Source organism: Gigantopelta aegis, chromosome 6 (genome assembly GCF_016097555.1).
Source record: "Gigantopelta aegis isolate Gae_Host chromosome 6, Gae_host_genome, whole genome shotgun sequence".
In the NCBI taxonomy this organism is placed as follows: domain Eukaryota; kingdom Metazoa; phylum Mollusca; class Gastropoda; order Neomphalida; family Peltospiridae; genus Gigantopelta; species Gigantopelta aegis.
This window is the reverse complement of record NC_054704.1, coordinates 61594559-61704822: the sequence shown is the minus strand read 5'-3', so window position 1 is coordinate 61704822 and position 110264 is coordinate 61594559. Positions and strand designations below refer to the sequence as shown.

Below are 110264 nucleotides of genomic sequence, written 5' to 3'. Positions count from 1 at the left end.
AAAATACCTGAATAATGGTTAGTTTTTGTCACTTTTTCCGCACCTTAAATTCAACATTTGAGCATTTTGCTTAATCAATAGCATCAAAATTAACATTCTCAGATGCCTAAAAAAAAATAGGCTGTAAGTATACAAACTTCTCTGTATATAAAATGTGAAAATTCAACATTTTGGTGTTATAATTTATATTTATGTCATTCCGAAAATGGCTTTGGGACACATTTTGACACTTATTTGCGCTATAATTATAAGTTTCAAGAACAGACCAGATATACAAAAAATTACCATAGCAGACTAATTTGCAGTATATTGGCACAAATACATGTGTACATGTTAAAAATGCTAGTAAAATAAGTACAGTATTTTTGTAACTTCAAATTTTTACATGTTTATGAGCGTATTTATACCGTCAAATGGTTTTTCGACATTGCAAGAAAAATTATGGTACTCAAAATATATCATATCTTGAAAACTAATAAAGATATCTTCAAAATTCTTTTTTTGCTGTGCTTCTATTTGCTAGCAGATTGCAAAAAGTAAGTTTATACTATGGAAAGGTGATTTCTAAATTTTGGTTGCTGGTACCTACTTATAAAAGATACTGAGTGATTATTACAACAAATTTTTTGCTAAATGTTACAATATGTTTGTAATATAACATTATAATTGTGTATTTAAAAAATATGATAATGTTAGGTGTAATGTATGACATTATTTAATTGCTTACGAACTGGTATGCTAGTGGTTACGAAACGGTATGGTACGAACGGGTTTGGGTACGAAACGTCTAGAAACCATCGTTGACTATGCATACCAGGCCAAATGCCGTAATTGTCCCTTCCTTTAAATAGTCAGTCAGAAAAAGACAGATCGCCCGTCGGACTGGTAGTTGCCTCAAATCATTTTCTGGCAGAAACCCTGCCCCTCAATGTGGTTTTGTCAAATATTAATCCAGTAGTCAGAAGGTTATACGACTCGGAGCGTTGTTGTGTTATTTACAAGATGTCTCATTTGGCAAGTCAAAAATTTTTAATTACCAAAAATTATTACATTATTAAAGTAAAAAGTCATATATATGTATACGTGAAATACCATTATAATGGATGGTGTAAACAATATATAATATTGTTAGATTTCGAAGCTAACAAAATAACACGAAACCAACCTGAAGCCGTTCAGACCGGAAAAGGAAGACGATCGACTGTTTTTGCGCATGTACCGACACCTGTCAACGTGAAACGTCTGCTCTGAAAACAAAAGTTATATCTTTCGTTATAATCGCTGAACATATTTTGAAGGAAGGTTTGTGTTTTGTTGGAAAACAATACAATGTAATTAGCAATAAACATGGTTAACGACTTAATCTTTATAAGGTGTTGCCAACAGTAACTGCTGTAAAAAAGTACTAACATGTATTATGTTTTCGCATGTCATGTAATGTCGATTTGCGAGTGCGAATAATTTTAACATGCTCATATATCACTAGAGTTTCGAGCATGTCCGTCCCGGGGCCTGTCTCTGGATAGCCAGTGACTTTCTCTGGGACAGAACAAAATTAAGGGGATAGTTTTGAAATTTACTTCCAAAAATTAAATAGTGGGCCTTTAAAATTTTGATGCGCATCTCTAATTAATATAATTAATAAAGAAAATTCTACTCATTAAATTTGGTCGCCAGATTAGATTGGACGGTCAAAAAGAAATTAGATAGATAGATTTGCAGTATTAAATAGAGTCAAGTAAAATATTTCAGAATGAAAATATTGCAAGTTCAAGATATGGCATTTTTCATGAAATATGCGAAGTCACTACTGCTCTGTGTATTGGTTTTGTTAATAAAATGTAACAAGGTGCTTAAAGGGACATTCCTGAGTTTGATGATTCCTGTTTAATGATTGTAATTACATATCAAATATATTTTTCTGCATAATATATTAGTGGCTGTATATTAAACATGTTTCTGGTCATTCTAATATTTGTACTAGGTTAAATTTCATTTTATTTCCTAAAATAATTTTTTTCGTACGTACAAAATTATTTGAAGACAAAATCCAGTTTGGGCTTTTTACAAAGATTAAGACAAGACAACCAGAAACACATTAAATATACAGACACTGATATTTTAAACAAGAAAATATATTTAATATGTAAGTTTAATTGTAGAAATATTTTAGTTGGAAACATCTTACAGGGCGCAAAGCAGCACTTTATATTTACTCGCCAACTGGCTAGTGAATGAAAAAAAATACTAGCCAACTAGAGATTTTTACTCGCCAGGCAACATATGAAGTACATGTATTAGTATGGATAATTATAATAACATAATTAAAGAACTTTAAACACCAACCTCATCCTATTTTGTTTTACTTTCCTTTGTAAAACGTTTTTTAATTGGGTTACGCGATTCCGACAAGTATACCGACGGCTACAGTTACCGAAACTAGGACGTATTTTATTTATTTTTGTTCACGATATGCTATCGTTACCAACAACTTTCTCAAACGTTTTTTAAAAATTTATTTAGCATATTCACGCCATGTAACATTTAGCTTAACTTTAGGTGCCAACAAATTGGCTGCGAAGCAATTGGTCCAATGCTTTGTGAAAACTCATTTACAATCGGAAAACCCCGATGTGTCACAAGGCTTTCCGAACACCTCGATCGTCAAGTCGGCCGGAGAGCTCCGAGTGTGATATCCGCAAACAGGGCGGAAGTGTATGTTTACAGTTTCGATCATTAGTATATGTGTCCTCTGAATGATTAGTGAAATAAATGTTCCATTCTAAAAAAATAATCTACTCGCCAAAAGGCTAGTGTTTTGCAAATTTAAATCGCCATAACAGAATTTCACTCGCATAGGCGAGTGTTTCACTCGCAGTATTGCAGCCTGTCTTACAATGTAGCAAACTCAGGAATGTCCCTTTAAATATTTGGCTGAGCATAGTGCAAGGGACTCATTAACTTTAAAGGCATACTGTCACGGATTTAAGAATCTTATTTCTCTAAAAATGGATAATGAATAAAAATTACATTAATGGTTGGAAACCAAATCTAGCTATCGTATCACCGTAACTGAACCATGATGGAGTGAAATCCATGTCATCCCTCTTTTAATGTGACATTATTGCTTAATATTAACAAGTATGATTGTATAGTTAATTAATAAAATGGTTAAATGTGACGGCTATAATATATAACAGGCGCAGCCATTTTGTGCCACAGGTATCCCCAAACATTAATGTCAGATATGTTATAGTAATAGTGTTTTTCCTAGCTTGTTTTAGCATGGTGCAGCACCATGCCTCAATAGTCTATGCACCATGCCTTAATCAGCACCATGCTGCCCAGAGATTAAACAAGCCTTTTTCACTTATTAATTCTAAAATTGCCTTAGACTGCACAAGAAGACTGGTAGTACCACACTGCCAATAGTGGTGTGCTTTTGCTGGTGTCATCCAGCCGTAATCAGTACATTGTCTGGCACTTTCAACATGGGTAGCACCCATGGGCCAAAACACTATTTTCTCTTTGAAGATGATCAAAGCTTTCTGTTTGTCCCCATTAGCACTCGCCATTAAAGCTACTGTACACCCTTTCTTAGTACCGCCAGTGTGAGAGATTCGCACAGTCTTTCACATGATTCGTGTATTTCGGTACAATGTTAAAACTAACCATCGTCTGATCCATATTTGCCATGTTGTAATCTGTGTAGTCCAATTTCTGTCTTAAAGTGCGGATTGCTGAATGAAAATCTGAAATTTTCTCCTTATAATCACTTGGGATTTTTTGTCAGTCAGTTGTCCCCTGTTTGATTCCAACAGAATATCTCTGCTTCCACCTACTTAGCCACCCGTTCGATGCCTGGAAATTCTGTACTCTAAGCTGACTGGCAACTTTTTGGGCCATGCTTTGCAGAAAGTAGTTTGACACGCATCTACTTTCTGCCTGCTCATCCTTGAACCATTCGAAGACAGCTCAGAGTGTGACACAAGTGAAATAGACGATACTTTAGGTTTTAGGAAATGGTCACTTTGTTGATCAAAATACAATAGCTGACAATGAAATTGTTGATTGCATATAACTGTAGTGTGTTTGTGGCGGGGTGGGGTGGGGATACATAGTACTAAAATTATACACATTAGATGGTAATATAATTGTATTTATTAAGCTATAAAAATAAAAACAACACAAACTACAACATTGTTTTAAATAATTTTAATATTTATCTTGAGAGCAATTTGTCACCCAACAATCTTTTGAACTTTCAGTGAATCTTGATAGCAAACACTAAATATTTGGGTATGGTTTTATTCACGGATATGGGCCTAATTCTTTAGATCTGTTAAAAATAGGAGTGGGCTTATTCACATGCATGGGCTTATTTCCGGTCAAATACGGTAATACTTGTGTTAAATGTCTGAGAGTTCAGAGCCACATTGGCACCACAAAATTATGCACAGATGGTCTAGCTCCGACAACACCTGTGTCTGATACTAAAAGTAGGCCTACATGTGCTACTGACTGTTGAAGTGTATAACTTTAATTCTGGTATAATATGTGTTTGTAAGAAATTGTACAAGGGTGGGGATCTAGAGTATGGCGAACTAATTTTTTTAGGGAGGATGAAAAATACATTGAAAAAAAACATTGGTTTGGAGCAGCAGACCTCTACGTGAAAAACAATGTGGGGAGTAATTAACTAAAGTTTCTTTGCCACATTTTTACTCTTTAAATTCACCTGTGAATTAAATTTTTTAAAATCATAAGAAAGAAATAGTGAGGCAATTAACACCCAATATTTCACACAGACTTTGTCATAATCAACAAATACAACATGCAAACAGAGATGTCAAAACTGTAAAATAATACAGCCAAACCTGTCCTTGCAGCCACCTGAAATCAGCGGTCTTCTGCTGTAAGCGGCCATTTCTTCCCTACCAACAGATTTTTAATGTAAATGCAATCATAATAAGTGGTCACCTGTCTAATGCACCCAGTGGCCACCTAAACTGGACCCCAAGTTGCTAAAATGCCTGTGTTAAGCTGCCACTGTAAATTCTTTAATTTTTTTATTTTAACAACAGTGACAAGGTGCAGAAAATAAGCAATCTCAGGGCTAGCTCTGGGTGACTAGAAGATTTTGCCAAATTGTCTATTAAACTTAAAAAATGGCTGAAACACAGTTATTTACTAACAAAATATCAATTATTACATGAAATTATTTCGCCAAAGTGAAATAAAATTTGCCAATGTTTTTTAAAATTCGCAGTTGGCATTTGGTGAGTGCCAAAGCTAGCACTGATATAGCCATTGTGTATCAGTTAAGAAATTGTGACTGTGAAATGCATTTAATTGCCTCTGGGTAATCTAAGCTTGACATTGGTAGATTAATCTACTAGGACAATACTCGGCATGAAGTAGTAATTAAATTAAAATTTGTGAGAGAATGAATTCCAAACAGTTAAATTAGTGCTTTTTAGAGAACTTGAAACACATCTACCAATTAGCAGTTCAGAAGGTAAAAAATGAAAAGAAAAAGACTGTAAATGTTGCATCTGTATTCAGGTAGTACTAAGCCAAATAACTTCAGTGGCCACTTGTCTTAAGGGATCACTGTTGATTCTTTTGTGTTGCCGCTTAAGACAGGTTTGACTGTATCACGTCTTTTTGTGTGTATTTTTTTTTTTTCTCCTGTTAAAAACTTTGCCCTCTCAAAAGTGTGACTTTGCTCTATGATTCTGACCTAGCGTGAAGTCTGTAGGCTATTACTATAATTTACATAGGACACTAGCCAAAACATTGGGATCGATCCATGTCGATGTGCCCATTGAGCTATTTCTCGTTCCAGCCAGTGCACAGTGACTGGTATATCAAAGGCCGTGATATATGCTATCCTGTCTATGAGATGGTGCATCTAAAAGATCCCTTGCTACTACTAAGAAAAATGTGGTGGGTTTCCTCTCTATTATTGTCAGAATGAGACAGAGAGATTACATCCATTTTTTTCATGTTATTAATTCATTGTCATATGTGCCATTTCAGGAATTACTGTTAAAAAAATGTGGATATCATGTTCATGGACACTATTCAGTTTGAGAGAGACAGGAGAAATATATTCATATTAGTCCTAAACGAATGTGATTCTGGGAACATGCCAATAATATAACATAAAATAAAATAAAATAAATACATAAAACCTGACAACTATGAAGTTCAAAACGAAAATAGCAGAGCAGAACTTCAGTGTAAAAACCAGTGTGGCTGATGTAGTGTGTCAGTCCCTTTGTCTTAATTTAGATCATCACGACAATGTTAAATGCACGGTCTGAATACGAATATCAGCCACAAGTTTTCAGTTTGATCTATATGTATAGATTTTTTTTCCCCCCAGCTGTCAATCGCTTTTACAATAAAAAATATTGTTTAATAACCTAAAAACCTAACGACTACGAAGTTTGAGAACAAATATAGCCGAGCAGTTTAACTGGTTCCCAACCATATCAATATGTTTAATGTAACATAAGTGTAAAAATCAGTGTGACTGATGTAGTCTGTCTAAATTTAGATCATCGTGACAATATCAAATGGGTGGTCTGTTTATGGATATCAGATAATAGTTAACCAGCCACAAGTTTTTAGTTTGGTCTATATATCTAGTTTTTTGTTTTGTTTTTATTATTGTTCGTTATTGTTTTTAATACATGTAGATGGTTGCATATCTCGTAATAGGAGTTAGTCATAATTATTACGCAGATTAAGCTATATGTTACATAGCCTGAGCACTCGGACCATTTCTTAGCCCTAATATAGTCTGAGACCAAGCTACATGTATGTAATTTTTTGGCAGTCAATGTCCACCAAAGAGGAGTCAAAGATTCCCACTCTAATACCACAACAATCCTATGTTTGATGTCAAATATCTTTACATCGATCATTTTCGAGTTCCTTGATAAAAAAATTAACATATTAATCACTAATATACACCCTACAGAAAGAAACCTGACAGCACTCACATTCAACTAAGCTTCAGCAAACTCAGACAGCAGTACTCCAAGCTCGCTGACCTATATCATGACGTAGCATCACATGATCACCCACTTGGCGATTCTGCGTAATGTATATTTATTACACATCTATATAATCTATTCCAATCAAATTGGTTCAATTGTAACACGTGATCGAACAATAGTTACCGATCTTGTACCCAAAAATCTCCAAAAAGTGTTATTGGATGTTCCATATTGGATGATAAAAGCTCTATTGGACGCATGTGCTCATTACCAAAATAAAGGGACGTCACTCTCATTTGTTTTCATTTGTCCTTGATTTAACACTGCCTGAGCTACTGAGTTGTAATGTTATCCGATGAAACTATACAGGAATTTATTGATTTTTTTATTGCCTTAATTATACATGTATATGATAATTAGTAGTGGAATGTATTCCTCATTTTTCTCCATTACGTTGCATCAGTTTAATATGATGTCATGCAATTCAATATGACGTCAAAGTTGATGCCTTGTCAAGATAAATAACACATTAAAAGTAACTGACATAGAAATCTCGGCTAAGTGACACAATATGACATATATTTCAATTATTGTTTTATAACTAATGAATTAACTAAACGGTGTATAATAAAAATGTTATACAATTTTGTTTACAATATGTAATTTTATTGTACGAATTGAAGTTCACGTTGTGGTGAAAATCTGTATTGGTCGAGAGGCCGTATAATAACATAGTATTACACAAATAGAATAGTGGATATAATATATGCATGTAATATAAACAAGCCAGTTATTCAGTTAATTATGTGATTTAAGAAATATATCATAGATTACTCCCATTTTTTAATGCATGACTCCCAAAATAAAATCCTGTGAGTCATGATGACTCCCATTTTCCAGATGCTAGGTGGAAGCCTGGGAGGAGGGTTCTTAATAATTGTAATAGTTTGGATATATTACTTGCATTCACATGTTTCATATTCAGTGAGTGTTAATGCTACATCAAATCTCAATAACTGTGGATAGTTAGATGCTGGGGACAATTTCACAAAATATCGTAAGTTTACGTCTGCGACTAGCAGTTACAGTGGGCATACATTTACAAGTGTTTGGCATCTATTTCATGAAGAAAATTACATCATTAAAGAAAATCGAGCATTTTAAGGACAAAGGAAAATGAAATATGTGTATTTCTAACTATATTTGTTGTACTATAATAGTAATAAGAATTGTGGTTTAGTCATAGATTTACGTTTATGTGCAAAACTAGGCTTACATTGTTTTGTGAATTTGGCCCAGGAGACTACGTATTTTGGGCATCAAAAATAATTTACCCAAAAATGGATCCTTTTATTCTTTTCTGAAGATAATTAAGCATAATAGGCAGCTTAGGTCTAGATTTGAGAATAATGCGGACATTTCTGGCAAAAGTTCCATATTTTTCCCATGTGCTACCCATTGACTTGGTTTTCAATTTTTAATTGGAACTACTTTTCAAGATAGATTAACGTTGCCATATTATAATACAAAGACCAATAGTTTGCTTTGGTATCATTCTGTTCTAGACAAGACAAAGTATTTTTGGAATATAGGGTAGTGTAGTCATGGCATAGATTAACCCGATTAAGAATTGCATGTAGTTTCTATAGAACATTTTGTTTATCACAGAACAAATACACAGTTCAGCGCATTTCCAATGCCTTTTTTGCATGCACATCTAGTGACATTTCATCTCAGATTCTTGCAACCACGTATCCAATTCACTGCATATGCACAGTATACAGGACTGACTGTTTTTAAGAAACGTCCATCCCTACCCCTCTGGAGTGGATGCATTGTGTTCACTCTTTAATTTGTGGACCATATTCCAGCTTGGTATGCAACTTCTACAGTTAGGCATCCTGGGTGGGTGGAATGGTTTCCGTTGTTTTCCCCTTCTGACAGTACAAATTGTCCTTGCTTTGTCAACATGTTTCAGTTCGCTCGTTTGTGAATCATTCCAGTAGCTGGATGCATGGATTATCTTTATCTACGATGGTGTAAGGGTTGAACACCATATAGATAACGGTACGGGTCACATCAGGGTAGCAGCTTCTTGCACCCCAGGATGTCACTTTACCTTTTCCAAGAAAAGCAGAGGTAGTGTTACATTCTGTGAAGTTATGAAAGAGAGATAGGGACAGATATTTATCTTTACCCAAGACGTCAATATATGCCATTTATGTATAAAATGGAAAGTAATCCAAAGGCAACCCAAAAACTCATATTTTGACTGAAATGATGGTACTTGCTAATTAGGTTGACAAGCATACGTGTGTTAACACTAACAGCAAACACCAGATTGTTCACAAAACCAGTCAGAATAGCAACCTGAACATGAATTAAAAGTCTAGTATCTGCTTCCTCGTAGTTAGGTGGTGGCATTGAACGCTTTGTTCCTTCATGAATAACTTTGGCATAAGATGTAATGATTATTTCCTTTCTCTTCACTTCCTCTCTTTTCATGCAGTCACCTTCTTTGTACTTAGCAAGGATCTTTCTACTCTCAGGTTCAGTAGACTACTGTACACACATCCTGAGAGAATGATAGTAATTGGTTTTTACAAGATGACCACGTTAATCTATTTTAAAAAAGTGGTTTCTATTAAAACCAGAAAACTAAAGCAATGAGCAGCATGAGAAAATATGTAGAATTGATGTAGCATTAACAATAGTTAAGAACCATGCATTTGAATGCAGGTACTTGCAAGTTAATAGGAAATCCCTACATGAAAGGGGGAGGAGCATTTGTAGATCCTCCCTGTCCACAAGAGATGCTGCTGATTCAGGTCCATATCTGAATATGTTTGTCATGGGTCATAATTTTTTATAACACATGGGTTGTTTACTCACGTACACACGTACATGTGTTAACAATTTCAAGGCATATGACTTGCTGCTCCTAGGTGATGAACAGGTCACCAGTGCCATGCATCCAATGAAAAACAACACTGTGGAAATAGATTACACTGTAACGTATAGTTAACATGACAGTCATGTCTGTAACGCATAAGTTAGTTACAAGTGCAGTGGCTGTAAATAACTTTTAGTCAAAAAAGATGTTAAAATTTTCTTAAAACCTGGTTTTTGAGGATATGTAAAAAATATAATAATACATTCGTTTTTTAAAAACGTATCAAACTCACTTTCGCTCATTAGATACATTTTCAAACAACGCATTGTGAGATAAATGGTATCTAACGGCCACTCATGTATTATTCTCTATTTATCCTGCAACCACTGTTTGTGATTGAAACAAAGCTATAAATATATACTAGCAGATTATGACTTTTTGACGTCACACATGATGTGACGTCATGTACACTTGGCTCTTAGGAATGTTGACCTTTGACCCTAATACCAAAATCATAACAAACCTAACATGCTTTTAGTAATGACTAAAACTAAAAGTATAAAAATATTACAAAATAATGTTTCAAAATATTTTTTTAAAGCAACAGATAAAAGAAATATTACTTTATATAAAATATTTTTTGTATATTTAAACAAAATTCGGTACAGCACAATATCTCGTCTGCTGTCAAAATGGATGAATTAAATGACCATAGGTTTGAAGTCCTGTGGGATGAAAACAATTCTCTAAATATCGCAACATTTTCGAATGATGTGACCAATTTAGAACTATCACAGGTACTTAACAACTTGAAAACCTTGAACGCGAAAGGATGGAATCTGATGAAACGCCCGAAATTAACCAAAATCCTACAGCTGAACAGGTAGCGACAAATGTCAAACAAGATTGTGACGAAGACTTAAGATTTGTTGAAATGGATGAAAATGCTGTACATGATTTTATTGCTGACGAACAAAACAAAAAGACAGTAAGTGACCTAAATCTTGTTCTTGCAGAGAACTGAGCATACTTTCACATTCGGCCTGAACAGGATAAAACAGATATCCAGCATCACTAACTGGTTATTCTCTATATAACTTTGAAAGTATTGGGGTCATTTTTTTTACATTTTTATTAATGTACCTTTTTTTAGTTCACAAAATTTAATATATTTTGTATAATAAATATTTTTTTTTAATGAAAATCAAAGTAAATGTTAGCGGAAAATTGAAAACACCAAACACCGCAGCAATTTCCAGGTCATTGCCAGTAGCCATCATTAATTGCCAAGCTTCCTAACATATTTTGTTGCACTGATTAAATATTAATGTTGTTGTTTTTTTGCAGTATCTTCATCAGAGCTAGCAACATGTCTCAAGGATTTGGGCAAGATGGTGGATTCTTTCAAGGAAATTATTATGATCAACAGAGCTCCGGCTATGATATGGGTGGAGGACAGGCTTTTGGACAGGATCAGTAAGATTAATATTAAATACAGAGTACATATAACTGCTTATGAAAAACAAGGTGTCCAGACATTGGGTAGGTTTGATACCCCATTAAATTATGAGACATTAATCTCTATTTATAAATGACTTTGTAAAAATATTAAATTAGATATACATCTTTTTGCAGAGTATACCTCACTTTATTTTGAAGTTAAAACGTCCCACTGATGGCAATTTGGATCCTGTCTATGGCAATGTTTAGAAAGTGATTTTTTTCATCAAATAAACAACTCCAAGGTTATTTTGCGATATATGTAGTCATATGTCAAATGTACAAAATTGCCAGTGGCAATAATTTTAAACTCCAACAACAATTTAGTTTTTGCTAGAAGTAATGCTAAGACCATACCGGGTTCCCCTCAAACGTGAACGTAGTGTTGTTAGCCCCACCACAATGATGTGATTTCACAATATTAGTCCCCTACTGATCCAACCGGAGGGGGCTATAGGTTTCATGTCCATCTGACTGTCTGTCCGCCCATCTGCCCACATTTAGTATTCCAGACTATTTTTTTAACACTGCCTCAGGATTTTAAGCTGAAATTTGTATATAAGTTTATCATATAAGTGTATATAAGTTACAGAGTAAGTTTGACTTTTTACCTTGAAGGTTATGTAGCACTCCTCCCCTCCACCATGTTTTATATTGCACACCAAGATACCACCCCACCTATTGGTTACTCTGGTAAACAATATTAAGAGCTTCCCACTATTATGACTTTGTATGGTACATTTTTGATTGCATATTTTATCCTTCCCTGTTATCTTCAAACATATACTCTTCAAAAGAAGAAATGCAAAACCACATTGTCGTAACATTTGGAGAATTGATTTAATTATTGAATGGTGAGTCCGATAATTACCAAATGTTGCAGGATTGTTCACAATTCACTCTAGTCCATTGTGAGTAAGTGATAGGACACACCACCAAGGTCAAGGTCATCTGGAGTCAATACCGGGTGTGGCCTCCGCGTGTGTTGACAACTGCCTGGCACCGCCTGCCCATTGAAGCAACCAGAGTACGGATGACGTCCCGGGGGATGGTGGCCCACTCGGCCTGCAAGGCTGCTGCCAGCTCGGGCAGGGTCTGGGGCTGTGGTTGTCGCTGTCGGAGGCGTCGGTCCAACTCGTCCCATAGATGCTCAATTGGGTTCAAATCCGGTGATATCGATGGCCAAGGAAGGACATTAATGTTGTTGTTCTGTAGGAAAGCCGTTGTGAGACGTGCTGTGTGAGGCCTGGCGTTGTCATGTTGGAACACTGCGTTGGCGTTGGCCATAACTGGAACGATGTGTGGCCGGAGGATCTGGTCAATGTAGCCCTGTGCATTCAGGTTGCCCTGCACGTGGACCAGGTCAGTTCTGCCAGTGTGTGAGATGGCTGCCCACACCATGACACTACCCCCGCCGAATCTGTCCACTTCCTGCATGCAGTTTGCCGCATAACGTTCACCACGACGCCTATACACGCGACATCTTCCATCATGACGTCGGAGCAGAAATCGGGACTCGTCACTGAACCACACCTGTCTCCATCGCAGTTGAGGCCATTGTCGATGAATCTGGCACCACTGCAGTCGGAGTCGACGGTGTTGTGGTGTTAAGATGAGACACCTCGAACTGGACGTCTGGCATGAATTCCTACCTCACGTAGGCGGTTCCGTACGGTCTGGTCGGATATCCTGCGCAAACCTGGTATTGCTGCGGCTGTGGAGGTGGCAGTAGTCAATCGTTCCCGAAGGTGGCGTACCCGGATGTAGCGGTCCTGCCCGGGGGTAGTGACCCGTGGTCGACCGGATCTAGGGAGGTCACGTGTTGATCCATGTTGCTGGTAACGGTCCCACAGTCTGGAGATGGTGCTTGGGGACACATGGAATGCCCTGGCAACGGCCGTTCTGGATTCGCCTGCGTCTAGTCGGCCGATGGCATTGTTTCTCTGCGGTTCACTGAGACGTGGCATGTCCTGGATTGTCAACTGTCGGCCAGATACAGAGGCCAGGCAAGCGAACACCCTGCACTTTTATACTGTCGGTGTTCATGTTGCATGTGCAGACAACGCACGTGCAGTGGTGACATGGTTTGCACGTGGCTGCGTTTTTGCGAATATTCACATTTTGGAACTTTATTGTACAGTAGCTGCGTTTTATCGAATGTAACCGTGGGAATGTGTTTGGGACATGCAATGACCTTATATTCACAAAGCATGAACCGGTAGGAAACATAAAATCGGAGTTATAACCCATTTGTACCCTTTTGCGTTTCTTTTTTTGAAGAGTATATATTTAATTGGTAATGATGGTATATTGGTCTTTACAAAGATACTAAATTTTACACTTTTATCAAGCCTGGACTGGTCTGGGTAGAAACTAGACTAATATGGACCGGACAGACAGAGGACGTGAGATAGATACAAGTACACAAATACAGTAACTTTTATGTGCATAATTATAGTTTTGATGAAAGTGTAAAATTTAGTATCATTGTAAAGACCAATATACCATCATTACCAATTAAATATATGTGTGAAGATAACAGGGAAGGATAAAATATGCAATAAAAAATGTACCATACAAAGTCATTACTAATATATTGTTGTTAATCTGCTGTTAGAACCACTTCAGTATTTAGACCAGTTTTTACAATATCCGCAAGTGGTCGTAATATTCATATTAGAAATATTTTTATTACTAATTTTTTACCACAACTGTTACTTGCTCTGGATTTTCTGACATTTATACATACTTGTATTTTGCAGACAGTTTCAGCAGTTTGACTACAACCAGGGCTATGGCATAGAAGGTCAGGGTCAGATGGAATCACCACAAGCAGCCTACCCTGGCTCTATCATGACTCCTAGTACCAGTCTGTATGACCAAGCCGGGACTGCCAGCAACTATGAAGATGAACCACCATTAATGGAAGGTAATCAGACCTTCTTAAAGTTTGTTTTGGCTATACACGGGTATACAACTAGAAAATATCTCACTGGTTCACCATATCAGTACTAAACACAACTTAATAATGCTCCAGAATTTCTACTAGTTTGGGCAGTTTATAATATTGTTATAATACAATTTGAACAATATAATATGATCATCATCCAGTGATCTTGAGATCTTTTTTATTGCAACTTTGTTCAATTTATAGTAAAATTTGTTTTGTTTAACACTACCACTGGAGCACATTGATTATTTAATCATCGGCTATTGGATGTCAAACATTTGGTAATTCTGACTCTTAGTCAACAGAGGAAACCTGCTACATTTTTTCCTAATGCAGCAAGGAATCTTTTCTATGCACTTTCCACAGACAGGATAGTACATACCATGACCTTTAATATACCAGTTGTGGTGCACTGGCTGGAACAAGAAATAGCCCAATGGGTCTGCTGACGGGGATCGAATCCAAACCGACCGTGCATGAAGCGAGCACTTTACCACTGTCCTGCCCCTTCAATTTATAGTAATACTAATAGCAAATGGGTGAATGAAAACAGTCGTACAGTATATATAAATAAGAATAAATGTCATTGTCTAGCATAGTAATGGGAAAGATGTTTTTTGAATCAAGTTCAATGGTTTCTAAAAAACAATGTAGTAGAATTGTGTGCAGCAGTACATTAGGACCCTATGTGTGTAGCCCATGGCCTACTTGAAATATTGTCCAATACTGCATGTTATCAAAATGATAGCAAAAGAAGCAAATAGTCGAGCACAAAACCATCCTTACATTTGATTAAAAAGACCGGCCTTGGTGGCATCGTGGTTAGGCCATCGGTCTACAGGCTGGTAGGTACTGGGTCAGGGTCCCAATCGAGGCATGGGATTTTTAATCCAGATACCGACTCCAAACCCTGAGTGAGTGCTCCGCAAGGCTCAATGGATAGGTGTAAACCACTTGCACCGACCAGTGATCCATAACTGGTTCAACAAAGGTCATGGTTTGTGCTATCCTGCCTGTGGGAAGCACAAATAAAAGATCCCTTGCTGCTAATCGGAAAGAGTAGCCCATGTAGTGGCGACAGCGGATTTCCTCTCAAAATCTGTGTGGTCCATATGTTTGACGCCATATAACCGTAAATAAAATGTGTTGAGTGCGTCCTTAAATAAAACATTTCTTTCTTTCCTTTCTTTTTTTAATTAAAAAGTGAATAATTCCATTTTATAATTACTGTTTTGTAATAGGTGTCTTGATTGGTTAAAATGCTATCACGTGATCTAAAACAAAACCAACGTTCATTCTTCCATGAACGTGAAAACTGCACTTTTTCGGTAAACAACGGAATCCCCGTTTCTATTTTTATCCCAAGTTCGTCTGCGCTGTGAGTGACGGTGACAATTCAGGCTTTAAACAACTCCGGTTTTGAACTGAGACACATAATGTATATGACAAGCCACAAAAAACGAAGCTTCTATTAGAAGTTATAGCAGAGAATGCTCAACAAATCAAAAGAGAGACATGAGCGCAGCTCTGTCACATATGACAACTTACACGCGCGAAAACACAATTCCGCAACCTGTCCTTTCCGAGAATAATATCACACAATCACAAACCTCAGAAATCCATACACACAGTAACACTGAAACCACTTTACAGTCAGTCTTCACATTCATTTTCACTAATTCAACTTTTGACAACTGCAATTTTAATATAGGTAGTAGATAAATCTTTTAAATAATGTGAGGCTCTCCCTCATGTTAATTAGTTCAAAATTCATCGAAAAGATGTTTGCATTATCAGTTGATGTTCTGTTATTTAAAATTTTATAACGTTTTATCCATATTTGATTCAGAAAATTAAAATTTATAAAACCTTATGTAAATCAATATAATGAATCGGAGATTTGACGGAAAAAACCCGAATGTAACTTTCTAAGGGAATTCCCTTGTTTGTGTATTGATACAGTTTTAAATCATTGTGGAATAGAGTTCGATTGGGTTTTTAATATAGTTTTGTATAATGGCAATATTAATGCATGTGGAATTATAACGTGCTACGCCATTCATACAGTGTATAAAACGGTTTTGGTGTTTATCATCACATGAACGTCAAAAATATAACGTTCAATTCTTAACTGACACTTGCCACACCATAGCACTGCATTTATTTCATATATGTTTGGCTAAGTGTGCATTTGAATTTAGTGATGACTTTACTGTATGGTAGCCAAGGGTGTAGAGGTATACATAAATGATAATATTTCACCACTCTAATGAGCAGTATAAGACATTATTAATCATCTAGCTGTAATACATAACAAACGGCCTGCGTCATAGCTGGCAAATATAACCAAATCCAGTAGGGTTAATACAAGAGGTTTTTTGTGTCACCTCGGAATGACTGCATTGCATCATGGTGTTTGCTTTGAATAACTTAAGTTTACAGGTATTTCCTACTGTTGGTGTTTTTCATTAAAACAACTTATTTTTGGTTAATTCAGTTACACTATAAATTTGCAATTTTTGAAAAGTTAATTGTACAAAATATAATGATGATACTCCATGTGTACATTTTTTCTCTCCAGAGCTTGGGATTAATTTTGATCACATCGTTCAAAAGGTAAGCAATTATATACATGTTTTTTGAGAACTAACACTCCAAAAAATTTCCAGTGCCTGATTTATAGGAATAGCCCTTGTCAGAAATTATGCAATAAGTTAAATATAGTAACAGACGTAAAGTTAGTATATGCATGCGTATGCCCAAACTGGAATAGGAAGGCAAACAAATGTGTTTATCTGCATGTAAAGAACGGAAAATAAATTATATGAATGGTAATTGTGTCACTGTTTTTGTGAATTCTGTTACACTAGTGTAACTACCAGCATGATGAAAAAGCATGTAAAATTTAAATAAAAAGGCAAGAGAGAAAGAAAGTTTGATTTATGTTTCTATTATCATCTAACACCTGGCACCAGTGCAGTGATTTTGGCAGAGGTGTGGGGGTATAGACTGTGACGAGTGAAGTTTGTTGGGGGAGGGGGTGGGGTCGAGTCTTACTTCCCTGGAAAATGTATTGAATTTTTATGTATTTTTAAAATTTGGGATTTCGACCCCCAAAACACCCCCCCCCCCCTCCCCCATACACAAACAACTGAACTATGATAGGCCTATAGGCTATAGTCGCTGAACTAAAAAAATATGAAGTTTTGGCCATTTTCAGGTTTTTATTTCAGCAGAAGCAGAAATCTATTAGGCTATCTTTGTGATGTTAAAACCTCATATAAGCACAGACAATGGAAAACAAGACCCCCCCCCCCCCCAAACCACCCAACAATCCCACAACAACAACAAAAACCCTGTTTGTCTGTCTGTCAGTAAAAGCACTAGCCCAAGTACTCTGACGGCTAGAGAGCTAGACGGACAGATTGCGCAGAATTTATATGGATTGGTCTCTGACGGTTAGAGAGCGTTATAAATGTCCGAATGTCCATCTTGCTCTCTTACCATCAGAGTACTCTGGCTAGAAAACAACATATCTACCATTTGTTTATTTTCTTCATCCTTCTAACAGGTAACGGTAAATTGTTAGTGGTTAAAGTGTCTATATTGTATATGTACTTATGTACTAGTAATCAACTGGAGGTCATAGTCAGATAAGCTGATACACCACAAAAGAACTATACCGGGATTTTCTGTATTTAAGCCCCAAGCTCAAATACTGGAAATATGATCTTGGAGAACATAAAGTTTTATCTAAAATTAGGCCTGGCGCTTAAATTAAGAAGTAAAAAAAAATATTTTGTTCTTCATCTTATTGTTTTTTAAATTATACGAATAAAAACTTTTATTTTTGTTATAAATATCCGATCGCATATGTTTAAAATGTGCTAGCGATAGGGGTCCTATAGCCTAGTACGGACTGCCAAAGGTTGAATACAAAAATAGATTACTGACGTAATCGGGTAATTATACATTTATGTACGTAGTAAAGTTAGCACACCTCGGAAACTTGAGGATTTTTGTATGTTATTGATAATAATATTCGGTAACTATCCTGAAAAATTCAGCTCTATACTCTTTATTTCCGAGTTAAACACTAATTTTGACTTAATTTTCCTGGAATGTATTGTCCTTCCCACAGGGAATGCCTTTTTTCATACTGTGGAATTTACTACAAGTTATTTATTTCTGAACCGATTGTTTTAAAAATTGTGCACACAAATAGTATGTTTTTGTTATTTCCAAAAGATGTTTACTGTTTTTTTATGTCTAACCAAACTGAAATTATTTACAAAAATCATCTTTATAGGAGGATGGGACAAACTATATGAGTACCTTAATAAAACAGGCTAAAACACAATTTTGCAAACGAGTTGGAGCTATCAACAAGCGCACCCTTTATCTAGAGATGTTCAGCTACACAAATATACTATTCGTATAAATTCCCATTCAAGGTGACACCCCCACCCCAGTCTATGCCCAGACATGTGCGATCAGCATGATGATTGCCTGTCTTTCTAACTTTCTAAATTATTGCTTAATATAGAGCATGTAATATAATAATAATATAATGCCTGGCGTGTCGTCATTACCGGTGTATTTCTGACAAGAACTATTGAATTATGTTTACCCGCCCCACCCCTTCCTCAAATTGAAAAGCTAGTTAATAAATAACTGGCCTCCAGTTGCTGTCATGGTGATTATTGTGCATATCATGAATATGAGGTGATAAATATAATTATTAATTCAAATACTGCATATGAATTATGGGTAACAGGTAACAGCAAAATAAAATAATGAAAAACTGACATCTTAAATGAATGCATGACAATATGTTGTGGTAATTACCATCAGTTTGGTTTTATTCACAATAAATATGTTTTGTTTTTTACATTACATTTGACGGATGACACTTTTTTACTTTAATCTTTTTAAACATGAATTTAACATTTCTTAAAACTGAAACCATGCTAACATACTTGTAATAATAAACCCCATCTGTGATGCTTCCATTTTTAAAATGTTGGAAAACATTCAGTTTATAAATGCTATTGGAAATGTTTGTTTTTTATTATTATTATTATTATTATTATTATTATCAATGTCACTGTGTGGGGAAATAAAGACAGTGTGATTTAAAAAAATAATATTAAAAAGCAAGTTAAAATTTGATACTAGCCCTTAACTTGTGACGAGTATACTTGATGTTTACTGTGTATGCAAAAACGATGGTGCCTCAAGGTCATGACATTGACTTTAGTAACATCATTGAAGTGTTGAAACCATTTTAAGAAATTAACAAAATATAACGTAGAGCGTCTACTGGCTGAACATTAAAAGAGAGTGTTATCAATTAAATCCCCCCCCCCCCCCCCCAAAAAAAAAAAAAAAAAAAAAGTAACTTCCCTACTACTAAATTTACATTCATGCTTTACAGGTAAATTACCTGTACATTTTCTTGTGTATAGCTCTTCAGTTGTAGATTTCCTTTACATTTATATATAAATATTAATGCTCTTACACTTGTGAGAATATGGGTCCTGGATTGTGAAGATACCATCTCTTCAAGTTATTGTGTCTATCAGTATTTCAAATGCAAATTTTATTTTTGATTATTATCCTTGACCACCTTTTATGTCACACTATTATATAGACTTCCTAATTATTATAATTTTTTTTTTTTAAATATGGTTTGAGAAAGTTTCAAAATTTGTGAGTTTTCCACTATTTTAAAGCTCTATTCTACCTAAGGGTGATGGTACATGATGTGAGTGCCTTGTATAAACATAGCCACTAGGTAAGACAAACATTATGATTTCATTGGTAGCTTGCAATCAGCTATTCTCATGTGAGGCACTTGTATCGTGTGATGTCGCCTTAAGTGACAGAACTTAGCTCAGTTGTAAAGCGCTCACCTATAGCGTGGTTGGTTTATTTTTCGTTCTAGCCAGTACTTCACAACTGGTGTAACAAAGGCAATGATATTCTGTCTGTGAGATGCTGCATATAACGGTCCCTTGCTGCTTATTGTTAAAAGTTGCCCATTGCCTGGCGGCAGCTAGTTTCCTCTTCCTAAATATATGTAGTCCATAACCATATGTCCAATGCCATATATCCATAATTAAAATGTTGTTAAATAAAACATTCCTTCCTTCCTTTTAATCTACCTAAATAGTTGTGCAGGTGTGATCTAACAGACTTGTGTCACAATCAAGTGTGAGAGTACTGGAGCATTCCAAGAAACAAAGCTAATGACACAATATCTTTAATATGCCATTATGTTTTTTAAACAGATATAGAATACATTAATACTGAGGGAAAAAAATCTATATCGATAAGAATGTCTTCTTAAAATTTAGATTATCTACTTAAGGTCGACAACGTTCACTTTTCGCACACTTGTTTTGGCTTGAGTTACAATCCCCTGTTGAAGGCAGTGGGATGCCACTGAAATGTAGGAAGTAAATTGCAACGAATGCAGTTATTTAAAAAACTATTTTCCAAATGTACACAATGACTAAACAGACTGAGTTACAATCTCACACACATGATCCACAGGCACTCGACTCAGCTTGATTTGAGTTAAACTTACTCTGCTTGCCTTTTTTTATATAGCATTGTAATCGATTACAGCCTTCGAAATAAGCTGTAGTTAGTGTAACCAATCAGTAGGTTGCCAATCTTGTTTGAAAAAAGGCATACTAGGTTGCTGATCTGATCAGAATGGATCATACTAAATGCTGGATGGATGGATCATACTTAAGAATCCAGCTTAATATGAAATTTTTATCAGTAAATTTCAGTGCATTTGGATGTTTAGTAAGACTTATTTAATTCCCACGAGATGAAATCCTGTGAGATGTTAATGCATTTAAAATTATGTTAGTAAGATTTTTTAACACCATAAGAAATACGATAATGTTATATCATTTGGGTATTATTTGTTATAGTAAGCACATTGACGTGATAAATTGTGATAACCATGTACTGAACAAAAGGTTGATCATGAACGAAGTATTGGTTATGTAAAAATTAAATACTGTTTGTTTTGTTTAATGACACCACTAGAGCACATAGATGAATTAATCATTGGCTGTTAGATGTCAAACATTTGGTAATTCTGACTCATAGTCAATGGAGGAAACATTTTTCCTTATGCAGCAAGGGATCTTTTATATGCATTTTCGGCCTTTGACCAGTTGTGGTGCACTGGTTGGAATGAGAAAAAACCAATTAGTTGAATGGATAAACTGAGGTTGCTTGATCCTGCGACACAAACACCTCAGGCGAGCACTCAACCAACTGAGCTAAATCCCACCCCTGATTACGTAAAAAGACCAAGGCATAACTGATACGAAACCTGACCTGTCATTGATGACTTATTTTGAGGGCTGCATTATGACATCCACAATCAATTTTTGAAATTGTTTAGGTACATTCTAGATGAGGTCTCAAAATGTTATTTCTTTGAGGTGTATTGGAGTATACACACAGAAATTTGCTAAACAGACAATCCAATTAAATTTGAAACATACATTGTAGTATACTTTTTTTTTATTCTAGGACAGTAACGCTAAAAATACAAAGTACCAATATAAAGTGAGGTCATCTGATGTCATTTATCAAGAAATTAACAAACTTGCATTGCTATGCATAGACCAATTGGATGCCTTTAAACTGTATTGAATGTAACTAATTAATTTTAAAAATAATAGAAACATACTGACCTGTAAGCAGCAAGCTCTACTCAGTATGAAACTGACAATTATTTTAATAAGTGTGTGAAAAGAAAGGTCACATTCCCTTACAATAACAATAAACTGGTGCATGACGCTTCCATTTTCAGAATGCTCAAAAACTTTTAGTGCAAAATTGCCATTAGATTTTTTTTTTTTTTTTTCAAAATGACATACATGTAGGTATGTGATTAAGAAAATGTACTTTATTAAATTCTACAAAAGATTGGATGTAATGTGAAATTTGGATAAATAGAGGATACACCCCGAGTGTCTTGTGATATCATAATTTATCAGCTCGAGTTGATAAAAGTATGAAATCCGAGGCTAGCGATATCTCCTACAAAAGCCTTTAATGGATGATAAGATATGTTATATATTTATTGCAAATTTAAACCAAAACGATGGTGCGAAAATGTTCAGTCATTATTCACCTAAATACTGCCATAATAACTTGAACATGACCATGTCTACAAAACCATATGACTAACATAATTCCGCTACTGTTTTCATTTGTTAAGTTATCTGTTTTAATATGACTCTCCTTTGTTTGGTTCATATATATAATAAAGAAAATTGATCCCCATTCTTAAATGAGGAGAGAGAGAAACCTTATTCGAAAATCTGGTCCAGGTGGTTGGCAGGCTATTGATCAGAAGATTTCCTTTTATTTTGAAGCCTGCTTGAAAATGGGGTTTGAGCTTGTTTTTATATGTATACACATGCACGCATGCATGCAAACACACATGTATGCACATATACATACACATGCACACACACACAGAAATTGCAACATATACACCCAGTGGCAAATATGATATTTATAATGAATCATGAATATGAATCATCATTCACAAATATAGTTTACATTATGCAGGACATAGTACTAGTGAAACACTCACCTACATGTATGCAAGTGAAATTCTGCTTGATGATTAAAATTTACAAAACACTTATCTTTTGGTGAGTAGATTAATTTGTCAGCACTGAGCTGTCATTATAACATAAATTTTATTTTATTGTATCAGTCTGAGAAGACATGTCCTTTCAGACTGCGTTTGTAAATCACACACATACTCGTAACCAAAGTTGCCCGAGGTATTTCATATGGGATACCACACACACAAATTCAGCTAGAAAGCCTCATGATGCCTCAAAATGTTCTGATTTCTACTTAATGTTGACCATGTATTTGTGTGTTGCATTAAAATAATAATAGCAATTTTAAAAATAAAGTAAATAAATAAATAAAAAGACTGTGATTTCTGATTTCTCTGTGAAACATTTGATAATCCTTTCATTTCTTGTTGATGATCGTAATGTTTTGTTATGCAAAATTAATGTTTTGTTTTTAAAGCAAGACTTCCATAAGGTGCACAACAGTAAAATGTGTAGTAATTTAGATATATTTTATGATCATAATATTCATGTTAAATTTAAACTAAGTCTGTTTTTGCATTTGACCATATTACTGACTATGTAATGCTTTTTAATTCTGTGAAATCTATGATGAAGTGCAATTTGTTCTTTTTATGAAGTTTACTGGCATAGGACGAGTATTTCATAATTGCTTTCCGTAATTACTGATTGAACCTTTTGTTGTAAACAATGGGGTGGGGGTGGGAACAGATGTGGTTTATGGATATTGAGACAGGGTGTTTGGTATTAAGTTCTTTCATTATTTATGCACTTTAATACATGTAGGCACATATCAGTATTAATACTTGATATATTGCCTGATGCTTTTTGCTCAGAATATGGATAAGCTAGGTTAATGTTTGGTTACGTGTGGTTAGACTTTCTTTAATTGCCTTAAACTCTTGAATCATTTAATGGATGGCCTTTCAACTGCTCACCCACAGCTTCATAAATGTTACCTTTGGAAAAGTTCCAGGTCATTTAGAATATGGTTTATGTTTGGTGCAAATTTCTTTAATTGCTGTTACCCAATAACTATTGAATCCTTTAATGAATAGCTTTCATATTTGGTATAAGTGTTCACCAGGTAAGTTATTAATCTGCACAACTTATCCTCCAACCTGAGGTCAAGGTCATTTGGGACTATTTAAATATCTACCGGCCTTGGTGGCGTCGTGGTTAGGCCATCGGTCTACAGGCTGGTAGGTACTGGGTTCGGATCCCAGTCGAGGCATGGGATTTTTAATCCAGATACTGACTCCAAACCCTGAGTGAATGCTCCGCAAGGCTCAATGGGTAGGTGTAAACCACTTGCACCGACCAGTGATCCATAACTGGTTCAACAAAGGCCATGGTTTGTGCTATCCTGCCTGTGGGAAGCGCAAATAAAAGATCCCTTGCTGCCTGTCATAAAAGTATAGCCTATGTGGCAACAGTGGATTTCCTTTAAAAAAAACCCAGTGTCAGAATGACCATATGTTTGACGTCCAATAGCCGATGATAAGATAAAAAATCAGTGTGCTCTAGTGGTGTCATTAAATAAAACAAACTTCTTTTTTTAATTTAAATATCTAAAATTGATTTTAATGTGTAAGTTATTTTAATGGGTGGCTTTGATATTTGGTATGTTTGTTCACCTATAGTGAGTCTTTTAGCAGCATACCCTGCTTCCTATAGCTGTGCTACAAAGACACGGTCAGTGGGAACTCATTTAAAAGTTTCTGCTACTGTTTTTTAATGCATAATTCTTTTCAAGAATGACTTTAATATTTGGTTTCAACAAGTGTCTTTTAATTGCACAATCCATTCATCCAACCCTAGTGAAGGAGCAAGATCATTTTGAATTTTCTGTAAAAGTATAGTATACATTTTCACAAAGCGATAGTCTTAAAACTGCATATCTCTGTGCTCATAAATATGACACCATACAGAGCAAGGTAAAAAAAAATTATCAAATAGAAAGAAAAAGTTATTGTTTTAAAGAGTTTTAAGTTACTATGGAAACGTATCCATACATGTAAACACTGAAACATCAAAAGAAACAAGGGCTTTTTTTTTTCCATTTATTAGTTTATTTCTAGGCATTTGCTGTTTTTCAGTACAACACAAACACAAACAGAAAATAAATAAGCAAACAATATTGATTGTGAACAAAGTACAATTCTGACATTTTGTTTTACATTTTACTGAGATAAACATTTATGGATTCATTAACAAAAATATATTTTACATCACTTACATTTACATGCATGTAATTTACAAGACAAAATAAAGTATCTTAATGTAGCTTATGTGATATGCATTCTCAAGTTAAATAATCCAATAACTAAGCTTTGTGACTGGCAGAAGAATACGAAGATTCATTAATATTTAATGTAATAATGGGACCAACAAATGAGATTTGTCATTTGATAAATGTCATCTTTTCTTGTCTTCTTGCATTCCAACAAGCAGACTCATTTGGTTATGCTAGAAGTAATTTTCTGATTTTTTAAATTCATTATATATATTTTGTGAAGTTGTACACAGCTAATGGGAATGTATTGGACGTACAGACAGGTGACAAGGCTGTTGTCATCTTTATTGACAGCTGTGGAACAAGGCCCTGGAAACTTCTGTCATGAACCTTTCATATTGATATTTCATTGCCAATAATGTTTTCAGTCAGTATTAGCTTTTTTTATTTTAGCTCTGGCATACCTCTTTTTCAATTTAATTATCATATATATAACAAAAAACTCCAGTGTATTTAATTTTTATTTAAAATGCCATAAATTGTTTTAAACTAAATGTTTTTCAAAGTTCATGCAAAATATAATTACAGCAAAGTAGTGTGAATTGTGTGACTTGTGTGGCTTAATTACTTTTATTTTATTTATCGCATGCGAAAAGGTTGCCATAACGGGTAGACAAAATGAAAACATAAGTGTAATATTTTATGCTTCTTACATCAAAAAGTTAACACCTATTAAAACATTCAAGGTATATGGTATACTTTGATTAACCAGTAAACAATTAATAATATATATTCAGTTGTCTATTTGTAGTGACTTGATTTAGCAAATGTACAGTTTCTTGTACCTGTCAAGTTAATGATGAGAAACCTACATGCTCATTTGTTCGTTTTATGATATCCTGCTAGCTCACACTTATGAAACACTGGATACTCACATTAATGTGCTGCAAAAACAAGACATTTCTTTAATACAGCATGTGCACACACACACACATGTATGTAATAAGTGTAACGTAAACAAAATTAGCAGCTAATAATATTGAAATAAACATAGCATTTTTTAAATTAGTGTACTGTACATACAGTCATGATGAAAAATATATGTTTTATTGGACCAGTTTGTTTGTACCATGATGCAACTTTATTTACAGTGTAATGTAAACACAATATACATGTAATTAAAATTTACACACACAATACATTTAGTATTTATATTTATATTACACAGTAGTGAAGCATTTCACATTTTGAGCATTCACTTACAAAAATAATTAACTTTTGAGCAATCATAACAATGATTATAATCATATCTGTACATTATTTTACAAGAGTATTCAATATATAGCTTATGTGGAAACATTTGAATTCAAATACTGGGAGGCTTTTAAAAACAGTATTATATATCTGAAATTAAAATGAGAATAACATTTCATTAATACTGGTTAATAACTGTTTCTTAATTTTAGGAGATCTATGTTTTTTATTAGTCACTTACCGGTCCAACCGGAAGGGACTATAGGTTTCATATCTATCTTTCTGAAATTTTGTGTATAGCTTTATCATGTATGGTATTGTTAACAGATCAAGTTTGACTTTCATGACAATTTATCCATTTTTGACAGAGTTATTGCTCATGAACTTAGGAGATACATTTGTTGTGCCCAGTAGGGGACATGTATTGCTTTAGCAGTACTCTTCGAATGCTTGTTTGGTATAATTTTCAAATACTAATGCCATACTTTAAAAATAAAATTTAAAATGGTAACAAAGTGAAAACTAAAATATTCATGATGATGCAGTTAGCATCAAAGTTCAGAAACTGTTAATCAGGGCTCTACACAGTGAATAAAACACTTGCATTTGTGAATACCTTTTGTTCACAGATGACTGTTTGTTAAAAAGTAGTATCCAACTGGCGAATACAAAATATTGAGCCTAGTAAGCATAAAGAAGATGAACATGCCTATGAAATCATCAGTTATTAATATGTTAGTGATTAGTAACAGGATTTCAAAACAAATCATGTTTACTTCCTATATTACTTCGCCAAACTCCGGCTTAGATCATCTGAATTCGTTATAGATGCATTTATTTTTAGCCCTTTTTTTTTCTTCACCTAAGCATGATATTATATACAGGAAGTTTAGCTGATGATAGGGTAAAATGATCATGAGTTGGACAGCTAATTTCCATTTGTATCTTTGGTGCATTAAATGATTACTATACAATAGCTAGTATTCCTTAGTCTTCATGTTGTGTATCTTCTTTTAAATAAGCACTTTATTAGTCAAGATATGGAGCAAAATATGACTCAGAATTATCAAACATTTACCAAAAAACAACAACAAATATTGGTGCATCGCATTAGTAATAGTATTCAACCAGTGTATTTCCATACTTCTTTTAACTGAACAGTACATAGATTTTTCTCAAAGTATTTTTAACATTCACGGTAGGGTAAAAAAATGTTCTCTATATGCATGTTGCAGACTATAAACATAAGTAAATGTTCATAACTCAGAATTGACTTTTATCTTGGTTAATTAGAAAGTGGTTGAATATTGGGTTGTTTGGTCAATTATTACATACTGTTCACTGTGGCACAGAAATTATGCTTTAACCAGGGTATAATGTATAAATAAACTTGGATCTATTTCTTTCTTACGTGGTCGAATACTGAGGACATTGCCATACATTTATTTTATAAAATTATATATTATGTAAAATTGTGGCGAGTGGAGAAGAGGTTTGGCTTGTGAATAAATATCATTGACTAGCCAGCAGCAAGTGAAATAAGACATCTGCACTGAGCCCTGTTAATTGCAACACATTTATTATTTTTTAAATTAAATAAATTTATGCATTTGAGAATTTCATATTTTATTAAAGTATTGTATAACATAATAGTAACATTAATTATTAGCTATAATAATTTTGAACAACTAGTCATGTTTTTAAAACAATACACCAAAACCGTCATATGTAGTGTGTTTTGTTATGTGAACTTCCACATTCCTGTCACATTGAATTCATTTGAATTATTGTTATGACATGTTTTTGAAAATATTTAGACAAACATTTAATTTGTTTTTTTTTAAAACAAGAACATTTAATGCTTAGGTTAAAAAATAAAGGTGAAGGTCATACATGTTCATGCATGAGGCAGAATGTCAGATTCCTGTTATTTATCCATTGTTACAGTGCTAGAACAAGAATAGATTTCCATGTTGTTGTAAACGCTGGGTGTACCATAAGTATGAGAAAGAAACTATTGATTCCATTTTAGCATATATTCTTAATGGTAATTTGTTGTTGCTCTTTAATAAAAAAAAAAGTGTTAATTAATACTTGGAGGATATAATATTTTATTACCCACATGATCTATAATAAAAGGTTACATAAATGATAAATATCATATTTTGCCATGTTATCTTTATGACATAAGTCATAATAATACATTGAAAACTGTTATGGCACACTTCTGACATTACTGTAGTTGCTATAGCAGCTGCAAGCTTGCCACAATCTTGGCTATGATATTGACATAATTCATTGTCACTGTAATTGACCTCGCTGAATGTTATTAACATCGATTGTGAAGCGATTACAGTCATATTTAATGTTTGTTATAAAACACATGTAGAAATTGTTTTATACTCCTTGCTCTCATTCAGGGAATAAACACTTCCCAAACTTATCTCATAAATTCCAAATGGAACTTCTGCTCATGTAATAATCTATATACACAGAATACTACACTCCTTTTTGTTGGAGTTAACTTTCTCAATATCTGACCTTACTTTCATTTCATCAGATACACGGCATACGTGTATATATTTATTGGGTTGGGCCCTTTTCTTTTTTTATTTTTTGCTGGGGGAGGGGGATATGTGGAAAAGAAAATGATCCTTTTTTTCTTTCATTTGAAATTAAAATTTGCTAAATTTTCAAAGTGGAAATGGTAAAAAAAAATTAAGAACCCCCTCCCCCCACCCCCCCCCACCCCCACCCCCAAATAAACAGGTTTTACAAACATATGGTGACCATATTCAGTTTGGCAAAAGACTTAGTGTTGTTTTATTGTGTGGTTTGGTTATTTACGGTAATGAAAACAATGTATACATCTGACAATACATGTACATGTATGTGTTTGCCACCTGGTAGCTTAGTGGCCTTGGGAATGGATCTGGTTACAAGAGTGAGAGTTAGTACTGTAGATATATGAGTATGTATGTGTACATGTATGTAGTTGTACTTGTATATAAATAATGATATGTATGTGTTTATAAGTACATAATTATGAACATGGGTAGATAGTTTCAGGTTTCTAGATCCTTGAAACTAAATTGTATGATTTTAGATATATACATGCACACATACATACACACACACACACACACACACACACACACACACACACACACACACACACACACACACACATACACCACACACATACACACACACAACATAAAATGTATACCATACTGTGAAGAGTATGTATTGCCTACGCAGCTTCAAACTTCCATGTGCACCAAGAGGGTTTATTTACATTAGTAATTTTCTCCATTTTATATCTTAATTGCAGTTTGTGATATTTTAATTACACCATAACATTAGAAAGAAAGGAAAATCTTTAACATGTCATTTAGTTAAACTCATACATGGTAGTCACATTTCCATCATTATATTAAATACTTAGCATATCTTATGCATCAGTATGCTATCAGAAAACTATTTTAATTTTAATATTGTATTAATGCATAGCCATTAAAGCAGTTCCAAGTTTCATCATTCCATAAATGTTTTAAAAAATGGCTATCTTACATGTGAGCTAGGTACATGTAAAGGCAACAAAAGAACTACATTCTTAAATTATTTACATGGGTTTGTTTTGTTGTATTTCCCATTCTAGAAGTTCAACATTTAAGTTTCATCAGGAAAGTGTTTGCAGGTCAAAAGAAGTTTGAATGACTGATTAGTTTTTTCATTATATATACATCATATATATATATACATATATATATATATATATATATATATATATACATATATATATATATATATATATATATATATATATATATATATATATATATACACATATATATATATATATACATACATATATATATATACATACATATATATATATATATACATATACATACATATATATACATATACACATATACATATACACATACACATACACATACACATACACATACACATACACATACACACACATATATATATATATATATATATATATATATATATATATATATATATATATATATATATATATATACAATTAACAAATCTCTACTGGTGGAATTCTAGATTTCACCAGTAGAGATTGGAGTTCATGTTTCCACTAGTAGGGTAAAACGTTCACATCATTTAATCATTTTATCATTTTATCAATAACATATTTATAATGACCAAACTATATTCCAAAAATGAAGGCATTAACTACTGACATTTTCACACTGCACAAAAACAAACAAATTGTATTTTAATAAATTGTATTTTTTATATATATATATATATATATATATATATATATATATATATATATATATATATATATATATATATATATATATATATATATAAAACACACGCGCACACATGCACGCACACACACAAGAGAAATTAGTAAAAGTATTTAAATATCAAATTAAAAGCACTCTTAGGTAGAAAATACTGTATTTCCCATGACCAATAAAATAGAGTGCTCTACTACCCAAAAAATCTAAAGCGAAAATAACATCCAGAAATCAAATGACAAACATTTATTACTTTAAAATATCACTAACAAAATTATACGTGTATCATAACAGTAGGGGCAGAATGTTTAAGCATTATAAATGTATGTAGTTGCATGTGTTTAAGACATAAACAGGCTTTGTAAATTTGGCCCTATATGTTTTAATAACTGACAATGATGCCAAAAATAAAATAAGGGCAGGATTAATAATAGTGCACACCTGAGGTGTAATGCTGCTTTTTGTACATAACCTGTGTGGCACAAGTTGTTTTTTACGTCTCTAGACCAAGTGTTGAAACAATCATGATAGACACGAAATAGCTGTACATAATAAATGGTTCTCCTTTGTTATAAAATTAAATTAAAATCCAACTACAAAAAGTACAATGTGTATTATTTGATTGATGATGCCTTTTTATCAAACCATTATTATAAGGACATTCTTATATAGTTACAACTAATAATGCCAAAACTGTGATAACAATTATTGTAACATTATGACACACAATGTATATTAATGCAAACTAAAATAAATAAGAGGATAATAAACGAGTTACCAGTTATTATCAAATGTATGTCCCGAGTGAAATAATTTTCACTTTCACAAGCTTTAGCAAGTGACAAATTAAAATTATTTCATGAGGAACATAAATTTGATAATAGCTAGTACCGAGTTTGTTATTCTGCTTATTACCCCAGTAAAAAAAATGTGTAAGTCTTTAATATCGATATACATACATGTACATGTATAGAAATGATGTAAACCACTTTACACATTGTTCTGAATATTGCTGTAACTTTGTATTTTAATCCCATTCACAGATAATTTTCAAAAACCAAAGTTCTATTTATACTGTTAAAACAGCTATAATGAATTGCATTAAAATAATATTGTATTACAAATTTAACACGGTAAAAGGAGAGCTGTAAATGCAAACTTTTTAAACTACATGACGTCATTTTGTGTGTTTGCTAAATTGTAATGACGTTATATTTGGTACCAACAAGGTCATTGGTTTGTAAGCATCAAATCAACCAATAAGTATTGTATGTTACACCATTGGAGAATATTTCTCACTGAGAAAATATGAAAAATGTTTTTCCATTTATGAGTGACCACTGGGGTAATAATATGATATATACATATATATCTCGTTACTCTAAGACGGACACCCTCAGGACCAAGTGAAATGTCTGGTTTTAAGAGGTATCCGGTTCAGAGAGGTTAAGTTCTGTACTGATTTTTAAAAAGGGTCCGTGAAAAATGTCTGGTTTTGAGGGAATTCCAGTTTACAGAGGGTCCAGTTTTGAGAGGTTTCACTGTAATAAAATAGTTTTATTATCTGATTTATGTGCAGAATGAAAATGAAACTAGTTATTGTGCCTTTAAATTTAATATTTAACTATATTGTATATAAGTAATTAGTGTTTAATTTTATATTTAAATAATTGTATTTGCATGCATTTATGATTTTAAAAAATTCTTATACCACTTCTTTTCAAAATTCATCTCGTAGAATCTGCAGTTTACCAGCAACATTTAGTAGAATCTAGAATTTTAATCTCTAGTTTCTAACAGATTCTGATTGGTACCACAACATATATGGCATTAGAGAAGAAAGTCCAACTTTATAAAAAAACATAACATTTCTCCAAACCAACCACTATTATTGACAGTTTTTGAATTTTCAATACATTATTGAGAAGTGTGAAAGTTTAATTTTAAAATCATTTGGTATCAATTTGTCTAATAACAAAAGTGAATGTGTAAGTGTTTTAAACAGGAGTTCCTGGTGTGATATTCAGAAATCCTGGTCTGTCAACAACATAACTTGGTCTCTCTGACATCTGTAGCATCTGTTCAATTTCACTGCTTGTGTCACACTCACTACCCAGTACATGTTCCCTTGATTTAGACACCCTTGGTGGTTTCCTTGGACCAGGTGAACTGTACTGTAAGTTCCCAACAGAAACACTTTTCTTTGTATTTAGCACTCGTCGTGAATTGGGCATGGTCCTTGTGTTAGGATACTGTAGTTCCCTACAGTCTTGATAATCCCTATTGAAACGTTCCATCCTTGGATCTCGATAATCCTGATAGTCCTGGTAATCCTGATAGTCTTGATAATCTCTGTAATAGGGGTCACCGTAATCGCTGTAATCATGGTAATCTCTGTATGGGTCTCTGTATATTTGTGTAGAATGTGCACTAACTGGTGTTCTTGGGATGTGTCCATTTGATATATAATATTCTGTTGGCCTTTGTGGTGTGTGTGATAAAGAATACATCCTTTGAGAATCATTGAAAGGGTCACCCGGTTCAAAGAAGGAAGATGTGTTGTTTTCCAGTAAAGGTGTAGTAGATTCTGTGTGTGATCCTGGTAACTTTTGACTTCGAAATGTGGAGTACATCTGACTCAAGTCCTCTGGATCAGAGAGTTCACTGCCAAATGATATGTATGTATTTCCATTTGGAGAAGCTGGATTGTGATAAATGTTTGAAACAGAAGTATTCAGCATTCCTGATTCATCAGGGTCTGGTGTGCTCACTTTGTCTTTATTGTGATTAGAATCATTAGAATGAGAATCTGTGTTGTCACTGTTATCTATTGATTTAGACATGGAGACATCTCCATTTGTAATAAAATGCTCTTTGACTTGAAGAGCTATTTGTTGTTTTTGTTGCTGCTGGTGTCTTCGCCATCGACCTGTTCCACAGACAATAACTCCAACAATCAACATGATAAGCAATAACCCACCGATAACTGAAACAGCAATAATGATACTTTTCACATCCACAGTGGTCTCAGTAGCATCATTGGCAAGTGCTGCTGCTGGGGTAATTGATTTTGGATCAACTCCAACTAGTGTCACAGTGTACAAAATGGAAGTGACCCCAAGAATATTTTTCACCTCACATTTATAAAAACCAATGTCCTCATACTGGAAATTCTTAACTTCTAATATACTGTCTCTTGTGAATGAGCCGATTTCAGAAATTGAGTATTTTTTATCGTTTGTAAAGATGTTCAGTTTCTTGTTGTTTTTATACCATGATGCCTCACTTTTGGTGACAGAAAAATATTTGCAGTACAGACGCACATCTTCCTCTAGTTTTACAGTCATTTGGGAACCGCTTGTATACATTTCAACTGGGCAAGCAAAATGATTCTCAGGAATATCTGCAATCTTTTTGTCCTGGACCATAGATGGACCATCACATTCTGGCTCTAGACCAGGAAACTGCCATCTGATTTTATACAAATCAGTCATATTTGTTAACCATATTTTGAGCCATCGTATCCTGCAGTCACAAAACCAAGGATTGTTATATAAACTTATTGTCATTAAATGATAATCAAAATACTGAAAGAGACCATCTTCAAGTGACTGTATGGCATTGTTTTGTAATTGTAAGTTTTGTAGCATATTTAATCCAATGAATGCATTATTTTGAATATAGCGCAGATAGTTCCCCTCCAAGTGCAATAGTTTGAGAGATGGTACTCCTAAAAATGCATTATTTTCAATATGTGAAATACTGTTTCCACTCAGATAGAGCTGAATAAGATTTGGCATGTTCTGTAGAGCATCTGTAGGAACAGACTTCAAGAAATTGCCAGATAGGTCCAAATACTGAAGATTGGATAATTTATTAAATGCACCTTCTTCAATTTTACTGATTTTATTGTTTCGCAAAAGAAGTTTTCTTAATGGTGTATACTTCATGAAACTGTTTTCCACAAGTACTGTAAGTATATTATGACTCATATCCAGTAACTGGATGTCTTGATGTAAAGCCCATGGTATGTATTCATAGGCCAAGGAACTGCAGTTGGCATCCGAATGATCTGAATAATGGGTAGTTGTGCAGATGTTGGAACCGTTTGTCAGAGTTATCCATAAGAGACCCAGTAAAAATATCCCTTGGTGCTTTGCTGCAGCCATTATTCTAATTCATCACAAAATGGTGATCACTTCAATGTTTTAGACATTTTATATCACTTGTGTGTAATTCCACAGGACTGTATCTGAAAAGATATAAAAAGTATTAAAATATTAGTGTTAATGTATTTGTTCAACAAAACATCTTTTACATATAATATAACAAACATTATGTGAACCCGTTTATTACTCTCAACTGTATTTCAAGTAATTTGGTTCTGAAATCAACTATTCATGCTTAAAAATCAAGTACCTAGTGTGTTTTACTGTGAATTAAACACCTCAACCATGTCCATCAAAATACAGCTTCATAATACTTTTTGTTTCACCTTGGTTAATATTCAGCCAGCCAGAAGAGATCATGGCTGTCAACTGGTTGTCAACGTACTGTTTCTTTGGAAACTCATTGTATAGCTTGAATTTATTGGCTGTTTACTTATAGACATAAGGATATTTACATTATATTGAGTCTGTTGAATACTCTTTTCTTCTTCTGTTTTTTTTCTCTAAGAATTAGTTTATCTAATTCAGAATTTGAATGCAAGCTATTTCTTTAATAATTTTGTTCTATGGATCTTTATCCCACCATGTCTCATCCCATGGTGAACAAATAATGTTGACATTTTAAACAGTAAAGTTTTAAAAAATATGCCAAGATTATGGTAAATATTTCAATATTTTAATGCTGGTTTATCAGTATTTTAGAGGGTAACTTAATTAATGTAGCAGTAACCATCAATGGTTCATGGAGAGAGAGGGAGAGAGAGAGAGAGAGAGAGAGAGAGAGAGAGAGAGAGAGAGAGAGAGAGAGAGAGAGAGAGAGAGAGAGAGAGAGAGAGAGAGAGAGAGAGAGAGAGACAGAGAGAGACAGACAGACAGACAGAGACAAGACAGACACACAGAGACAAGACAGACACACAGAGACAGACACAGACACACAGGCAGACACACAGAGAGACACACAGGCAGGCAGGCAGGCAGGCAGACAGACAGACAGACAGACAGACAGACAGACAGGCAGACAGACAGACAGACACACAGACACACACACACACACACACACACACACACACACACACACACACACACACACACACACACAGTGTTGAACAGGTCTCTTCATGTCCCCAAACTACCCCAACAGGTTGAAGCCTTTCAAGCCTTCAAATTTCCATCCCCCAGGCCATCACACTGACAGATACATGTAGTATGATATACACTCTGCATGCCCTTTAGTACAATGTAGTTAAGACATATAACTGCATTTTGGCACAATATAACAGAAATACATGTACATATAAATAGCAGTAAACTTATATGTGATACAAACCCACAGTTACAAATCTATATATCAGGTATAACTGAAAGTTAAAACCGTACCTGTACTGCCACATTTTATAATGCATGCACCCAGTATGTAAAGGTGTACCAGTGTATATTTCCATAAATAGATAAGTCAGCCTTCCTGCTTATGACCAATCCTTGTGAAACCACCACATTGTTTAAAAGAGTAACACACTTAGTGACCTACATGCATGACATCTAACATCATGATGAGCTGTCACTCACACCTGGACACATCTTTCAGCAGCTTTATCCTCTCACCAGATTACACTTGTACATCCCTCTGCTCAGTGCACAAATCAACAGAAAGGCTGGGTGAAACGGACACCCAACCAGCCATTACCTAGCTGATGACGTAACCAGGCAAGTTGGATGATGAATGGCCTAGTAGAAAATTAGTGTTATGTGATATATAGCTCAACATGTTTATCCAAGAGTGCAATATGAAATACACCTTCTGGCCGTGGAGTTGTGAGCTGGCTATGTCAGCATGTGAATCCACGGCTGGCGTGCCTGAACCGCAAGGATATGGGCACGTTAAAAGAGTTCCTTCCTTCCATATGATATACATACTGCAGGTTTATCCATTTAGCACCAGTTGCCGATATATACATTATAGGATTTTATTTCTATTATTGTTTGTAAATAAAATTAAATGATAGCTAAATTAATATTTAAATTTAAGTACTAATGTACCAGTCATTTGTTAAATAGGTAATTATTACCAAAAGAAATAGCATAGAAAATATCAATACTATTAGAGCCTGTGTAATAAAATTAAAGCAAAATGTGTTTGTCATATTTATCAGTGAAGAAGTAAAAGTAATAAATTGCTATTTTGACGAAACATTTTTTCTCTCCCATTAAAGGCAGGCTGGATCACACTGATTACATCAACAGAAACAAATGGTTGCTAATGTAAATGTAAGCTGATTAGAGAACATTTTACACAGTAGTCTCAACTGAACAGTTATTTTTTCTGTCACTTATACATTAACAAATTGATATCAAGTATGGTATGATAATTTCGTGAATGTAGCTTATAGGATAAAGTACTTGTCACAACAAATTAATTACGTATATTTTAACTACCTTTGTCGATAGTTCAGTCATTTATTAATGGTGCAAAAATAATTGTCATATCATAATTTGTCTTTTTGACTGCATCCCAAATTCACACATCCCGCTCCCCTCATAACTAAGACAACCATCATTTGTGCAAACAGATTTGCATGGATCTAATAAATTTAATGATATGTTTAAAATTTGACTACATGTGATTCAGACAAATTTGCTTATAGTCCGACTATGTGATCTGAAATTGGATATGTCCATTTTCATAAATATTAATTATCTTTAAAGTAAAAAACCTTAAAACATTATAAATCAAATTTGGATTATTTTAGTATTGAATATTTCTATCAATATATATATATATATATATATATATAGTTAAACTTCATTACCTTGATGTTGAATGGACCAAACCAAAAAAATATGAGATAACAGTATATCGAGATAAATATGGTAGGTTTTTTTTTAGAACATTATGCCACAAGACCATTTCCTGACCTCAAGATATCAAGGGGTAACAAGATAACGGGGATTAAGATGCTGACATTTGACTGTAAATATATATATCTTCAGTATATTAACAGGTCATATACAGTGAATGCAGTATTCACCATCATGTGGTCTCTTATCAGTGTATCTTTGAATTGCACATGGTGAAGCCCGGTTTCGTCTTTGGTGGATGGGTCAGAAGTGAAACTAATTGATGTAATTCTTTTTGTCTTCAAAGTATGTGCTTTATACTTTTGCTATATGTTCCAAACATGACCAATAGTTTTATTTGCCCCAGTTTAGTTTTAGAGTGTTCCAGTATTCCATTTTTTATTCCACATTAAATTTATTAATGATAACTGGTTATGCAAAATGAAATAGGTTTCCTGGTTGTTTTGGTATAATCCATTAATGGTTAAAAAAAAAAATGTTCTTAAAGGTTTGTTAAATGTTCATATAAATCTTCCATCAGACATTAAAAAGAACCAATTAACATTATGAAATAATAGTACAACATACATGAGAACTAATATAATATTATCATGATCTAACAAACGTACAAAGCTGAATGACACATAAGGATGTAAACTGTGATAATGCATCCATAACTGGCTATTCTGTCCTAATTATTTGACTGCACTTATATATATATATATATATATCTTGGTAAACAGACTATGCTGTCTTGTAGCCAATTCTACTGATGTTGATTTGAGTATAACTTAGCAGCTCATCAAAATATAACATTACCATGCTATTCCAGTTGGGTTTTTGGCAAATTCTGACTTTTTTCAGTGGTCTTAAGACTGTTATCAAACTTCACAAAACTCTACCAAAAGCCAGCTAGTTGTGTGTGATAACAGTAACTAAGAGCTGTTGGTAATGTTAGTATTTTAACAGTGAATTAGCCATTACTGAATTTGGGTGAGACAGACTGGCTCCTGGTAAACACCTTGATCCTATCACCAGTAGCTTTCAGCCACAGGCCATGATTGTAGGTTACTGAAAAGTCAGCAAGTCATTAAGAACCAACAGCAAATTATAAACTTTATAAAGATTCCTTTGACCGCAAAACCCCGTGATGAATGCTCGAATTTTTGACTGACAAATACTTGTCTTGGCTATAAATAAAAACCGGCCTCGGTGGTGTCATGGTAAATTAAGCCATCAGACAAAAGGTTGGTAGGTACTGGGCTGTGGTACTGGGTTCACAGCCCAGCACCGGCTCCCACCCAGAGCATGTTTTAATAACTCAGTGGGTAGGTGTAACACCACCACACCCTCTTCTCTCTCACTAACCACTAACAACTAACCACTAACCACTAATCTGCTGTCCTGTACAGACAGTCCAGATAGCTGAGGTGTGTCACTGTGTCCAGGACAGTATGCTTTAACCTTAATTGGATATAATCACGAAACTAAGTTGAAATGAATGAATAATTGAAATTTAGAAATGTTGACGAGAGAGAGAGAGAGAGAGAGAGAGTGAGAGAGAGAGAGAGAGAGAGAGAGAGAGAGAGAGAGAGAGAGAGAGAGAGTGAGAGTGTGAGAGTGTGAGTGAGTGTGAGTGTGAGTGTGAGAGTGAGAGTGAGAGTGAGAGTGAGAGTGAGAGTGAGAGTGAGAGTGAGTGTGTGTGAGAGTGAGTGTGAGAGTGAGAGAGAGTGAATATGTGTGTGCTGTCTTTCAAGGGGCACTACCATTGATGGAGGGGGGGGGGGGGGGGTTCCAGATAGGCTTGCTCAAATTATATTACCAGTCATATGAATGTAGACAAAAATGGTATCGGGTAACAATGACTGTAAAATGTTCTGAGAGTTGTGCCATTATTTCTCTTTCCCCCTCCCCTTAATTGTGTCATTGTTATCTGTGCCATTTTACCATGCTATTTTCACCTGTGTAATTTTTACTGTTTACCTATCGTACATGTAAACATGTGCATCCATATAGACTTATTATACATAAAAAAAACCCTAGAGAGTACATAAACTGCATGGCTGCATTTAAGTCCATCTTCTTTTGGCCTATATGCATATAGATGAACAGAGGTCATGCTCAAGCTGAGCTGGCTTGGATACTTTGTTTAAGACTGCAAACATATACATGTATGCTTATAATTTAACTAATGATTAATAATGTACTGGTGTGTTTAGCAAATTAATACCAATTTAAAAGAACCATGTGCCTGTTCTAGTATTTAATATGCTAGTATTTAACATGCATTCAAGCATGTACATATATATGTAGCATTGTGTAGATTTATTTTTCTACTATATCCCCTACCATGCAGCCTCCATATTAAATGTTTATTTTCCCCCCAATAATTTCAGTTTAAAAAAACTAGTAACAAAAATGTTTTATTTTAAGTTTAGTAGGATAAATTAAACAAATCAAAATATTTTCAAACTCTCTGAAGAGATTTCTTCACTATGGGTGAACATTGCTGTTTTATGTATATATTGACTAATGTTCTTAAAACTACACATACAAAAAGAACATTTTTGTTATTTTGAAAGCACATTTCCCTTTCTTTGCAAGTCAAGTTAAAGTGAAATTATTTACCAGAAACACTTAAAAGTTAAAATGAATTCTTATACAAGGTATATTATATTAAAAAAAATTCTCAAATATAATTTCTGTATCACTGAGTAAAGTATGCAGCCATATATCACATGAGTCATGCTTGCATGATGAGTGTCATATCAAATTACACACTTGACAAGATGAGGTATTAATCACATTTGACTGTAAACATAAAATAATATTATTATGTAACTTTTTATCAGTTTACCTGTAAATTGTCACGTTTGATAAAAAGAGCATCATCTACAGAAAGAAGCTGGATGAACCACCGAAACATTACAATAAATAACAAAGTAACCCATTAGAACGATTATATTTTATTTGTTTACTAGCAATATTTGTGTTGCATATAAGTCTAGATTTTGTGTTCAGTATAAGACTTCATGCATGCAGTTGAGTAGACTATCTATAGCTATGCCATCCTGGCTGTATATAAGAGAAAGAAAAAGCCAGCCAGATGAACGAGCTACTCTCGACCCACTAACGAGCTATTCTCGATTTAAAACCTATACTAGCTCGCACATTTACCTTTCAACCGACCGTTCAAAATTGCGCCAAATTTCCTCAACAAAAATGCGCACCTTTTCTCTTAGGCATTAACAGCTCCATTCAAATTCCATAGCACCACCACCACCCCTCCCGCCTGCTACCGATTCAATCGGGCTGCTGGTGCTGCCTTGCACCTGCCAGCGTAGGCGGTCCCTCCTTGCCCCCCCCCCCCCCCCCCCCCCACCTTTCCTGTCATGGACGGAAGAGCCGGCCTTGGCCGGCTCGTGCCCACGACAGGCGTGCGCTACAACAGCTTGTTCTGAATGTGCACGTAAAACCCTATGACCTGACCTGACCAGCCAGATGCTTGACTTGCCAAACAGTCTACTGTTGTTGGTCATTGTTAAAGAATGCTGCTTCCATACAGATATGGTAATTAGTCCTTGTCAACATAAACAAGGAAAAATGTTTGAACTTGTCAAGAAAGATGATGGTTGGACATGATATACAAAGCTATTTTTGGTGTAGCTGTGAATATACAAGGGGTTTATGAGTTCATGTTTCATGATACTTAATCTAAAAAAAAATGGATTGGTTATTGTCATAATATTACTGTTACTTTTAATAAATAAGATAATGTCAGTTCCAAAATGGTAATGGTAAAACTGTCTACATTTTGTAACAAATGTATATTTTTGGATTCATTGTGTAATCTTCAACTATAATGACAGAGCCATGATGGCTCGCATATCATATACAAGGGCCTGAGAGGAGTGTGGTTGAATGAAGACCAGCTCATTGAACACTTGTAGTCATACCAAATAGGAAAGCAATCCTTGAAAAGAATCACAAGTTAAAAAGTTCCAAATGACCTCAGCAATCCCTAGACATTACAGTTATGGTACAGATGCTGTGTTACTAAAAGACTCATTTGGTGAACAAACACATCAAATATGACAACCATTCACTGAAATGTTTTAGAGTTGAAACTATTTTCAAAAAAAAGTTCCATATGACTGTGACTGTGGGGTGTGTGCAGATTAAATAATCACCTGGTGAATATTCATCCAGTTAGAACCTATCTATTTGAATATCAGAATCCATGCAATGGATCTTGAAAATATATATATTTAGTTTTCAGCAGACAGCTGAAGAAATTTACTATTCCGTCACATTGCAATGGATAATCGTTGGAGGAATTGAGCTGCATGTACATGAATTGTAGTTAACTTGATTACGATAAAAGTCAAAATGTGTTCTATCAAAAACTACCTATCTTCCTTTCCTCATTTTGTGTGTCCTTCTCTCCCAACTCCTTTATCTCTGTGCCTGCCATAATTAGTGTTGTGCTGTATACTTCCTATGCTACATATGTTTGACCATGCAATTTTTATTACAAGAACAAGATTATTTCCACATGAAATTATTAGAATATTCTAGGATTGGCATGTCAGATTAAGATAGAAATGTCTTATCTACTTATTGTGTAAACACCAACTAAGATGCATATTAATATTCAACTTGAGTAACATGAAATACAGCACATAAAGATAAAATATAAAAAACATTTCCGGTGTATTCCATGCAGACTGGTAATCACAACCTCCCTAATGTGTACACATTATCTTGTACGTGGATCTACTAGTATTTCTATATTTTTTTACAATATATAAAATTACCATTTTAATAACAAGATAAACAATTAAGTTTTATTGATGGAAACTACAAAAAGAATTTACTTTACTCACATGATTCAAGTGACAAAACACTCAATTCCTACAGCAATTATCCATTGCAATGTGGCGAAAGAGTAAATTCCTTCAGCTGTCTACTGAACACTAAATATATTTCCAATATCCATTGCATGGATTCTGATATTCAATTAGATCTCTACTGGCAATGACCTTTCGTGTCTGGGATGCCATATTGAAAGCCTTTCAAGTTCTCTTGAATCATTGTAACAAGGAAATTGATGGGAGGCTGTGCGGCTACACAGCACTACAGCAGCTGATGAGATGGAGCTAATTCTGCTACAAACAGCAGATACAATTTCTGTGTTCATTGCAAGAATCCTAATAAAACAAAGGATTTCATGCTGCAACGACGCAACACCAGCCGTTTAACTGAAGAGTGTTTTTATGAACTATACTGGAATAAAACTGGGGATGTAGCTTCAGCCTGCCTGCTTCAGCTACTCAGCTACCACACAGAAGCTACAGAGCATGTACAAAGGAATGAATCCAGTATATTAACTAGCCCAGTTCCCCAGGGATAGTGTAAATCAAACCTTGTAACCAATTATATGGCAACACCTCAACTTGACAGGGACAAAACACCCGCCTGTATCATTGTTACAAGCTGAAACCTCTATACCAGTTCTGCTGACCAAGTTACATAACTTTTATCACTTTGGATAAGGTGGGAGAGTAAACAAAAAAGATAAACTAGCATTTGTGTACCTTTTTGTTGAATAAAATATGAAGCTGAAATGGTTTTAAGAGATGGACATGCTTATTTGATGTTTCAAATAATCGTATATGCTTAATGTAGATTTTAAAATATAAATCGATAATTTATTTTTTATCTTTAAAGAAATTTAATTGGCACATCTCTGCTGACTGACATATTCACACTAGGTGGTAATGAAAAAGAGTGAGTGTGAAATTGTCTGATACAAGTTTTTAATTAGCTTTTTGGCAAATTAGGGGGGAAAAGTATTCCTTCAACATATCATCTGATTATGGTATTATATAAGCTGATGGTTTAAGTGAAAAGATAGTTGCTTGCAAGTTGTTTGCTATTACCTCTGACAAAAGCTGCATGTATATCATAGAAACATGTACATGAAAAGCTTCAGTAACTGTATAATCAAAGTACAGAATTTGTCTGTTTCATATAAAAAATCCCAGTTGCTACTAATGGAAAAGGGTGGCAGGTTTCCTTTCTAAGACTGTCAGAATTACCAACTGTTTGACTTGACATACAATAGCTAATGATTAATAAATCAGTGTGCTCTATAGTGGTGTTGTTAAACTAAACAAACTTATAACTTTTGTCTCTGGTTTTTTTTTTTCTTCTTCTTTTTTGAGTCTGATGGGGTGGCAGGATTTACATATAGCTCAATGCATGAGATGCATGGGTCATAGAATCTAATCTCGTCTCAAATGGGTTTCCACCATCTCAACCAGTGCCCCCACGACTGGTATATCAAAGGCCATTATATATGCTGTTCTGTATGTTAGCAAGTGCATATGAAAGATCCCTCGTTGCTAATGGAAAAATAATGAGTTTTTCTGAAAACATGTCGGAATTAACAAATGTTTGATACCCAATAGCCAATAATTAATTGATGAATGTGCTCTAGTGGTGTCTTTTAACAAAACAATTTTCACTGACTTTTGTATGTTACATGTACATGCAAAACAGTTCTGTAAAGTTTCATGTCAGATTAAAGAAAAAAGGAAGAAATGTTTTAATTTAACAGTGCATTCAGTAAATTGAAGAATTATCCTGTGTTAAAATTGATGATGTATAGAATGAGGAATGGTTAATAAATATTAGTTTTATTATTTTTAAAATGTACATACTGCATTTAGAAACATTTGGTTTTTATTAAACATTTTGTAGGCACACAAATTTTTTTATTGCATTTTTCATATGGATTTTTGTTACTGTAGTAACCATATAATGTAACAAACTGTTTAAATCAAAACAATTTAAGCTCATATATCATGATGTCTATGATAATGTGGGTTTGGGGGAGGGGGGATTTGTCTTAATAAACATTATTCATCTGAAAACAGTTTGGGTGTGAAGTTGTGACTGTATTCAGAGTATGTAGGGAATAGGAAATTAGTAGCCTCAGACAATGAGCATGTAATTTGGCTAGGCCAAAATCATAAATAATCATTGTAGGTAAAGAATGAACATAATAATGCAAGACATTAATGTGGGGGTTTTGTTTGCAGTCAGTAATATATAACATAGTACACTGGCTTCTATTTACTAGATACCAATGGTTGTCAAAGTTGTGCAGTTATGTAACCACTTTTTAAAAAGTATCAGATGACTCTTATGTGGGTTCGAAAGTTGACATAAATGGAAAAAGAGAATTGAATGCATTGCAGACACGAACTTGTGCAGTTAATTGGCGGTATTACTGACTAATGTGTACACACAACAAATGATGCCAAGGCTGAAGCTTTGAGACTTTAAATCACATTACTGGTGAACTGTAATGACATTATAGTATGGACTTTTTAAGACAGTAACTTTTTTTCTAAAATTTATAAAACTGAGCCATAAATGTGACATTGAAACAAGCCATTAACAAAATCAATATGAGTCTTTCTCTCACACTGGTCGTGGTTTCCTATTGATTCTCATCTGTGGATAGTGTTAGGATAATGGGTGCATGTTTGCATTCCACAAGACTGGCTGGTATTGACTGTCACAATGAATCCTCATTCTCATTCACATTTCTGATATTGTAATATTTAACATGTGGTTTTAAAAACTGCATCTTTCATGAATGAGATTATTTCGTCTTGCATAACAGTACTAAAACAATATTACCAATGTTGGTTTCATCAGCACAAATACGTCAATTGTAGTTTAATATAAAGTAGTGTACAAATACATTTATGTTCTCTTATCATGTTTAGCAGCAAAATCTTTTAGTATTTAAATTAGACCCTCAAATGTTGATTATTATGGATGTAATGTAATTCTTGCATAAACTGATGAAACAACTTAAGTGCAAGAGGAATACATGGAGTAACAGAACAGCATTTCTTACTAATTAGCACTTTCCTTTTAACAGGGTAGTACATACCATGTCCTTTAATATGCAAGTCAAGGAACACTGGTCAGAATGGTAAAAACTCTTAAAGGATTTATCAATAAATCAATGGGTTCAGTTCTTTAACCCATTGCAATTTGCACCTCAACTAAGCATCCTGTTCCCTATTCAGTTTGAATCCATGTCTTCATTATTTGTTACAGACTTAAATTCTGACAAAATAATACTTCTTGTTTAATATCATGTATTTTTCAGATTTTTTTTAAAAGTCACAGTTATGTTTATTTTATTTAAACAACAAAATGATAGTTTATATTTAATTACCTGAAATTTCATAAATCTCATTACCCTCTCTTGTATAAATAACCATAAGTCATTATTACATGTTTAAGATTCCTTTTTATTTTTATAGTTCCTCCATTTACTGAATCTTAGAAAACCTCATTTAATATTCAATATATGATTCCTTTCTTTAAATAATGTATGCATTAGTGTAAGGGACCCAATCAGATACAAAACCATTAAAAACATTTATGTAGAAAAGCAGTTAAAATGTTTTTCCATTTAACTGCATGATCTTGCTCATATATATTAGTATTGGGATGTACCATACTAGTGTCATAACAGGACAGTTGATGAAAACAACATGTCACCTATTAATATTGTGTTATTCTTTGATGTATGTTGTAGTGTGCAGGCTTCTTCAAACCTATCTTATAGCAGTGTGAGAAGTTTTCCAGTTAGCTCATGATGAACTGTTTACTAAGGTTGTCTGTAATTAGACATACCTCAGCTGTGATATTTCTTGTTTGTACTTCCTCACCTGGTATTTTGATATAAATGCCATGACTCGGTTAGGATGTGTCAATATTATTTTAAAGTCATATATGTGAGAAGAGCAAAATAACTGCCTGTTGGTTTTAGTTTTTATTTTCATTTGTTTTAGTAAATCAGGAACATAAATATTTTATGATAAAGCAGACAAGAAAAAAAATATATATGCTTATGTTTGTATTGACAAAATAATATCTTATGACATTCAGAATCGGTTGAATATTGAAATTTGTAAACTTAATCATCTTGTCTAGCCCTCTAAGTTAACTTTTCTGTCTAGGTGTCTAGGAGCCAGATGACACCTACATATATTTTTTTAGTCAAGTAACAAATTTAGGAGTCATGTTTATATGTGTGTGTGTGCGTGTGTATGTGCGTGTGTATGTGCATGTGTATGTACGTGCGTGCATGTGTATTAAAGTCCTGTCCCGCTACTGTTAATTTATTATTAATAAAACTCTCAAATCCATGTTATGCAGAAATACAATATCGAAGTTTAATTAATTTAATGCATACATATACACACATTAATATTATTTCAGTTATTTTCCTCTCTGATTTTTAATTACTGTGCATGAAAGGAAAAGGGGAAAAAGTGCCTTTTAGTCTTAACATCGTTTTTCAATCAGTTTGCTTGTAAGTATTACATTCGGGAATCTTTGGATTATTTGGGATTCGCTGATAGGTAATTGGTTTTGTACGTACTTTATGCTGATCAGTGTGTTTTTGTGTTGCATAAAAAAAAGTTGACTGAGATCCCGGTCTGTGTTAATCATGTGATCGTCTTTTTATTTCTTCTTCAAGTTGTTGACACGATCATAATGTTTTGTTAAAATTATTACTTTTCTTTTAAATACAGCGTTTCATAAGGTACACAACAAAACATGTATGACTATTTAGATATATTTTACTCTGATAATATTTACTTGTTAAAATTTGATTCGATTTGTTTAACGAACAATTTTGCGGTTTGTTTTCGTGGTGACTATATTAAAGATGATATAATGATTTTTTTAGTTGTATGACATAGAAAGTGAGTGGATTTCACCCATTCAAATAAAACAAGGTTGAAATTAGTAGTATATAGTGACTATTTTGCTTGAATCATCCCCTATAGTGTAATAACATTCAGGGATTTTTAGAGACATTGTTCAGTCAGACTACAGTAATTCTATAACGGCGGGAAGTTTGTAATTATATTGAAATGGGCTAATTTTATAAATAGCTTGACATCAGGCTATGAAGTTTCATGTTGTCAAAAGAGCTGTTTGTGCACTGGCATGTGGCTTTGGGCACATACTATATAACTGGGTACTTATATTGTCATGACATCCACATTAAATATTTGATGTACATGTAGCAGAGAATACATATTTTTAGCCTAGCTGACATTTTATTTGTCAGTTGAACTTGTTTCATCGTCTGGTACCCATTGTTATTAGTGAAGTTTGTTTACCTGCTAGTTTTGAGCCAGTTCAGAATTGGCTTAATGTATACATTCATGCATTTATATACAGTCTGTATTTAATGGAATTTAATATTCAAATATAATATATTATAAGATATTTGAATAGTAAATTAATTGTACTTTGATATTTTCTTGAAACAGCCTTTGTTGATAAGTGCGATTGTTGAAAAAAAAGTGATTTTCAAATTGTTCCAGTATTGAGTATAAGGTTGAGGGGTCAGTCCAAAATGTTGCCTAAAGAATAAATATATTTATTGCATGGATGGTTGAAGTTGTGAGGACTCTGAGAACTGTTTCTGTGTGAATTTGGACATATAGCATGGTTGTGTGCCAGCAAATCATCTGGTTTGACAGACAAAGCATTTTTGTCCTGAGGAATGTTGATTTTACAGCAGCTGGTAATAATACATTGTGGTCGAAATCAGTGAACAAAACAAAACATGACACAAATAGAACATGGTCTGCCGTTAGTGGATGTCTTTAGGTGAACATTTGTACACACGATTTTAGGATTTTCTGCCTCTGTAAATAGTACAGGTCACTTTTGACTTTACATACTGCCTGAAACTAGTGGTCTTCATGCATGTACAGTAGTACAGAACATTTGTAGATGTGATAATAAAATGAAAAAAAATAAAGCACAGTACAAAGTGTCTTTCTTCTATTTTTAGACACAACACTTACAAGCGGCAGTGAAACACAAAGCATGTGTACTTGATCCAATGATAAGCTTATTTTAAAACAGGTATGCATGCATTAATCACCTGCAGTATGGTGACACACAGGCATGTGTTGCTGGGGCTTCATTTGGACTTGCACATGATTACGTGTGTTCATGTATATCAATACATAAATGTATATTGCTGTGTATTGTGTTTATTGGCCATCACCGACTGTCTGTCTCCAGCTTACCACACCCACATCAGTTAAATTATACTCTTTAAATCTGATTGATTAACAATAATATATGTGTACATTGATCACGTAATTCTACTTCACCTTAAAATTATGTACTTTATTTACATTATATGGGCTAAAAGGCAAAATATATTTTATGAAAATGGGTTAAATTCAGCACTGTAGCAGTATTACAACTGATTGTAATTTGGCTTGTCCAGTGATACACTACTAGTACTAGACAAACCGGCATCCATGCTGTGTACATGTACAGTAGTTTACTTGAGATATTTTACCCACTGATACATGTATGTTTGCTTACCTGTAAACATTGTACAACATCTGCTGGTTCAGAAAAATTCCATATTGGTTAATCCCAGATAGTTAAAAAATGTGGTAGAAGGATGAACAAGTGATACACCGATGACAGACCACTGTGACAACAGCAGACAGAGTATGACACTGTGTGCTGTTTCTTGGGGACCTGTCTTAGGTTTGCATTATAAAGCAACTATTGATCACTGGCTGCCAGGCTGGGAACAGTCACGTGACCTGGGCCCAGTTGCATAAAATCAATATTAAGTGTTGTGAAAGCCATGTGTGAATACAGTAGCTTTTATTGCGCATATAACAATTTGCAGCTGAAATTCAGGGTCTCAGGCATTCCAAGAAAATGAAGTATTAGAGTCAGATTTTGAGGCAGAAGTCGTTGCTTTTTTCTTTTTGTAAGATTTGAAGACCATGCCATGAAAAAATAAACTTGAGTGGAGTAATGGTCAAAACTGTATTGCGATATGTTGTGATGTAGCAAACCCATATTGCAATATGTATTGCAATATAGTTAATATTATTTAATACATGCATTGATATTTCTTTTTTTCAAATGAAACAAAGAGTAAATATTTTAATGAACTTTGTGTATTAATTACAGCAGTCCATATTTTTCTTCAAGAAAATTGGCATGTCTACTACTTCTGGATTCTCAGTGTATAGTAGTTATAGTTATTGTGGTTTGTTGTGTGTTTGTATAGTACTTAAACAAAAAATTCACATGCTATAAAGGGAGCTAAAATACTTTCTTTGAAGTAGTCTATTTGGAGTGATAGGGAGCCAGAGTGATAGCTCCCTTAATTAAACAGTGAAGTCTGGATTGGAACTCCCTGTTCACATTTCTTGACACATAACTCCCCAACAGAGCTACATGTACCAAGTATTGTTGATGAATGCTTATGTTCTTTCATTGTAACAGTTTTGTTACATGTACACAGTATATATATATAAAAAAAAGAACTTCATTACTATTTTCTTTAGTACTGAAAATTATAACATATTAGCAGTATAAAAAATTAGCAAAATCCAAATAAATGATATATTATTGGAAAAAACCTTTACCAAGGTCTGCATTCCAGACATTTGTAGAGAAAAAAACAGAAGCTTAAATTGTAGCTAAAAGAATACCATTGAATGCTTTCCAGTTCTAAATATCCACAAACATCAAAATGAAGCTGCTTAAATTTGATAGAAAATACAAACTATCGTTATCTGTTACACTTATTGTGTCATTAACAGCATGATGTATATTCAGTTAATTACTGACAACACAATGACAAAATGTACAGGGATTATCATTGATCAACAGTGAGCCAGCCTGTTACAAGGAATAACAATCTGCCTATCAGAGGTCTTAATTTGAAGTAAATTGTATGCTGTTAATTAATGCATAATTATATTAGTAAGTAATAAATAGTTATGTTTTAGTTTTTTGTTAGTTTTTTAAAAATATGTTTTAAAATTTAGCATTATGAAATATTTGCATATTGTAAGGTCTAGCTAAATTTGCTAATATTTTATGCTGTACCAATACCATAGAGTTCTGTTAGAAAATGGGTATCCACACAGCAGAGTTTTGCCAAGAAATTTATGAATGTTGAAAATAACATACTGAAAGGCATTTAATTACATGTATATTAAATTAATTACTTCATTGTGCTGACATATTACAAGTGGTACCTTCTAATTAGAGCTGTTGTAGCCACCTTTAAGATATGATGAAAAGTTAATGGAGATTATAAAAACTACTCTCTTCTTTTTTTAAATGTTGGTTAAGTTTATTATTCAGTTATTAAATCTATGTGTACTGTACAAGAACTCTGAAAAAACTGCTGTCAGGTCAGTTGGTCTATATACTGTTATTGTTATTCTGTTTACATATTTAAAGAACCACAGCTGGCTCCAACCCAGAGAACATTTAAGTGAAGCTACATGTACAGATTTATGAATCTTAGCCTAGGTCCATGTTTGTTGTCAATAAAATAGTTTTTCCTGCATTTGCACAGAAAACAGTGCAAGCTTGCTTCACACATTGTTTTAAAGCTTTTCAGTGTCTTTAAATTTGTTGTCGTCCATTTGTTGTTTTTCCACAGCTTACCATTTCTTAAACGACATGATGTAATTTTAAGTTATATTTATAATTATTAAGGATTGTTTGTTATTTCTCTTATGTTCTTTGGGGTGTGAACAAAAACAAAATCATCTGCAAACAGTGCACACATAAGTTTGCAAATTATTTTTGTGTGGTTCATACCCCAATGAACATAAAAGAAATAACAGATAATCCTTATAATTAAATTTAAAATATACTTACTAAAAATAATGCTGAAAGATCATACAGAAGGCTTTGAGATATTGAGCTGAAATTTTGTGTATAGTTTCATCATGTACTGTTACAGATCACGTATGACCCATTTTTAACTGAGTTATGGCCCTTGCACCTTTTTTTTCAGAAGACCGTTAGATATTGAGCTGAAATTTTGTGTATATGTTTATCACGTACTGTTACAGATCAAGTTTGACTTTCATGGCGATTTTTAATGGAGTTATGGCCCTTGAGCTTAGGAGATGTGAAAATTTGTTTTCCGGATTTTTGCAATGCTTGAAGATATCAAGATGAAATTTTGTATATAGCTTTATCATTTGTATATAGCTTTACAGATCAAGTTGAAATTTTGTGGTAATTTACCCACTTTTCAGAGTTATGGCCCGTGAATTTAGGAGATACAAAAAATTGTTGGGCGCGATATTGCTTTAGCAGTACTCTCAAAATGCTTGTTTATTTCTAGAACCACAAATCCAGTCAATTTTATTTATATAAATTTACCATAACTTGAATATAATTTTGATAAGATTTTGTCTTGGAGAAACCTACTTTTAGGGGCGTATTGCAGCCTGTAGAATGATGATTTCCTTCTGTTTAAAGTCAGGTTGAAGTTTCGTTAAAACTTTCATATTTGGTTTAAGTGTTCAGTAAGTAATTTCAACTGAATACCCCTAAAGACCCCCAAATCTGACCTCAAAGAAAGGTCAAGGTTATTTGAAAACATGGTTAAAAGTTTTTCTCATTGCTTTCAACTCTTCATTCTATTGGCTTTCATGTTTGATAAGGACTGTTCCAGAATTGAGCATGTCTAAATTGCAATATGATTACAGACCAGAAGATACTTTAACTGGCATGTACATATGGAATGGCTATATAATGGAATAAATAGCAGAGGTATCTTAAAACATTTACACAAATGTATTTATTTGTGAACCATGCAGCAAACTCTGCTGGTGTCTGTTTCTCTGATCACATGCATGTGCTGTTCAGAAAGATCCTCTTTTGTATGTCTGGCAGTAGGATGGCTAATTTCTCTGTATACAGAGATCAACAGTTTGGACACTTTCCAATAATCACATGGTAATGAGATGTGCAGATTCTCTAATAAAAAGTGTCTTTCAATAACTTTTCATGAGAATTACTCCTTGTCCATGTATATACGTATATGTATGTTACAGGGAACATGCATAATCCCTGAATATGTGTACAAATCAATGACTTTGAACATACCAGGGTATTTTCTAAAATATTGTAAAAAACATTTCCTTCTTTGTAACACTTTTTACCTTCAAATAAAATAGGGTTATAAGCTTGGCCCACCTTGTCTCAATAAGTCTACTCAAAGCAGATAACATAAATATCTCAACATATATTTAATCATAACATTATCATTAGTGTACTCCAATGTTCTTAAATGTGATTATGTTTTGTTTTGATAGGTGTGGTAATAAAAGAAATAATAACCATACTAACTCAGGTATTTATAAATTTTGATAGTATTTTTGGGTGATTATATTTTAGATGTCTAGTCAAACAAAATTATTAGTACATATAGTTAATGAATAGTAATTTTATTTTTATGTTTGTATATCATTATATTTTATTTAATTGTTATATATTTTGTAAATGCCCAAAGGCCAATTAAAGGAAGAGTAAACTCAAACAAGAGATTTATGTGTTGGAAAGATGCATACCCGGACCACCAACACATACTGACAATTTAACAAATGAAAAACGCGTAATTTTAGAGTTAATAAAAAATCATGATTATTCCTGCTAACTGGGGGCAGCCATTTTGTTTTGTTTTTGTGACGTCCGGTGGTATAGCTTGGGACGAAGTGACATCAGCTCTGTCCATCTGCTTTATGCACAGTGTAAACAAATGCTCTAATTTACGACAAGGCGCTTCACTTTCATCAACCTGACTTGTAAAACAACATAAATGACTTGATAGTATAATAAACTATTTAACTAAATATATTTCAGTTTGCATCAATAGAATGAAATGGAGTTATAGTATTTTTCTTTCTTTTTAAATCCAAAGAAAAAAATGCATATTATTAGGCCTATTGGTATGCTACCTTTGAGCAAAAACGACCACTCACGATACCCAAGTGATAATTTTCTTTTCTTTGGGACTACGTAATTGGTCAGTTTTGTGATTTTAGATGGGAAAGTCTACTTAATCAAAAGTTTTACAGAATTACTTACAGTAATAAAGTAGGATGGCTGATCGATTACGATTAGAGGGGTGTCCGTGTGGTTAACACACAATACCCTGTGATCTTAATAAAAGAGGCACATCTTTTTAGTGTGTCTAGACAAATTAAATTATTATTATTATAATGTTCAACAACAGTTCTTGTTTTGGCATGGAAGACCAGATTGACAATGTGAAGTGCACATCAAGTGTGCCCTAAAACATTTATGCAGAATGGTTTGACACCTCTTTGCACCAGCCCAGTTGCAACATACTGGTGAGGGGGTTTCTTTGATGTTTAAGGGGCTTTGAGTAATTCATTGACAAGTTTATTGTACTCATCTTTAGGTATTAGAACCCATTTGTTGCTATACGTTTTGAACAGATTTTGTTTAAATATTTCTTCACTATCCATCTTGCAAATTTTATTCATATTCAGATTGCAAATAATCTTTGTTTGAGTACCAGATCAAAACACAAACATACATGTACCGGCATACTTATCTAACAACCAGCATCGGATAAGACAACCTCATTTAAAGATTGTACATTGATATCAAAGTCATTGGAGTTCCATTTTAAAAAGAAAATCTGACTGTAGATCAACATTATACCAGATACTATACCAGATGTGATCATATGGTGATTGAAGTGGGACATAGTTCACACTGACACATGCTGCTATTTAAAAAATTTTTTATTTAAATACAAGTTATTATGGTGTTAAAAGTGTGAATAAAATGGTAAATAATTAATTTACTGATGCACACATGCAGTCCACACCAGTATGAAAATCGCACACTGTGTCACCTACCTCTTTTGTCAATTTCTTCTTCTTATTTTTTTCATTATTATATATAATAACTGAAGATTTCAGGGAATGAAACACATTACATTGATCCCATATTATACATTTGCAAATAGTTTTAGGTGTAGGTTAGTATTTTCTACAACTTGTGATTACCACTAAAAAATAGTAAGTTTTCCTTGTTTTTCAAGACAAATTGTATACTGACTTAATAGGCTGAATTTACGAAGCCTGTTTTTCTTGAGCACATGTGTTTAAGCATTGTAAATGTATTTAGCTATATAAGACATAAACAGGCTTTGTAAATTCGGCACAATAATTTTCAGAAGTGATATGCCAAATGAATTACATCCTGCTTCTCATGTTGTATAAAATGCATGGGCAAAATTATTTTTGCATTTATAACAGTGGCTGTAGTTTGTTTGGGAAGCCGTGTCTGTTCTATTTGTTTTTGTGCCTGAACTGATCCATGCCACATTTGGTTCATACACAAGAAACAAAGGTTCTGTTTATCATCAGTGTAAAAGAATGCAGGTGATTCCATATTCATTGCTGCTTAATTTTTAATTTGGGTCCCACAACACGTTAAAGTTAGTTTTGTTTAACAACACCACTAGAGCACATTGATTTATTTATCATCAGCTATTGGATATCAAACATCTGCCTGTGGGAAAGTACACCTAACAGATCCAATGGAAACATGTAGCAGGTTTCCTCTTAACACTTAGTAAAAATTTACAAAATGTTTAACATCCAATAGCCGTTGATTAATAAATCTGTGTACCCTAGTGGTGTCATTTAACAAAACAAACTAACTTTTTGTGGGACCCAATAAAACTTCAAGCCAACAATACATACTTATAAAAATTAGCAATATGTGTATATTTTTCAGTTTGAACTGATTGGTGAAAAATTATTCTACATGTACAAATGTACATTTTGAGAAATAATTTTTCAGTATGTTGCCAATCAATGATTTACTATTTCATAATCAAATTGATTTCATAATTAAGTCATTTCTAAACTGGCTTTAGGATTCTGTACTGACATTGTTAGTTTTATTTAATAACACCACTAGAACACATTGATTAATTAATCATCAGCTATTGGATGTCAAACATTTGGTAATTGACATATAGTCTTAGAGGAAGTCAGTATTGACCCTAAGTTCAAAAAAGTGAAAATCAGTGTAGTCAAAATTACGAGTCAAGAATCATGATTTACATGTCTTCACAAACCCTGAAACTTTTAAATTAATTTCAAAGGAACAAAGACTTGCATGTTAATTTATGAGCAAAAAAAAGTACAGATTTTGCTGTTATGACTTTTGTTTTGTTTAAAAAGTTACGGTGGAATATTTGCAGATGGTATCTTTAGTAATTTTAAGTAAACATTTTGTTTAGTATGTACAATGGGGACTGAATTTGACAGTTTCATATACTTTATACAAGGAGTTAAATTCATTATATAAATAGTTGGTTATCTCTAACCTGTGTAAACAGAGATTCTATCCATTTAAAACATGTTTTTATTTCTTTTTGTTAGTAATAAAACATGTGTAACTCAAGTTTAACTGAAGTTTTTGCAGCACAGCATTTTATTGCACAATTATGTTTTAGCACATAATAATTAGTTTGTTAACTAAAAAAAAAAAATAGCATATACATTTTTATAGAAGTATGCTTATACATACCACATTACCATTTTGTAGTCAGTCACTTGAAGATGTAAGTGTCAATGTTATAGTATTTTCTTTGTCTACAAATCTTCTGTTTTCTTTCACAAAATGTCAGTGATGGCTGATATTTTTACACTAAAAAATCAAGCTGTCTTGCCATCAGGGCAATCTTTGCTTGCCTCATTCGTTTCTGGTTTATAAACCTGCCAAGTGGTGTGCTGAATGAATGATGCGCCAGACAGACCGACCAGAACATCTGTCTGTGAACCTGTAGGTCATTGCTGGGTACCTGCAGCACTTCCAGCACAAGCCAGATACATGTACATGTACCTGCACTTTACTATGGGCTTTTTCTACATTTCAACACACTTTGAGATCATTCTCACAGTAGTCTCATTTTCTCCACATCTGCACAGACCGACTAAAATAGCTTTTAAAGAACCAGTTTCTCTATTTGTATTCAGAAAATAATTTAATATGATATATTTCAGGGTTGTGTTTTTTGTTGGCTTTTTGTGGGTGGGTAGGAGTGTGAAGTTTGAATTTAAAAAAACAACTTTTTGAAGTGTAATGGTTATTCAAATTAATAGAAGTCAAGTAGCAAATACAGTACATTTTCCCTGGAAAACTTACTTTTTACTAATGCTTTAGAATGGACATTAGATAAAACATTAGAGTTAGAATTTTTTTTGTAGTATGCCTCCCTCTAGCACTCATTGATTACCCATCCCAAGATTTGTTTTTTTCATAAAGAGGTATCATTATTTATCTTATAATTTTGTGCACAGAACTTGTGCCAGTATTTGCTATACACAAACTAAATAATTAAGTGCTTTGAAGTTGCCTTAGTGATTTATAGTTTACATGAGAATAACCAAATTGATTTAATATTAAAAAATAAAAGTTAATTAATTTCTCATTTTAAATCAGAACTTTTACACCCTTGCAAATATGTTGATACAATGATAGTTTGATGTTTACAAAAAGTATATGTGTTTTCTTTTTACTTGCTCTAAATGGAAGTTTATAATAACTGAGAGTTGAGAAGCACAATACAGCCATGCTAGTTAACTGATTTAATGTGTATGTAGCTCTGGTATATTTAATATTTAAGTTATACCATGTGTAGTATACTTGATGAACCTTCACTCCGTTATTCTTAACATGTTCGTTCCACATGACAGTCTTCAAAATAAAAACCACTCTACCTATTTATAGGACTAGAATTTTGAAAGTACATTGCATTGCATAACAATTGTGTTAAGTTCAATCGCATTCTATTATTTTTAAGGTGTAAATTTATTTGTGCTGTGTATAATTTGTGCTTCGACATGTTTTCAATAATTAATAAAAAGAGCAGAAGATAAAATGGCTCTATGTTAAACTATAATTAATACCCACCAATTGTATAATACAACACAATATGATTAGGAAATACTCTGTAAACATGTTTGAACTAGTGTTATCTGATGAACTTCAACAGATCCTCCCAGTTTGAGCTTCTTTCTTCAGTATCCTATCAGTGACATAATTGTTGATACTCCATGGTACGTTTTTGTACTTGTCTTAAATGTTGGTAACTGACATATTGACATTGTGTGTGTGTGTGTGTGTGTGTGTGTGTGTGTGTGTGTGTGTGTGTGTGTGTGTGTGTGTGTGTGTGTGTGAGAGAGAGAGATAATTGATGATTATTATCAAGAAAAGGGAATGGAATTGTCCATCTACATTGTAGAAGCTGTTTTGTGTTTAACATATGGTAATTACAAAGTAGGGCATGAGAGCACACAACAGGATCTGTTGCTATCATTTCCATCTAAATCGGTCTCTTGGGTGAAGTAGATGATAGGATTTCAGCCAGCTTTATTCATGGTCTCCTACTTATTTGTGTTCAAGTCTAAAGTCAATCCTCTGAAAAATGTCTGAATTTATCATCTGATTATTAATCATTTACTTCCAGAATTGTTTTAATACATACCATCTTATCCTCGATACTGGTAGTAAATTTTACACTATAACATTTAATTTTAATGTGATTGAATCATCCTGACAGAACTTAAAAACCTTTAAAATTACAGTTATACCAAGGGGCATTCAAAATATCCATATCCTTACCACATTCTGTATTTTAAAAAATTCAACTTTGCAGTGATTAACTGATAGTATTATTCATTGCAGGTTTGACAAGATATTTTAAAACTTATTTTAAAAACCTTTTTTTTGGGGTAAATTATGGACATAACATGAATTAAGAATGGTCAATAATGTTTTTAATGTTTGTTGTGTATGATTCAGATTTTTTTTTAAATTAATGAATGTATGAAGGTTCCTCGTATGCTTTGATCATAACATGGGATGACGATGACCAATGGTTGGGACATCCAAAAAACAGCATTAGATGACGGGAACTTTCAAAATGTTGAAAACTTGGAACTTCCTGATAGACAATTTATTCATTATATTGTAGAACATGTTGCAAATACAAAATTTAGTGTGGTTACAGTACAACCATGAAGATCCAGAATCATACAAATACATGTAGGTATTCAAAATATAACTTGAGTTCATCAGTAATTATAGACAAAGGATGTTGGATAATGGTATGTAAGACAATGAATACGTATGATCTTTCCTAAACAATTACATGATAAAAACATTTCTTAGGATTGCAGCTGTAATATGCAAGCCCAAGAACTATTTATGCTCAGAATATAGTAAAATTATTTCAATTTTCTATTGGAAATATTATTAGTAATTTTTAAGTTGTCTTTTATTTTGGTTTTATTATGTTTATTTGCTTTCTTTTGTTTTTATAAGTCTGCAATATAAAACCAAAGTTTATATTAATGGATGGCTTAATGTACTATTTAAAATTATTATTCGCTGAAAACAAGATATGAAGTATTTTTTTTAACAAACTGATATATATATTTTTTAAATTGTTTTATGTCATGACTTGTAAGCCAAAACTGGAGTGTAATAGTTTTTTGTCTTTGTGAAATTTAATCCAAAAACAAAACACAGCTGGCAAAGTCAGTTGCTCCAGATTTTAAAAGTTTTTTGCTTCAAATTTCTGTAGCAGCTGTTAGCAATGTTTCTTTCATCACAAAGACATTATAGAGTTTTTGAAGAAATGTTTTTGATGAAAGACGGCATCTTAGATGTAGTTTTAGCTGTTAATACATGTATTTAATTAGTTCCTCTAGAATGCTGCATCCATTCCAGTCATGTGGAATAGATTATGTAATCATGACATTTGGACAGATATAAAAGTTTAAGATTTTGTTAAGCTGATAGAATATTTAATAAGAATGTGTTTTTGTAATGTTTGTTATATATGGGAGATCACTTAAGACAATCTACCGGTACATGTAAAGGCTTATAAAATAGGAGAAATTATGTTGGCATATTTAATACAAATATACTACTCAAAAGAATTTAAGGGTCAAAAATGTATAACCAAATAAGTTTCAGAGTGTATTAGATTGATGATGTAAACTACACCAAAAATTTAATTTATTGTTCCATATTTACAAAAAAACACAAATAAACGTCACTGTATACAAGAAAGTCACATGACATGCTGTCAAAGTTGAAGGTTGTCAAACATGGATTTTACACATTAGAACATTCATTTAATAGTGTGTGAATCCACCCCTGGCGCGAATACACTTGACACATCGTTGCCTCATGCTGTTGATCAGACGTCTTAAGAACTCTTGGGGAACGGCCTGCCACTCTGCCATAAGAAGTTGACCCAGATCATGAAGGTTGGCCGGAGGGGCATGGTTATCCCGAACTCTCCTGCCTAATTCGTCCCAGGCGTGCTCTATTGGGCCAAGTCAGGCGAATATGCTGGCCAATCCATCCTGGCGATACCTTGTTGTCTGAGAAAGTCCGTTACCACCCTGGCGCGGTGGGGTCTGGCATTGTCATCCTGCAGAACTGCCCTGCTGCCAATCTGCTGAAGGCCTGGGAGAACCAACGGCCGGATAATCTCATTCAGATAGCGGATTCCATTCAAATTGCCATCCACCACATAGAGGGGGGTCCTGTGGTGGATAGAGATGCCACCCCACACCATGACGCTGCCACCACCGAACCAGTGATGTTGTCTAACGTTAACATCAGCGAAGCGCTCCCCAGGACGTCTGTAGACACGAACCCGACCATCGTTGAACTGGAGACTAAACCTGGACTCATCAGTGAACATCACTCAACCCCACTGAACACGTTGCCACCGCAGATGAAGTGTGCACCAGTGACGTCTGGCCGTTCTGTGACGTGGTAGGAGTGGTGGTCGAACAGCCTGGCGACGACAGCGTAGATTATTGGCTCTCGGACGATTGCGTATGGTTTGATCAGACACTCGAGATCCAGTCGCAGTCCGCAGATTGTCACGTAATCGGCGGGCAGTGGTTGTGCATTGACGTAGAGCCATATTGGTGATGTAGCGGTCCTCTCTATTTGTAGTGCTTCGGGGTCTTCCCGAACGTGGACGATTTCGAACAGAATTCGTTGCTTGGTACCGTTGCCACAGTCGGCCAACGACACTCTGACTGACACCAAGTCTCAGAGCAACATCTCTTTGCGTATTACCATCCTGAAGCCAAGCAATAGCCCTTCCTCGATCTTCGATAGTCAGTTGAAGTCGTACCATTGTCGAATTTGGAGTGTGCACCGTACACGAACGCAAGCTCCAATTATACGGAAATTCAGCATTGAGAATATGGAATACACATGCAAAGCGTGCAAATGAAGCGCTTTGTGAAAAAGCAAGTTATGGGCACTTAGCAGACCTTTCGCTTTCGCCCTAATTTACGTGCAAATGTAAGCATGTTTTCACCATTAGAACTAGTCGACAGTGTCAATGACAGTGGATTTTAATTCATTTATGGGTTGCTTAGACCCACTTTCGTCAAAATGGAACAATACCATGCGTGACATTATGGTCTAGCTAATATAATTGACATTCAGAAAATAATGTCGAAAATATCGTCTGACCCTTAAATTCTTTTGAGTAGTATATATAGTTGGAGTCATGAGAAAATCTGACTCATTAAACACACAAAAAGAGTGGCAGCCAACAGCATGGTCACCTTCAGGTAAATGGCTCTAATTTTAGTATTCCCGACCTGCATACATTGCCCTATCAGTCAGCACCCTCCAGAAGTTCTCCTAATATTCACCTGCTTCTGATATACCAGATAATGAGTATTTTCTGGCATTCCTAAAATTGAAATATTCGACCAAAAATTGCTTTTCGAAAATTGTGAACTGCAAACAGTGTACTGATGTCCAGTCTCCTGCAAACTGAAATGAAAGCTACAGATAAATGTGAGGTAAATGAATTGTTTAGCAAGAAACAAGTTGTACTCTCGATTTGTATGCTTTTGGGGTTTTTTTTTATAAGCCTGTCTCAGTGACTGAAAGGTTAGTTTCATAGGTGGCAGGGTGGGAGCAGGGGGGGGGGGGCAGGTGGGCTCTGGCCCCCCTATACTTTTATTGGGAGGGCCATCCCCCCCCCCCCCAGTAATCCAATAGCTTTTATTTTTTTAATTGTGCTTTATTAGGTATTCCAAGTCTGTTTTTGTTCATATTAAAATCTATACACAATTTATATTATATGGTTTGCGTCAAAATCTATAAATCAAGTTTGTTAATATATAAACCAAGTTTGTTATTCTATTTGCTACCTCAGCTTTTTTGTTTATTTAAAAACCTTCTATTTACATTATCCATACATGTACAGTGGACTCTGTCCAAACCGGCATCTGTGTAAACTGGCACAGTTTTAAAGTCCCTTCCAGCTACCATTAATTTATTACAAGCAAAACTCTGCCTATTCTGGATGCTGTCTATTCCAGACTTCAAATGCAAATTCAAGAACAAATTAACGGATTAAGTAGTAATTAGCTCTGTTTACACCGGCATGTGATCTTCCCTCTAGTGTCTGCCAGTGATCACCTTTAAAACAATGACGGCAGTTCCCCAGTAATTAGGACACCAAAGTGTTAGGAAATAATCACGCTTAATAATCAATGAACCACACCTGTTGAAATGGGTGTAGGTAGCAAATACCTCCATTGTATCATATTGATCTATTGCTTTAAAAAAAATAGTGCCTGCATAAATATGAAAGATGCTTCCATCTTGTATTTTTTTACTGAATTTACAATGGTGGAGTGACAAAAAAACCAGCAACATATAGAACTTTCCTTAGAATATAAAGTGAAATAAATTGATGAATTTTCATCAAATGTTCAGTGTAAACAGAAAGATTTAGCTTTGCAATTCAAGATCTGAAGACAGACAGTATCAGATATACTAAAATGTGTAGTGACCATTACCGGCAATTGTATGAGGACAATGTTTCGGTAGAGTTAACAAATAGCCAACAGCAAGTAAATTTTTTTGAATGGATTGCTACACCAGTGGTTTCAGCAAGCAAAGATAAAAGTGCAAGTCGGATCCGAACCCGTGTCCCAGCCCACTTCTCACTGACGACCTGTCGTATTTTGTTGTCTTGATTTTGATTGGTTTCTTAGAAACACAAATATCTTTCATGTTTACAGCAAACACTAAAACAACCATTGCTTAATCTTGCTTCCACATATGTCTTACACATAGTCCAAACATTTCGTTAATATGACGTTTTATTTACATTAGTATTATCTGATGAATATATTGCAAGAACCGTAACTCTGGACGAACTCTGTCTACACCGGCACTCTGTATAAACTGGCATATTTTATCGGGCCAAAGTGAATCCGGTTTGGACAGAGTCCACTGTATATAGAAATGATGTTAACTTCACACACTTTATATTTTTAACATGATGACAGATAATTTACAAAAACCAAAGTTCTATTTATTCTGTTTCAAAAATCTGTAATGGATTATATTAAAATAGTCTTTTGTTACAAATTTTACAATAAAAACTAAGAATGCTTTAAACCACATTGTATGTTTGTCAAATCTTGATGTAAACGTCCAATAATATTGTATGTTACACCAATGAATGATCATTTCTCAGCCCCTCCACTGCTCATGAATGAAAATGTACATTTTTGTGGGGTTTTTGTTTTGTCCAACTCTATATAAATAAAGATAAAAATCTAGCTTGTGCCCTGTAACTAGACACTGCCCAACTCCACTAGTAATTGTGCCCCTCCACATGCATGCACGCATACACACACACACGCATACACACATACACACACACTGAATAAAGAGGTTATGAAAGGTGTGAAACTTCACATTGTACAGATTAGGTTAGTTAAATTATTTTAAATTTTGTTAAAGTTTGTTTTGTTTAATGACACCACTTGAGCACATTGATTTATTAATCATCGGCTATTGGATGTCAAACATTTGGTAATTTTGACATGTAGTCTTAAAGAAGAAACCCGCTATTTTTTTCCATTAGTAGCAAGGGATCTTTTATATGCACCATCTCACAAACAGGATAGCATATACCACGGCCTTTGATATACCAGTCGTGGTGCACTGGCTGGTACGAGAAATAGCCCAATGGGCCCACTGATGGGGATCAATCCTAAACCAACCACACATCAATTTAAGTGAGCACTTTTCCACTGGGCTGTGTCCCGCCCCAACAACCGTTTAAGTCAAAACTAGTCCACAATTCCAAACCATTCAAACAAACCATTCAGAATGATGATGAAGTACACAATAAGCCATGTACTGCATTGCCAATAGATGACTTTCAAGTTTAGAAATGTGCAAGCGCGACATTCCAAAAACAGGTTATAGTGAAATTGAACTGTGTGAAAACGTCTCCAAATGAAAACGGACCTAGCATTGTCAGTTGGCTGAAAGAACACCAAAGTATATGATTATGTTGCTAAAACGGAACCAAGATTTTTAAAATGTATGGATAAAGCTAATAAAATTGTTGGGCTAGTAAATTTTAGTTGGTTCTGGTCCAGCGGGCTAGTGAAATATTTTTTGTTCTGCACCCCTGCTGTATCATTACACCTGGTAATTGTGATCACACCTGTCGAAGGTAATCAATTTTACTGTGTTATATGTTATTGCAAATTACCCATTTTTGATGGTTAAACTAAACCAGAATTACAAGTTTCTTCTATAATTTAAGACAACATTTTTAACAGTTATCATGTCTGTAGTAATAGGTCACTTTAGTCAGTGGCAGTGAAACATGCGATTAAATATTACATTTTATTGCAAACTCCAACAACAAATTGTATTTAGTGATGGACATTATTGTCCACAGACACATGGTTACAGGTACACATACATGTATTGTCAGATTGGACCGTGGCACAGGAATTGACCTACACAGTAGTGAAGCTGAAACAATTGTTGATGGAATTTTTATGATATTGTTGATTTATGTCCTCTAGTTGCTCACTGTTAATAATTGTGTGAACAGTTATTCATTTGGTGCCAGAGCAGCAGTCATAGTCCTGATGCCTGTACAGCGTAGCCATCTTAACTCTTGCACTAAATATTGATTTTTGTTTGGAAGCTTGGACAAGGAAACGTTGATTAGATTGTCCTTCGTCGTTATGACCTTGAATGCACCAAAATGTTTTTCCCTGTATGTTTAGATTTGTAAAATGTTGTTTACAGTGGTAAATAATGAGTTTGAGTGTACATTAAAAGTAAAACAGGCTGGCAATTTGTCCTAACTCTCACCCTCACCAAAATTAATAATGTAGATTAATAAGTATTACTATTCACTTAAAATTATTTTGATTGAATATGTATGTAACATGACTTTTATATAATAAACAAATACATGTGTGTTATTTGTATGTAGCTTTCAGGTCTATTTCTATAAACACTTTTAATAGTTAGACATATGACTTATGTACAGGTAATAACATACTTAAATGTTATCAAAGCGCGTGTGTGTGTGTGTGAGACAGAGAGAGAGAGAGAGAGAGTGAGTGAGTGAGTGAGTGAGTGAGTGAGTGAGAGTGAGTGTGAGAGAGAGAGTGTGAGAGTGAGTGTGATTGAGTGTGATTGAGTGTGTATGAGTGTGTGTTTGTGTGTGTGTGTGTGTGTTTGTGTGAGAGTGTGTGTTTGTGTGAGTGTGTGTGTGTGTGGGTGAGTAAGTGTGTGTGTGAGTAAGTGTGTGTGTGTGTGTGTATGTGTGTGTGTGTGACTATATAAGAGCATGTACTAAATAAAGCATGATGCCTGATGTCAAGTGTTTATCACTGTTTTTCAGACTACAGCTGTGTTGAACCCACTGAAGGTGACTGACCATGACATCATGCAGGACACAGACTTAGCTGGACCTTTAGTCTTCTGCTTGTCTTTTGGTGTATCGCTTATGTTGGTAAGCATCCAGTAACCTCAAATATACACCGACTAACAGCAATTTTGTTTTTATTAACATTGATTTTGAATTATTGACAACATGACAACCGTTATCAATATGTCTAACAAATTACCAAATTAAAAAAGGTAGATGGTGCAATTGCCTGGCACTCGTCTGTCTTATATACAGGATGTTTTCCAAGGGCAGGTGCCCCACAAATGTTTTTGAAAGTTGTAGGGGGCTATCAGAATTTATTTCCTACATACTGCGTAAAGAATTAGCCCAATTTCTAACTAGCAGTTATAGGCTATCAAATTGCTGCAAACATCCTTGGTAGGAACTGTTTATTTAACACTGAGCTTTATCAGCAAGAAATGTAGGTTACACAAAACACAAAATAATTGCCATTTATATTATATTGCCAATATCATATTATGCAATAACGGTATTCTTTGTTGGCTATTAAATTTGTAGGATGATTATTAATTCACATTTTCCAGCTAGAACCCTGAAACAGGGCTTGAGAACACTCTAACAGATTTTCAATTGGCCACAGTCAAACATTTGCCAAATATTGTGTCTAAAAGATACATATTTTTTAAATCGTATATGACAGACCATTAGTTCAGTCACTTTTGAATTTAAGATTTAAATAACTGTGTATTTTAGACACAGTATTTAATAATAAAAAAAATCAAAATTGACTGTTTTTAGCACTGGCCCTATTCTCACATGTAAACAGAATAGAGCTAGATGAAGGGTTTTGGAGGAATTTACAGGTACACTACATACAAAATTTGGTGGTTGAAAAAAATTAATTTATTAAATTTAAAAAAAAGAAGCTGCCTGACATCTGTATATAGGTGACAGAAAGAAAGAAATCAATTTTTTATTTAATGACGCACTCGACACATTTTATTTACGGTTATATGGCATCAGACATATGGTTAAGGACCACACAGAGTTTGAGAGGAAACCCGCTGTCACCACTACATGGGCTACTCTTTCCGATTAGCAGCAAGGGATCTTTTATTTGCGCTTCCCACAGGCAGGATAGCACAACCATGGCCTTTGTTGAACCAGTTATGGATCACTGAGTATTGAGCCTTGAGGAGCACTCACTCAGGGTTTGGAGTACCTACCAGCCTGTAGACCGATGGCCTAACCACAACGCCACCAAGGCCGGTATATATAGGTGACAGTGACCAGTTATTAATTCACACTCTTCTTCTCCTCTGCTCTTTTCTCTGTATGAAAGACGTGTGTGTGCAAAACAATGTCAATGACATGTGACATTTGCTGACATATTATTTACAACCAGTTTCAGAACTTTGAAGGGGGTGGGAAAACAAAAATCGAAAGAAAGAAAAAAGAAGGTGCCTCTCTCAATTATTGCTGTGCAGTACTCCTCTGCATAATAAATTTGCTAACATATTAATCTTACCAGTACACTATTGCCAAAATACTTGACTCAAACCTAATAAACATGGTTCAAGTTTGTTTAGTTTTTTCAGTGAAGCCCAGTGCTTTTTTAAACAACACTTAAACACATACGGGTGAAATTCTTTCAAATATAGCCAGCTAGGTTAATCTAATTCTTCCCCTCTCCTTGTATTTCTTTAAACTCAAGCAAGGGAAAGGGAAGTTCTTTTCTTTGGGTGAAGTTGATTTGTTTTCATACGATTAGGAACGTAGGTCAATAGGTACAACCTAAACAATTAATTAGTGATACACAACACAAACCACATAAGATGCATTGACTAATGATAACAATGCATCTGAACCACAAAATAATGGCCCAGCACCTCATAGGGCAAAAGAACACCGGCAGCCGCTCCAAGTACACTATTGCAAAGCAACCAGAGGGACTTGGACAAAATATGACTCCCTCAACCCAACTCCAAAAACTGCTAAAACCGAGTCTCCCATGAGTTGCACCTGCCAATCAGCCATGTCCTTTTAAGGACAGAACCGGAAAAAAAGAAAAAAAGATTTAAGGGCTAAAAGCAAGGGGGCAACCACGGGAGGCCAACAATAATGGCTACCAATAGACTAGATTCCAATATGAGCTACTCTCAGCAAACTAAGTTCAAATTAACATGTAGCTCCTTTTTTTTGTTTTTCTTTTTTCTTTCGATTAACTATTCAAAAATGTGCCAAAATTCCTTCAAGAACTTGCGCACTACTTTCCTTTTTGACTTAATCCTATGGGGTATTCAAAATTCAATAGCACCCTTTTCCTGTCCTGGACAGAGGAGCCGGCACCTGCACCCAGGACAGGCGTGCACTACAACATTTGGTAATTTTGACACACAGTCATCACAGGAAACCTGCTAATTTTTTTAATGCAGCATGGGATCTTTTATATGCATTTTTCCACAGACAGGAAGCACATACCATGGCCTTTGACCAGTTGTGGTGAACTGGTTGAAACGAGAAAAAATCCAATCATTTGAATGGATCCACCGAGGTTGTTTGGTTTTGTGATGAACATTTTATTTAGGAATTAGTGTTGTGCTCAAACACTAGACTGTTAAATTCATCCCATTACCTGAGATTTGTGCTGCTTCTGTTTGACTTTAATGTATTCACTGGCTACTTAATATCTAATGCCCAGTACAGGTGCTCTTATCACTTGAGATAGCATTGAAGTGTGGATATTGTAAGATACTCAAAATATATCTCTATACCCACCATACTGCACAACATTGAGAGTTAGTTCCCTGTGCAAGTAATTGGTCAGGAGATCTTGGTGTCAAGTTCATGGACTCGGTTCTTTTTGTTTGCATATACATATCACATGCAGGAACAAATGTGCTGTCATGTGTTTAACTACATTTAGTATAATTTTATTGTTACTTGTTTTATTTAGACTTTAGTCAACAAAATACATTAGTTTTAAATGGTGTTGGATATTATTGCATATCTAAGAAGATTGCGGAATTGTTTGAACACTTGAAAGATGTGATCTCTAGAATATTTATAAAATTTAAGCATTTACAACAGATACAATGATATCATGTTTCAAAATTTTGTGACTGAAAGTTTTCAATATCAACCTGATGTACATACAAAACAGTGTAATTCTATCTTCCAAGATGTAATGTTTTGTAAAGTCACGTGACTACTCCCCTTCATCATTCTTGTTACTCACTGTCTTCACCATTACAATGACATAATTTGACCAATGTTATTGAATTTTCTTTTAATATTTTAATTTTTTTTAAAATAGCCTACATACAAATTAATTTATTTTTAGTTTCTTTTTTGTAATTATTTGTAGCAAAAATATAATGTATTTAATCTAAAGAAACATTAGCTATGTAGTTATTGTTTTTTCAGGCTGGTAAACTTCAGTTTGGTTACATCTATGGAATTGGAGTTGTTGGCTGCCTAGCGATGTATGCTCTGCTGAATCTTATGAGCATGACTGGTGTATCTGTAGGCTGCACCATCAGTGTTCTTGGATATTGTCTTCTACCCATGGTCATTCTTTCTTTTTCATCAGTGGTTCTTTCATTACAGTAAGTATATATATATATATCATCTTAACAGCTGGTGCTGACAGCAGTGCTAAACCATATCGAAATAATTCATATTTTAAGACATTACATCATAAGGCTAGTAACCATTGGTTACATAACATGCAAGAACTTACTGAAACTCAAGAAGAGTCGGTCTGGATTTGCATAGCATTTTTCTGTGAGTGTACAATTTCCCAGTTTTGAATAATTGTGATTCTACCCTGCTTGTTCTGTCAATTGAAAATTTAAATTTTCATTTTATTTAACAGGAGTGCATAAAGTACTAGTCTGCTTGCAGTGAGTAAAACTTGTAATAAACGAGTTAGAGCATATAATCATCCACCAGTCAAATACGTGATCTCCTTTTTCACAGAATTCTGTATTTCCCATGAGTTCTTTGCTGTTTGTCCAGTATGGAATGGATGAATCTATATGTCAATGAAATATAATATAGTTTTTACTTTGTTAACACAGTGTATGTTGTTTAACTTTTAACTATATAACTTTAATCTGAAGGATATTTAAAACCAATTTAAAGGTTAACTTTAATAAAATTATGAACTATGAGCAACATATATAATTTAAATCTATTTTACTCTGTACTTTGTATTCTCAATAACAAGTAAAACTATTTTACTCTGTACTTTGTACATTCATCCTTTCCCAATAACAAGTAAAAAGTGTTATTCCTACTTTTGCTTTAACTTAAGCACCACAGAGCATCTTAAAAAATACCAATGCTGAATCCAGGCATATATTATAATTTAAAATTAAATGACATTCTTCTAATATTTTTGTTATCTTTTACTGAACAGGTTTGTTGGAGATAAAGCCATATATAACTGGAGACATCCACCATCTCTTAACAAAAAATATATACAAGTTTTTTTTATTACTAAAGGTGGAAATGCTACAAAGTTAAAAACAATAACTTTTAAAATTTATATTGTTGGTAATGTTTTGTGTGAAGTTCATTTCAAAATGAAAACTTAAAATATACTTCAATAAACGTATTTAGTCATGCTAAATTCCAACAGTAATTTAAAAAAAAAAAATTATTATCGGTCATTACAAAACATGTGAATTCTCAAAGTTCACTGGCAACAAAAACATGTCCTTACTAAATGTGTACTGTCCACTAACTAGCCTGCAGCCATCCCTGTCAAATTATGAGCCATCGGTAGTGTCAACTATTTAAACTTTTGACCTTAACTACAAATATGTAAATATCCGTTCAGTGTTTCAAAGGTCATTGTACATGCATGTGCTGTCCTGTCTTGGGAAAGTACATATAAAAGATCCCTTGCTGCTTATATGGAAAAATGTAATGGATTTCCTCAGATTACATGTTACAATTAACAGTTATTCAACACATGATGATTAAGAAATCAGTGTGCACTAGTTGTGTCATTAGATAACAACATTGTATTATTCTTCTTAATTTTTTTAAAAGTATTTTTCAAATACAAAAACTACTGATGCTAAAACAAAAACTATGTGTGTTAATTGTTTCTGTTGCCTTGAATCATAAAACATTAGTTACCAGTGAAGGCCAAATTATTAACCTATTCTTGACATAAAAATGTAGCTGTGTTTATTTATAGACAAAACAAATGCATGAATGTTCCAATCACCAAGTTTGTCAGAATAATACTACATGTATTTCAGGCATCGAAATAAGTCAAAAACAGGCATTCGGGTTACCAGGAGGTTACCACGTGTATGTCAAAAAAGTACATCTTTCTCCACAAAATATTTTGAACAAAAACAAACACCACCTAAATTTGGATCAACTGTTAACCACATCAAAAGCAGTGAAATGAATGAATAACAAAATGTCAGTATGTTTATGAAGGGATGATCATATTGGGAGTTGTAGACTGCATCAATATGTTGTGTCATATAGATTACCTGGCCCATATTTATCGTAACCTGCTCATGAAGGCTTTATTCTTACTTCGATGCCTGCTATATTTTACACATGAACAGGGAAGACCAACATGTTCTAAAAGAGGATTTAATGTTTGCTGAGAAAGGTGTGCATGAGTTATTGGTAATAGCAATTAATAACAATACGGACACAATCCATTAGTATTGGGTTTGATTTGAATTACTGAAAATGTAAAGGTACAATGTAATTATAGAATGCCAGAATCTGCATGCATGTATTATAAGGAAACAGTTGCAATGAAGTAAACTGTATGCTGTGTATTTTGTTAATATAATAATCTACTATACTGAGCGTGATGTATACATTATATTTTGTTTTATGTCTGTTCTTGCAGAGGGATCCTGGGAATTGTGTTCACAGTGATAACAGTCTTATGGTGTAGTTTGTCAGCCTCCAAGTTGTTTGTATCGGCGCTGGCCATGGATCAGCAGCAGTTTCTCGTGGCCTATCCTTGTGCTCTTGTCTATGGAGTGTTTGCACTCTTAACGGTCTTCTGAACTACACATCTACTGAAAACATTGGTTTTTATATAAATATTAACCAATGCAGAATTAAGGAAAAAACAGCGATTGTCAAATGCAGTTTTAAATTTTTATGAAATGTATCGTGTCCAAAGGGAAGTGAGTGGACAGTTTAATACTGTGTATCAAATACAGTAACAATGTTTTCCGTTTAATGTTATTGAAAGACATCACAGTTTACTGGTTATGCTTCTATATTGCCATGTACCAGTACTATTGTAATATGTATGGGGCCTTTTTCTTCTTTTGTACTGGTTTTTAGGTTTTTTAAACAAGACTGTATAAGTAACAAACTTAATTTTAGTTTATTATGCAAGTCATTACTAATACATGTATCATGAAATGTTTATTATTATTACATAAAAACCCCCAAATCAAATGATTTCAGGCTTTGATTCCTAGCAACTTTTCTCTTGACTTTGCTTGTTGCATGTACATCTAATAATTGTAGTTAACCAAACTAAGTTTGTCGTCCATATAACACATCCAATTACGGACAATTTCGAACCAATTTTTTCTAATGAAGACCGACACATATGTCCGTAATGTTTATTTGTCATACCCGATTGTTGCAGGTTATATTTGTACTTAGAATCCAAAATCTGGGATTCACGGAAGAATGAAATACTGCTCAATTTGCAGTCTGTGATGGGCATGATGTTGTTCAGTGTTCAAAAAATATTCTATTAAAAAACATATTGCCATATTGATTCTTGTTGCTACTTTTATATTTTTAATGTCATTGACAAATGTTACAAGCGACATTACAGCTGAGCCCTGAATTGATATATACATATACATACAAGTAAATACTGACTAATCATATTTAGGTACTGTAGTCTAGTGGAGAAGCAGTCCGAAAGCTACCTATGTATGAGTTGCGGGAGGGGGAGGATATGGACAGATGTAAAAGCAGTGTATAGTGGATTAATTGATGAAATATAAGAAATTATTAATAAACCAACCACATAATTAAAACTCGTAAATTTGCACACTTAATGTTTGTCATTTTGTTTTTAGTTGGTACATCACCCTTGGAGTGGGGTCAGAATGACCACATTCACAAATTGGTTTCTCCATGTGCCAAGAAAGGTCACCACAAAATTGGTTGGAACTGGACAAGATGTTTTGGAGAAGAAGTTGAAGAAATAACAGTTTAAGTTTGTTTTTGTTTAACAACACTACTAGAGCACATTGATTAATCAATCATCGGCTATTGGATGTTAAACATTTGTTAATTCTGACTTGCTACAACTTTCCTAATACAGTAAGGGATCTTTTTATATGCACTCACTCACAGACAGGATAGCACATACCACAGGCTTTGATATACCAGTCGTGGTGCACTGGCTGGAACGAGAAATAGCCCATTGGGCCCATCGATGGGGATCGATCTCCCACCAACTGTGGATCAAGTGAGTATTTTACCACTGGGCTATGTCCGGTCTTAAAAGGACAGACCCTAGTTTCAACCCGTGAAAATCAACTCTAAGTTTAGTTAATCTACAAACCTGTAACACATTTGGATAAGGTTACAATTGAGTGAAACATGACTCTTTGACTTTGAAATAGTGAAATACCCTCTAAAAATAGACTAAAACTCGACTCCATAACTGTTACTTCTCGGACGCACATACGTTTTTAAAAATATGAGAAATGCATTTTGTGACATTAAAAACACTAGGATGACCAAAAACACATCGAATGTATGGAAGTGATAATCAAAACCATAAAATCTTAGTAAAGTATGATTAGTTATCAAAAACGGCTATAATAGTAAAAAATATGCCTTAGTGTTTAAAAACCAGGGTATGTCCCTTTAACAGTTTAAATGCATTAATCTATATACATGTACCTCTCCCCCTACCTGGGGACAAATGGGGGACCCAACATTTATTACATAAATGAAGACTTATTTGGTTATGGCATTTCTGGAAGTAGAGGAGATGTTTTTAAATTGGGCCTCACCACTCGGGCTGGGGTGGGGTGGGGGAGTGTGAGAGTGAGAATAACTACATTCACGAATTTATTTCTCCATGTGCCAGGAAAGCTTTGAACAAAATTTGGTTGGAATTGGTAAAATAGTTTTGGAGAAGTAGGAAATGTACAAAATTTAAGTTTACAGACAATGGACAGATCCCAAAAGTTTGAGTAGACAAAATGTCACCTGGACATTGGCTTCCATGTTGTTGCTTTCAGATCTACTTGTGAGCCTTTCCCCATATATAAACTGAATTAACTGAATCTAATGAAGAAATCATTGTATCAAATATATTTAGACAAACTGGAGGAAAGAAATTTACTTTTATAAGCTACATATACAATAACAAGAAGTTCATTTGTTCCATTTATTTTCTCTTCCAGAATAACAAAATGTGTATTTACCTCTTATATACAAACATATATCATAAGTTATTTACATAGAATTTTTTTTTTTTACATTTGAAATCTATCACAGATTAATAATGCAGGTGCCCAGCAGTGAAAATACATCAACAAAACCTTAAGTGAAGGCAGATATTGCTAAAATAAATAGATCTACATTTGTCACTCGCGCGCGTGCACACACACACACAAGCATAGCAACTCCACAACAAAAACATGGACATTAAAAAATTCTTTCACAGAACACATTCAGACCCTGTTTCTGTTTTAATAGTTAACAGCCTTCCATTATTCTTACTGGTCAGTTTAATTATGCCTCCTTACTAATGTTCCTTGTCGGGTTCTCCATTTCTTCATATATTTTTTTTTTAAGGTATAATGCATTAATCAAACACCAGGCCATATTTTCAAAGCTATTTTTAAAACCCCTCTTTAACTTTTTTAAGGACCCTTTACCAAAAAGATGGGTATCAAAAGTCTGTGTCAATAATGTAATTACCTCACTTGGACATGTATCGCTGTTTTGCAGACAAAATGTTATGTATAAGCCGAAGATATTCATGGCCACTTTCAATTGAAAGAGGCTTTGAGACTATCTCGAGTAATTCCATTGTAATACCTTTACGACAAATAAAACCTCTTTATGACTAAAATTACATATTAAAGATATTTATTTGTGGAAAATACCAGTGTCTGAATAAACAAGGTGTTTGTTGTCCTAATGTTTGTAGTAGCCAAAACTGCATTTTACCTTCCAGTAATTTTGTACCTAAGAAATAAATATATACATGTTGTTACTTTCCTAACATTGGTACATCACAGCAAAGACATACTGCTATTCTAAACAAGAAAATATATTTAATATGCAATTGTAGTTGCCAAAAAGACCGTTAGTAGGAAACAATGGCCCCTTTAAGGCTTTCAAGGAATCATAAGGAGCATGCAGACTTTGTAAAATGTTTCAGTGAACATAAAATAATTTCAGAAAATGTTTTAGTGAACCTAAAAGTAATGTCAGAAACTTTCAAGTTCAAAATGACTTATACCTCATGGGGTGGGGTAAACATTCATACCAAATGTGAAAGCCATCTATTAAAGTATTCAAGAACTGAAGGCAATTAGAGAAACTTGTTGCCCATGTGCTGGAGAAATACATGTGTTGCACTATGTGACCTATACCAAATATTAAAGCCATACATTAACCGATTTAAGTGTTAAAGAAAATAATAAACTTTAACAGCCATTCAAATATTACATAATGCTATTTTTGTCAAAATTAGACACCCTCCCTTGTAAGGCTAAACCATACACTCACATACACACCCAAAACATTTTTAAAAAAAATTTTTATGTTTGGGAGACACACACATACCTTCACAAACAAGTCATGCAATGGGTGCAACATAATTTTAACATACTGTTTTGCAATTTGGGAAAGCACAAATATGTATTTCAACTCTATTTATAATCCTTATTGTGGGAATATGTTTAGATATATTTACCTGCATTAAACATTGTCACCATGACAGAGCATTTAGCAAGAAAAAGAAAAAAAAAGATTTTAGTAATAAAAAAGTGTACACCCATCCACCCCTATAACTACATAAAATTTGGACCCACCCCTCGAGCCATATATAATATTTGAATGGCCCCCACCAAACAGTACATCAACTTTAATTACCTTTACTTTCACATTGATCGATTATAATTGTGCAAGCTGAAAGTTAATGTTCATTTTTCAAGATAATCATCATAACTACATGAAAAAACAATACCAGGCCCAACCTGAATCAAATCATTAAAATTATTGCACCTCTGCATTGTATGTTCTTTTCATTATTAAATATATAATAATGCAATGAATGGCAAGTTGAGAACATCAAGATTTACTTCTCTCCTGGTAATAATGACCTTTTCAAAACAATACAAAATAAAGAAAAACATATCTTACTTACATGTATCTTACAATCTATTTGATGCCACACACTTTATGTAATTTAAATGTTTTTAGAAGAGGACTACTTGATCTATTCCAACCAGTGCACCACAACTGGACAAAGGCCATGGTATGTGCTTTTCTGTCTGTGTCTGCTGCATTACAAAAAATTTAGCTAGTTTCCTCTGATGACTACAAGTCCGAATTACCAAATGTTTGACATCCAACAGCCGATGATTAATTAATCAATGTTCATATTTCCATATATTTGAATTTTTTCAATATTTTCACCCTTGCATTAGAATGCATCCAGTACATACATAAAAAAAAAAAAAAAAAAAAAAAAAGTATATATGATGTCATGAAAATGTTTTTAAACTTTTGGTGTTCATGATACCAGTTTGTGGCAAAAGGAAAGTAATGAAATGGCACACAAATGCTGCTAAAACTTAAATTGTATATATGGCAAACTTCTTTTTTGATATTGAAATGAAGGTCACTGAGGAACAGCCGAGCTAAAATTAAGTGCAGTTCTGCCATCATTTTCTGTATACTGCTATCCATTACCAGTATCAAATCAGGTCTAACTTTGGGCTTTCAAACATTTCACCTTTATCCATGTATTAAAACTGAGATTTGATCTATACACTTTTATGGTAAAATGTTTACAAAACATTATTTTTTCTTTAAAAAGAACGAAGGAAAAAAAAAAGGTGTTGGTATGGGTTTAAAACTTAATAATGTTTTTATTTGTGTGTTAGCATTATTCAGTATATAGTGAAATACCAGGTCATCATTTCCCTTTGATGCAAACTGACTACATGGAACAGCCCACATGTATGAAAACATTTCAAAATAAACACCAAGATGTATGGTTGCGACCCACTGATTCAGATGATCCAAAGAACACTGGAAAGCCCCACCAAAAACAAGCATTCTAAGAGTTCGGCTAAATGCATGTCTCCTACAGGGCCCAACAAATTTTGTTATCTCCTAAATTCAACAGACATAACTGTGAAAAATGTGTAAATCGCCATGAACGTTAACAGAAATGTAATCTGTAACAGTACATGATAAAGTATATTATACAAAATTTCATCTCAATATCTACAGGCATTGCAAAACAAAAGTCCGAAAATACACTTTCATGTCTCCCAAGTTCAAGGGGCAAAAGGGAAGTGCACAATGGGTAAATTGCAATGAAAGTAAAACTTGATCTGTAAAAGAACATGATAAAGCTATATGCACAACATTTCAGTTCATTGTGAAAACCCCACCTGGAAGGCTATATGTGGGACAGACAAACAGAAGGACGGAGATGAAAGCTACATGTATAGTCCCCACCAGATGGATCGGTAGTGGACTAATAAAAGAGTACCATGTCATCATATCATTTACATTTAAAATTGCATGAAATGGATGCCAAAAACTGTAAAACCCCACATAAAATACATAGATAAATAATTGCCCGTTCATAATCAATGCTATGGTGCCCAGCTGGCAACTTCACAAAAGAAAACAGTGATGATGCGAATTGAACAGCCTGTCAATGTGTATGAGAAATGATAATCCAGCTGATGACAAAGTAGAACAAGAAGATTGGATATATTGCCAGAGCTTTTCGGTTTTGTGGCTGGGAATCGGTGAGAAACGCTGTCGAAGCTGAAAAAAATGAAAATATTTACCAATCAATACAAGAACCACAATTATGAAGCAATAAATGTTTTAAATGGATAATGGAATATTTGTTTAGAAAAAATATAAAGTAAATAAATAAGAATATAACAACACCTGAGCACATTTAAGACAATAGTTATTTTGTGTGTTTAACATGGTTATTACAACACTTGGTCTTCAGTGGAAACCTGACACCACATACAGACTACTTCAAATGAATACCAATATGATATATATGCATTTTCACATAGGCAGGACAATACATACCATGACCTTTTATGTTAGGAATTAGCTTTAGATTTCACAAAATAATGACCAAAAGTAATTCAGAATTATTTCATAAAAACAAAGTCACTAACCAAATGTTGACCATGCAAATCCAGTGATGACGCAAATGAATCTAATAATGAACAGAGCAAGTGTCTGTGATCCTGCCAACAAAATAATCCTGCACAGTACAAGAGAAACTGTCAGTGGTAACACACAGTAGCCTAGCACACAAACACTCTGGAAAAAAGAGCTGGAAAGAGAAAAATAAAATAAAATAAGTAACAATTGGATACTAGGGCTTTCAAAATTGAAATTAAATACATGGCACTGAGACTGGCAACCAGTAGCAACATGGGGAAATTTCCGTAATTGTTCTAATACAAACCATGGCCAGGTGACTGTGCAGGGGGAGGGATTCTGGGGTTGAAATCCCTCGCTGCTCGAGCAATTTTTTTTTCTCTATATTTTTTCCAGGGGAGCACGACTCAACTCCCTTATAAACTGCAGTCACCACAGTCTAAACACCCCCTGCTACATTTACTGCACATGCACCTGAATATGTTTGTTGGGTAGAATAAAAATACAATGTATACCTGTTTTCATTAATCTTTGTGATTTCTTTAAATTGTTGTGATGTCATACAATTGTCAATGGTCAGACCTTCACAATGTTTTTTAAAATAAATTTAAGTTTTTTTCTTCGCCAATATAGAGTCACAGCTCGAGCCTGACCAGCCATAGCAGCTCCAACAGCCATGCATGCACTCTTAGAGGAGTTACATGCATTTTCCCACAGGCAGGACAGGACAGAACATACCATGACCTTTCATATACCAGTCGCGGGGCACCGATTGGAATGGTTCAATGACGACGCGAGCACTCTACCAACTTAGTTAAATCCTCACCCCTGATATGATGCCTTTTGACTTCAAAGGCAAGACAAAAAATATTAAAGATGCAGATAGAACAGGGTTTTAATTACTGCCTTAGAGGGGCATGGGATCAGGATGGCAGCATGGCAAGTTTGAGAACACTAGGGGCACAAAGGCAAATTAAGAAGATCTTTATGGGGCATGAAAAGAAAGAAAGAGAAATGTTTTATTTAATGACGCACTCAACACATTTTATTTACGGTTATATGGCGTCAGACATATGGTTAAGGTCCACACAGATATTGAGAGAGGAAACCCGCTATCGCCACTTCTTGGTCCACTCTTTTCGATTAGCAGCTAGGAATCTTTTATATGCACCATCCTAGACAGGGTAGTACATACCACAGCCTTTGATATACCAGTCATGGTGCACTGGCTGGAACAAGAAATACTGACCACGCATCGAGCAAGCACTTTACTACTGGGCTACGTCCCGCCCCTTTATGGGGCATGGAAGTAGAAAAATTATATATAAAAGAATATAAATAAATAATAAAATTTAAACAAATTTGCCGCATCCAGGAATTGTTTTCATTGTGCTAAATGAATCACTATATTTATCAGGTATTGTTGTTTTCTTATATGTGCACAATAATATAAATGTATTAATAATATACATGGCCATACATTAGAGTTTTTCAATGTTTACAACTTGTTTGTTATTTTGGCTATGTAACAAAACACTAATCATAATTTTTTGTCAAACGTTAAAAACGTATTTGTCAAAATCGAAGAAAACTGAAAATCACTACCTATTTATTTCGCTAAATGGACTGTCAGCCCAACACAAATTGAAATTCTGCTTGACCTGAAAAAGGGTGTTGGTTTGTATAACCTGTAGCTTTTTTCCATTTTATAGAGAAAAAAAATTAATTTTGATTACATAATGCAATAAATACAGAATTAACAAGCATTCTCAGAGTACTGCTAAAGCAATACATGTCCCCTACCGGGTCCAACACATCTTTGTATCTCCTAAGTTCATGGGCTATAACTCTGTCAAAAATGAATAAATTGTCATGAAAGTCAAACTTGATCAGTAATAAAGCTATAAAGCTGTACACAAAATATCAGCTCAATATCTGAAGACATTGTGAAAAAAACCATCTGGAAAATTATATGTGACTAATAGACAGTCAGACAGACCAACAGAATTACGGGGATGAAACCTAATCCTCCCCCCCCCCCCCTTGGTGAGACCCGTAGGGGACTAATAAACTTGTTTCCAGCCCATTAAAATGTTAGTATAACAGCTGTCAAATACACTTCTTTTTTTGGCAATACACATAGGTCACTTTTAGCAGGATGTCAGCAATAATAGTAGCAGACCTAGAATTGATTTTAATTATTATTCATAAAAACATATAAAAAAGGACACTGGTATTTTCAACAAGAAAATTGGAATATTACATCAAAGTTTACATTTCCACCTGTTTGATAGTGTACGAAGAACAAAATCATAAGTGAGACTTTTTTCATGAAGATTTCCAATCGTGTCGATATTTTATGCCGAGTTTCTCATTAAGATATTGCCTCTATCTCGACTTATTTGGAACGGTTTTGTCCATCTCTTGAACAAGGGTGTTTGTTTAAAGTCAGCGTTTTCAATTTTGATTTGTAAATTTGTGAATAAAACAACATATGTACATTGTGATGAGCGCCATTAGCAGTTATCTGTGATAAATTCGACCCGCGCACCTAATTCGGAACATTTCAGTTCCTCATCGAGTGTTTCCGATTGTTCCTTATTTTCGAAACTATAACTTTACAATCGAAAGTATAAATTATGTTGCATTTAATTATTTTCACAGAGATATATAACATAGTTTTCCAGGACAACATAAATAAAGTAGTTTTACAATAACATAACATACAAGACCAACTATGATCTGATTTATTGAGGGACATCAACAGCAAAAGAGGATGAAGGGCATAGCAATGCCCAATACATTGCCATTGGTAGGGGTAAAATTTGGAAGGCTTTACAACAAACACAGGGCTCGAATTTAACGACAGCAATGCAATTGCCGTCGTTGAGATATAAATTGCCATAGACCGGGAGCATCACCGACGGCACAAAAGTGCCGTCGGTAAAGCTCCCAAATAATGGCAGAATATTTTCATCTGATGTACATTAGTTGCCAGTATGTAACATTAGTACATTTAAAATATGTCTACATACAGCAAAATAACCTTTCCGTATTATTATTTTGCTGCAAAAGTCTTCTCTTTTTCAATTGCAATGGACAGGCTTTAAACTGCCATTGGTGGTCCATTTCACTAGCTGCAATTTTGTTTTTAAATTGCCGTGGGAGACAAATTCTTAAGTTTGAGCCCTGCAAGCATATTGAGCAAGACGGCAATTGCCACAGTGCAGTCGTGTAATTCAAACCCTGTAGTAAGGTTTAACTTGTAATACTTACATATTTCCTCCTAGAAGTTTGATATTCAACGTTACAACAACAGCTCCTAACCAGTATATTACAAACATCTGTGCAAACTGTGGTCCTCCATCATTCATATTGTTTAATTCTTCAGTCGAACCCTGTAAAAACCTACAAAGCAAAATGAGTAAGTACAGATTATGTAATATTTACATTTTGTTACACACCTGTTTGAAAAAACAGTGTTCACTTTGTGGTATCATACAGCAATATTCCATTATGTAGTAGATTGATTTAAAGACATTTGATTGGCTGCTCCATAGTGAAGCTCTAGATGTCAAGACACATTGTCGAATGAATCTAACACTACAGGGAACAATATTTCACGAGAACCGTTGTTTTGTTCGCATGTTTGTTACACAACTTTAAAATTATGAGAACCGCCAATTGGTTATGTGGTGAACAATTACATTCTAAAATACCATATATCAGTAATGAAAGAAAATCAGTTTGTTTTTAAATACATTTGAACCACCAGTGTAGCACAGAACTGTAGTTCAAGTGTTTTAGGATTTGGCAGACCTAACTCATCCGTAACGAGAACTACATGTATGTTCATGTAACCGATATTGTTCGGTTACCTAGGTAAAACTCATGGGAACTAACTTCTGGTTACCTAAGTTTTTTAAATATTATCCCCTGCACTATTCAAACTGATGTATCTAGAATGTTTAAGAATGTGTCATAAATACATGTTTAATTTGGAAAAGACATTTAAATTTCCTTTAAACTTGATCTTTGAGAATATGTAAGAAACAGAATACTACTTTGTGGCTGTTTACCAATTATGTAATGTTCTACTTGGGAGGATTGTCCTTGGATGCACAACAAAATGGTATGGGGGAGAGGAGAGGATGAACCCAATGATGTAGATCAAATTTAACATCATCATGACTAAAAAAGAAAAACTCAAAAGGGTGACAAAAGTAACAGTGTTATGTTATGGTAAATGTCTTAAAGTTACATGGGCAGGGATGGAGGTCCAAAAATTGACATATTCTTTAGTTGTTGAATAACCCATATTCATAAGATGTCATTTAAAAATGTGTCTACTCATGTCAACAAATGACCACTCATGTTGTATTCTTTATTTATTACCTCAGCGGTCACTAATTACAAGGAAAACCCTAAGTGAGTGCTCCGCAAGGCTCAATGGGTAGGTGTAAACCACCGACCAGTGATCCATAACTGGTTCAACAAAGGCCATGGTTTGTGCTATCCTGCCTGTGGGAAGCGCAAATAAAAGATCCCTTGCTGCTAATCGGAAAGAGTAGCCCATGTAGTGGCGACAGCGGGTTTCCTCTCAAAATCTGTGTGGTCTTTAACCATATGTCTGACGCCATATAACCATAAATAAAATGTGTTGAGTGCGTCGTTAAATAAAACAATTTCTTTCTTTCTTTCTTTCCCAATGAAAAGTATTCTGTCTTGGTGTCACATACAATACTATTGGATGATTTGATATTACAAACCAGTGAGTTTGTCAGTACTTTACGGCACGCTGTTTTCATTGTTAAATTTGTAATAAAATGTTATTTTAATGCATTTCATCATAGCTTTCTTTTTTTATAAGAATAAGTGGAACTTTGCTTTTTGAAAATTATCTGTGAACATGATTAAAATGCAAAGTTATAGCAATACTCAGAATAGTATGTAAATTGGTTTACATCATTTCTGTATACATGTGTGTACATTTACGTAGGCCCTATACTGAAAATAAAAGGCTTATAGATATAAAAAAAACCCACCTGTGGACATAAATTTGATAATATCTGGTAACTTGTTTATTATCCTTTATTTAATATTCACCTGGTGAATATCTAATTGTGTCATAAAAAACATGTGCTCCACCAGGTACATACTGAACAGCATTTTTAAAACTACATGTAGTTAACACTACAATAATAGTATTATGATTAGATGGACAGTAACCTACGGGCTTGTCAGGACTAGTTGTTTTTCATTCATTTATGGTGGAGTAGTTAAGTCTTCTTTTTCTCTTTTTTTGTTCTTTTTTACTGGCAATATTACAGTTTACAAAACATATATTACAAAATACAAAGAAAAAGAACAAAACAATATACACACAGCATGTAATTAAATACAAACAGTAATTTAAAAAGTATTTTAAGCTGATGTTTCAGGAAGATATAACATGTATTTAAACAAATGGATTATTTCACAATAGATCTCCTATTTATAATATTAATATATTTGCATAGTTATAGTACATATTCATATTATTTATAGATACATTAAAAACCAACTGATTAAATCAACCTTAATTAAGAAGAAACGATAGCCATTTAAAAAAAAAAAAATTCAGTTAGATGCTTGAAAAAGGTTGTGTCATAAAAAATATATCTAACAAAAATGTGTGTAGTATCCTGTATAAGCATTGTCAGCCTACACATAATACATAACACAACACAGCCTTCATTAAAGGTTTTTATTACATACCTATTCAATCTTACTATAGTGATAAAGGCCTTTTGATCCGTGTAATAAATTTATTCTGTATCGCACATATGTGCAATCTGGACCGGAACTTTTAAATGGGGAATTCCCCTTTTCTTTTTACAGCAGTTAGTGCCTTTTATTTACTTACGGTATGTCATATATGATTTACAAATGACGTCATATTGTATTTGAAACATTACACAAGGCTGCCGCAGAGAATGATTCTTAACGTTAAATGAATACATGAAAGAAGTTTTGATCACAGATTTAACAAAGTGTTGTTATGACGTTAAATTAAAAAACATTTTTGTAAAACATAAAAGAAGGTATGTAATAAATGCAGAACTTCAAATACGTTGTTTTCGCTTCCTATTTATTGCACTCATTTATTTTGCTAAAGAACATACCACTCGGTCTCGTGGTATATATTCTTGCGCAAAATAAACTCGTGCAATAAATTGGAAGCGAAAACAACATATGTGAACTTCTGTACATGTATTCATTCTGTACAAACAGTGAAGAAGAATATGTAAAAAGACATTCCTTGCAAATATGAACTAAATACTCACATGGCCATGAAGACACATAGAATAAGTGGGCCCCACAGATCCCCTGAAATGGACAAAACAATGGGTATGAATTAAAAACAATTGAAGTTCAGTATGACCAAGTTTTAAATTGTAAATTGAGCAAAATGCATACAAATCAATATAATACAGCATGAATCTAAAGACAAAAACACTCAAAAGTGTGATAGCAGGATGTCAACCTAAATATATATGTGATTTGATATCATATTTATAGACTAAGGTGGTGATGGTGGTAGCATATGTGTGCGTGTGCGCACATGTATGCATGCACATTGTGTGTGTGTGTGTGACTTGTTTTTGCTTTTTACTTTTGGGCATCATTGTTAACATCTATTTAGGCTAACTGTTTCAAAAGATGTTACAACTTTTGTGTGCAAAATATAATGTACCAGTTGTCAAACGTATTCTGTATAATTGTTCCAACTGGATATTACACTGCGTTCACTATGGTGATTTACATTAAACTCATGGCCAGCATCGGAACCTAAAATGACTATAATTGATTAATAATCGATTATAGATACACAAATCAGTAACAATAAAAAGCACTAGTTACAGCTAATTTTTAATCATTAAGTTTACAGAATGAATGTTTATTATTACCCATACATATCAAAGTATTACGTCCCACTAGAAACACTGGCGCACTACAACCGTACTGAAACTTTAATCAAATTATTTAGTGATATGAATTGAAATTGATTAATGGGTAATAAACAAGATATTCAACTTGCTACCAATTTGTATCATGTTTATGTTAAGAAACTTGAGTCAGTGATAACTCAATACATCATAATTATTTTAACAAACACATCAAAATCAACAACAAAGGTATATCTTAAAATTGATTATTATTTGCATAGTGCTTAAAATAACTGGATTTGAATGAGGTGAGGGACTGAGAATATTTTATCTTTGAAGGTAGTGTGTTGCACAGTTTAGCTTCCCTGCATGAAAAACTATGGCGATAAAATTCTGTTCTTGGTTTTAATTCATAAAGATGACTGTGTTGAGCTGACCTCAGATTTAAGGAGTGAATTTCTGAAGTTGTTTCAAACATTGTTTCTAGATATGATGGAGTTAGTTTGTTGAGGTCTTTGTTGACAAACTGGCAGGTTCTAAAGTCAATTCTCTCTTTGATTTTAAGCCATTTGAGAGAGATGATTATTTCTGCAGTGGACTTTTCTTTGCTTTATTTCAGTAGTACGTCTTGCAACTTGATTTTGGATTTTTACAAGTTTTTCTATAGAATGTTTTGAACAGGTTCCCCAAATTGTGGAGCAGTAGTCTAAGTGAGGTAATATGTAAGAGCTGTAGAATATTAATCTGGTCTTTTTGTCAAGATATTTTCTGTTTTGTTAAAAAATGTATAACAAAGAAGATTTTTTAATAGTTGCATTTATGTGGTTAGCCCATGTCAGTGTTGGGTCAATGTGTACACCAAGATGTTTTTCAGAAGTGGAATATTGCACTGGTATGTGATCTACATATACAGTCAATGCTGTTGTGGTTTCTGCAATCGAGGTCAGTTTTTTAGAAGAACCAGTAAGCATGATTTTAGTTTTATTTAAGTTAAGAGACATCTTATTATGGTTTTAAACATATAGATAGCAAAACTCACATTCTTTGAGAAGGGCATCACTCTTCTTTGGAACAAGTACATGAAAGAACTTTGTACCTACAGCTCTTAAATCTCGAAGCTGGAAAAAATTAATAACTTTGATAGTACTTAGTACGAAAATCTTAAACATTCATTAAATAATCAAATTAACGACAAATACTATATTGGTAAAAACATCAGTGTTAGAGTTAACCTAGATAATCATTCATTGTAGCTATTGATTTACCGGGGTAATATGTTGAATGATGATGTCATTCTTTGACGAGTACCAGTAATAAAAAACATACTTTGCTATCTTTTGATACCTATAATATATATATATCATGTTTACAATGTATATGAATCCTACCAAATTTTAAAAAGAACTGACATGCTGTTTTTTCATATATTCAAAATAATTGATTGTATTTTTAGCCCTTTCTGGAAAAAAACACTGGAAGCTAAACACCAAGTTATGTAATGACGTGTGACATCATACAAGTGGGTTGGCTGGCCGCCAGTATCGAATACCGGCATGTGGGATTAACATATAAAAAATCTGCATACGAAAGCATTTAATTTCGTTTTTGTAATATGTGGAAACTGATATATTCTACTATAATAAATATGTATGTCGTGTATGGATGCACAAATATTTGCTGTGAAAAGTGTTAGAACTAAAAACATCCACAAATTACCAACATTGTTTACATTGCAAGCTTGATAAAACAAATTGACAATTGTAGCCCACAGGAAAGGACCGTATTGGGTAGAATCTGTAGCGATCATCTTTTGACCAAAGACTACGATAATCACTACAAGTTGACATTATGGCTTTAAAAAAAACCCAACTAAAAATGCTTAAAACTTTTTTTCTGTTCGACATTGCGACGACCTGTATTCATGCAGTCTCAGACAGACTTAAACAAAAGATGGAGGGAGTCAGCTATATGTGAGATATTCTAAGGGTGAGTTCATATTGATAACACAAACAAGACGCTTTAATTTTAGTTCTGTACTTCATGATTGTACTTAAAAATAAAATAATAATAATGTATGTGTGACTATAGGCTTACGTGGCAAGAATCCCCTCCCTTCCACGTTTGCTCTAAAAAGTTTTTATTTATGAAAATATGTATGCATATTGTGTACATGTATACACACAAACACACTGGGCTAAGTGTTGACCTTCATTGAAGAATATCAATATATAATAATGTTCATATTTTGTAATTCTGTATCACTAAACAAATGAGTTGTGTGGGGGGGGGGGGGGGGGGGCTGGAAATAAAACTTAGCTCGGCTCCTTGTGTGTGTATTCAAACTGCCTTTACATAGGCTCTTTAAAAATAACTAATTAGTCTGCTCCTGTGTCTTGTATGTTCATACAACTTTGAAAAAGAAACTAGATAGTAATGAACATGTAATTTATAACTCACAATTGTTTGTTTAACAGGCTCATCAAGAGTAGATAATTCCTCATCACTTTTGGCAGAACCTGGTACTAATATGTCCCCTTCAAGTTGTAAATCTAGATCCTGAAACAAAATTCAGTTGTATCATGTATCATGTAAGTTAAATAAATAATTGAAAAAGCCTACGTATGTCATTACATCCAAGGTGAATATGATGTTGCAAGTTTCAGTTCTAACTAAAAAAAACTAATGATGGATAGCAAAATAAAAACCCAACCAAATACGAGAAATACAATAAACCAAAGATTGTTCATTTCTTGTAGATGTTTCTACATACACCTATTGCCAAAAGACAACTGTTCATCATATTACAAGTAAATTGGCTGTTAAATTTTAACCTCCCCCTACCTACACACACTAAGCCACAATGCATTTGATGGGATAAATGCTAGTCTACTACTCGCACCCTGCCAACTCGCACCACTGGTTTGACAACTGTCTATTATCTATGTCAGCAACTTGCCAGATGATTAGTTTGTTGTATTTTAATGACACCACTAGAGCACACTGATTTATTAATCATCATCTATTGGATGTCAACGATTTAGTAATTTTGACATATAGTTTTAGAGAGGAAACTTGTCTACTTCTTCCAATAGTAGCAAGGGACCTATCATATGCACCATACTACAAACAGGATATCTAGCAAACCCAGTCGTGTTGCACTCACTGGAATGAGAAATAGCCCAATGGGCCCACAGATGGAGATCAATCCTAGACCGACCACGCATCTGGCAAGTGTTTTACCATTGGGCTATGTCCTGCCCTGCCCTTGCCAGATGTGTCAACAGTCTCATTAAAACAGAGTTTGCTGGAGATTGAGGGAAATAATTTGAGGTGTTCAAGTTATTTTTAAGCTGTTTGATTGTATGTGGCATCAGCTTGGGCCAATGTTTAAAGGTTGGTAGGTAATGGGTTCACATCCCAGTACCGACATTGAGTTAAGGTCAACAACAGTCACTTTTCGCATCCTTGTTTTGACTCTCTCTCTCTGTCTTAAAAAATCTACAATCGATGTGCTGTCGATTTAATTAATATGTATGTTTGGGTTTTGGAGCGATATCTTTAATTTGAAATTGTGCGTCATCAAAATAAAAGGTATGGCGTCCAATGCAGAAGTTTTTGTGGATGGAAGTATTTTTTTATTGATAAAAGTAAAGCAGTTGTTTACAATTTGCCAGTTTGCGGTAAGTATAAACAATTAACAATACCATGTAATTAAAAGTACTATTTTTCTGTAAGGCACTTTTTTAACATACATAAACATCCCTGTATCTCCAAATTTTCTCAATGAAATTTACTCACTTGCTGCATGAGAGTGAGACATTGACATCTGCTAATAGTTGAATAAATACAAAGACAATTAGACCATCCCTACATCAATCTATTTTTATGGACGTCCGCATGAGTCATCAGTTTCGCTTGTTATAGAAATTTGACAGGGGTCATCCATTTTAATGTGGTGAAGCATTGTAATAATATAGCTATTTTGAATTTGAATGACATCAGTATTCGAATGACATCACTTTGCATCTCCTTATAATAACCATAAACTGGGTACATGACGTTTCCGTTTTAAGAATGCTTAAAAAATTTCAATGCAAAATTGCTAATGAATTTTTTTTATCTGAACATTACTAATGCACATGAATGTGTTTGAAGAAAATCTAGTGATTATAAAATTGTACTTTTACGAAATTGGGATTTCAAGTGAAATTATGGTAAAATATGCTATATTTATAGTGTACAAAGCCAAAACAAGGGTGCGAAAAGTGATTGCCGTCGACCATAGTACAAATACTACAGGAAGAAACCCGTCAGCACCTACGTATTTAACCAGAACATTATTGTCGGGTTTCTTCCTATAGTGTGTGCTATTGGTTAATATATAAATCATCAATGTAATGGTCAAACATAGACTTACAGGGGTTTCCCCAGAGCCATATGGTTGTAACAACTTTTAAAACCTTACAGTACACAGGTATTCACACTTCTAACAGGTGAAACATGTCCTTCATACCTAATTAGGTGCAGGGCCCTCAGCACCCTTTCATTTAACAACAGGTGATTACTAATTGTCATAGACAACCAAGCTGGCACTGAAAATGAAAGCGCTTTAAAAATATCCTGGGCAAAGGTCTGACTTAGGGAAAAAAATGTGTCATAGATCGTAGAATATTACAGTATACACAAGTAAACTAAAAATAAAAATAAAAATTGCACTATATATATTGAATTTAATGTTTATATTTTAAATATGTATAATTAGCCTGTGTCTCTGTCAATAAAAACATCATCGTTTCTACACTACGCGAGATCGTTGCTTATTCGCTTGAAAACCCACACCGTGGGGATAGTAAAATTATTTTTAAAATAAGAATACATAATGAATAGGTATCAGTCTACAGAGTTCGCCTCTAGGTAGGGGATGCAGTCGATTCGTCCACTGGACAATTCGTCCACTGAAAATCCGTCCACTGAGGATTCATCCACTACAAAAAATCAGTTCCGGACGATTCATCCACTGGGTTTTTAATTCCCCAGTACATTTCGTCCACGGACTAAATAATGTGTACTACATGTATGTGAGGGCTAAATAAATTATTAGATATATTTTACCCCGTATTTGTTTTGCTGTGTCATAATGTACGCCTTTCACGCTACATGTCGTAGGATGTTTTCAGTACAATATGCCCAGTAAAGATAATTTTTAGCCCTTCCCGTTCAACTTGTTTGGTTTCTGTTTGCTTTACCAATTAAGTGTACAGGTGTCCTCTATTGTGATATTGTGAAGTAATTAGCAATACAGGCTCATTACTGCTTAAGCTTGTTTCACCAAGTTGGATCCAGTAGCGTCTAAAACAACACGCCTTATTGTGGACCCAGCAGGGAGAAGTCTTTGCCATTTGGAGACGATACACCAATGACGAAATTACTGCCAAAGAATTGATTCGTGCTGTTGCGAGATTATCCATTCATTAGTCGGCTGACTGTTGGACGTTTCTCTTCCAGTGATATTTGAATGGATAATCTCCTACAGTGATTTGTGCAGTTAACAACGACGAAATACCATTCATCAATTCTACACTGATTTAATTGACCAAGAATATTCACTTGTTCATTTCTACTAATGTCAAATATGTTAAATATGTTAACTTTTGAATGACATTTGTTGTTTTGTTGAATTGTTTGTTAATGTACATTTAATTAAATTGGAATTGAAGACAACGAGTTTTTATTTCATTTCGAGGTTATTACTAATATATATAAGGCATATGGGGATAACATATGATGAGGGAGGGTACAGTGGATAGAATTTACGCCATTGAAGGAGAACATGATATGGGGGGGGGGGGTAATAAAGTCTTCCGACGCGGAGGCTTGCATTACCTATTTACCACATCGTGACATGTGAGATAATGTACGAGCGAGTGGACAAATCGTCCGTGGACGAATCGTCGCATGATAATGAATACAAACAGTTAATAAAAAATGGATATTAATGTTGAATTCTAACTCTATTTTACTTTTTTGGTTATAGTATACCACAAAATAATGTTAAGAAACGATTACAATGTCAAATAAATAACTATTAATATGTTTGGAAAAAATGCAGTCATAGATGATACAGTCGACGAATTGTCAGAGGTGAGTCGACGAATCGTCCGGTGGACGAATTGTTCAGTGGACGAATCGTCTGGAAAGCCTAGGTAGCACCTTAAATTAATATAATGTTTATGGTAAGCCTAGAAACCATACGGTACGCTTAAGAACTATATAAAATTAATCTGGATGAGCCTACTTCATCTGTATGGAACTCCACGTCAGCCATGTCTCATACTTAGGGTCTTTCCCCGAGTTATATTAACATACTTCCGGTTTAGTTCTTGTAATCTTGGGAGATTCCCTAGACTAGTTTTATTTTAACAGTTCGCTTTGCAGTTTTATAAAATGTTTAGGACCATGATTTGGGTCTATGACATTCCGAGTTTGTCCACGTGTGATAAGTTTATGTTTATTTGTGTCCGTTTGGTGTATTAGTTTTAAGATCAGTAATTAAATGTTGTTATGTTTTGGATTAGTTAACGTGTCATAGTATGTTCAAGCTACGCGTAAATCACTACATCAGTATTATTTTGTTTATTGTAATCGCATGTATACTCGTTAGTGGCAGTGATCAATCTCAAAATACGAAAGAGGTTAATCATGATGGAACTAGTGACGAGACGGCTGCAGGTGACCATGGTGAAACCAAGAAATTATCAGGAATTACCAAATGTATCCTTTTAACAACTAAATCCGAATGCTGGTAAACTCGCCCTAAAATCATCTCGCCTGAATTGTTTGCCAATTAACTCTCCACACTGGGCCCCAGTGTTTGGACAACTCCCCCAAATTTTTAATTGTGACAAAATTAAAATTGAAACGTCTACAACTTGGTGTCATTTTATTTATTAATATTATTATTATAGTAAAACTGCTATTATAACCACTTGTTATGATGTCAACTCGATTTGGCAAAGTGCACAAAATGACGTCACATAGTTAATTATAGATTTTGTATTACAGACTTTATAGAACTTTGTTTTTTGAAAATTACCTGTGAACCGTGATTAAAATACATAGTTAAATCAATACCCAGAACAGTGTGTAAAGTAGTTTACATTGTTTCTATATGCATGGATGTGTAGACACTGTATATAAAAAATAAAGGCTTTAAAAAACCCAAATAGCTGGGGTAATAAATCGAATAACAAACTCGGTACCAGTTATTGTCAAATTTATGTCCCTCATGAAATAATTTTCACTTGTCACACATTAAAGCTTGTGACAAGTGAAAATTATTTTACTCGGGACATAAATTTGATAATAACTGGAAACTAGTTTATTATTCTCTATGTATCACCCGGAAGTAGATATGTTTGAAAATGTTTCAAGCAAGAACACCCCTGCAACACCATCTGTAAGAGAAGGACACCCCTAGCTCCCACCCTCATCCTCTGTGTCGACTTTGCAATGAATCCGCCCTCCCTTTTATGAGCAGATTAATTGTTACACGTCACATCAGGTATATCAATCTTAAAACTGAAGAAACTAATGTACCAGTCTGTTGAATTTTGCGGAATGATGATGAAACCAGTATGCGTTGCAATATTCTGTAATAACATCCATCCCAATAATTAAGTCAGCAATAAATTGTTAGTTTTTTAGTGTTACTACTGTGACAATTTACATCTTTGAATTCCCAGTGTATGTTCTAGCATGAAATATATTGCAGTTCTATCAAATCTAATATATTATACTTTGGACAAAATAAAGTGCATCTGGTGCGAATTGACCCACCACTGGGATGAGTTTGGGGCGAGTTGACTCAACAGTCTTGGGCAAGTTGACTAACCACTGGGGCAAGTTGACCTGCCCACCTAAATCCAACTGGCAGGCCTTTAGGTCCTGGTTGGAGTTATTGGGTATTTATAACGGTACCGGGTCACAGGGTGGATCATGGAATGAGTCCAGTGTGCAGTGCTGTATAATACAGTATTGTATGTTGTATATTGAGAACAGGTTGAAAACCATCATCAGTCAAAGCGCTGTAATGGCCGCTGTAAACCTCCAAAAATTACGTTTAAATCAGAAAATCTATACATGGGTTGATTCCTAATATTGTCATCCATTATTTCATGGAAAACGTTCCATCTCCTACTGAGAAGAATTTAATCTAATATTTTGAAATATGTAAATTGTAGAGTGTTTTCTTGAACATGATTTAAAAATGTCTAACTAAAAGATTTTTTTTTTTGTATTAGGGGCCACTCATAAAGTATATATGCACAAAATGTTGGATTTTCTACACACCTCCACAGATCCACACCATGTATAGGAGGGCGGGATGTAGCCCAGTGGTAAATTGCCTGCACGATGTGCAGTCGGCCTGGGGTCGATCCCCGTCGGAGGGTCCATTGAGCTATTTCTCGTTCCAGCCAGTGTACCACAACTGGTATATATCCAAGGCTGTGGTATGTACTATCCTGTTTGTGGGATGGTGCATATAAAAGATCCCTTGCTGCTAATCGGAAAGAGTAGCCCATGAAATAGCGACAGCAGGTTTCCTCTCTCAATATCTATGTGGTCCTTAACCATGTCTGACACCATTTAACTGTAAATAAAATGTGTTGAGTGCATCGTTCAATAAAACATTTCCTTCCTTATGTATATGTTTGATTATTGCCCCATGTTTGGGTGTACATCATTCTTTGACAGTGAAAAAGTACATTGGTCTGTGAGCGATTACCTATCAGCCCTATGCTCTCGTCATTCAGACCTCTCCCACCCTTAGGTGTTAACATTCTTTATGGATGGCCTCTTAGACAACTACTAAATGTTGTAGCCAATTTGGCCAATGTTTTGCCTGGTAGGGGACATGTATTTCTTTAGCAGTACTCTCAGAATGCTTCTTCATGGAGTAAGAGGTGTCTGCCTGTGCAGGCTGATAAAGTGCTACATGGCCAGATATTATTTTATGTTTCTTTGTTTGTTTAGTTTCCAACAATAAAACTTTACATCTTTTAATCGGCAACAGCATTTTAGAACAAATAACAAGAAAGTAAAACACAACAATGATAAAAATGCCATCATAGATAAACTGCTGAATTTCATAGAATATATAATTGTACATGTATGTCAAGGTCTAGTTACTGAAATAAGCAATACCAATGTAAATACCAAAAGGACACTCACGTTACTATACACTAAGGTTTGAATAACCAAATAATAAATTGTTGCTGTTAAAACTTTGATACAGAAATACATTATTTGTATTGTATATTGAAAATTGCCATTAACATGTTCTGTGAAAATTGTGTCTTCAGTAGAATGCCTAATTGGGGGTCAACTTTAAGAATATCTGTTTAGTGATGAAGAATTCCAATATCAGTCAACATATTCATCCATAGCTTTGTGTTAATATTATACCCAGATCAATGATAATATCGAGGTAATTCATTCATAATTTAACTGGAAGGAAAGAAAGAATTCAAGAAGAGTTTTCTTCAAAAAAAGTATACACAGTATGAAGATGACCTGCACTTTGTGTATGGTAGTTTTGTTGTGGTAGCTAGGAACTAGAGTGACTGGTACAGTACTGGTATAAAGGTTTTCCTTGATTGTTTAGTTAAGAAATTGTTCAGTGAGCACCGTGTGATGCAGCTGAATGCGATCAAGTCACTGCAACATTTTGGAGACTACACCCAGCGATTTAAGTTGGTTGAGATCATGTTGCAGCAACTTTTTTCAGTAAGCATAATAAACCATTTTCTTCTTTTTCTCCAACTACAGGCAAAAAGCAGCTTGTCACTTGCTACTTTAAGTGAACTTTAACATAAATATGTAGCACTGGTGATCCAGTAGCATAATCGATGGTTTATATATATATATATATATATATATATGTGTGTGTGTGTGCTCCTCCCCACACACACTTTTTGGAACGTTAATTCCTACGCCACTGTGTAGTACAGGTATACGAGTACAGAAACTGTTTTGCTGCCTACTTCGGGATGATGAGAGTTACTGCATGGAATTAGGTACTGAAATACAAATTCTCTTTCACGTCAGGCCATGATTAGATTTACTTCATGAAGTTAGGTACTGAAATACAAACTTTCTTTCAAGTCCAGCTGTGAAGAGAGTTACTTCATGGAGTTAGGTCCTGAAATACAAACTGTTTCCAATCAGGCCATGATGAGAGTTACTTCATGGAGTTATGTACTGAAATACAAACTCTTTTTCCAGTCAGCATGATAAGAGTTGTTTCATGGAGTTGGATACTGAAACACAAACTCTTTCCAGTCAGGTCATAGTATGATTTATCCAGGTTTTTTTATCTGCACCCATTTCTACACACATCCGTCGTCTGTCCAATTCGATAGTATAGAAAACACTTGATGCAAACAGACCTATCCACCTCTGATTCTACACATTTTCTTTAATGTTTCATGTATACTATCAAATCTATTTATTTCATACAGATTATTATCATGTCTGTAAAATTAGTTATTAATACAATCAGGGCTTCTAGATTATGGTAGCCCCACTCCCATGGCGAGTGATATTAAATGTTGGGCTAGTAAATAACTACTGTTGCCATCCAGGTACTGACTCCAAACCCTGAGTGAGTGCTCCGCAAGGCTCAATGGGTAGGTGTAAACCACTGACCAGTGATCCATAACTAGTTCAACAAAGGCCATGGTTTGTGCTATCCTGCCTGTGGGAAGCGCAAATAAAAGATCCCTTGCTGCTAATCGGAAAGAGTAGCCCATGTAGTGGCAACAGCAGGTTTCCTCTCAAAATCTGTGTGGTACTTAACCATATGTCTTATGCCATATAACCGTAAATAAAATGTGTTGAGTGCGTCATTAAAAAAATATTCCTGGTATTGTTTATTATCGTGATTCGCATTTTAAGTTTGTTTTGTTTAACAATACTACTAGAGCACACTGAATTATTAATCAGCTATTGGATGACAAATAACCCACATCTTATCCAATTTCTTTTTATGATCATCTTACATGAATGAGTTATCAAATGATATGTGGCAAGTCACATGTAGCTATAAACTGTTATATTTTGTTTAATGATACATATATTTAGTCGTTCATTATTCTTATCGTTAGCTTTATTATTGTTGTTGGGTCACCAGTGTGTTTAAATAATGATGTATAATTGTATGTATATGTAGTAGTGTTGGTATAAAGTACTCCTAATGGCACTAGCTAGTGGGAATTTCCCTAGTAGCTCAGTTGGTAGAGCACTGGACTCATAGTCCATAGTTCAAATCCCATCGTTGGAGGTTGATGTTTCTGTTGCATTTGGAGCCGCTGTAGGGACTGAGCTAGTAGGGAAATTCCCACTAGCTATTGCCAGTAGGAGCACTTCATGCCAACACTACTACATACTCCCCCCTCAAGTGAAGCTATGTCCCGGAGCTGTGGGCCACAGGCAGTTGCACTGTTACATGTTCTAACTTGGTTATAATTGTATTCTTGTGTTAAAAACACACCCAATACCTATGTTGGCTCTAAATGTAACAAAAAAATCAACATCACTAAGGGGATTTGAACCATGGACTCTCAGTACAAGAATCCAGCACTCTGCCAACTGAGCTAATAGGGAAATTCCCACTAGCTTCTGCCAGTAGGAGCACTTTATCCAAACACTACTATGTACATATACATCATATATAAGCACAGTAATAAAGCATTTTGTATTGTTTCGAGTTATAATATAGAACACACTAATTACTAGAATTCTTTAAAACAGTAAAAATAAATAATAAAGTATGACAGTTTTCAGTTTCATTTTGGTGATGTTCATGTATTTCTGATGTTATATATTGCTTTTTAGGTCATGTCCCGCGCCAGGGCAAATCTAACAGAATGGGGCCATCTTCCTGGGGACCCCTTTCCAGATAATGAGACCATCCAAGAATGTAAGTGAAGTTTTTTGGGTTTTTTTTAATATACACATGTATTTCCTTCCTTTTTTATAATTTGACCATTGGTTGGAGATTTCTAAGTTATCTTCATTATGTTAGGTTTTATTTTGATCACATCTGAGAGAAGTCACAGTAATTGAGGGACACATTAAAGTTACAAAAGCACGACTACTTGGTAATTTTCCTTGTGCCAAAAACTGAAAACTTTCAAACAAGGTATTTATAGCGTTGATTGCATGAGTAACAATTTTTCACTTTGAGTGAATGTGAAAGATCTTGAACTGATATAGCTACGCATATAATGTGGTATCCTCAGTTCTAAATTAGTAAGTTAATAAAGGCAGAAACAAATATAATGATAAAAAAAAACCAAGCGCTTTATGGTTAACTTTGAATACACATGCATATATGAGGTAAATATTCCCATGGATTGCCCTATATGTAACATACATTGTACAGGTAGGCATGTTTGCTGGGGATAAAAAAAATGTTTACTTATTTTGCTGTTTGGTTCAGGAATTAATTTGCATTGTATTACAAACTGAAGTTTCGAAGTATTGATGCAACATCATGTTTCAAACCAGCGTCGTGATAGGTCATCGGTCTACAGGCTGGTAGGTACTGGGTTCGGATCTCAGTCGAGGCATGGGGTTTTTAATCCAGATACCGACTCCAAACCCTGAGTGAGTGCTCCGCAAGGCTCAATGGGTAGGTGTAAACCACTTGCACCGACTAGTGATCCATAACTGGTTCAACAAAGGCCATGGTTTGTGCTATCCTGCCTGTGGGAAGCGCAAATAAAAGATCCCTTGCTGCTAATCGGAAGAGTAGCCCATATAGTGGCGACAGCGGGTTTCCTCTCAAAATCTGTGTGGTCCGTAACCATATGTCTGACGCCATATAACCGTAAATAAAATGTGTTGAGTGCGTTGTTAAATAAAACATTTCTTTTTTTTCTTTCATGTTTCAAAAGAAATACTTTAATCAATGGTGAAAATGTTCTACTGCATCGAAACTACCACAAGAGAAAAATGCTACTAAAAGAAAAATGGAGCGGGTTTCTTCTCTGAGACTATATGTCAAAATTACCAAATGTTTGACATCCAATAGCTGATGATTAACAAATCAATGTGCTCTAGTGGTTTCGTTAAACAAAACAAACTTTAACTGTATCTGATAGTGACTCGGGCAGGGTTAGCTCTGGGTGATCAGAAAATTTCGCCAAATTATCTAAAAAATGCAAAACCTAGAGCTATTTTCCAACAAAATATAAAGTATAACACAATATTTTTTCGCCAAATTATAATAAAATTTGCCAATTCTTGTCAAAATTCGCAATTGGCAAATTTAGTGAGTGGCAGAGAGAGCCCTGCCCGGGTATGTTTTGGTATGGGTACATTTTCATTGAAAATGGAGAAGTTAGATTTGACCAAAAATGGGTACGTTTTGTTTGGGTATAATTTGCTTTGCATACATTTTGACTTATATTTGTTATTTAAGAATGAAAAATAAAGTGAAATATAGTAAGTAAAATATGTTTTGCTATATTTGAAGTTGTTTGATTTAAACAAAAAAATACTTTCAAGCCCATGTTATTATTTTTTTAAGAAAGCAACATGTTGAAAGCTAATGAGGAATGGGTGATGTGTATTGTAGATCAATGATTACTCTTGACAAAATGTTACTCTTGCTGAACTCTTAAGCATGTTAATCATTACCTGATTTAAAACCCAAATGCCTGCCAGTTGGAAAATGTTTTAAAGACTGAGTCAGCATTACGTATTACCTGATCACATAGACATGTTCATCTATCAATATGTCAGTGTAGTTACCGGTTGGTTCCATCTATATAATAATCATTTGGCATGTGGTGAAATGTGTGTCTTTGTTACTTGATTATTTTTGTAGATAAATTTCTGGACAGAACTTTTGTTCACAACATTATTACATAATGAAAATATATCTGTATTCTTATTGGTAAAAAACCAGTCACATGACCGTCCGTAAATAGTGATATTGCCCTGAGATGGTCTCACCGGTCCATCAAAAGTGATATTGCCCTGACCAATTACAATAAAGATTAGACAAAATTCTATCCAATAAATGAGTAGATAACATAATGCAACGTCAACTGCTAATTCTAATGTAAACAAGCACAAACTTGTGAAAAAATGTTTTGCAAAAAGATAACATCTTTAGTCATACCGAGTTTAATTCCGCAAATACGACAAAAACAAGGTCAGTAATCGTCAAATTGTGTATAGAATATATCGCAGATTTAGAAACGTACATGATACATAAAAATGCAGTTGGAATCGGCACTCTCAGGATGTTATGTTACAAATAAAAAATGCATTTGAAGGTAATCGGTAACTGTTAGTATAAATGTATGTTCAGATTTATCACATTTTGTGTTTTATTTTGCTATTACCGGGTAATATGATTTTGGCGCTCTTGCTGGTTATAATGTCTCGAATTTGATTTTTTGTCTTGGTAATGTTTCAACTGTTTATTTCCGCATTCCTCTGCGTGTCATACAACGTCATAGGATTACGTGACGTCACTAAATCCCATCAGTTTTAACGCATTGCGGGAAATTATAAGCGTTGGCGTATTTCCATTCTGATAAACAAAGCAGGAATGTACGAGTCTCATGATGATGATGATGATAACTAGTTTAACGTGCCCATATACCACTAGGGTTTCGAACACTCCCATCCTGAATCCGACCTCCGATAAGATCGGTGCCTGACTCAGGATGGAGGGGGGGGGGGGGGTTGAAAATGGGCAGAATTTTGAAAATAGCAATTAGTAAAGAAGTTAATAGATTAAATAAAGAAAATAAAAAGGTTACAAGCCAAAAATAAAAAAGAATTGACTGCCCGGCCGAATATTTATGTAATTTGGAGCATTTTAGAAGGACAGTCCAAAATTAAATAAGAGAAAGAAGAGAGGATCGGACTATTTAATAATATTAAAAAAAAGAAGTAATTTCAACATAAAATTTTGAATGCAGATCTAAAAGTTTAAAGTCCGATCGATATGTCCACGCGAGTGGCATCTACGGGGAGGTGATGATGTTCCTCTCCTCAAAGTGAGGCACCAGTCTCCTGTAGCTGTGGGTGCTAAGGCAGTGGACCATCTGTGGGTACTGGGCGCCGGTGACGATCTTCATGATTCTGTGGATGGTGTTGTTATCCATGTCATGGCTGAGGAATCCCTGTCGGTAAAGATCATCCCGGCGCGACGTTACTACAATAGCTTCCACTCCCCGTAGTTTGACCGTGTGGATGGCAACCTGGTGGCCATCGGGAAACGTCTTGAAGTTTTCCTCATAGACCCCGCCTGGCAGTCTGTCAGGGTCCGTGACGTCTCCCACCAAGTACTTAGAGTACTGGGCTTTGATCTTCCGCGCTGCCACTCTCCAGTTACCCGAAGAGGAAGTAGAAGGCCGCGTCTTGGCTGATTGGTCCCCCGGGTGGGTGGGGGGGGGTCACAGCCTTCCTCTTGACAGCCCCAACATCCAGAGTTGCCGTCGCGGAGTCCCCGTGGGTGGGGGTCTCGACGCAGACGAACGACGAGAGGGAACAGGTGATGTTGGTCGCAGTGCACTGGTTGGCTGCTCCACTTCCCGCATCTGAACAGTCGGTCCGGCTGGTTGGTGAGTCGCCTCCCGTTGATCCATCCGGTTTGGTCGTGGTGGGGGCATGTCTTATGGATGAGATTATGTAATAAAACAATTATTGACCACATTTCGGGCAATATCATGTTTTATGGACCGAAGAAATTGATATTGACTTTCCCTGAGGGACACTCAGGTCAAATATGAGCCTTGAGTGTTGGAATACCCAGGACAACCAACATATACTATAGCGTAACAAATGAATTTTTTTTATTTTAGAGGTCAAAACATGATTATTCCTGCTAAGTGGGAGTAGCCTTTTTGTTACTTTTTTTCACCTTGGGGTGGGATGTAGCCCAGTGGTAAAGCACTAGCTTGATGCATGGTTGGTTTGGATTGATCCCCGTTGGTGGGCCCATTGGGCTATTTCTCTTTCCAACCAGTGCACCACGACTGGTATATCAAAGGCAGTGCTATGTGCTATACTGTCTGTAGGATAGTGCATATAAAAGATTCTTTGCTGCATTAGGAAAAATGTTGCAGGTTTCCTCTGATGACTACGTGTCAGAATTACCAAATCTTTGACATCCAATAGCCGATGATTAATTAATCAATGTGCTCCAGTGGTGTCGTTAAACAAAACAAACTTTTTGTCACTTCTGCCACCCCTGCTTGGAAGAGAAGTGATGTCATCTCATGTAAACTATTCCTGTATGCACAGTTAAAGTTTGTTTTGTTTAACGACGCCACTAGAGCACATTGATTTATTAATCATCGGCTATTGGATGTCAAACATCTCATTATTCTGACATGTAGTCTTAGAGTGGAAACTCACTATGTTTTTTCATTAGTAGCAAGGGGTCTTTTATATGCACCATCCCACAGACAGGCTAGCACATACCACGGTCTTTGATATACCAGTTGTGGTGTATGCACTGAGTAAACAAATACAGTACTCTGAGGCAAAGGATGTGATTTAGCTCAATCGGTGGTGTGCTCACTTGAGGTAATTGCATTGCAGTATCAAGCCACCTCATTGGAAGGTTTTGGTAAGATAATACTGTATTGTACTAGTGTTAACCGTTAAGACAATACCACATTATATTAAGGTTTTGGTAAGATAATACTGTATTGTACTAGTGTTAACCGTTAAGACAATGTCACATTATATTAAGGTTCTGGTAAGATAATACTGTATTGTAAGACTAGTGTTAACCGTTTAAGACAAATACACATTAGTGTTATTCACATTATATTAAGGTGGTGGTAAGATAATACTGTATTGTACTAGTGTTAACCGTTAAGACAATGTCACATTATAAGGTTTTTTTGGTAAGATAATACTGTATTGTAGACTAGTGTATTACCGTTAAGACTGTATTGTACTAGTGTTACCGTTAAGACAATGTCATTATATTAAGGTTTGGTAAGATAATACTGTATTGTACTAGTGTTAACCGTTAAGACAATGTCACATTATATTAACCGTTGGTAAGATAATACTGTATTGTACTAGTGTTAACCGTTAAGACAATGTCACATTATATTAAGGTTTTGGTAAGATAATACTGTATTGTACTAGTGTTAACCGTTAAGACAATGTCACATTATATTAAGGTTTTGGTAAGATAATACTGTATTGTACTAGTGTTAACCGTTAAGACAATGTCACATTATATTAAGGTTTTGGTAAGATAATACTGTATTGTACTAGTGTTAACCGTTAAGACAATGTCACATTATATTAAGGTTTTGGTAAGATAATACTGTATTGTACTAGTGTTAACCGTTAAGACAATACCACATTATATTAAGGTTTTGGTAAGATAATACTGTATTGTACTAGTGTTAACCGTTAAGACAGCACCACATTATATTAAGGTTTTGGTAAGATAATACTGTATTGTACTAGTGTTAACCGTTAAGACAATGTCACATTATATTAAGGTTTTGGTAAGATAATACTGTATTGTACTAGTGTTAACCGTTAAGACAATGTCACATTATATTAAGGTTTTGGTAAGATAATACTGTATTGTACTAGTGTTAACCGTTAAGACAATGTCACATTATATTAAGGTTCTGGTAAGATAAGATAATACTAGTGTATTGTACTACATTATAACCGTTAAGACAATACTGTATTGTACTAGTGTTAACCGTTAAGACAATACCACATTATATTAAGGTTTTGGTAAGATAATACTGTATTGTACTAGTGTTAACCGTTAAGACAATGTCACATTATATTAAGGTTTTGGTAAGATAATACTGTATTGTACTAGTGTTAACCGTTAAGACAATGTCACATTATATTAAGGTTTTGGTAAGATAATACTGTATTGTACTAGTGTTAACCGTTAAGACAATGTCACATTATATTAAGGTTTTGGTAAGATAATACTGTATTGTACTAGTGTTAACCGTTAAGACAATGTCACATTATATTAAGGTTTTGGTAAGATAATACTGTATTGTACTAGTGTTAACCGTTAAGACAATACCACATTATATTAAGGTTTTGGTAAGATAATACTGTATTGTACTAGTGTTAACCGTTAAGACAATACCACATAGTGTTAACCGTTAAGACAATGTCACATTATATTAAGGTTCTGGTAAGATAATACTGTATTGTACTAGTGTTAACCGTTAAGACAATGTCACATTATATTAAGGTTTTGGTAAGATAATACTGTATTGTACTAGTGTTAACCGTTAAGACAATGTCACATTATATTAAGGTTTTGGTAAGATAATACTGTATTGTACTAGTGTTAACCGTTAAGACAATGTCACATTATATTAAGGTTTTGGTAAGATAATACTGTATTGTACTTGAGACACTGGTAACTGAGAACATATGTTGTTTGTGTAGCTCAGTGTTATGTTTTTGCATTGCCCTCCGTTTAAATCCATTTCTCACGCATCATAACTTCTCAAGTGGTGAAACTTGGTTTATAGTTACACCTTTGGATGTTCATCTTAATGCATGTTTTTAAAAAAACCCATAATTAATCATTTAATAAAAAAAAATAAAAAACATCGTTTTCTTCTTTTTGTTTTGGATAGACCTAATTATGAATTTTACATCACAATTGTATAAATAAAATTAATTAAACATGTAATTTAATTAGGTTGGAGGGGGTTGAGGTTTAAACAGTGTTTTAATTTGATTTTGTTTTTTAACATGCACATTAGTCACCGAATCACTATAATAAGCAAGACAGCTAGCTTCGTGGCATTGTTGATAACATGCAAGTGTTAAGATAGATCATCAGTGTTTGTTTTCTTCCCTTGACACACTATTCTACTGTTTCCTTTAAATGTTATCTGCAGTGTAGGTGAGAATGCAGCTGAGTTTCACTGAGACTGACAATTCATGGTACTCCACTTCTCACGGTGTGCATCTCTTAATCCTGGAATTGCCTCGCAAGAGATTACCCAGACATGTACACACACATGCACACAAACAATAAAACAAATATGTTTCAATGTGTCTTTTATCTTTTATCTCGATGCATTGGTACCTCCTTGGTTAAAAGAACTTTTCTTTTTTAATAGGGGTGGGGCATAGTCCAGTGGTAAAGCACTTGTCTGATGCTTAATTGATCTAGGATCGATTCCTGTCAGGGGACACATTGGACTATTTCTGATTCTAACCAGTGCTCCCTAATTCAGGTGCATGTATAGGAATTTTTAGTAGGGAGGTCTTGACTGGTGAGCAAAATTTATAGGGGTAGGGTTGAGTCATGCTCCTCCAGAAAATATATTGAAAAAAAAAGAAAATTTGTTGAGCTGGGAGGGTGTCAACTCCTGAAACCGTCTCCCTGCACACATGCCTGCAACTAGTGTTACAAAGGCCGTGGTATGTACTATTCTGTCTGTGGGAGGGTGTCAACTCCTGAAACCATCCCCCTGCACACATGCCTGCAACTAGTGTTACAAAGGCTGTGGTATGTACTATTCTGTCTGTGGGAGGGTGTCAACTCCCGAAACCGTCTTCCTGCACACATGCCTGCAACTAGTGTTACAAAGGCTGTGGTATGTACTATTCTGTCTGTGGGAGGGTGTCAACTCCTGAAACCGTCCCCCTGCACACATGCCTGCAACTAGTGTTACAAAGTACTGTGTGTACTATTCTGTCTGTGGGAAATGATAAATATACCTCCTGTAAGCCACTGGAGAACAATATGAATATACTCCTGTAAGCCACTGGAGAACAATATGTTGAAGTTAGTAACAAAACTGATTCTTGTGTGAACATGTACAAGTTTGATATGTTGTTTAGGATGGCTTTAAGAGTTAAGTTACAACAAAAATGAAGTATGTTGCAATATGTTCTAGGTTAGGCTTTTTTTAACCTTCAGTTGACTTGACTAAAAGCGGATATTGTCCACTTCACAAGTATCTGGTTTATTTTTTTCATCTGAGTTCCTGTCTAGATATCATTGTGGTTTTTTCTCAAGTGAAGATTTTCTGAATATTAATTTTGATGTTGATCAGTTCACTGATGATAAAGTGTGACTTGTCTGGCTTGACCCAGATAACATTATCAGTTTCTTGTAAACAAACAGAAAGCATGAAAGTCCATGATTACAACATCTTGTATGTTCTATGCTTGTCAAAAGTATATATAAACCATCTAGCAATGTCCAATCACCATGAAAGTAAGACTGAGTGGTTTGTTAATTTAGTGAAAAACAAAATGTTGGGAAATGCTGCAGTAAATCTCTGGGTTTTGTAAATGTTTCAATCAGAAAGTAATTATTGTTTTGTAAAAAGGAAGGCTACACTGTTGAAGGTTGTGTTTTGATATGTACTAGGATGCAGCATTGCCTTGATTTGTCACTTCAGGTACATGTCCACAGGCCCAGGGTTGGGTGGGGTTCACAGGCCCAGGGTGGGATCCACAGGCCTAGGGTGGGATCTATAGGCCTAGGGTGAGGTCCACAAGCCCAGGGTGGGGTTCAAAATTTCTCACCTCAGGTGCATGTCCATAGGCCCAGGGTGGGTCCACAGGCCCATCTTGGGTACACGTCTGCAGGCCCAGGGTTGGGTTCACAGGCCCAGAGTGGGGTCCACATGCTCATCTCGGGAACACGTCCGCAGACCCAGGGTGGGGTCCACAGGCCCATCTCGGGTACACGTCCGCAGGCCCAGGGCGGGGTTCACAGGCCCATGGTGGGGTTCACAGGCCCATGGTGGGGTCCACAGGCCCATGGTGGGGTCCACAGGCCGATGGTGGGGTCCACAGGCCGATGGTGGGGTCCACAGGCCAATGGTGGGGTCCACAGGCCCAGGGTGGGGTCCACAGGCCCAGGGTGGGGTCCACAGGCCCAGGATGGGGTTCATGATTTTTCATCTCAGGTACATGTTCACAGGCCCAGGGTGTACCTTTTGACCTGCTAAATACAAAAACAAAAATAATCATTAAAATAGGTGAAAATGGTTATTCAAGTTATTGCTATTTTGTTCTGCAGATGCTAGTAAATCATGTTTGAAGCCATCCAAAGATGAATGTTTTACTTGTGCCCCCCAAACCCCTCCCTCCCAACATACACAGTGTTACAGATTGAAAACGGTCTGATCTGTGTACACTGATATTTTCTCCATGTTGCTTGGTGAGATTTATGACTGTTGGAAGGCTTTGTAACCGATAGCACTCATTCAGACAATTACATTATTCTACTTCTGTCTGGCTGGCTGATGGTAAAAATAACTGCTGCACTCACAGAGGTGTGTGTTTGTGTGTGCTCAGGCTTGCATATATGTTTGGGTTGGGGGGGGGGGGGGGAATCCATCTTATTGAGAATTCCCAAGAGTTTGAAAGATTTATTTTTGTTTTCTTAGCCAGTAAAAAAAAAAAAATCCTTTGTTATAGAATATTACAGATAGTTTTTCCTGGAAAATGTTCCAGTTGAAAGGGGAAGATAGTAATTATTATTTAAAATGTTCAGGTTGAAAGAGGAAGATAATAATTATTATCAAAAAATGTCCCATGATTTATCTCATCATAAGTTTTCATATGGAGAATCTCATCAAAGGTGTTGCTTCTTTAATCACTTATCCAGCTGCCGACCGAGAAGTCTCCTGAATCGAGTGATCGGCCACCATGGGCTATCTGGTGGGTTTCCTGCCCAATATCAGGCTTTCTTGATTACACTTCAAACACATGCAGGCTGCCAGTTCTTTGAAAGATGGTGCTTCACCAGCAGCCCAAATAAAACAAGCTATCAGAAGTTTAGGTCTAAAAGATCGTTACAAAATAATGTGTTGGTGGTTAGTTTATTGCCGGCAGTACCTCACAGCATAACAAATGCTAGATCATGGTCAAACTGGTAATTTTACTTTTAGTTACATCAAAAAGGTAGTTTTAATTAAAGGGAACCATTGTTTATACAATACACTATTAAGCATGGTTTCTGCCAGAGGGTAAAACGGGTATGGAGCCATCCCCAAATTTTATATTTTTATATATCATTACTGTATGATTTTCTTAACCCTAACCCTGAATTTAACCCATTTTCATTCTGGGGGAGGCCCCCATACCCCCTGTTGACTTTGGTTGCATTCAATTTCTATAAGCGCCATACCCAAAAATTTCTTTCTGACAGAAACACTGTTAAGCAATGTTTTACCTTTTTTCTGTTGCAATATATAAAAGTTTAATAGATTCTATATTTTATTTATAATATACCAGTGTATAAAATGTCTGTTATAATGGAATCAGAATTGAAATAAATATTATAAATATACATTAACTAAGAAGCTGGTTACATTTTTAAAGTGGTTGTTAAAGAAACTTAAAAAATTCATTCTAAAATTACACATACGGCTCATATTTGAGTTTACTTCCCCTTTAAGATGTTGCCAATTAGCAGCCATTTTAATTACTGAAATGAGATATTAAATCTATTTTCTTGTTTAAAATATATCAGTGTCTGTGTAGAATTACTACAGTAGTCTAATGTGTTTTCTTGTTTAGAATATATCGGTGTCTGTGTAGAATTACTACAGTAGTCTAATGTGTTTTCTTGTTTAGAATATATCGGTGTCTGTGTAGAATTACTACAGTAGTCTAATGTGTTTTCTTGTTTAGAATATATCGGTGTCTGTGTAGAATTACTACAGTAGTCTAATGTGTTTTCTTGTTTAGAATATATCGGTGTCTGTGTAGAATTACTACAGTAGTCTAATGTGTTTTCTTGTTTAGAATATATCGGTGTCTGTGTAGAATTACTACAGTAGTCTAATGTGTTTTCTTGTTTAGAATATATCGGTGTCTGTGTAGAATTACTACAGTAGTCTAATGTGTTTTCTTGTTTAGAATATATCATGTCTGTGTAGAATTACTACAGTAGTCTAATGTGTTTTCTTGTTTAGAATATCAGTGTCTGTGTAGAATTACTACAGTAGTCTAATGTGTTTTCTTGTTTAGAATATATCATGTCTGTGTAGAATTACTACAGTAGTCTAATGTGTTTTCTTGTTTAGAATATATCATGTCTGTGTAGAATTACTACAGTAGTCTAATGTGTTTTCTTGTTTAGAATATATCATGTCTGTGTAGAATTACTACAGTAGTCTAATGTGTTTTCTTGTTTAGAATATATCGGTGTCTGTGTAGAATTACTACAGTAGTCTAATGTGTTTTCTTGTTTAGAATATATCATGTCTGTGTAGAATTACTACAGTAGTCTAATGTGTTTTCTTGTTTAGAATATATCAGTGTCTGTGTAGAATTACTACAGTAGTCTAATGTGTTTTCTTGTTTAGAATATATCATGTCTGTGTAGAATTACTACAGTAGTCTAATGTGTTTTCTTGTTTAGAATATATCAGTGTCTGTGTAGAATTACTACAGTAGTCTAATGTGTTTTCTTGTTTAGAATATATCATGTCTGTGTAGAATTACTACAGTAGTCTAATGTGTTTTCTTGTTTAGAATATATCATGTCTGTGTAGAATTACTACAGTAGTCTAATGTGTTTTTCAACATCCTAATCTTTGTAGTATCTCATATTTTCTTATACAGTTTTTGTCTAGTTAAGTTAAGGGAAGTAAAATAAAGTTTAGACTATGATTACAGATTGATATTCTAACCGACAAAATGTATTTAATATATAAAAACATGTTTACGGCTCTAATAATATGTTGGCATCAAACTCGAACAGAGTTTTTTTAAAGATGAAAGTCATTTTAATGAATTATTTTATTGAAATGTTGTTGGGTCGGGTATATTAGGTGCATGGTCCTTATTATTCAAATCTTTCTTATGGATATATAATTCTAACCGATTGTGTAATTGAAAGTTAACTGGTTGGTGCAAACTGATTATAACCAATGATCGATAATGAAATTCCAACCGATTTCCAACACTAGTAAAAAAAATAGTTCATAAAATGTCAGATAAAATGGTCGCTTTGCATTGAATGTTGTCTTCCAGGGTTAATATTACCTTTATATGCTTTTGGTTTCATGTTCCTTTTGGGGTATATCAAATATTGTTTAAAACTAGAAAATAAATATTGAGAGTATGTACATGTATGAAAAAAGAAAAGAAATAATTTTCTAAAAGATTAACATTGTACTATATTATATTGTTGTCTCAACAAGCAGCAAGAATAAAATAATGCTGACTTTGATGTTTTTCAGATGGCCCAAGAAGTCAATTTGATCCCCCGATCTCCTGAGTACGTGAATCCATTCAAGGCCGAGGCAGTGAGAAAGGTACAGGTGGAGTTTTCCTTTCAGAATGTTACAACAATATACATTAGTGACACTTTAAACCTCAGGTTCAGTCTGTAAATACATGAAAGTAATTCTAATAAAGTAATTGTAGCTACATTTTTAATGATGGAATAGGATTCTAGAGAGATGGTGCCTTCTGAAATAAAGGGGTTGGAGTTGGGGGGGGGGGGGGGGTGCTCAAAGCTCAAGATATCAATTTGGACATGAATTCAACCAACCAGTCACCAATTTATAAAAATTACTCATACATGTATATAAAATACATTTTGTTTTTGTTCATGTTGAGACTTTATGTCACAAAAGAGCCATCATAGGTGATGGTACTCCATAATGGTAGCCACCTAATCTTGTTAAACACACTTTGTAGCACAGATTGTCTATATGTGCACAAAAAGATCAATTATTGCCATAAATTCTAAGCCATTTCCAGTGATCTTACACTAGAAATGTTGGGTGATCAACTATATTGCTATTGTAATTGTCAATGACATCATTACGTAATGGAATTAAGAGGCCGAAAGTTAAAGTTTGTTAAACAGAGCCAAAAATATGATCAGTTAAGTACTGCAAATATTTTTAAAATGGTCTATTAATATATTTTTTTCAATTACAATCTTTTTAATTGATGACGGTACCAAAAATTTGCAAATTTAACATTAATAATAAGAATTTTATAAAAGTTACATATTTGGCTTTGTGTTAAAATATTTATAAGAATTGTTTGTTTTTTTAATGTAGGAACAAGAAAAATTGTTACAAGTAGAACAAAAGAAGAAGAAAAAGTTGAAAAAGAAGAAGAAATTTGAGCGAGGTCCCAGACTTAGTCCTCGTACAGAACTGTGATTTGATGTCATCTTGTGAACATTGTAAGAGAACTAGTATGGGCTCGACACGAAGTGATGTATGCCATCTTATGAACATTGTAAGAGAACTAGTATGGGCTCGACACGAAGTGATGTATGTCATCTTGTGAACATTGTAAGAGAACTAGTATGGGCTCGACAGGAAGTAATGTATGTCATCTTGTGAACATTGT

General features: G+C 34.4%; 4 protein-coding genes across 8 annotated transcripts; 2 read left to right on the top strand and 2 right to left on the bottom strand.

Annotated features, from left to right (window-relative positions):
• The first annotated feature begins 869 nt into the window (after window positions 1–869).
• On the top strand, window positions 870–72297 carry LOC121376302 (protein YIPF5-like). Of its 3 annotated transcripts, none has more exons than XM_041504140.1 (7): window positions 870–1014; window positions 11251–11379; window positions 14166–14332; window positions 16935–16969; window positions 65503–65613; window positions 68938–69119; window positions 71405–72297. In XM_041504140.1, the coding sequence occupies exons 2-7, from the start codon at window positions 11273–11275 to the stop codon at window positions 71565–71567; spliced, it is 765 nt and encodes a 254-aa protein (XP_041360074.1). In that variant the 5' UTR covers window positions 870–1014; window positions 11251–11272; the 3' UTR covers window positions 71568–72297. The 3 variants fall into 3 exon arrangements, with proteins under 3 accessions (XP_041360074.1, XP_041360073.1, XP_041360075.1); XM_041504139.1 differs by lacking the exon at window positions 870–1014 and adding an exon at window positions 1164–1302; XM_041504141.1 differs by lacking the exon at window positions 870–1014 and adding an exon at window positions 1313–1331.
• LOC121376300 lies at window positions 31737–49409 on the bottom strand. Of its 3 annotated transcripts, none has more exons than XM_041504136.1 (2): window positions 49263–49409; window positions 31737–35050 (listed from the first exon to the last, which is right to left on the bottom strand). In XM_041504136.1, the coding sequence occupies exon 2, from the start codon at window positions 34965–34967 to the stop codon at window positions 32796–32798; it is 2172 nt and encodes a 723-aa protein (XP_041360070.1). In that variant the 5' UTR covers window positions 34968–35050; window positions 49263–49409; the 3' UTR covers window positions 31737–32795. The 3 variants fall into 3 exon arrangements, with proteins under 3 accessions (XP_041360070.1, XP_041360072.1, XP_041360071.1); XM_041504138.1 differs by lacking the exon at window positions 49263–49409 and adding an exon at window positions 36496–36665; XM_041504137.1 differs by lacking the exon at window positions 49263–49409 and adding an exon at window positions 36345–36472.
• Window positions 72298–73925: 1628 nt separating the features above from the next.
• On the bottom strand, window positions 73926–91224 carry LOC121375012 (protein YIPF6-like). The gene is made up of 7 exons (XM_041502208.1): window positions 91162–91224; window positions 87324–87422; window positions 85906–85984; window positions 84264–84306; window positions 81214–81345; window positions 77949–78109; window positions 73926–77574 (listed from the first exon to the last, which is right to left on the bottom strand). Exons 1-7 carry the CDS (start codon window positions 91189–91191, stop codon window positions 77459–77461), a joined length of 660 nt encoding a protein of 219 aa, XP_041358142.1. The 5' UTR covers window positions 91192–91224; the 3' UTR covers window positions 73926–77458.
• A 126-nt stretch (window positions 91225–91350) lies between these two features.
• LOC121374012 lies at window positions 91351–97981 on the top strand. The gene is made up of 4 exons (XM_041500884.1): window positions 91351–91637; window positions 94531–94652; window positions 96762–96846; window positions 97826–97981. Coding segments are annotated over exons 1-4 (390 nt in total). The 5' UTR covers window positions 91351–91456; the 3' UTR covers window positions 97828–97981.
• Window positions 97982–110264: the final 12283 nt, after the last annotated feature.

Excerpts from the sequence above, each read along its gene's own strand:
- LOC121376302 (XM_041504140.1), top strand. The coding sequence starts at position 11,273 with ATGTCTCAAGGATTTGGGCAAGATGGTGGATTCTTTCAAGGAAATTAT. Across the intron at positions 16,970-65,502 it reads TTGATCACATCGTTCAAAAG|ACTACAGCTGTGTTGAACCC; the intron begins GTAAGCAATTAT and ends ACTGTTTTTCAG. Across the intron at positions 69,120-71,404 it reads TCAGTGGTTCTTTCATTACA|AGGGATCCTGGGAATTGTGT; the intron begins GTAAGTATATAT and ends CTGTTCTTGCAG.
- LOC121376300 (XM_041504136.1), bottom strand. The coding sequence starts at position 34,967 with ATGGCTGCAGCAAAGCACCAAGGGATATTTTTACTGGGTCTCTTATGG.
- LOC121375012 (XM_041502208.1), bottom strand. The coding sequence starts at position 91,191 with ATGGCTGACGTGGAGTTCCATACAGATGAA. Across the intron at positions 84,307-85,905 it reads TGATGCCCTTCTCAAAGAAT|GGGATCTGTGGGGCCCACTT; the intron begins GTGAGTTTTGCT and ends TGTCCATTTCAG. Across the intron at positions 77,575-77,948 it reads ATTTGCATGGTCAACATTTG|CTTCGACAGCGTTTCTCACC; the intron begins GTTAGTGACTTT and ends CATTTTTTTCAG.
- LOC121374012 (XM_041500884.1), top strand. The coding sequence starts at position 91,457 with ATGTTCAAGCTACGCGTAAATCACTACATCAGTATTATTTTGTTTATT. Across the intron at positions 91,638-94,530 it reads ATTATCAGGAATTACCAAAT|TTAAGAAATTGTTCAGTGAG; the intron begins GTATCCTTTTAA and ends TTGATTGTTTAG. Across the intron at positions 94,653-96,761 it reads TGTTGCAGCAACTTTTTTCA|GTCATGTCCCGCGCCAGGGC; the intron begins GTAAGCATAATA and ends ATTGCTTTTTAG.